Here is a 144,179-nt window from a genome sequence, read left to right as displayed (position 1 = left end):
ATTTTGAAAAGCTGTACTTCTAACTTGAATAATTTCCTCCATCAGGCTAAAGGAATGCAGTTTGCCAGCCTGTGAAAAGAAGGGTTCTCTTCTCCAGCATCTACGTCTGAGACAGAGCATTGATTCCCTGGACCAGGACCTGACTGGTACGGAGTGAGCTCAGTCAGAAGACGGAGGGAGGACACAGAGCCAGTCTAAACTGTGGGCACAGTGAAAGTCTTTAGGAAAAGAAACTTTGCATTAAAATTTCAAGAGCATTTTTGAAAAAACTATGAGTTGTAACTATAATATAATATAAATATATGTCACTTTGGAGATGGTTATCACAGTGTATGTGACACAGGAGTTAAAAGTTCATCACACTTGTAAATATGACAGGTATTTGTACTTAGGGACATCCATGGTGGCAGCGTTTGTCAATTGACTTTGAATATTCTTATGCTGAAAGCTGTTTGAGTGAGTAAGGATTCTCTATAAAAGACCAAAAGTGAGCTGGAGAGATGGCTCAGTGGTTAGAGCACTGACTGTTCTTCCAGAGGTCCTGAGTTCAATTCCCAGCAACCACATGGTGGCTCACAACCATCTGTAATGGGATCTGATGCCCTTTTCTGGTGTGTCTGAAGACAGCTACAGTCTACTTATTTATATAAATAAAAATAAATAAATCTTAAAGAAAAGAAAAAATTTTTTTAATTGCTTTAAAATTAATACGAACTTCATATACTTCTGAGCATTAGGCTCATTTTAAACTTATTTTTATTTTATGTACATTGTGTGTCTGTGTGTGTCTCTGTAAAGGTGTTAGAAACTCCAGTTGTGAGCTGTCATATGGATGCTGGGAATTGAACCTGAGTCCTTTGGAATAGTAGCCAGTGCCCTTAACCACTGAGCCGTCTCTCCAGCCCTATCATTAGGCTCTTATTCTGTTTTCTTTCTGTTGAATTCTCTTTGCTTTTCTCTTCTCAGCTTTCTGCTGAAGAAGGGAGGGAGGTGCTGGTGCTCATCCGACTCTTGATAGGTGGGAAGCACTTGATGCTCAAGTGTGCACTTAAGCAGAGAATAGCCAGGGTGTGGGCCCCGCCTTTGACCCCTGTACTTGGGAGGCAGAGGCAGGTGGCTCTCTATGAGGTCAAGGCCAGCACCCTGTACATAGCGGAGTTCCAGGACAGCCAGGGCTACATAGTGAGACCTGCCTCAGAAAAAAAAAGCAATAAAACAAACATACTCAGTAGGGAGTGAGGGGCCTGGGTAAAGGGCCTGTCATGAAAGCCTGAGGGACCTGGTCCCACCCACACAAACAGCTGCTGCTATATCCCAGAACTAGGAATGGGGAGCAGCTCTGGATCTCATCGGCCAGCTAGCCTTTACTCAGAGCAGGGAGTCCCGGATCCCAGTGAGAGTCTATCTCAGAAATGAGAAGACAGCCAACAACCTCTGGCTTCTTCATGTATGTACACACATCTCATCTGCAGGAATGTATTCATACGTCACACACACACACACACACATGCACAGAATGAGACTGAGTTAGACATTCTTGCATCTATCTCTCTGACTGTGTCTAAGTGAAGTCCAGGAAGTTAGCAGCGGCTGAATTCTGGTCTTTTGTTTGCTATCCATGTTTTCCTGGTCTGTCCCAAAGGAACAAAATGTCAGGGAATTGGTTGATAAAATTCAGCCTTGAATTTTAAGACAGATTTGGTGTGTGTGTGTGTGTTCATGTCACATGTGCCAAAAGAGGGTGTTGGCTGCTTCATAGCTGGAGTTACATTACAGGTGGCTGTAAGCGACCAGACATGGCTGCTGGGAACCACACTTGGGTCCTCTGGAAAGCAGTGTTCTCTCAGCCACTGAGCCGTCTCTCCAGCCCTCCAACCTGGAATTTTGATAATGCTTTTATTCTTCCTTCTTGTCCTCTGCTTTCTCTCCACTAAATAAAGGCTAGGAGATTCTTCAAGAGAATTGAGTAGTATTATAGGGAGATTGATTGATTGATTGATTGATTGATTGATTGATTAATTAATTAATTCATTCATTCATTCACTATTGAAATGCCTGACATTCTACTTGGGGACATGACAATGACCGATAAGTAGGAATACATATGAGTTATAACAGGGAGAGTAGACTAGCGTCCTGAGAGGGAGGGCAGAGAGGGAGGGCACAGTGAGGCAGCTGCAGCAATGAAGACAGTGGAGCCTGTGGTGTTTGCCTAAAATGTCCTGGTTAAACCAGCCGTTTGGGGGATGGTGGGGAGGCGTGAAGTTCCAAGAAAATCTATAAGGAAGCAAGACTTAGCCAAAGACAGCCTGGAGAAGAGCTTCTGTGCAGAAACTTCGAAAATCTCCTAAGAGGGCCTGAAGCACTCCAGAGCCAGCAGCAAAGCCATCACGGGACACTAGGTGGGGAGGGACTCACACAGAGCAAGTTCTCTCTCCCTCAGGGTATGCATGTAGCTAAGTCTGATGGGAGTGCTGTTGTAGGGCTTCACAGGGTGGTTGACAGGCTCACTCTGGCTGTGGAGAACTGGAGAACAGGCTGTGGGGAGCAAAGGAGAACATGGGGAGACCTTCAGAGGGACCGTTGCAGTAGGTGGGTTCTGGATGTTTGGAAGAGTTGGCCAAATTTCCTGCCAGATTTGGAAGGCAAGGGGAGGGCCGGAGAGATGGCTCAGTGGTTAAGAGCACTGACTGCTCTTCCAGAGGTCCTGAGTTCAAATCCCAGCAACCACATAATGGCTCACAACCATCTGTAATGAGATCTGATGCCCTCTTCTGGTGTGTCTGAAGAGTTACAGTGTACTCATATAAATGAAATAAATCTTTAATAAGAAGAAAAAGGCTAGAGAAAGCAGTGTCACTAATGACTCCATGATGTTGATGCTTCAAGCTTCCTGTGAGCACACAGGAACTAACACAGTGGAGTGTGGGTCTGGGGAAAAAACCGTTGGTCTGGACAGAGGGAGTTCACTGTATCCTCTGGATGAATGAGCTACATGTAGTGATCCAATCTCTTGGCTCTGTGCTCGTTCATTAAACTCCAAGGTAGCTAAGAAAAGAAGCCTGGGAATTCAAATTCCCTAATGTAAAGACCCAACTTAAACAGGGCAAATAAGGCCAGGCTGAGTCACTAAAGAGGCTCCTGAATCCACTCACCTTGTGCTCAAAACTTCGGCTGTCCCTCCATGTGGGTGGGCCAGTCCTCCTGAAGTGTGTGAGAAGGACCAGTGTCACTTCTAACCATTTTGTGTACTTATAAAAGACTACTTTGTGTCAGATGGGGCGTATGCCCAGAATCCCAACAACTCGGGAAACTGGAAGAGAAGGGTTCTAATGAGGCTAGCCTGGAGGTCTCGGCTAGACCCTGTTTCAAAATACAAAATACAAAAAAGGTGGGGTTAAGGATACAGCTGAACGGCAAAGCAAGTGCAGGCACCCCATCCCTCTCCTCTCCCCCACAAACATCTTTTTAACATAGGAAATCAGGGATTGTGACTTGGCTTGATTCACTGACTTCTTGGGTGGGAAAATCGATACAGAATAAGGTTTGGAAACTCAGACTGCTGTGTACATTTCCAGCAGGGGAGGCCAGTGCTGGGTGGGGATGAAGGGTGTGATGTCACTGGAGAACCTCATGGTGGCAGCCTTGTAGGGCTTCTCCAGAGCCTCAGAGGCAGTGGCAGGGGAGGAGGGACTCTTGGAGGCCTTGGCCAGTTTCAGTGTAGGAAGCAGAGGAAGCCGAGTGTGTAAACCCTGAGTGTGAGAACCCTGAGTGTGTGAACTGTGAGTGTGAGAGGCCCTGAATGTGTGAACCCTGAGTGTGGTAACCCTGAGTGTGAGAACCCTGAGTGTGGTAACCCTGAGTGTGGTAACCCTGAGAGAGGTCCAGAGTGAACTCTGTTGTTGACTTGGGCATGGCAAACTAAACTCTAAGGCTCAGATCTAAGCCCTTTCCAAAGTGGCCCAGGCTCAAGGGAGTGCAAAGCTTTTCTCAGGAGTCCATGAATGATTGACCAGTGTGTATAAAGACCAGCAGCTATGGCTTCCTCCTCCTAGATGTTTGTAGCCTGAGACTGCACACTTAGACCCCTCTTCTTGTCCCATATGTAATAAACATGCAGGTTCTGGGCTACACAGGTTTGGGAAACTCCCACTGGATTCTGGCTTTACTATATGTCTGTCTGGCCTTTCTCCACTCCCTTGCCCATTTCCAGGACCCAAGCTGCTGGGGTCACAGCACCCCAGAATACTATGGCACTGCTGGCGATGAGTCTCAGGCTTGTCATCCCCAGGTTCAAGCACTGGATGTCTGCCTCATGGTGCTCTTTATGAATTCCAAGAATGGCTCCGTACATGGCTGAAGAGTTCTCTATTCTCTCTCCCTGTGATAAAGCAGGACCACAGGAACCTCATCCCTTAGACTTCCTCGCCCACACCTGCAGATACATGGCATGTGGATTCTCAAAGAACATGGGCTTCATGCATGAGGACAGGTCCCAAAGCACCATGGGAGGTAGGAGGCAGACAGAGACAGGATCGCACGAATTGTACTTTGTTACCACCAGAAGTATGGCCCAAACCAGTAGATCTCTGTGAATCTGGTCAGAAGAAGGGGCTTCAGTATCAGTCAGGATGAAGGTGATTTTTATCAAAGCCAAAGCAAAGGCAGCTCTGCACTTCTGGGGCTGACTGAAGTAGGGTCTGCTCATAAAGATATACATTCCAGTCTGATGGCTGTCTGTGCACACAGTATGTGCCAGTCTGATGGCTGTCTGTGCACACAGTATGCTAGGGAACATGGAGTGGGAGGGGCATCCCAGGATTACTTGGTGACAATCGCGGAAGGTGCGACTCAAGATGGCTTTGGTCAGGCCAGCTAGGCAGCTACAGTCTTCTTATGCAGCTTCTCCTCCCATGTTGTTACAGGAATCTAGACCTATACTACAGTGGGCCTCTCCTAATGCGGCGGTTCTCACCCTTCCTAATGCCGCAACCCTTTAATACAGTTCCTCATCCGGTGACCTCCAACCATAACATTTTCACTGCTGTTTCATAACTATAATTTTGCTATTATGAATTGTAATGCAAATGTCTGATATGCAGGCAGCGCTGGCGGGCTGACCAACCCTAGGGCTTTGAGTAGACCCAACATCTACCTCACCTATGCCGGAGCTCATGAAGGCGGTCGGCCCCACAGAACCCAGTGGCAGGACCTCCATGCCACAGGTCAACAACATGGCATAGGAGAGGAACCCCGGTGAGGACCCGGTATTGATAGTGAGGCAGAAGCCAGAGGCCTCGAAACAGACCAAAGACTCACTGGAATGAACATGTATAAGTAAAGGTGTGTAGACACGAGGGTGCACAGCGTGACACCCTGCAGCTTCCACGGGGAGATTTTCTTTTTTTTTTTTTTTGTTTCCTTTTGCGGGCAGGTTTCAAGGGCTGGGACTAGATATGGAGGGACGAGATGAGTGGATTGGGGTCCATGGTGTGAAATTCACTATAAAAAGTTTTAAAATGTTTAAGTAAAATTTTTAAAAAATCACTAAAAACAAAACAAAGAAAACCAAACACAATACCCAGATGCTCAGGGATATGCCCAAAGTTGCAAGTGACAGCTACAGGCACGCTCACACAGTAGGGCTCTCCTTCCCACCCCGGAACAGGAAGCCTGCGTCACTACAGGCACGCTCACACAGTAGGGCTCTCCTTCCCACCCCGGAACAGGAAGCCTGCGTCACTACAGGCACGCTCACACAGTAGGGCTCTCCTTCCCACCCCGGAACAGGAAGCCTGCGTCACTACAGGCACGCTCACACAGTAGGGCTCTCCTTCCCACCCCGGAACAGGAAGCCTGCGTCACTACAGGCACGCTCACACGGTAGGGCTCTCCTTCCCACCCCGGAACAGGAAGCCTGCAGTCTGGTGCTGGATGCTGCTTTAGCAGCCACACTCCTGCCTCGGCTCTTGTCACAGCTCCAGCGATTCGGGACATCCACAGCTGGCCTGGGATGTTTAAGAGTTGAAATGAGGCACAACCAGCCATCTCTGTCCCCTGGATGGAAAGATTCGAGAGTCTTCAACTTTGCTGTGTTCCACAAAAGAGATGACGGGACCATAAAACAGAGAGGCTGGCTCACTTAACCCTTTAGAGTAGCAGTGAGCAAACATGAATGTTTCCGACAAAAACCAGGGTTTGTCTTCTCTATCTTCCTCTCCCTCCCACATTTTTGTTGTATATTCTGAGGGCTGGAGATAGCTCAGCGGGTTTAGAGCCCCTGCTGCTCTGGAAGAGGACCGGGTTCTTTCTCCAGGTTGGTGGCTCATAACCTCTGTAACTCTAGTTCCACGATGTGGAGTGCCCTCTTCTGGCCTCCGAGAGAATTAGCCACGCGTGTGGTGCCGACATGCATGCAAACAAAACACTATCTGCATGAGCTTTTATGTTTTTGATTCTTACAGTTGTGGTCAACGAGTCTCTCCACAATTCTCTAAGATATACAGGCTGTGAGGGTTGCCCTTGTTTTTCAGCTTCAGTGAGAGACAGACCCGAGGCCCTCCATAGGGACTCCTAGTAGATCTTCTGCTGATTCCCTGCCTCCCAGACTGACCGATAAGACCCACCCATTCCTATCTAGCAAAGAATTCAGGCCTGATTTCTAACTGAAGAAACAGGAAACTGAAAACGCATGCTTGGTACAGAATATTGGGTTGGAAAAGGAAAACCTTAAAAGTTAAACATTTAGCTGGGTGTTGTGCCTCACACCTGTAAGCCAGGCTCTGGAGATGAAGGCAGGAAGACTGTATCAATCTCAGCTCCATATCGAGGCCAGCAGGGCTGCGTGAGGCCAGCCTGAAAACAAGCGAATTCACTGTGCTCTGAGTGACTAAGGTTGCTCTGAAATAAATCTTAGGGCATTAATGGTTTTAAAACAGCAAGTCTTAGGAGGTATTTTAAAGAATGAAGCAGAGGAAAGGTCGCATTCAGAGAATGGTTTCTTTATGCTGTCATTACTTACTGAGATAGCACAGAACACACACCCAACATCCAGACGTTCATGGGCATTGCCAAGGCTGCAGGTAACAAATAGGCTTCTTCTCTTTCCAACCTAGAACAGCCCGGTAGCGAGCACTAGGTAGCAGCAGATTCACTAGGCAGCTCTGAGTAGGTCTAACATTCTGTATACAGATTAGGGGGGGCTCTCACTGTATAAAGATCCACATTCCTCTGCCTCTTGCTGTGATTAAAGGCGTGCACTGCCACACCTGACTCCTTATCTTAACACCCTGTTTGCCTTGGGCGTGCATATGTGCTTCCCACTGCATTCAGTTAGAGGAAGCCAGAAGGTGTCCTGTCAAGCTGCCTTGTTCCCGAGAATCTGAAGCTAGGCTGGATCCATCAAGCCCTGGGGATCCTCCTGCCCCTCCTTCCCACACAGTGGTGTGCTTAAGGGTTTCCATACAGTCGCACTTACCTTCCATGTCCAAAATGTTCTCTGTACGGCCAGGCTGGATAACACATGCCTTTAAGGAGGCAGAGATCTCTGTGAGTTCAAAGCCAGCCTGATCTACATGGCTGTTTTGCCTGCATGTCTGTCTGTGTACCATAGCTGGTACCTGTGGAGCCAGGACAGGACATTCATTTCCTGGAACTGGAGTTACAGAAGCTTACGAGCTGTCATGCGGGTCACTGGGAACTGAACTCAGGACCGCTGCAAGAGCAGCGGGTGCTCTTACCCACTGAGCCTTTTAATGTATGTGCTAGGAATTCAAACTCAAGTTCTCATGCTTGGGTGGCACGTATTTTAACCTGCTGAACCATCTTCTTATGATCCCTGTCCCGCATTAGTTGACAAGGGACTTGGAATCTTGCTGTTAGAGCTGCGGACTCCAAGCAGAGCAGACCAGCACTTCCTCATACACATGGGCTCTAGTATGCAAGACAGAAGTGAGAACAAGGAGTCCTTATCGTTTGGCAAGAGTTTAGTCGTCTGACATAGGATAAAAATGACACCCAGTTCCCTTGGCAACGAAAAGACAGAGCTTGGCAGTGTCACTGCGCTTGCTCCAGGGCACCAGTGTGTTTTCCTCAGGAATTTTCTCTTCAATAGTCTTTAAGGTGCAAAAAGTGCTTATCAGCCTGTATGGGTCTAACACTGAGTTTATTACGTATATGAACACACCTTTACTCATCTTGCTCCCACTGTCCCTCATTCCTGTGACACTAGCCACTGATTACACCACACACACTACCAATCCAAACCACCCTGTCCTCAGGGCTTACCTACAGCTAAGTTTGTACCCCGCACTGATCAATGCAATCGTTCCTAATGCGCAGAAACCTGACGATCTGTGATGAATACTCCTCATCAGCTTCTGGGAAATTGTTAAACATTAATGTCAACCCACGCGGAGAATGCTGCTTGAACATTACACTGAAGGTGCACAGTGGTAAAGACGGCACGTTCTGCAGTTCTCAGCCTAACAACACAGCTCTGTAAGCTGAGGACAGCATTTAAGACAAAACCCATGAAAGCACACGGGACTGATACACAACACACACTGCCATTCTCCAAAATACACATTTAATGAGGCTTTGTACTTTAAATGGGCCAGGAAAAAATTCCTAAAACAGGCACATTTCCTTTCCCCTTAATAAAATCTCGGTATGTAATTCAGGCTGTCCTGGAAGGAACTTTTACCCCCGACTTGGCTGCCCCAACCCCGGGATACAGGAGTGTCTCCCTGCCAGCCTATTTCCTGATTACTTGAAAAGCTTTTGTTTTGGCAGTGCTGGGGATACAACCCAGGCTTTTTGATTTGGTTAAAAAAACTAAAACTACCACTACCAACAAAAAAGTCTAATATATTAAAAGTTACCTCTCTCTGTGAAAAAAAATAAATCAAAAAGTTATTATTTCAGGAGATCTGATTCTTCTGAGGTCATCAATGGCTGCCTTTAATGGAGAAGTGTCAAGATGCTTGAAGGCAGACACACACTTTTGCAATTAAATACCCAGTACTCTATTTGCTAGAGACCCATGTATTCTGTGTACATCTTAATTAATCATATTTCTCAATTCTTCTGAAACCTTACATAACTAGCTAAATATTAGCTAGTTGTCTGCTTCTCTTTCATATCTTTCCGATTTTTCACCAAGCTTCCGCCTAGAATTTGGATAGCTTTTGCTCCAATTTGCCACATAAAAGTGAAAGGCATAGTTCAGTCTGGCTTCCAATGCCATAAAAATGCTCCTGTCCGCTGCTTCAGGCTGTGGAAGGCAGGGAGTACTGGGAGGCCATATTAGAAATAACTAAAATGAAATGATTAAGCAAGCTGGGAAAGCAGTTACCAGGACACAAAGGGACCTACGAGTGCGAGGCAGGTCCTCTATTACTGGGCTATACCCACAGGCCCTGTAAGACTCTTCTTTGAGCCATTTAATCATGGGTTCTCGTTTACTTCCATATATAGTATCTAGACCTGACAGCCCAAAGCCATGAGAAAAGCAATCAGCCTGTCATGCCTGCCAACACTGCTACTCACAGCAGCAGACACGCTAGCATAGGCAGAGCATGTGCTGGCCAGCTGGCTTTGGGCCTCAGCAGTCCTGCCCTGTCTAACAGGGAACAACGTCTTATACCAATTTTCTGCCATAATAATTTCTACCATGATACTTTCATCTATGACAGCTCGCTTTCTATAAATATTTCAGTTCTACAATGAATAATAAAGAAGCTAAAGGCTAGATGTAGTGTAGAGTTAAAAGCCAGCTTGGTCTACGTAGAGAATTCCAGACCAGTCAGGGCTACACAGTGAGATCCAGTCTCAAAACAACTATGACCACCACCCTGTCCGAACGACAAAGAACTTGCCGACTGGAAGGCATGGGTGAGCCGGCAGTAGTGGGCGTGTCCTTCCCTGGGAGATCCCGGACACTGACAGCCTTGGCACAGCTGCAGCACCGGAGCGCTCACCCTGTCGCTCCAATGGAACCGAACTTCCCTGTACTTCAGTCAGCAGAATAAAACCATCTTATATGCAGTTCCTAGCGTTTCTTTGATGGTGCTGGAGTCTGAGGCCAGGGTGTCATGCGTGGGAGGCAAGCACTCCCACCGAGTGCCAGCTCCAGGTTCATAAAGCCTTTGAGAATAAGCCTTACCCATTTTGGTTTAAAAAAAAATTAAATCGATAAAAGGTACTAAAAACTGATCATCTGTGAAGAAAATACTTCTTGCATGTCACTGAATTCTGCAGGGAGCTTTCCCACAGATGTGCACATCTGCCATTTCTCATTTGTTTGGTGCCACTTCCTCTTCTCCGCCAAAGCTCAGGGCCGCTGGACCAGCTTACTCTTACTGCCTTCCTGTTCGCTGAGTTTGAAGTGGGTATAGGTGAGGATCCCGAAGAGCGTGCATAAGATGCCGAGTCCTTGGTTTACCGACAGTGGGTCCTTGAATAAGATGTACCCGCCGCACAGGGTGATGCAGAACTTGAAGTGTCCGAACATGTTGTAGCTGAGGTGTTCAGGTAAGGAGACAAAGGAGCAGTGAGCTGGACCTTAGGGTCACACAGGTACACACGGCACTGCACACGCAGCAACAGCTACCTGTGTCGGGAGAGAACTTCAGACTCAAGAACAGACACTTGGTGCACGCTGGCAGATCACACTCTCCTCAGCAGCTGAGTGACGTGAGAATGGTGACAGTGCATCAGAACTGTGTGTGTACACACGTGTACACACGGGTGCTGCCAGGGAGGCCGGGCGGGAGTGGATTCCCTGGGGCTGGAACTACAGGCAGTTATGGCCATCGGAAGTGGGGTTTGAAACCCCAGCTGCAGAGTGAGGTACAGGAGGCACTTTGCACAGGAGTTTACTATGGAACGGCATTCCCAATAAAACGTCACTGGCAATGAGCTGAGACGTGCCAGGTGCCAGGGAGCTGATGTGATGAAAACTCCCAGCATGCCTAAGATTAAGTGGGTAAGGGAGAGAGAAGCCAGAGAGGGAGCACCACCGGCCTTCAATATGTTTAAAAAACACTGATTTTACGTGGTCGTGTGTATGTGTGTGTGTGTGTGTGTGTGTGTGCCCCTGCACACACAGAGGCCCAGGTATGGAGGTCAGAGCACAACTTGAGGAATGGTGTGTCCCAGGGACTGGACTCCGTCAGGCTTGGTGGAAGGCACACCTGCTGAGTCATCTCACCAGAGCAACTGTAACAGCCAAATGACAGAGTTCAAGCGCTGGGAGTCCAGACAAAGGGGAACTTACTCAACTCCAAAGTTCAGGCTATAATCTAATATACTGTCAGCAATTCATTACTGGGCTAAAGTGTTTTCCCAAGTCACTGTTCCTATCAAAAAATAAAAAATCAAATCACACAACACACCCCTCAGAAATTACTCTCTTGCCATATGTTACACATAATCATTTTTTTATCTCTAAAATAATACTGTCTTACTCTCCAGATGTATACTACAAATTTATGCGTTCTCCTTAGTAACAACTTAGAGGCAGCTACCTCTCTGAACCTCAGATTCCCTGCCTCTGCTTATTAAAGGTAAGATGACCTTGTGTCTACCTCGTACAGTTGGTGTGGATCAAGAAGTAATACCTGTGAAGGTTCTAGAACACAGCACGCACCATCATGCTGTGAACAACAGAGAACAGAGCACACACCATCATGCTGTGAACCACAGAGATACAGCCACCATCATGCTGTGAACCACAGAGATACAGCCACCATCATGCTAACTGAACCACAGAGATACAGCACGCACCATCATGCTAACTGTAAGCTACAGAGTATAGCACCTGTGTGTGGCGGGACCAGCCAGCACTGTAGATGTCACGGTCCCTAGTTCTTAGCCACCTCCCTCTCCCTCTCTTTGCAGTGATAGGAACAGTGGGCTGACTGAGTTCATAAGGCGACCTCAGTGGATGGATCCACAAGAGCTCCCATAGCATAGACTCAGGCTCACAGGAACGTAAAGACCAGGGCGGGGCCTGGCTGTGTATGAGCTCTATGCTCAGGCTCTTTCCTTGGTTTCACGGGGCATGGTGATGCAGGCTTGTGACCCCAGCTCTTAGGAGGCTGAAATAAGGGGACTGGAGGTCAAAGTCATCCTCGGCTACTTAGTAAATGGGACCAGTCTGGGCCACAGGAAAGTTCCAGGAAACAAACAAAAAAAAAAAAGCACCAAAGAGACCCCCTCAGCAGAAGCCCTCTAGACAAAGCCCAGGGTGCCTGCCTGCTGTCTTTTCTAATGGTTTGAGCAGTGGAGTTGATGTGAGATCCAGAGGATACCGAGGGACGGTATCATGGTGACACAGTGAGATACTCCTCATCTCAATAAAGAAAGGCATGCTGCAGCAGGGAAGGTTAGTCCTGAAAACGGCTGGTTGAGTAAGAAGTGTGGCTTTCTGCATAGTAAAGAGCTGGAGGCCCCAGGCAGGCTGACCCGAGCTAACGCTGAAGGAAGGCAGAAAGGAGACAGGACAGAGCTGGCACACAGGCAGCGGCATTCTTCAGAGGGTCCTCTCAGGAGCCTTCTCCAGTCAGGTGTTGCTACACCCAGAAGAGCTCCAGTCAAAACTGTCAGTGGCCTTGCCTCACTAGGTCTGTCAGAGCTAACTGCCAAGCTTCCTCAGGCCTGACCATCCGGCAGCACTCGACACAGTGGTTCCTACCCCCCTCACAAGGACTCCTCACCACTCTCCTCTCTGTGAACTCTGAAGGTGCAGTCCCCAGGGATCAGTCCTTTCCCTGACCTGTTTTTTTTTTTTTAAGATTTATTTATTATATATAAGCACACTGTAGCTGTCCTCAGACACACCAGAAGAGGCCATCAGATCTCATTACAGATGACTTGTGAGCCACCATGTGGTTGCTGGGAATTGAACTCAGGACCTCTGGAAGAACAGTCAGTGCTCTTAACCACTGAGCCATCTGTCCAGCCCCTTTTCCGTGACTTGTTTGCAGTAACCTCACTCACCACTCACCATGGCTACAGTGACTCAGGACCACCTGTAGCTGAGGACTACCTTACCCAGTGCAACCTCAACTCTGCCTGGATCTCAGGCCTCTCTCCCTAGACAGCCTCCGCAATACATATGCGACCCGAGCTTATGGCTTCACTTTCACTCTCCAGTAAATCTGTTGGTGCTACTTGGAAGTGTGTCCTGAAGTCTGGAGAACAGCCCTTCTCACCATTCCCTCTGGGTAATAAACTGGCACTTATAGATACTCATTTCTCTCGCTCCTTCTCTGCATATGTGCGTGTGTATGTGTGTGTGTGTACACATGTGTAGGCTAAGAAGGATATTACATCCTTCAAATTACCAGAGTGGATTTTTACTGAGGACTGCCGGGATATGCCGGGTTTGCACATGTTCCTGCCTTGACTCTCATGCTAGTTTTCTTCCTACATCTGAACAGTGTAAAAGCCGTATCAGTGAAGTAATAATGGTATTTGTAAAGCTCTCACTTTCATTTTAATCCGGATTTCAAGTTAAATAAAAGTCACAGCAATCTAAAAAAAAAAAAAAAAAGTTAAAACAGGACTGGAGTGATCAGTCTCAGCAGTTATGACCACTAGCCGCTTCCACAGGACCCAGGTTAGATTCCCAGCACCCATGTGGTGGCTCACAGTCCTCTGTAACCTCAGTTCCAGGGCATCTGATGGCTTCTCTGGCCTCCAAAGGCATCAGGCATGCATGTGTGCACAGACATGCATGCAGAAATACGCCATACTAATGAACTACAACAATAAAGCAGTTAAAAAGTTAGAATAACCAGCCTGCTTAACAAAGGCCTTGTGGGAGTGTCACAGTGAGAGAAGACTGTATACATGGAAAGTACTTGGAAAGGATACGTGACTGGTGACGTGTTTCCAATGATCCAGTAAATCGACAGGTTCACCATGAAAGCGATTACTCCAGACAGCAGTACCATAAGCTACAAATAAACCAAGAGAATCATTGTAACCAGGAACAAATGTTTCATTTCTAAAAATGCAAACTGCAACAGTTAAAAACATGAGGCATGCTGATAATCCACCCTCCCCCCCCAGACCACTACAAGTTTGAGGCCAGTGTGGCATACGGAGTTCCACAGTCAGAGATGCTCAGTAAGAGCATGTCTCAAAGTGCAAACAAACACCCTACCAAAAATGAGTTTAGAAAATCAACTTGGAACTGGTTGGTGGTATCCTAGCATTTAGGAGGCAGAGGCAGTTGGATCTCTGAGTTTGAGGCCAGCCTGGTCTACGGAGTGAGTTCCAAGACAGCCAGAGCTACACAGAAAAAGTCTGTCTATCCAACAGAAACAAACAAACACGGAACTGTCCAACAAGCAGTGGAAACTCTGCAGTGAGGACCTGGCTTTAAGGTGGTGTTCAGTGCACATCTGCAATCCCTGCTTGTGGGAAGTCTAGGCAGCATAGGCAGTCTAGGCAGTCTAGGCAGTCTAGGAAGTCTAGGAAGTCTAGGCAGTCTAGGAAGTCTAGGAAGTATAGGAAGTCTAGGCAGCATAGGCAGTCTAGGAAGTCTAGGAAGTCTAGGCAGTCTAGGAAGTCTAGGCAGCCTAGGAAGTATAGAAAGTATAGGAAGTCTAGGCAGTATAGGAAGTCTAGGCAGTCTAGGCAGTCTAGGCAGTCTAGGCAGTGTAGGAAGTATAGGAAGTATAGAAAGTATAGGAAGTCTAGTCAGTCTAGGAAATCTAGGAAGTCTAGGCAGTCTAGGAAGTCTAGGCAGTCTAGGAAGTCTAGGCAGTATAGGAAGTCTAGGCAGTCTAGGAAGTATAGGAAGTATAGAAAGTATAGGAAGTCTAGGCAGCATAGGCAGCATAGGCAGGAGGATCAAGGAAGCTTTGGCCGGAGTGAGTGTGAGGCCAGCCTGGCTCTATGACTGCCATCTAAACAGCAGTGAACCAAGGGGCTAGGAGATGGGCAAGGAAGTGCTTCCTGTTCTTCCACAGCACCCAAGCTTGCTTCCTTGTACGGTGGCTCACAACCACCTTGCAACTTTAGCTCCAGGGGATCTGAAACCACTGGCCTCCAAAGACACAGAAACAGACACACAGATTGGAAAATAAATCTTTGAAAAGCAAGCAAAGATACCAGCAAAAGATAAGAGTTTTCAATGTGAATTTCTAGGTTCTTTTTTTTTCTTATTTCCTTAAGGAAGAAATGCTTTATTTTTAAATTTTATTCTTTCTTTCTTCCAGATAGAATCTCTCCTCTATTGCCCAGGTTGGCTTCAACTTCTTTGACCCATGGACACCTCTGGCCTCAGCTTCTGAAAAGTTGGGGTAAGGCACACATCACTGAGCTTAGCAGTAATGAGACCCCATTAAAAGCAACACATGAACATTTGAGAAAAATTAGAAAATACAGGTAAGCAAACAGTCTCAACCACTACCACATCTGCTAATACTAGAGCATGGATACTTGCACATTAGTTTCTGATAAATCGTTCATTTTTACTCTCACTTAAACCAAAACCGTTTATTGACTAACTATCAAGCCAGGCTTTGTGAGGAGCAGTGTATACAGCTCCTTCCAGGTGTCTGGTCGAGGCAAGCCCCTTCACTTTCATGTTTCCTTCCTTAGAGAGCAACCATGGGGATTACATGTGAGACCAGACTGAGACTGTGCTCCCAAATCCACAAACTGCATTCGGAAAGGTGGGATTAGTGCACCTGCTCAGCACCAGGACAATTAGAACTTACCAAGGCAGAAATTGACCAGGGTCCAAATATCCCTCCCTCTGCGAACACTGGCTCGAAGCAGGGCACAGCCACCAGCAGCATGGCCGAAGACATGGGGGCCTGGTAGTAGAGCAGCTGCATGGAGTTCACTTGCAGCTCATGCTGCTTGGCTCCGACCCACTGACAACCGGGAGACACAAGTCAGGTACAGAGAGAAGCATCCTTTGGTCAAAGCAACACAGGGTCAGGCTAGAAGAGGACAGGCCTCAGGATTCTAGAAAACCTGAAAGGGTGGGGAGACACGAGGGACCTTGAGTGCCTCAGATAAAGGAGCTCTGAACATGGAATGCGCTCCTCTACTGACGTCCTCACAGAGAATGGCAGCTTCCCTCCACTCTCCCGAGTCTACTAGACAGCAGAAAGGAAATGTGCAGGAACCCCAGGCGTCAGGGACACTGGGAAACAAGGAGGGAATAAAAATTTCCGTGAGAAGTAGACTCCCAGTGTGTGGCTTTAAAGGTATGTGGACTTCGGAGCCACTTTAAAACCCCTCAATGGCAGAAAACCTTTTCTCTCCAGAGAACTTCTTTTGGGTTTGGATTACCCATAAATATATCTAGGCACAATGGAGTAACTGAAAGCCCTAAAATACTGTCTCATTCAGTAAAAAAACCTCAAAACTTTATATCCCATGTCCTTAAAAATACTTCCCAAATATGACTCATGAGGGGCTCTGCAGCGTACCCAGCTGGCACCTTAATCAGGCCTGGAGGGAACAGCCTGGCTTTTGTAACAACCTCCACAGACCCATTTCCTAAATCCAGGTATTCTGTAACATATGGCAAGTCTATAGGAATTCACCAACACCGAAATGCAAAACCAGGAAATGTGAACCACACTTCTGTCGGCTTTCACCAGGAGCCTTCTGAGACTGTGAGGCACAAAGACATGATTCTTCTCCAGACTGCTTATAGGAGTACTGCTGTGAGCAAAAGCAGGAAAGCTTCAGACAGTGCTGGCTCCCCTTCCCGCCTCTGGCAGCCTCTTTGGCTGCTGTACAAATACTAGAAATGGTTGTCCCAACCAAGCTTCCTCCCCACCCTAGGTAAGCTTACCCACCACCTCCCAAGCCATACTCAAAGTACCATCTGACTGACATCTTTTCCTACCTGCAGTCACACACAGCTCTGACCTCTCTCCTTGAGTATCTTTTAAAAAAACACCTCAGGTCCTGGGGATAGAACCTGGGGCCCTGTGCATGCTGGGCAGGCACCCCATCACCGACCTCCATCCCTGCTCTCACACCCGAGTATCTGTAACTTCTTAGCCAGCACAGCTTCCTGCTTCCTCTGCAGGATCATGCTTCAGATCAAGCTTCTCCTGTCTACACATGAGCTCCCCTTTGCTGCCTCCACACCTACTGCTGTACTCTCCCCTGGGGACCCAGCTCCTTAACTCTGCTAATTCTACGAATTCCCACACCCCTGCCGCAGCTCTTCACCCTTCTTCTCTCATGTGCCCTCCATCTCCACAAGATTTCTCTTAAATACAAATTGTGATAAGGCCTCTTCCCAACCTAACTGTTCTCCTTTGCTGGCATCTGCAGAATAAAGACATTTCCTCCGAGTGCCAGCAAGATGTCGCTGTCTGGCTCAGCCACCCGGCATGTCTTCTCAGAACACATCTGTAGTCTAGCTTCACTGAACACATCAAGTGCTCCCTGATTTCAAACATAGTGAAGGACAGGCCTCAAGACTTCACTCCTAAGCAAACTGAACTTCCCCTTTGTCTAGCTCCACCATTCTGAGTGCAGAACTGCCAAGTCTTCCTCTGTGATACTAACTAAGCTACGGACACAGGAGTCTCTGCACACGATCTTGAAGGTAGGGTTACAGCTGCTTTTCCTCATGTGTCCTCACAGGTGAGCATAAAGGAAGTCTTGTCAAACAAACCAACCCGCCATCTTTTTCCAGCCAAGAGCTAAAGATTCCTCTTTCACCTTGTCCTATTGTTCTCAGCAGCAAACAAACCAAAACGAAACAAACAAAAACCAAAACAAAAAAACCTTAGAAACCCAGTTAGGATACAAGAGGTAGATACAATTTTGTTTAAAGGAATTTTTTGGTGGGTGTCTACCTATTGTGGCATAGTACCTTTAGCCCACTGGTCTTCAGTCATTCTGTGGTGAATCTCATTGCAAACCTCAGGGATATAAAATCTTTTGATTCCAAGCTTCAGCAATTTAGAAACACTCATGAGAAAAATGGTCACACACACACACACACACACACACACACACATACACACACACACACACACACACACACACACACCTCTCCAAACCAGTGAGTGTTGTGAACTGATATTATGTATATGGAGTAAAAGAAATTTTAGGGCTGGAGAGATGGCTCAGTGGTTAAGAGCACTGGTTGCTCTTTCAGCGGTCTTGAGTTCAAATCCCAGCAACCACAGGGTGGATCACAACCATCTGTAATAAAATCTGATGCCCTCTTCTGGTGAGTCTGAAGTTAGCAACAGTGTACTTATGTATAATAAATCAATAAATCTTAAAAAAAAAAAAAAGAAAAAAAATCTAGTATTTGGCAAGTAAACGAGGTAACATGTTTCTATACTTTCTTAAAAAGTAAAAGGAGAGGCCAGGCATGGTGGCACATACCCTTAATGACAGCACTTGGAAGGCAGGCAAGATCTCTGTGAGTTCAAAGCCAGCCTGGTCTGCAGAGTGAGTTCCAGGCCAGTCAGAACAACATAATCCTGTCTCACGAAAAAGAAAACAAAAACAAAACAAAACCAAAAAAACAACAAAACAAATCCATAAAAACAAAACAACTATAAAAAGTAAAAAGCAGATCAATGAGACAACTCAGTGGGTAAAGGTCGCTGCTGCCAAACCTCACTACCAAAGGAAGGGCCTAGAGACCCATGAGTTAGAAGGACAGACTCGGTCCCTGAAAGCTGCCTTCTGACCTCATGTGCACACGGTGACTAGCATGTGCATGCTCACATGTACATGTGCATACGAACAAGAGTATAAAATAAAAGGAGAACAGACTAGGGCGAGGCTGAGTGGTGGCTGCTGGGCTAGCGAGGTCTTCAGTTCCACCCCAGCATGTGAGTGACAACAGCCATAGAAGGCTCAGAAGCAGTGTCCTCGAAGTTGTTAGCTGGCTGGTGCTGGGTGAGTTTTGGCTCAGTATATAGTGCTTGCTTAGAATGGTAGGAGGCTGTGGGCCCAATCCTCAGCCCTCCACACCCCCACCCACCTCACCCAAAATGTATTAACAATGTTTCTGGGACAAGAAGACCAGCAAACAGGTGTTAGGACTGAGCTAACATTCCTAACTGGATCCTAACTAGAATGAATCCTTTAGCACCAGTGGATATCTGTGTGGCAGAGGTTACCTTGGCTACATGTTGGCTTTGAGTCCCCATGCAGGCACACCCAGCATTTCCAGACCAAGGTTTCCAGTATAGAGAGAACACTGTTTCACTGCTCCCACACCCAGCTACTTCTCAGCACTGTACAGGGCACAAAACCCAGCTTGTTGACAACTGTTGGTAATGAAGTGAGTCCATGAAAAAAAAAATAACCGAGTACTGGCTACAGGCAAGGCACTGCGCTGGCACAAGAGGCTAAGACCTAGAGAAGACTCTTCTGACATCGACAAATTACCAGAAGCCGATAAGCAAGTTGTAACACCAACGCTTCTGAGCTTAAAGTATGCACATCTGAATTTTTTTCATGGTCAATTGTTTGGAAGTGTGTGTGTTTCATCCGAGTGACTTTATAACCAAAGAGTAGATGAGAAACGAGACCAATGAACTTAGGAAGCAAAACCTCACCACTCGATTTGTAATGACTTCCAAGAAGAAACACCCAAACCCAAGCTTGTCCAGACTGCACTTAAGTACTGTGCACTTACACCCCGAGTGTCTGTCTCCTCTCTCCTCTGCACTTTATCGGTTCTGCTTGTTTCCCGTGTCTACTGTCTCTACACTGTATTTTCTAAACCCTGGGTTACAGCTTCAAAATTTACCAGATCTGCTAAAGAGGCACAGCATAAGGAAAAGAAAGTTACCAACCACTTGATAAAGGGAGGTGACCACCACACCAAGAGCAGCAAACACCATTCCAAGGGAATGAAACTTCACGTCGTAATAAGAGTTTAGGATTACACCTACAGTAATAGGAATCTGCAAAGAAAAAGGCAAATTCTGTGAGTTTAAATTAAAGAATGATGTCTTATAACACTAAAGAAACACATGGGGGTGAGGGGGGAGGCGACCCTGAATTGTATGTTTTGTTTGGGGAAAATTGCCAACCCTTCTCTATAGACATTCACATACAATTCTATATTTGGAAGAAAATAATGAATCCACGCACGAATTGCACTTTTTAAGGAACCATGACACACATTTAGAGGTAAGTAAATGGACCCCCAAACCAGTACTTAGCACATGAGTATAAACATGGAAGAAAAGCATTAAGACCTGAAATACTAAGAACTACTAAGTGCTAAAGTTATTTTAATGAATCTCCTTTTAGTTAAACACAAGGCACCCCAGTAGTATGCTTCGGAGATATTTTATGCTAAACCATCTCATGTTTATCACATATGGTTCGACTTCCTGGGGTTATCAGGACTTCTTTTTTCTCTTTCCACGTTGAGCTTATCCTGACACGCTGAACTGTTCCACCTAAGGCAGCTCACCCCCTATCAATTTCAGCAATTAAAGATTTCCATCAGGAACACGCCCTTTTATTAAGACCCACGTTAAAAGCGTCAAGATGGCTTTTTCCACCCCTCCCCAAATAAGAGACGTATAGAGCTTGGCTCTGGTGCGGAGTAAAGATGATGGGAATGGGCTTCCGGGGTGCCAGACTATAAGCAATATGCATTCAATTTTCCCGGGGAGAAAGACAAGTAGGTAGCTGGCCAGGGACGCGCTCGCGCAGCGGGAGCTACTCACCAGCGTGAGCTGTATTCTGATGGAGAATCTTTTCTGGTACCAGAAGGTCTGGATGGCTATGATCACCGGTGTGGTCATGGCCTTGGCCAGCTGATAGGTGCCTATGGTGTTGTTCTGCAGAGAAAGATTGGTGAAGACCACAAAGCCACAGAAGCTGAGGGCCAGAAGGAGGAGCTTGGAGAGCGGCAGACTTTTGGGGGCAAAGAGGTCCAGTTTCTGGCAGATGTACAAGCCCAGCCAGGTGACCACGAAGTGCACCAGGGTCAGGCTCATGTTGGGGAAGCCGTAGTGTACATAGATCCATTTGTTGAGGAACACGATGCAGATGGACACCAGCAGGTTGAACAGGAGCCCGGCGGCGATGCGCCCGTTGCCCCGGACCCGGTCGGCCAGCGATGCCATGATGCCCGCCGGCTGCGGAGCAGCGTCCTCGGCCGAGCCCGGGCTGTCCAGCCTCCTCGCGGGGCGCCCGGCCGCTCTCCCGCTGCCCCGGCTCTCCGCCGCCGTGCGCCCGCAGCCGCCCGCCTCACGGTCCGGCCGGAGACAGGCATGCGCCAGCTGAGTCCCGGGCTGAGGCGCCGCGAGGTAACAGGCCGCCGCCCTCGGAGCCGGTCCTTCGCAGCTCCTCCCAGCCCCGCCCCTCGAAACCACGTGACCCAACCCACTTCCGCCGCGCAGGCGCGCTGAGTGCCCCGCCTCGTTGCTTAACTAAGCCGGGAGGGAGCCCTTGATCTCCCAGGGGAGATTAATTTCTGTGGCCAATCGTCCGATTTACTGGGCGGGGCAGATTCCCCGCCAGTTTTACACTCCGCGGTGCAGAGCTGTTTTAATTCTCTGCAGAGGGGAAAAGCATTGCTTACTGAGAGCATATTTTAAAATATCTTTAAAAGTCTAAATAGGTAAGAGTGGATAGGCAACTGTCACATAATGTAGATTTAAACATATTTTGGCGTATTTGCCTCGAAAAACTTTAAACCACAGATTTTTTTACCCACGTATTTTCTGATAATAAGAAATAAGTACGTTTTCCTGTATGACCAAGGTATTAATTGCACTCCTAAGAGGCTTTTTATAGTAGCAAGTCTGCAGTCCAGCTTCAAAGTTATGGAATTGGAGAGGACTTCTAAGTTTTGTATTAGTTGGAAATGAAATTTTACATGTATATTTTGTTTTGTGTTTCGAGACTGGGAACTCATTCTGTGGACCAGGCTGGACTCGAACTCAATATTCACTTATATTCACAATGTTACGGGAGTAGCTTTTTCTTATCTGTAACCGTCAAATACTGTTTATCTTCCACACTGATTGAAAACATGAACCCCGCTTGTACTATTTACAGGGATTAAGTAGAGCAGGTTGACAACTCTCTACAGAGCTAAGGATGACACCAAACAGATCCTCCTGCTTCCACCTGTTGAAAGTGTCACATGCCTTGCTACTGGGCTTCTTTTTATTTTGGACATTATTTCATAGGCTTTTATGATCTATTTGTTTATTTCTCTGTCCATTTCCTCCAGGGGTCCTGTTATTTCTCATTGGCACTGAAAAGAAGCTCCTTGCTTCAGAGACACAGTAGATTCTTTGATGACTTTTCCAGTTAGTTATTCTATTAAGAAATTACTCTTTAAAGTCACATGTGTGTATAGATGCCCGTGTGGAGGTCAGAGGATGACTGGCAGGAGTCAGTTCTCCCTTTCCACTGCATTTGAATTCATGCTTTCGGGTTTGGGAGCAAGCACTTTTACCAGTTGAGTCACAGCAGCTACCATCCTCTTTTTTGACTCATATTTTCTTTGAGAATTGTCCACTTATTTAAATGTTGTGTCTTAGTTGGGGAGGAAAGGGTTTGACTTACACTTCCACATTGCTGTTTATTACCAAAGGGAGTTAGGACAGGAACTCAAACAGGGCAGGGACCTGGAGGTAGGAGCTGATGCAGAGGCCATGGAGGGAAGCTGCTCACTGGCACCAGCTCAGGAATGGCCCCACCCACAATGGGCGGGGCCTCCCCCACCCACAATGGGCCGCCCTCCCCCACCATCACTAATTAAGAAACTGCCTTATTGCTGGATCTCATGTTCTCAGTTGAGGCTCTCTTCCAGAAGTCTCTAGATTGTGTCAAGTTGTCGTGAGACCAGCAGCACACGTCCAACTATTCATCCATTTCATCTGTTAAACATTAGTTTTTCAACTTCTCTTGTTGCTCATGCTGGTTGGTTTTATGTCAACCTGACACAAGCTAGAGTCAATTTGGGAAGAGAGAACCTCAATTAAGAAAATGCTGCCACCAAGCAAGCCAGAAGATAAGCCTGTGGCAGTTTTTCAATTGATAATTCGTGTGGGAGGGCTCAGCTTACTGGGAACTGTCATTCTTGGGTTGATGGTTCTGAGTTAGATAAAACAGGCTGACCAAACCAAAAGCAAGCTGCCAGTAAGCAGTTACTAGAGGGCCTCCCTCTGCTTCAGTTCCAGCCCTGACTTCCCTCAGTGATGGACTGTTAACTAAATGTGTACGGTAAAATAAGCCTTTTCCTTTTTCCTTTTCGACAGCAGTAGAAACTCTAGGGGGCACGGCTTGCTTAGCTTTGCCAGGGACATTTCCTGTTTTCAAAGCTCACCAGCTCTTACAATTTACTAGAAACAGTTCCATTATCACCCTCCCCTTCTTCCTCAGTGAGAGCCCAAGAAGAAATGTTCAGTTTCAATCCCAGCAGAGGGCAGAGGCCTGTGGATCTCTGAGTTCAAAGCCTGTTCTAGAGAGTTCTGTGAGAACCAGGACAGCCAGAGCTGCATAGTGAGACCCGGCCTCAGAGTGGAGAGGGTGACGGTGAATGTTCTAAGTCGCTACATCTCAGGGGCCTTCACCACGACTGCAGTCCTCCTGCCCAGCTTTGTGAGTGCTGGGGTTAGAGGTACCTAATGGCATGCCTGGCTTGATTTTCCGAGAAGCACTTTAGATTTTATAGGCAGAAATGCTGTTCATCTCTAGTGACTTTAGTCTGGATAAAGTCAGAACCAAAGGTATACTCACTTCTGCTACAAGTTTTGAACACTCTGTAACTCTTTATCTTGGAAAAAAAATGAAATATAATGGGAAGCTGAAAGATTAGTATTATAAATACTCTTCTGCCTTTTACACTCTTCCTATTTTACCATGTTGCTTTATTTGCATAGACTTTCATTCTAAAGCTAATCTATTTCAAAATAAAGTACAGATTTTATGACTTTTAACCCTAAATATTTTGGCTTGCAACTCTTAAGAATAAGGAAACACAGTTCTCTACATTGACAGAACTCCAGTGATCACACCAAAAAACCTAATATTCATTCAACAACGCTAAAAGACAGATGTTTGCATCACGTGTGTTATGTACATGCACGGGAATGCACGAGCTCTTGCCAGAGGGCTCAGGTCCTCTATTCAGTATTCGGTTTGCCACCCATGTGGGTGCCAGGCTGATTTTTATGTGGATGTTTTGCCTGAATGCATGTCTGTTCATCTTGTGTGTGCTTGGTGCCCAGAAGCCAAAAGAGGGCACTGGATCATCTGAAACTGGAATTACAGACAGCTGTGAACCAACATGTGTGCGGGGGAACCGAGTCCTGATCCAATGCTCTGAACTGCTGAGTTATTGCTCCAGATCCACGTGAACACTCTTCCTAGGTTTTTCTTGAATTGAAAAATACCAAATTTTATGATAAATGAGAAATTACTTACCTGGATTGAAAAGGAATCTATTCTTTATTCACTACTCTCTTTAAATTTTAATATGTCAGAAATTTATGATTATGGAGAAAATATTTTACTTCCTTATTTATTACATAAGAGAAAACTCGTATCTATAGAACAAAAATTTATTTTGTATAATTTCTTTAAAAAATACATAAAGAAATACTGATATAATACAAAATTCAAATGCTCAAATTTTACATTTTCCCTAAGAATGGCAAAAAACCCCAAAAAACAAACAAACAAAAAACCCCCAATAATTACAAATATGTATATTTGACCAAAACCAACCAACTCAACCAACCAAGCAAGCATCCTCCGTAGTCATGGGCATCAGAGAATGGTGAGTTATGACTGAATCTCATAGCCCAGAGGGTCCAGCCCCTGGTCTAGGAGCATCAGCGAGGACTCCCTTAACTTCTGCAGCAGTTTCCTCAGTTCCTCCTTAGAAAACACCTGACATTTAAAAAGGAAAAGGGAAAAAAGACATTAAAAATGAGGATATCAACTTTTTAAAAAACCTAGTCAATCTTAAGAACTCTTCCTTGAAGATCTATGTGGCTCAGAGACCTCATGCTAGTTCAAGGCAGGCTACTTATGTTCATATTATAGACATATTTTGAAAAAACAGTACACTGAAACTGCAACATTATTTTCAGAGAAGGCAAAAACTAAAAAATGTAAACAGGTATTCACAAATATCAAGTGGGTAAGAGTGGGAACTGCAAATGGTCACAGACTCACCAGATAGAGCTTGTGGCGCTCAGAGGACACCATGTCGGCCAACTGCAGGCACTCCTGGTACTGCCCCGTGCTGTGCAGTATGGTGTGAAGCAGGAAGCACAGCATGGGGAGACAGAGCTTCCTCAGTAAAACCATCTGATGCGCTCGCTCAGGGTCGTCCTCAGCGTCCTACAGACAGGTATCAACAGTCACCATCTGAACAACTTTAAGCTACACACCTTACAGAGACGGCGACCACAGCTGGTGTGGGGACTTGCACCTGCCATCCTGAACCGAAGCACCCAGGGAGCCACCATAGGAGAGCAGGTGCAGGGTCAGGGCAAGCCTGGTCTATACAATGTGCTTGGCTGCTAGAAAGACCCTGTCTAAAAACCATTAAAAAAATCAAACATCAAAACCAACAAGTTGTTAGGAGTTGGCAGATTTAACCAATGACAAATGAAAAATACCAAGGGGAAAGCTGCATCTACACTAAACATGCATACTTTTATCATATGTGATAATCCAGTATCACAACTGTTTAGATAGCATTTGTACTAAAGTAGGTATCCATGATCTGAAAGAATTTACAGACCAGAAGGATGTGTGAGGGAAACATGAAGACACACTCCATGTGATATGATGAAAAGGAACAGTTTCGTCTCCACCAGGTCCAAGGGTTGACTGCTTAGTCAAAATTAGGTCAGGAAAACACTAAATATCTTTTTCCAGATCTCATCATACCTGTATTTTAAAATGTATGTATACTTGTTTGCATGTGAGTAGGTGATTTGTGTGTGGGTGCAGGCACACACGTGTGCCTAAGTACCAGAGAATCACCTTGGGTGTCATCCCTAGAAACAGCGACTGTCTCAGTGCTCTGGAGCTCACCAATTAGGTTGGACTGCCTTGCTGACAAGCGTGGTTCCTCCTGCCTCTCCCTCCTCAGTGCTAGCATTATAAGCAGAGCTTCTGGGCACCAGACACAGGTCCTGGAGCTTAAAGGCTTTATCAGCTGAGCCTTCACCTTAGCCCTCCTGCATCATACCTACTAACATCTGAACATACCTACTAACATCTGAACATACCTACTAACATTTGGAACAGACAGTGTCCATCATATAACTTGGTCTATCAACTAGATTTTTTAAAAAAGTTTATTTATTTATTATATATAAGTAGCTGTCCTCAGACCAGAAGAGGGCATCAGATCTTATTACAGATAATTGTGAGCCACCGTTTGGTTGCTGGGATTTGAACTCAGGACCTCTGGAAGAGCAGTCAGTGTTAACCACTGAGCCATCTCTCCAGCCCCAAACTAGATTTAAAAAAAATATTTATTTTATATATGTGAGTACACTGTAGTTGTCTTCAATCAGACCAGAAGAGGGATTCAAATCCCATTACAGATTGTTGTGAGCCACCATGTGGATGCTGGGAATTGAACTCAGGACCTCTGGAAGAGCAGCCAGCGCTTATAACTGCTGAGCTGTCTTTCTAGCTCCAATTTTTTTTAAAAGTAAAATTTTAGGGACAAAGACATGAAGATGGAGAGAATATGCCAGAGGAGACAGTACAATGCTGCCAAATGAATTTCCAATGCATCTAGACTAAGGACCCACAAAAAAGTAAAGGCAGACAAGTTACTAGTTATTTCCCTCGATACATGCAGTGTAACCATCGGACTATAATCAGGCTGGCAAGGAGGGTTAAGGTAGGATGGCTGATTAAGGACTTGTAAGCTTCTAGGAAAATGTTTCTTTATACAGTTTTTTAAAAAAATAGAAAAAATTTTTAATAAGTGTGGACTTGAATAATGTTTACTAAGAGAAGAGAGACTATGTCTTAGCTGTTAGGAGCACTGGAGGCTCTTCCAGAGGATCCTGGTTTGATTCCCAACACCCACATGGTGGGTAACAACCAGGGATCCAATGCCTTCTTCTGGCCTCCACTGTGCACAGTGCACAGGCACATGCTGGAAGCACTCATACACATGAGATTTGACATAAAAACAAATCTTAGCAGGGACCGGTGGTGCACACCTTCAATCCCAGTCATCAGGAGGCAGAGGCAGGTGGATCTTTGAGTTAGAGGCCAGCCTGGCCTACATAGTGAGTTCTAGGACATCCAGAAACACAGGGAAGAGAGAGATCTGAAGACACTTTGCTATACAGCAAAAACTCTGTTTCCAAATATGAATGGAATCTTTCTAACAAATTATCTAGACAATAAAATGCAGTAGGAGGAGGAGTAGGAGGAGGAGGAGAAGAAGAAAAACAGCAAATCAGTAGTCTTTCTATGCCCATTGTATTTTCTTATAACAGGTTGAAAAACCAAAGTCATTGAAACACACACATACACATTAAACTTCTGAAACAATCTGTAAATCAAGGAAGGAGGAGGGCACATACTGCTGTTAGAGAGGGCCTGCCGTGTGGGCTCACCAACATTCCAGCCCTAGGAATGCAATGCCCTTTCTCACCTGCACAGACAACTGCACTCAATCGCACACAGCAGCATCACAGGAACACACACACAAATAATTAAATTTTGTTTTAGGAAGCACTGGGAGCTAACTCAGGTAGAGCACTTACTACCGTTTAATTCCTAGCAGCATAGGAAGCTATATAAAACAGAGATCTACAGAAGTGCTTGCCGGGTGTATCTGAACAGCAGCAGCGCAAATGAGCAAGCTAACAGAAGCTGGTCCTTTGAGAAGCCTCATAAATGGATTTAAGACAGGCACAGTGTAGTGGCTGACACAGCAGCACCCCAAAGGCAGAGGGAGGCTAGAAGGCTGTGGTATCACGGCCTGACTTGGTGGCATAGACCAGGATGGGGATGGGTTCTTGTCCCATGTTTAGGTTGTGCAACTACATTAGGAAGCATTTTTGCAGGGTTGATGCTGCAGGAGTGAAGCAACCCAAAGGGTGTGGTGATTCTAGCAGTGACAGCCTACCCAAGCAAGGCGTCCACAAGGAAGGATCACTGCCTGTTACCTAATACTGTGCTGAGATATAAATACATAAAATCATATGTATCAAAATGCATATTTAATAAACTTCTTAGCTTTAAAATGAAAATGCTTCTGTTCTCAAGAGAAGGTATTATCTTCAGAGGTAGACCTACCATTTAATCTAAACACCTTAGCACCTTTCTTATTCATCTTGGGGACTCCTACATGAGACCTTAAAGACAGTCTTTGCCTGTGCACAGTGCCTCTGGCTCCTTAATCTCATCTCATAACTCAGCCCAACAGAGACAAGGTCACTCTAGTTCCCCACGGTGGAGTCATGCCAGTGTCTAATGCCAGGGATGTCTGAGGTACACAAGAACAGCTGGGCAGGTGGGTGGCGGAGCTGACGTCTGAGCTGGGCTCCAGTCTACAGGTCATATGCACATGACATGGGGGTCTACCTGTGTGAGGGAAGGGAGCAACTGTCTAATGCCCATGTCAGTAAATGTGCCGGCTAGTCCTACTAGCTTCCATTCCTACACATTTAAGAGCACTGCACTAAACTCAGTACACTTACTGTTTGACCTTTAAAATATTCTCTTTTGATTAGTTTGGAGGAAGTATGGAAGACTATATATTTTTATTTGTGTGTCTCATGAGCTGCCTGCCATGAGTGTGGAGATCCAAGGTTAGATCTTCTGAAAAAGCAGTGCCATTAACAACTGAGCCATCTGTTAGGATTTGTAAAATACTCGATCATTCATTGCTTTACAGCTCTCAAGAGATTCTAGATTATTTTATGGCTTTTATTACCTAGTTTAAAATTAATAATTAAATAAGAAATATTTATATATTAGTAATGATCCTCAAGTTTTGGTATTTTACAGCATTTAGATTTTACTTTACCAAGTCAAGCATGAAATCAAAAAAGTATGCCTAAGGAACCCATTTAACATTTAAAATTATGCTGAAAAGTCTTATTATTAACTTTAGAATTAAGAAGTACACTCTGGCCAGTTGCCTTTAATCCTAGCACTCGGGAGGCAGAGGTAGACAGATTTCTGAGTTTGAGACCAGCCTGGTCTACAAAGTTTTAAGACAGCCAAAACTATACAGAGAAACCCTGTCTTAAAAAAACAAACAAACAAACAAACAAACAAAAAAACCAACAACAAAACCAAAAACCAGGGGATAACAGAGAAATGAAAAAGAAAAAAAAGAAGAGAAATAGCACTCTGAAGTTCTGTGGTGCCGTGCTTGCATAGCCCTGAAGTGGACTTAAACAGTTATCGGCAGCAGCAATCAGAGGCCCTAGGCCTGTCAATATTCACTTTTTGTCAGAAAAGCTAGAGGTAGAAAAATGTAGTAATTAATTAAGTAATTAAAGAAAAAGCAGTATATATGCTGTGAGGGGTAGCAGAGGAAGAGCTGCCCGTGCACATGACCTGCGGAACCGAGCAATGTTGAGAACGACATACCAGCTATCCGACGTGCAAGATTCCTGGTTCTCTTTAGGGATCAGTTTGCAGAAGCAGAACTGAGCAATCACTCTGTCCCATCTCAGTGTGGTTTGAGTGTGAAATGTCCCGCTTAGGTTCCATGTTTGAGTACTGGTTCCAGTGGGTAGTGCTGCTGAGGAATGTTCTGGAACCTCTAGGAGTGGAGGCTTGTTGATGTATGAGAGGGTAGGTGAGGGCTATAGCCTGACCACACTTCTTTCTTCACTGCAGAAACACCAGCTGCTGCTCACTCCTGCTGTCAAAAACTGTGCCCCTCAAACTGTATGCCCAAACTGTTTCTTATTAGGTGTTTGGACACACACTGGATACCATTAGAGCAAAGCCATAAGGGGAAATATTTAGTTTCCCTGAAAAGAGACAGGTATGTAACATCTGCGCATAGTCCTGGGGTCTGAGAATACACCAGTCTGGCAATGGGGATTGCAGTGAGGATTGGGGTGGGAGGAGGGATGAGCAAGGAAAAGAAATGCATCATTTTCTTACACAGTTAAAGAAATGGCAAATCCTAACAAGAGGAGATGAGAGGTTGTAGAAGAAGAGCAGACTAGCAAGAAGTCACTAGCACGGGTCTCAGCATTTCTCCCACAGGATTCTACTCAATAGCTCTGTCTGTGTCTTCTCGCTCCACTCAGCATTTCTGCTCTTTGTTCAAGACTCTCTTACGGATTATGCTCTTAGGCACCCTGTCCAGATCCTTCCCAGATAGAAGCAACTTTGTCTCTCCTTTACTGATATGCTGTGGGTCCAAGCCAGGGTCCCATGTATGCCAAGCTTTGCTGCCAATGTGCTGCCCACAGCCCAAGTGATCTCATCTGATCTTAAATATAACTCAACTGTGGTTTTCTTCTGACATTTACATCTTTTGGGAAAGGGAAAGCTGAGCTCCCTTTTGTTCCAGTTCCCCAATGCTGGGGTTATAGGCATGTGCTGTCACCCCTGGTTTACGCCATTTAATACATCTGTATCCCACTCTTACTCCAGAGGCAGAAGCCTGTATTTAAGAAGGACATGCTGAGATGTGTTCATGGGCAGTGGAGGAGAAGGTACCACAGCTTTGAGTGTCTTATAGTGTTAGACCTACCTGTTTCTAAGTCAAGTTAAATAAATAAATCTTAAAAAAAAAAAAAAAAAAAAAAAGGAACACTCCCATTCCCAGCTAGTATATTCAGTTAAGCTTGAAACTTGAGAGGTTTTACCAATTTTATATAAAAGTCTGAAGATGTTCTTATTTAGAAAAGGAACACTAGAAGATACAGTGCATGTGATCTTTCTTATCGTTGTTAGTTTATTAATTTATTAAAAAAGGATCTGGAGAGATGGCTCAGTGGTTACAACCATGCTGCTCTTCCAAAGGACCTGAGTTGGATTCCCAGCACTCACATGGCTGTTCACAACTATCTTTAACCTCTTTTCTGGCCTTTGTGGGCACCAGGCACACATGGGTGTACAGACATACATTTATACACATAAAGTATCTAATAATAAAATATTTGGTAAACTTAATTGTGTGTGTGTACTTTATACATATGTGTGCTGGTACCAAATGTGGGTCTAATGTGGAGGTCAGAGGACATCTTGCAGAAGTCAGTTCTCTCCACCATTTAAACCCTGGGGATTGAAGTCATGTTGCCAGGCAAATGCCTTTACCAGCTGAGCCAATCACACTGGCTTGTTGATATTTTTAAAGCTACAAACAAAGCACACAGCTTACCTCTCTGACATCCACCATCCATCCTCCATCAACAAACAACAAGACATTGTACATTTTCTCCTTCACATCAGCAGTTAAGGCATCCAAATGTCCTTTCCAAATATTATGATCCATCTGCAGAACAAACACAAGTCAGATATAATGGAGCAAATCAACAAATGGTATATGTTTAGAATATAGATAAGAACATCATACATATGAGCTGATTCAGCCAGCTGTGCATATAAAGAAAACTATCAACGAGGAACAATAAAATGTTTATTTAGTAAATGAATACTATTGTCTAAAGGCTTTCTTGTTTGCTTGCTTGCTTTCTTTTACTTTGGTTTTCTGAGTCAGGGTCTCACAGGTGTAGCTCTGGCTGGCCTGGGATTCAGGATATAGAACAGGCTGGCCTTGAACTCACAGAGATCAGCCTGGGTCTGGTTCCCAAGTCCTAGGATTAGAGACATGAGCCACCACACCCAGCAGCATTTCTCAGCATAAGCCAGTCACGGAAAAGTCAACAGGATTCAAAGCAAAATGTGTAACATGAATATCCCTCCCCTCAGAATATAAATGCTAAAAACTGACCTAAATACACACATTTTAAAGATTAAACAGGCTCTTCTCAGACCCACATTTAACTTACCTCGTATTTCTTTTCTTTGTGTTCATAAGCCACTTTCTCTGTAAAGGTTGCTTGAGATAGCAATGTAGGTTTCTGTGGAGCTGAATTCATATGCTTAAACCACTCATTGAAGGTTTCATGGGCTTCCTAAAATGTGAAGTTAAACAACATGAAAAACATGGCTTTACATTTTGCTTTTTTCAGACAAGGTTAGTCTCTAGACCAGACTGGACTGGAGCTCCACTATGAAGCCCAGACTGGCCTCAGATTTATGGCAATCCTCTTTCGTCAGTTTCCTCAATGTTGAGATTACAGAATGTTTTCACTTTTACTGCACAAAAGTTCTAGATCTTAGAAATAATCCTTCCTAAAAAAAAAACATGAATAAGCAAATGTTCTACGCAGTGACAAATGGTGGCAAAGTATCTTGTGCTGTTTTCAGCATCCACTGTTACCTACCACAACACTCACGGGTCCTGCGCCTGTCACTCTATGAGGCATGAAGTGCCTTCTTCTCTTCTTGATTATCCTGTTGGTTTTTACAGTCAGGCAGAATCTGTCCTCAACCTTTCTAATTAGTCCACAGCAGTCACTTCTGTACTCAATGAATGAGCTTTGATGCAAATGCTGTCACTCTAACACATATGGAGCACGCTGCCTTTTTAAGTCACCGATGAAAGCACTACAGTTGACAGGTACACAGTTGTAAGAAAGCAGTTGTGTGTGTCACATTGTCTATCTCATCTGCCAGCAATTGACAAATTCTTGCCAATAATGACAAGGCCATGACATCACCCTCTATGAGTGAGTCTGCACTGACTTTCAGATGAATCTATCACCACCTTTGAAAAAAGTTCTGGAAGAGTTAAAGTTTCAAGTTAGCCCCACAAACCCTGCCTTGAGAGCAAGTATGTCTCAAGGCTGAGAACAAAAACCGCAGACCACCTGGTCTCAATAAGGTGTGACTCTGTAGTCCTGAGAAAAACTAGTATGAAGGTCAGTGTGCCCCTAAACAGTGGTCTGGAGTTGAATCATATCCAAAAGCAGACAGAGAGTGCCAATTTGAATGAACCAATGGAATTATTATGTGCTTGTTGCTAACTGCTTATGTAATTTCCCTATAAATATGTCCCCCTAATTGAGTTTGGGGTTGACTCCTTTATCTCCTGTGTGACATATGTGTCGTCCCCAGAGCTCTGGCTCCCCATACCCCCCTGAATAAACCTCTTGCCTGATTGCAGCAAGATAAGCTCTCTGTGAGTTCTGGGGTTCTCCCGGTTCTAGAGTGAGGGGCTTCTCCGATTCAGGGGTCTTTCAGTTCCAACTCCCAAGGGCTGGAGAGATGGCTCTGACGTTTAGAGCACTTGCTGCACTTCCAGAGGTCCTAAGTATAGTTCCCAGCCCCCACATCAGGCAGCTCACTGTCTGTGAGTCCAGCTCCAGGGGATGAGATGCCTCTGGCCCCCCAAAAGCACCTGCACTTACATGCACAGACCCTCTTGTAGACATATCCACTGTTACATAATTAAAAATAAAAAATATATAATTCAGTTCAAGAGAGGATCTTTTCAGGCTCACCAGATAGGCTCTGATACACAGATGCTCTCGGATGGCGTTATCATCCTCAGCAGGGAGGGGGCTCTCCATGCCTTGGTCCTCCCACTGATTATAGATTTCTGCAATGGAATCCTGGGGAATTTTCACAAATACTTCTTTTGCAGCTTCATGTTTCTTTAATGCTGTGGAAAAAAAATCAATATATAAAAACTTCTATGTACTGGTGGTTTCTGTTTGTTCTGGGGTCTCTCTTTAAGAGTCCTGGCTAGCCTTGAACTGTCCCTTGCACTGGAATTGAAGGCCTGCACTGCCACACCTAGTCTTGTGCTCTGGCTGCTTCTTACAGCGTCAAATCACTGATTACAAGTTCTATTTCAGGTCGCAGACTTCTTCAAAGGCTAGACGACCTTTTTCCTTTAATGGGCTGGCTCTTTACTTACCTAGTGTGACAGGAACACAAAGGCAGTCACTGTCAGAGACATCTATGTCTTCAAGAAAGAAATTATATCTCCCAAAGGCTTGAGAACTATGGTATCATTTACAATACTATAATTTTACAATACTATAGTTTTATAATTTATAATCATTTCCATTACTATAATGAGTTTGGTTTCATAATACAAAGCCCAACAGAGTAACTTGTTCTCTCCCCTTTGATGGAAATATCAAAACCAAAAATGAGCAGGTGGTGGCAGCTGTCTGAGTAGCTGGCCATGGCAGGCAGCTGACTAGAACTTCATCTTCTCAGACACGTGCCCTGCTACATAAGCCTCCCCAGCACCAGGAAGGCCAGTCTTCTCAAGGCCTGACTTGTGATATGACAAAGTCAGAGTTCTCCTAGGACATTTTTAGGAACAGAATCAGAGCAAATTTTATTCTGGTTATAAATCCAGTCAAATAGCTTTTGATCTATGCAATTTAAAAGTTCAAGTCTACCTGGTAACTGTTTGGAGAAGCACACTTAACTACAGCCTTTCAGAGAGACAAAAAAAAGAGAAGTTATCTGTGTAAAACCAGAAGGCTTTCTTGGCTGAAGGATCCGTTTTTAGTGAGTATGGACATGGGCCTGTGACTCTCAGATTGCAAACCAAGTCGGAAGTGTCCTAACTTCATCTCTCTTGCTACGATAGAATAGTCTGACAAAAAGCAACACAGGGAGGGAAGGTCTACTTTAGCTCCTACCTCCAAACAGTGACATCGCACCCAGTCAGGAGCAGACTGCAGCATGCTGACTGGCGTGCTTGCACTCAGCTCAATTTCTCTACTGCACTACAGTTCAGGAAGCCCTGCCTAGGGAATGGTGAGCTAATTTTAAGAGGTGAACTATGCAAATGCTTCTTGGTCTCTCAAGGATTACATTTGGTTTTTCTTAGTTCCTGTTTCTAGGTTGTCACAAAATTTGGTGTCATGGTTTAGAAGATGCAGTTTTGTGAAGTTTTATTTTAGAGCATTACTAAATAATGGGTCCCCTAATTGTTCATAAAGGAAATTCACTCTGAAACTGTGAATGACATGCGGAAACCTTTATAAAACGTTAGGACTCTTGCAGTGCTTGCTCAGGTGTCTGTGCTAACACATGCTAGCCCCTGAGGTCCAATGCTATACCCTTCTCTATGGGATTTCTCAGCCTTTTACCTGTACATGTAGTGTGGTCCCTTGGTCACCTCTTTCTGTCTCGAGATATACACAGCAGTTTTTGCTTAAGAACTACTGACTTGGCTGTGGAGGTGGCTCAATGGTTGGAGCACTGGCTGATCCTCTGGAAGATGTAGGCTTCATTCTCAGCACCCACAGGGCAGCTCACAATTGTCTGTAACTGCACTTTCAGATGATCCATGGCAATAGAATGCATGTGGTACACATATATATACATGCAGGCAAATACCCATACACATAAAATAATCTTTAAAAAAAAAAGCTACTGGCCTGAGACAAGGTGGCCTGTGCCTTGAAAGCTGAGGAGCTAGCTGAGGAGTATGTCAGTAGTTAGGGTGCTTATTGCAAAGCCCAAAGACCAGCGTTCATCACTGGGACCAACGTAGTGGAGAGAGAGAAGCTATAAGTGGTGAGGATACATTAGTGAGCTGCCCTTTGATCTCCATACACACACTATGGGACATGCATATTCCCCAACTCAAAACAATAAGCAAAAAGAACAAGCACCTGCCAGTCTGATGGAAGGTCAAAACTGTGTTCCAATCTCATGCTGGGGACAATCAGCACAGGCCTGTAATTATCAGCTGGTTCAGTGTTCATTTAGTTATTTACTATCATGTGTATGAGTGTTCTGCCCACATGTATGTATGAGTACCAGGTATGTACCTGGTACTCATAGGGTCAGAAGATCCCCTGGAACTGGGATTATGGATGTCTGTGAGCTGCCGTGTGGGTGCTGGGAGTTAACTTGGTTCCTCCGTCCCAGTGAATATTTACTGGATGAATGAGTGTCCATTCTATAGTCAATTCAGATGGATTCTCTATGGACCAGGTAGAGCACAGGTGGAGGCAACTGACTAGGCAAGATCAGCCTGATCTCTGGTCCTGAGGTTGAGCTCACAGCCCTTACCAACCCATTCACTGAAGTAAGTGGGAAGTTCTGCAAACATACAATAAAAGTTAGACACGCGAGATCAGATCAGCTGTAAGAGTACAACCCACCTAAGAACTTCCTCATGATGGCGTTGCCTTGCCTCAGGGCTTCGGCCCTCTGAGCTGGGTCAAACAGCAGCCAGTCAATCACATCGATCTTCAAGCGGTCCTCCTAGACATCCAAAGATCACACAACACGTTTTACTTCACAGACATTTGCAAATGAGTGGAACTCATGCTGGACGCACTCTAATAAAAACCATTTCCCATTTTATACAGATTTGTGAGTAGACCAGGTTTTCCTCAGCGCTCTTCTAAACTACAGGAAGCCTCTCTGGCCTGTGAAGCTGGAATCAATCACTGACTGTCCGGCCAACACAACTCATCTGGGATGGGATGCAGGAAACAACCTGGGGTTCACAAACACTAGGCAAGCACTTCAGCACGGAGCCACACTCCCAGCCCCAAGTTGTTTTCCTTCGCAGATTTTATCTTTCTTCCTAAAGATTGAAGTCAGCTATGTTTACAGCATCGGGTAGATCCTGATAATCAAAGGTCAACATCAGGTTTGTGTTGAAAAGAAGCCTTCCTTAACATAATTCAGTGTCTGAATAAAACCTTAAAACTTGTCAATTTTTGTCATTTATAAGGTACTGAGGGTGGAGACATGGCTCAGTAACTAAGAGCACTGGCTGATCTTACAGAGGTCATGGGTTTGATTCCCAAAATCCCCATGGTAACTCACAACTGTTTGGAACTCCAGTTCCAAGGAATCCAGTGCCCTCTTCTGACCTCCTTGGGTATCAACCATGCATAAGGTGCACAGACATATGCATGCAAAACATCAATGCACATAAAATAAGTATATTTTTAAAAATGTAAAGGCCTTATGTTCTTTAAAAAGGCAGACAGAAGCCAGTGTAACAAAGGAAGAAGTTCACCTAGAAAAAGATGTAGACTCTAAGCTTTATTGAACTTCCATTTCCCCCTCACCCAAATTACCTCAGTAGTGCCAGTGTCTAGGGATGGAGCCAAGTCATGGTGACTAAATTCACCATTATCTTTCTTCCGAATATTCTCGACTACAGTTTTTGTTATCGTTGCGACATCCAAATCTAAGGAATGTTTGGAAATGACAAAAACAAGGTAAAAACCAGAGTAATTATTAATATGAATAAACCTTAAAACAGTCACAACCTTTCTTTAAAGAAAAGCAAAAACATAAAACATTACACAGGTAAAAGTTGTTTTTATTCTCTAAAAGAATTTCGTTGAGATTTTTTACTCTTGTGTTTCTTCCTCAAAAGAAATAAGAGGTTTTTTTTTTTTAGTATAGAATAGAGTTTATTCAGGGCATGGGGAGGGGAGTCAAGAGGGTAGTCGAGGCAGAGAAAGGCAGAGAGAGAGAAGTAGAAAAGTAGAGGTGGGCCATGAGCATGTGGAGAGAGAGGGGAAGGGACAACAGGACAGAGCAGGAGCAGGAAGGCAAGAGCAAGAGCAAAATGAGACTTCATACAAGACAAAAGCCAAACCCAAAATGAAAGCCTGCCCACAAAGGCCAACGGGGGAGCTGAGCAGACGGTTCATTGGGTAAAGTTTGTGCTGCCCAAGCATGAGGACTGGAGTTCAAATCTCCAATGCGATCAAATGATAAGCTGAGTGTGAAACAGAACTTGTATGCAGAGATGGAGGCAGAGGCAGAGAGAGGCAAGAGAATTCCCAGAAGCGCCTGGGCCAGCTAGCCTGTCTCATGCAGCAGGAAAGTGGAAAATGGGGACTGATATCAGTGGTCCTTCTCTGACCTTCACATGCTATCACGTGCAAATTTCCCCTTCCCTTTCCTTTATGCACAAACATAATGTTTCAATGTAAACAGATATAGGAGATAAATGATAAAAGTACCTATACTCATTCTATGCAATGTTCACCTAAAAAGAAGTAACAGATAAAATTCGTGACTGCTTGCCTGCTTCCTTAGCCAGCTCTAGGCACTGGTGTCGCTGCTCAAATTCTGTAACGCCTTCCAGAAATGAGGCATACTGGGCAACAGCAAGGTCTCGAGGCAAATGACAGGTGTAGAACGCTATGAGGCTTATGTGCTTCTCGTTTATTAACAGCTAAGGAACACAAAGGTCACAGCACACCAAGTGAATTAGCAGTGTTTTGAGAAAACTCTGCTTCAAAATTGTAAATACATTTAGGAAAGATTCATAGATATGTGCTTCAGATCATAATACTTTTCTAGAAACATATCTAGAAAAATTCAAAGATCTCTATAGAGTCCAGTGGCTTCCAGAGTCTATAGCACTAAAATAGCATCACTTGGGGACTGCAGAGATGCTCTGAGGTTGAAAGCACTTGTTGCTCTTATAAAGATCCAGGTTTGGTCCCCAGTACCCAAATGAAGGTCACAATCATTCATTACTCCAGTGTTCTCTAGTGACCTCTAGCACATGTGCACATACATGTGAACACACACAAACACACTGAACATTCAAACATGCAGGCATAATACTTATACACATAAAATAAAAATACATGTTAAAAAAAAGTACCATTGTAATTTTTGTTTTCATTTTAAAAAAATCAAGTTTAGATTCTAAAAGTTTACCTGTATATATGTCTTCAGAACTTCAATAGAAACTTCTTCCTTCATAGGGAAAATAAACAATTCAGTTATTAACATCACCACTTATAGGTACAACAATACAAACTAATAAAAGTTTTACTTTTAAATACATGAAGAAATTTAATATTTATACTAAGTGGTAACTAAATGCTTATGAAGTGCATGTACTGCTTCAGCTCACCTTACATAAAAATAAAACAAACAATCACCTCTTTTTAAACATTTATCTACTGTGTTTGCAACCTCTGGGGGGTCAGTTCTCTCGTTCCATTATGTGGGTCCCAGCAAGTGAACTCAAGTCATGAGGCCTGGTGCAAACACGTTTTATATCGGCTAGGGCGTCAGTGGTTCTCAGAATGTCTTTGTGGGTGGATCCTGTCTGTTTTATGGAGGAAGGAAGTTCTTATACACCTAGAGTCACCCAGTTGGAGTTACTGAGCAAGGATCTGAGAAAGGACAAAGCCACAGCTTTCCACTTCCTGTCACCATACTTCTGTATGCACTCCTACACAATGTTAGCAAACATTCAGAAAAAGAAACTATTTCAATTCTCACACAGAATTTATTCTGGTTCCATTAGTAGTCTTTGGACTTTGTCCAATGCTGTGTCGGGTACTTAACTGCAAGCAGGAAGAGCAGGAAAAGCTTTATCTTACTTACTTTGGTCTGTAGTCCCAGGGTACGGAAAAACAGAATGAGGTGTGTCATAAAGCGGAGGAGGTGTCCAGGTAGACTGCTTCTGCTCTTGGACAGCCATCTGCTAAATTCATCCATCAGACCTAAGAGCCATCAGAACAAAGGTTTGACGGTCACCACAGGACACTTTCCAACAGAAAAAAAAGGTTCAACTTAGATTTGGCCTCACAGTAACAAGTAAACATGGTTACATATGAGGGGTGGATATCAGTGAAGGACTAAAAGATGTATTGAGTCCTGTGTACTGCTTCAAGAATGGCTATTTCAAAGAGACAAATGAAGAACTCAGGCAAAGTAAAATAAACCTGTATCTTACCATCAATGTCTCCCAGGATAAGGAATTTCTGAACTATATGGTAATGTTCTTGATTCTCTTCCAGAACTCTCTGAAAAAAAGTTTTACATTGCCATAAGTCTTCTGCATTCATTCTGAAGAGTGTATTCATTACTAAATGTCAAAATAAAATTTTAAAATATTATTTAATGTATATGAGTACACTGTCACCGTCTTCAGACACACCAGAAGATGGCATCAGATCCCATTACAGATGGTTGTGAGCCACCATGTGGTTGCTGGAAATTGAACTCAGGACTTCTGGAAGAGCAGTCAGTGCTCTTAAACGCTGAGCCATCTCTCCAGCCCATAAATGTCAAATTTTTAATGGGACATATACAAAGCCAGAAATGAAAGGCTTTAGGAAGATTTTAAAAAAGGGGGAAGAATGATGCCTTTAGGATATGTGCTCATGGAATAAACCCAGAACTGAACAATATCTCCCATGAGACAATCCAATATTAGTGTACCAACTGGTTTTGTGTCAACTTGACCCAAGCTCGAGTTATCACAGAGAAAGGAGCCTCAGTTGGGGAAATGCCTCCATGAGATCCAGCTGTAAGGCATTTTCTCAACTAGTGATCAAGGGGGGAGGGCCCAGCCCATTGTGGGTGGTGCCATCCCTGGGCTGGGAGACCTGGGTTATAAAAACTCGGGCTGAGCAAGCCAGGGGAATCAAGCCAGTAAGTAACATCCCTCCAGGAGCATCAGCTCCTGCTTCCTGACCTGCTTGAGTTCCAGTCCTGACTTCCTTTGGTGATGAACAGCAATGTGGAAGTGTAAGCTGAATAAACCCTTTCCTCCCCAACTTGCTTCTTGCTCATGATGTTTGTACAGGAATAGAAACCCTGACTAAGACACTTAGCGAGTGGAATTCTACTTATTATCTTTTGAAAGCACCCTTATCTGTGTATAGGTTCGAATGCCACAGTGCCACTGAAGGTCAAAGGACAACTTGTGGGAGTCCACTGTGTCCAAATACCATGTGGGCCCTAGAAGAGGAAACTCAGTGGTCAGGCTCAGCCAGGAATGTTTCTAAGCTGAGCCATTTGTGGGCACAAACTTAGTATTCTTTACATTTTATTCCTGCATATTTTGGCATACCATGGCCAACTAGAATAGAAGGATCCATGAGTCTTAAGCAAAATAAACAACAGGATAATTTTTCTACACTAGCAGCACTATGTAAAATCCTCTTGAGGTTATTTTCTTCTACACCTGTCACTGAGAATAACAAAACACAGTAGTGACCAGACACAGATGAGTGAACTAATTAACTCCCATTCTTTTTTTTGAAAAATAGGTCATTTTTTTATGTGCCAAATATATTTTCTTAGTAGTCAATTGTCTTTTAATGTTCATTTTTTGTACATTCAAAACCTTTGCGCTACTTGGCATTCAGCTCAGTTAATGGCATAGTTAAGGCTCTGCCTCTGTCCTTCCCAAGGAACAGCCTGCTCTGCCAGGGTCATTTATCTTCCATCATCACTGCTTCCTGTGGAACCAAAGGTCACGCCCGATGCCTTTCAGGCTCACACACATTGTTCTAGTTGAGACTGGGACCTGTTTGCCCACGCCCACTCCAGGGCATGAGCCCTGTCCCTGCTGCTTTACAGATGGCTCTTGTCATTCTTGTTCATGCTTCCACTTCAGATTCCCCCAAACAATATCCTTATACTACTACGATTCTTTGTTAATTTTATAATGAATGACTGACATTTTCAAATCTCCACATTCAAAATTATGCTTTATTTGCCTCATGTCTTTATGTCTCCCAATAAAGTTCTATTATTGGCTTTATGAGAGTCCTGAAACCCTTGATGAAGCTTATTTCTCACCTTGTCTGTTTAGTTATTCACTTAAAGGAGACTCGTTGGAAGCAGGATGCTACACCCTCTTTTACGTGGTTATAGCAAGTACAGATGGCTCCACAGTGCTGCTGTAAGTTACCCAGCGACTCTAACACATTATCTGTAACTCCTTTAGTGTTAACTTGTCAGATGTACACTGCTGCGTGTCACATCCCCTACCCCGAGACACTTACTTCTATTCCTGACTTGGTTTTCCCTACTCATACTTTCCAAAAGAATTTATACAACCATTATAAACCCTTGGCAGAAAAAAACCCAGTAATTTCCGTACCGTATAAAGTATATTCATGCAGTAATAAAGAAAAAACCCAACAGAAATTAGTTATAGGATATGAACAGAGAATTTATAAACACACAGGGGCTGTAGAGACAGAACAGTAGTTAAGAGTAATGGCTGCAGTTCCAGAGGTCCTGGGTTTGACTCCCAGCACAAAGACGGCAGCTAGTAACTATTTACTTTAATTCCAAGAAATCTGAAGCCCTCTTCTGGCCATCACGGGCACTGCATGAATGTGGTGTACAAACATACATGCTGGGAAAACACCCACTGGCATGAAATACAAAATTAAAACCAAATTTCTTAAAGGTAAATTCACAAATAAGACACAGGGAAACAAACTCAGTGCCGTTTCCTATCTACACCATCAGGCTGGCAAAAATACAAAGCATGCCACTCAGGACTGGGATAAATAAATAGTTTAATCAACTGCTTGTGGTAGTGTTGATCACTGCAATCTGATGCTTTTCCTGTTGTACATGGTTTTCTTCCTTTTACCTTTAGTTTTAACTGTACAGCTTGAAGGCACACTCTTGATATGTCTTTAACTTAGAGCTGAGATATGTAACTACACAGCAAAAATGTTCATTCTTTAACCCCGCAACACCGTCAAGAGTGTTAGAACCCAGCCTCAGGAGGCAGCACAACAGGAAGCTGACACATCTTCACACATACACATGTTCTTTACAGTTCTAGACCCACCCTTAGCATTAACTGAAGGAAAAACTTTAAAAAAGAAAATGAACATCAAAGCCAGGTATGATGGCTCGCCTAAAATTTCAGCACCTAGGGGTCTAGGACAGGAGGATTATCACAAGTTTGAGGTCAGTCTGGCCTCACAAGGCAGCTGGAGTTGTTCAGTAAGAATACCAAGGTATCTCTTAAAAGAAAGAACCAAACAAAAGAGTTGGCTAAAATATAGCAACTTGGACAGATTAGCATTAAATGGAAACATGATCTGAACTTTTCCAGTGCTGTACTCCAGCATCCACAGCACCCGCCTAACACTGTACCCCAGCATCCACAGCACTTACTTGGACTTGAGAACCATGGAAAAAGATGCAGTGTGTATGTGTTGGTATGTTTACTGTCTGAGGAAATAAGGCGTTACATAGGCCTTACTGGCACACATTAAAATTCTACCATTACATGTTAGAATGTTCTACCATTACAAGTACACATATACACTAGTTACTGAAAGAAAAACAAAAACCAAACCAAAAAAAAAAAATCACTAAAAAAATGTTTTTCATTTTGTTTTGAGACAGGGTCTCAGACATAGCACAACCATTCTAGAAATCATGGTGAGGATGCAGTCTCAGCCCTCTGCGTACTAGGATTATAACATGGACCACCAAGCCTTATCCAATAAATATTATTTTGGAGGTCTCTTATTTTGAGAGCAGTGAGGAAAAGATGAGAAAGGAGATTTCCACATTTTCTCCCTTCCAGCTTCACAGTACAACCACATAACATTAATTTCATATGCTACATGTAACAAAGTCATGTTAGCATTTACCTTTTTATCAGTGGCTTGCAGTTCTTCAAAAACTTTTTCTAAGGTCCAACTTCAAGAGGGAAAACAAAAGGGGACAAAGTGACAAGGTGAGAAGTGCTGTGCAGCCACACTCCCGCAGTGACCGCCACCGTGCCTGTCGCCGAGCTCACTCACTTTACTTCCATGTACTCTCGAGGGAGCTCCTCAGCTTCATCCAGCGTCATCACTGACGTCCGGATCTCCTGCTCCACCAGGCTGTCCACCATCACCCGGAAGTAGGCCCACACTGTGTCTTCCCAGGTATCACAGACCGGAAGGAGCTTTTTACCCATTCCAAAGGAGAAACACAGACACAGTCAGCAAAGGAGAAAGGGAAACCAATTACCCACGGGACGCCAAGCTTTTAAAAACCATCTGATGACAGGGCACTAAGGGGTTTAAAAGTATGTACCAAATAACCTTTCTCCCAAACTAAAACTTTTGAGACACTTGTATGATTAAGACTTTTTCCACACCAATTTCATAGTCACACTGCATTCTAATATCAAATGGTATTTCAAATCATCAGAGCATGTATCAGAACAGCTGTTGAAACTGAGGAACAAAGGGAGTCTGGGAAAAGGTACACGGGCTTGAGTCCAAGCAGCATTGTGCCTTAGCACTGCATTTCTAGATAGACTCTGAGTCATCAGGAAACAGGTGTCGTGATTCTTCATGTAAGAGACAAGTGCATGCCTATAATCCCTCCACTGAGGAGGCTGGGGTGGTAGGGTCATGAGTTCGAGGGCAGCCTGATTTACTAAACAAGATCCTAGTCTCAAAAACAGGAAACATTACAGCAAAAAAAAAAAAAAAAAGTGTGAGCTAGAAGGAGCTATGTATCAAGAAACTGTAACAAAGTAACAACAGAAACAAGCTAACAATCAAAAATCCATACACAGAAACAACAACAAAAAAAAACCCAAAAAAACAAAACAAAACAAAAATACCATATATATGTGGGTAGTGTCAAAATAAGCAGGTTGTCACTGCCCTGCTTTCTGACTTGGAGGCTTTGGAAAGCAGCTTAAGTAGGCTACACACAACTATGAGGACATTTAAGCATTTGGTTTTATTCCACAGAATAGTTAAACATTACCGGACTGCATACCTGCTTAAGATTCCCACTCAGCGCTGCGTAAATCGCTCGTTCATATTTATTAAAAAGTTCCTAAAACACAATGAGTAAAAAGATTTGCGATTATTACTTTTCCTAGTGTGTCTCTTCATAATTCTTCTGGATGGATCCTAGTCACTTAGTTCTTAAGTGACATTCAGTGAATATGTCCATTTTGTGACAGATCTACTGTGTGTGGAGGGCACATGTGCACCCAGGCAGTCAGAGGAAAGCAGGAGTGCGCCCTCTCCCTCCTCCAAGGCCCATCAAGCCTGTGCGGTACCACCTACTTACTGAGCCGTCTCTCCAGCTCCTGTTCTCATTCTCTGCATCACTGACCGAATCTTAAAGCATCTTCTAGTCCACAACTGTGAGACTTCCTGCATTCTGTGGTGACTTTAGTGTGTTCCTCGTGTCACACAGAACTAGTTCTTTCTTCACGAGCTTTCTATCCTGCCCCACAGACCTCCCACAGCTCTAGCTTCCCAACCTAGGTATGCACCTTTACCTCCTTGAGTTTTCACTCTCAACATAGTTTTAGGAAGGTAAGTGTGATGTCTTAGAGACCAGCTGGAGGCTGTGGTCTTAGTCTCTACACTCACCTGCTCTGTCCTCAGTGCTTCAGTCTCAGGATGTATTTACTTATTTATATGAGTACACCGTAGCTGTCTTCAGACACACCAGAAGAGGGCATCGGATCCCATTACAGATGGTTGTGAACCACCATGTGGTTGCTGGGATTTGAACTCAGGACTTCTGAAAGAGCAGTCAGTGCTCTTAACCACTGAGCCATCTCTCCAGCCCAATGTTTAACTCTTAGTACCTAGTGTCTGAACAATTCTGCTACATCATCAAGCCTGCTCCTGACGTGACTAGAACCTCTCTCCTACACTGAACATCCATAGCTCCAGCACACTGTCATTTAATTAAACCGGATGGAAGATAAGTCCCAGTGAGAATTGCATTATCTTACATCTTCAGCCATTCTCCAGCAACTAATCTTCCAGATCCGTCTATATGGGTTCCCTTCGACAGGCTCTAGCTCTGTCCCTACAAAACAGAGAAGGGATGAAGCATTCCAGTCACTTCTAGAAGAAAAGGCTGCCATTCACCAACGCTGGCATACAGAGCTAACCACCTCCACACCCAGCTCTCAGAATAAAACCCGACATACCTCCATTAACATTAGGGTCATGGTACAGTTTCCAGCCTTCCAGGGTTGCAGCTCGCCATGCTTGTCCGCAACGTTTACAGAGGCGTTGTGCCTTCAGAAACCAGAGGAACTGTTAGTGACACCACTGGTGCAGACCTGAAAAGCACCGTGCTTTGTCGTAAAGCAAACCCAATATGACGAAACTAGCTACCAAGTGGCACCAATGTCACAGGGGATGACGAAGGAACTGGCAATGGTACCCCACTTTACTCACAAATGTGTATGGCTGAGGCTGTTCCCTTGTTTGTCAGGGCCAGGGTCTTCACTTTACCAACCGAGTTATATCCCAAGCACCTTATTTTTCTAACAATTCCTTCTTTAATATTGGGCTTGCTAATAGGGCACCATGGCATCCACTCACTCACATGGAATTTCACTAAAAATAAATGGATCTGATGGACCCTTACTTATGGAATAGAAAGTTATTAAAAAATCTCTGTAAGCCAGGTGGTAGTGATGCATGCCTTTAATATCAGGAGGCAGAGAGGCCAGCCTGGTCTATAGAATGAGTTCCAGGACAGCCAGGATTACACAAAAAAAGCCTGTCTTGAAAAACCAAAACAAACAAAAGCAAAAACCAACCAAACAAAAACCCCACCTCGAAATGAGATCTATCACCCGTTTAATCCACTGACACTTCCTTAAATTCAACAACCAGGAAAATGTGAGAGGCAATGCAGTCTGAACTGTGTAAGGAGCATCACCCAGTGTCATGCTGTGACTACAGCACCCAGTGCACTTCTCAATGGAATAAGGCAAGGTCTGGATGGCTAAAGAACGTGGGAAGAGCTCTGGGCAGAGGGCACTGCTTGGAAGTCACAGCCGTGTGCCCTACTTGGAAATGTGTGAGGGCAGAGCAAGATACTATATGGGACCAGAGCACTGAAGAAGTGCAGCCAGCCACTGAGAGTCTTCATGCAAATGGCACCTGGAACCTGATCTGCAGGGTCACATCTCTCACCTCCTCTGTCATCCCAGCACGGATTAGAGTGAAGAGGTACTTCAGCAGTCTGACCTCATCTTCTCTGTCCAGATCGTCAAGTGGCATTTTCTGTCTAATGGGAGCATCTGGGTCCTATGAAAAACAATCCCCACTAATGATACACATTTGGAACACACACACACACACACACACACACACACACACACACACACACGTTGAACGTTTTTGTTTAGTCACTATTTTCTACCCGAGTGGGTCATACATATGGTGCTAGGGATCCAGTTGGCACAGCTCTACTGCTGAGATCATAAGCCTGTTGACCCTACATGCCCATTCACACATGATAAATTCATGTGACACGATGAATCTATATGGTATGTACATACAGAAATAAATTACTTTAAAATTTAGTTAATAAAGAGAATGAAGTTCCTAACAGGTCCATTTGTCTGCTGATCCCCCACTTCAAATAGATACCATTACCCTAGCCAAGCCGGGTCACTGCATTATTTGAGCTGATTCCCTCACTGTACTTATAAAAGACCCAGAAAATGAACAAACACCAAGGAAAACCCAAAGGACTGTGACTAGAAAACATGGCCTTTCTAAGAACACAGGGCAGGAGGGCTCACTAAGTATTCAGCTTGAGATTACTCTCATGTACACCACAAATGGAGAAAGAGATAGAACTCTGTGGTAGAGACGCTGCCCAGCATGCCATGGGCTCAGTCCCAAGGAGAGTAAAACACAACCAAATACAACAGCCAGCCCTTCAAAACAACCAAAACAACAAAGTCAACTACACACTAGTCACTAATAAATAAGTAAAAATATCCCAGAGCACTCAGAAGGCGGGGGAGGATCTCAGGTTCAAAGGCAGCCTGGGACACACACAGACACACAGACACACAGACACACAGACACACACACACCCAGGATGGAAGGCTCACACAGCCTTGTAACTCCAGGTGGCTCAGTGGCCTCTTCTGGTTTATGCAGTCATCTGCACTCACAAGTGCACATGTCTACACACCACACAAATATACATACGATTAATAATAACAAATCTTGGAAAACATACATTTCCACAGAATTTCTAATACCATTATTCTTACATACAACTTTTGTGTGTTTTGAACATTTGGTGACAAACATCACACAATGAATTTCAAACAAAAATGATTTTAATGTGACTAAAGAAAGAATATCACTTATCTTTAAAGTCAAACTTTATTTCCAAGGACACTTACTGTCCTGGCTAGCTTTATGTTAATTGATATAAGCTCCATTCATCTGAAAGGAGGGAACTACAGTTAAGGAAAGGCCTCGGTAAGATCCAGCATGTTCTTAATTAATGATTAAGTGGGAAAGGGGCCTGCCCATTGTGGGTGTGGTCATCCCTGGGCTTGTGATCCTGAGTTCTATAAGAAAGCAGGCTGAGCAAGCCAGGGGAGCAAGGCAACAGGCAGCACCCTCCATGGCTCTGCATCAGCTCCTGCCCCAGGTTCCTGCCGTGCTTGAGTTCCTGTCCTGGCTTTCTCCAATAATGAACAGTGATATGGAAGTGTAAGTGGAATAAACCCTTTCCTCCCCGAGGTACGTTGACCATGGTGTCTCATCACAGTAACAGCCACCCTAACTAGGAACTTACCAGTTCAGTGACAAGAGGACGGGTACTTCCTATATAAGACAGTAGCTGCCGCTGCTTTAAGGAGTGAAGGGTATTTTCCCTGGGGGAAAAAAAAAGTCAGTTTTCTAAAAGGCCAATCTGAATATTATTTGTTTTCTAGATAACAACAATAAAGAAAAAACACACCCCACAAAAATATACCTGTGTGTTCAAAACAAGGGAAAAAAAAACCAATAAATGTAGAAAAATGTACAAAGCCCTTAACACAGAAAGGCAGTTTGTCTCAGAGGAAGGAGGATGGTGAACTTGTTTTCATGCTTTGGAAGTCAATCATAAGCCTGCATCTGTTTAAGTCTGTGTCTTTTACTGTGTTATCTATGTAGTCCTGGATGGTCGGGAACTCACTCTGTGGACAGGTTGGCTTAGACCTGAGATTCACCTACCTCTGCCTCCTGTTGCTGGAACCAAAGTGCGTGCTACCACAATGTGAGCCTCCATTTGTTTCCAGTTAAGCCCAGAGGATGGAGCTGGAGTTTGAGGAAGTTGTAAACCATTTCACACGGGTACTGAGAACTGAGCTCAGGACCTCTGGAAGAGCACAAGTCTACCTCTCCAGACGCCTACTTATTTTCTCAATAGTGTCTTTTCTTTTTCTCTTTTTTCGAGACAGGATCTCTCTATGTAGTCCTGGCTGGCCTAGAACTCAGGAGATTTCTAGAATGCTGAATGTGAATGCTGAGATCACCGTGTGCACCACCACCTCCCAGCATAAAAAGTAGTCTTAAGATAAAATAGTATAAAGGTTCCTCAGAAACTCACCAATATACTGATTTTGCATAAAACTCAATATTGTCCGAGAAGTCTCCGATCTCATCTTTGGCAATGCTCTCTAGCCAATCTACCACCAACTAGAAAAGAACAAAAGAGGGAGATCGCTGTAACTCTGCAAGGTCTTATTTGGTAGGTACCACCCTTAATCAGAAGTTTCCGATATCAAATAACTTTTTACAGCCACAATTTTTACTTTTGTAAGATAAACAAGCACACAACAATAAATAGTATTTCCTGTAGGACTAAAGCTATTTTTAATAGTCTACTCTTGGAAACACAAAGTTGTTATTTAAGTTAAAAAAACAACATTCTAAATTTCTTATTTCTTTTAATTACAAATAAAAAACTCAGGTGAAAAGAAAATTAAGAAAAGATTTTAGGTTAAAAAAAAGTCATTTGTCTTTTCTCCATGATTCTTTAAAGAAATAATTTAAGAATTCCAGCCGCACCTGGCTCTGTCGGACCAGTGAGTCCCTCTGAAACAGCGCTTCCACAACTGTCTTCTCGCTGGCATTGATACCCTGTGACAGAGACAGGAAAGGGAGGAAAGAGAAGAGGATGCCCTCAGATGACTTCAAAACAAAGCCAGTTACAAATGAGCACCTTAAACAATCTGTGTATTTATTTACCCTTTGCTTTATGGGCTCTCTTTTATGTTTTTAGACAGGGTCTCACTGTATAGCCTGGATGGCCTGGAGCCCACAGAGACCTGCTTGCCTCTGTCTCCTAATTCCTATATTAAAGATGTGTATCACCATACCTGGCTGTATATGTATGTATTCTTAAAAAGTTATTTATAGGAGCTGGAGATATGGCTCAGTGGTTAAGAACACTATCTGCTCTTCCAGCAGACCCAGGTTCAAATCCAAGCATCCACATGGCAGCTCACAAGTGTCTGTAACTCCAAGATCTGACACTCCACACAGACTTATGTGTAGGCAAAACACCAGTGCACAGTAAAAAACACCACCAGGGCTGGAGAGAGGGCTCAGTGGTTAAGACCACTGATTGTAATTCCAGAGGTCCTGAGTTCAAATCCCAGCAACCACATGGTGGCTCACAACCATCTGTAATGGGATCTGATGCCCTCTTCTGGTGTGTCTGAAGAGAGCAACAGTGTACTCACATAAACAATCAAATCTTTAAAAAGAAACAAACAACCTAACACCAACGAAAAAACACACAAGGCACAAAACAAACAATAACAACAAGAAAACCAAGAATAAAAATGATTCATAAAGCCAGGTGGGTAGTGGCGGTGCACTCTCATCATAGCACCTGTGGGGCAGACAGGCAGATCAAGCTCTTGAGATGGAGGCCAGTCTGGCCTACAGATCGAGTTTCAGGACCACCAGGGCTACACAGAGAACCCTGTATCGAAAACCCACATAAATAAATAAAATTTAAACTATACACTGTTTACTTTTTACCTGACAGTTTAGTTTGTTATACTTGGATTTTTAAAATTCTGTCTGTGAGCTGGTACACGGCTTAGCATCACAGTGTTAGCCTCACATGAACAAAACTGAGTCCACACCCAGCACTGCATGAAAAGAACATCTGTCATTTCCACAATATAAGGGAAACGCACACACACAGAGAGAAGGAAAAGATTGCTGATTACGGCATGGCGGTGTGAGCTATGGTCTCAGCAGCAGGACAGTTGATAAAATAAAAATAAGTTGGGGGACAGGAGAAAAGATAACCCCACATAAAATTACTATTGCTGACACACAGATTTATTACTAATGAATTTTTTAAAAGCAAACATAAAGTTATGCAGCTAGCAGAGTTGCCTGGCATCCATGAGGCCTGACTGGGTGCCACCGCTCCTTTACAATCCCAGCAGTTTTGACAGAAAGACAGGTCTAGGCCAGTCTATACTTCAGGGGACTGTCTAAAAAAATGCCCAGTAGTAAATAAATTAATAAAAAAATACAAGGCTGTGTGGTGTGGTGGTGTATAATCTCAGCACTTAAGACAGAGAGACAGAAGGGTGGTGATTTTGAGGCCATCTGGTCTACAAAAACCACACCCTGTCTCAAAAAAGGAAAATAAAAAACTAATTATTTGAGAGAAGTTTTATTATGTATGTGGTATAAAATGCACAGAAACCATATGATAGAATGTAAAGAGTTATTACATTAGAGGGATAAAAACTTTTACTGTTACCCATAAATATAAGTATTTGATTATTTTGAGCATCATTTCTTATTTGTAAATTTTTAAAATGGGGAATAGTGGGTTGAAAACTCAAATCTCCAAACTGTAATGGAAAAAGAACCTGTGATGCAAAAAATTAATAGAAAACTTACAGCAATTGCAAACATATTTTCCTCTTCTAATGAAGACTGTATTCTGTCTCTAGGAAAAATAATACAAAATGAAAAAGCTTTACACAAATGCATGAAACCACCTTTTAAGCTGTTCCACACTCTACTAGGAGAAACCAATGAGATGCAGTTAACTCCACCGTCACATTTAACTAGGAAGTAAGCAATGACTACGTCACCACTCTAGTGCCAACGCCTGAACTAAACTGGCAACGACTACTGTAGCCTTAACAGCGCCCAGGGCACATGCCTTTTCGTGTGGCAAAATTAATCATGATTTTCTTTCAGTATTTCATAATAAAACTCCAAACCACCTGGTCTCTTTTTTTCCTTACTTTCTGCAGCCCAGGCTTGCCTCAAACTTTCAGCCCTTCTGCCTCAGCCTCCTGGGGTTTCATGAGTATATTTTGTCTGGCTACAGACTGATACATTTGTAGCTACCAGCTTTATACCTGATAGCCCCTCTTCCTCATAACCTATTCTCCACACCTGAAGTATTAGAAATGACAAATCCCAGATTAGCAAAACCTAAGTCTACCTCTCATGAACAGTGAATTAATCTGCCTAACTGCCTTATTACCTTCTGTTCATCTCACTTACGAGTCATGAGTTCTACACAACATTACCTATACAAAGAAGTGAGCAGCCTCCACGTGACCATCTCCTGTTGCAGAAGCCAGAGCATACTGGCTGTCTTGGAAAACTTCTGCAGTCCGGGCGTTGCTCGGCTCACTATCTTGCTCAGGATATTCACCTACGTGAGAAACACAGTGTACAGAGGCTGCTTGTCTACAACTCTTGAGTAGAGTGCTAGCAGAAATCTTGTACAGTATATATACAAACATATACATTTTCCTGACTACCTATGTTTTTAATAGAATGCAGTATAACATCCTCTCAAGAAATGGTGCTAATCTGAGCAAACATATTTATATGAATATACATAAAAGCTTAATACACTTTAATCTCCAGATTCAACAACACTAGCCACAGGTATATATTTTTTTATCCCCACATATCTACCCATAGGACAAGTTAAATTTATCTTACAAAATCTTATGAACCAGTAACAATAACTACCTTAAAATTATGTCTAAAAAATTTATGATGTTAACAAACCAAGAAAATAAAGTTCTTAAAGACTGGTACCAAACCATGTTATTTCTAAACAAAATGTCAACAATGTTCCTGCTTTCTCTAATTTAGTGATCTAGAACCCTTTTGGGAACCGATCACTAAATTTTGGGCACATAAGAATAATGAAAACTACTCAAATATTTTCCTTGAAACACATACAAAATTGTTTAGCAGGAAGCTTAGGGACTGGAGGCAAATGAAATCTGTTAGAGGTCCTGAATAGCACACCTAAGGGGACTGAGACATCGTCCTCCTCATTAGAATACAAGACTCACACTACCCACCCTGTCAGAAAGCAACCACAAAAGACCTGCTCTGAAGACTAGTACTTAGGAAAAGTAACATCTGCACATTAATCATTTGTGGAATCGTCATTTGAGGGCTGACAGGATGGTCCAGTAGGAAATGCGCATGCGCTGATGTCCAGCCTATGGACCTGACCACATGGTGAAGGGAGAGCTGACTCCCACAAGCTGTCCTCTGACCTCCACACAAATGCAGTCTTTCATACATTAAAAACAATAAAACATTGGAGAAGTGGCTCAGTGATTGCTTTTCCATAGGACCTGACACTTTTCCACAGCACCCACATAGCAGTTCATAACTGTCTATATTTTAGTTCCAGAAGACCTGACACTTTAAAGTTTATTTTTCAATTAATTACATCTTTGTGCATGTCTGTGTTGAGAAATGTTCTCAGGGATGGAGTTGCACACAGAGGCTAGAGGAGTTGGGTCTCTCTGCATCTGGAATTTCAGGTGGTTGAGCACTACGGATACTGGGAATTGAACTGGGGTCCTCTGAAAGAGCAGTCTGTGATCTAAACACTTGAGTAACTGTCAAGCTCAGACATGACATTCTTATACAATATAGACATGTGCGGGGAAACCAATAAAACAAACAAACCCAAAACTATTAAATGCTGTAAGATGCAATGATATACACCTTTAATCCCAGTGCTCAGGAGGCAGTGACAGCAGCTCTCTGTGAGTTCAAGACCACCCTGATCTACAAAGTGAGTTCAGGACAGTCAGGTTTGTTACACAAAGAAACCCAGTCTTGAAAAACAAAAGTAACCTTTCCAGCGGTGATGACTTCCCTACAAGAATATGCTTCTCGAAAAGGATCTCCTTCATCCCTCTCCAGAAGAGGAGGAGAGGAAACACAAGAAAAAGCACCTGGTGCAGAGCCCCAATTCCTACTTTATGGACGTGAAATGCCCAGGATGCTATGAAATCAACACGGACCTCAATCATGCACAAACGGTGGTCTTGTGTGTTGGCTGCTCCACTGAACAGTCAGCCCACAGGTGGAAAAGCCAGGCTGACAGAAGGATGCTCCTTCAGGGGGAAGCAGCACTGAAGGCCCCTGATTCAAGATGAGTGGGATCCTTCCCAATAAACACATTTTGGATATAACCCCCCCAAACTGTGTGTGCATTCATTCTGACTTTTGGGATGCATGTATGTGTTGTGTATTTGCACACCTGTGAGGGTGTTTTAGGGTGTGTGCATGCACATAAAGGTCAGAGGTCTCCACCTTAATTATTTATTGAGACTGTGTCTCAGTATACAGCTGACTGGCCTTGAGCTCACAAATATCGTCTTGCCTCTACCTTCAAGTGCTAGAATTAAAGGCATGCACCATTAGACCTAGTTTGCCACCATAATTTTTCAGACAGTGTCTTTTCTGAACCTGGAGCTCACTGACAGGCTAGGTTGGACAGCCAATAAGCAATCCACCTGCCTCTACCCTGACATCCTCAATACCAGTCCTCTCTAACCTCCCCCCCCCCCCCTCACCCCTACCATGTATTGAAGTCAGGCCCTCATCCTAGGGTGGCAAACACTTTATTTGCTTGGCTGTTTCCCAAGCCAATTTTATGTTTATTCTCACATGTGACCATTTTCTGAAGTTCTGCTTCTTGTTTTATGAACAGCAGTTTCAGGTTCACAGCAAAACTGAATGAAAGCTGGAAAACCCGACATTCCTGCTCCCACCTATGCAGGACTCCCTCATTATCAGTGTCTTCTGATAAAGAGGTGCATCTGTTCCTGCCAGTGACGGCCTCCTGGGTCTGTCTTACTGCTCCCACAGGTGTGTGGCCCTGGGGTGCTGGGATCTGAACTCAGGCCCCATGCTTGCAGATAAGGCTTTTTCCACTAAGCCGTCTCTGCAGCCTCACACTTTCTTTTCTAAGGAGCAGATTCCTTTTTTTTCTCCAGAGACAAGAAACTCCAAGCACTTAAGTTGACCAACCATAGGACATAATTAGCTTACCTGACTACCACAAATATTTTCATACTCTTCTACAAGATCAAAGACTGTGGTTGAAGAGTGCTTCAAGAAAGACTGCAGGAAATCAGAGAACATACTCATGGATGCTAAAACACAGGGAACGAAGGGAATACAAAGTTAGTATAATATGTTAAGTTTTATTGGGCTAAAACCACAAAAATAACTACGAATCTTTTCTCTCCTTCCACAACTCTATTTTTAAGAACTAGTGACTTGGGGCTTAGGAGAAAGATGGCTCAATGGTCAAGAGCACATGATGTTCTTGTAGAGAAGCCAGGTTTGGTTCCCAGTACCCACACCACACAGAAGCTCACAACCATCCATGATCACTCCAGTTCTAGGAGAGCTGATGTCCCCTTCTGCATGCCAAGAGCGCCAGGCACTTGTGGTGCACATCCATCCACATAGGCAAAGAATTCACAAACATAACATTTTTTAAAAAAACTTTACAAATTGTTAGTCATGAAGTGGTGGTGCACACCTTTAATCCCAGCTCCTGGGAAGCAGAGACAGGTGGATATCTGAATCAAGGCCAGCTTGATCTACAGAGTGAGTTCCAGGACAATCAGGGCTACACAAAGAAACCCTGTCTCAAAACCAAAACCAAACAAAGAACAACAAAATGTTACCCATTTTAAACAATCTGTATGTGTGTGTTCAGTGGCATCGGGTACATGTATCACACTGTACTGTTGCCTGCACCAACATTTTATAAAATTTAACTTTAACCAGTAACCCTATAGCCCATACTTTTCTCACCCCTGCCAAGTTAATCACCATAAGTACCTCATAGGCTGAGTGATACAGTATTTTCCCCCAAGACAGGGTCTCAGGCGGCCCGAGATGCCTCACACATACAGATTCTCCTGCCTCCACCTCTGAAGTGCTGGGATTATAGTAGTGTGCTACTGTGCTATGGGCCTCAGTATGTTTAAATCACACACGCACGCACACACTTTCTGAGGGGCTTACTAGATGGCTCTGAAACCTCAAACGGAGAGACCTGCCTCCCTTCTGCCTGCTGAGCGCTGCACCATGTGCCACCACAGGCAACAGTGATTTACTGCATTCTGTTGATGGTGTTTTGGTTCTTTAAGTCTCATGTGGCCCAGGCTGTCATAATTTTGTTACAAAGCCAAGGCTAGTCTTGAACTCTTATTTTTGCTTGTACTTTAAATGATGAGGTTACTGTGGGCCACCAGCTTGACTTAGATGGTCTGTCCAGTTGGACCACTTCCACGTGTGGACCGCCACTGTCTATGTTCATTGGAGAAATGTCCTTTGCTTATTTTTCTCTGAACTGATGATCTGCTGTTGAGTTATAAAAACTGTTCTCTGTGTGGTGTTTTAAGACAAAGTCTCTCTCTGTAGCCCAAGATAACCTTGAACTCATAGAGATGCTGCTATCTTAGCATCCAGATTTATATGCTAGGATTTATAGCTATAAGCCACACTTAAGAATTTTTTATATACTTTGAATATTAACTCAGTATTAGTTGGACACATTTGCATCAACTGCCTTTTACTCTATTAATTTTATACTAATATACAAATTAAAATTAATATAATCTAGCTTGCATATTTTTAATTTTCTTATATCTTTTTAAAAAACTGAAAGTATGTACTAGTTAGAATTTTCCGTATTATCAATTATTACCAAGGGAGGGCCATCTTAGACCATCTGAACTACTGCCACGTCACATTTCCGACACCCAGCACACGCATTACTCAGGAACTCTACATGGCACATACTGACTATACTTGGTAGGAATGCCTCAGTGACAAACAGTACAAATGTACACTCAAATGACATCTTCCGTAAGGAACAGGGACAACCAATCAAACCCGCAAGTCAGAATACTGTCAGAAAAGTAAAGTGAAAATCAAAATTATTGCACATCAGGAATGTTAGATTCAAATCTAACCCTAAAGAAACAGGAGTTCTCCAAGTAAAGAAAGACTAAAGATGAGAGTCGACTAACAACCTACAGTCTGCTGGTCACATTAAAATGACAGGACACTACTCAAAATGAGTGCTGAGACAAAGCTCTCAATCTTCAAGACATGTAAAACAAAAAAAAATTTTAAAGCTCAAATCATAATCCTCAGATACTGGGGCTGAAGAGATGTCTCAGCAGTTAAGAGCACTGGTTGCTTTTCCATAGACCCCAACTCAAGTCCCGCAACCACATAGAAGCTCACAACCGTCTGTAACTCCAGGAGATACAATGCCCTTTTCTGGTCTCCACAGTAGTGGATACATACATATAGGCAAAACATCCAAACACATTTTAAAAACGGCCATGACAAACAGCTTAACAGAACTGTATTATAGGAGGAGGACCACACAGAGTGAGGGAGGAAAGGGATAACCTGCAAGCACTAACTAACCCGCAACACCCTCAGCTTAGACTTCTAGAATCCAAAATTTAGAAATAAATGTACTTTTAAATTTACATCACTCAACACACACACACACACACACACACACACACACACACAGAGTTGTTGGGGCAGAATTCCACTATGTAGTCCTGGCTGGCAGGAAATTACTAGGAAGACTAGGCCAATCTCAAACCCCAGAGATCCATCTGCCTTTCCCTCCCAAGTGCTGGATTACAAGTCTGTACCACTATGCCCAGGAAAAAAAATCACATTTTGATGATGTACAGGAACAGGTTTCTTTGATCTCATCAAACTAATAAGCTACTTAAATCTCAAAGCTGTTTACCAGCCTCTCCAGGGTCATCTTCCCGTAGCATGACAGTACTTAGGTTTACGTCCTCGGTCATACTATGGTGCTCCGTGTTTGTGTAGAACCCTAAACGCTGGGATGAGAATGCAGCTGCCCAGTTGCTGTCATCTAGGTTAGTAACCTTAAAAAACAAAAAAGCAATAAAGCCATTGTCACTAAATAGGCAATTATGACAAAATCATTTTTAGAATTTAATATGCCTTAAAAGTTACAAATATTGCACATTTTGTTTCCTTCTTTAATACAATGTTTCCCCCCAGTTGGTATTCTTTTGGTAACCATGTAAAACTAGCATGCACTGTAGCAAAATTTCTTCTGCTGTTTTCAGTATTGTGCAGTAGTAGTTCCTAGAGTGTCTAATCCTTTCCTAAAATACTCTCTTCTGTCTTGAGGAAAAAGATTCACCTTAGAGTCTCTGGTATTTTCACACCAGTCTGCATGTAATCAAATGTGGAGGAGGGTTTTCCTTACAACAGAAAAATCAACTGAGAGCAGACACAGGCGCGGTCCTCCCTTCAATCCAGCTGGAGGCCCCCCAGGTCAGACCCCACAGGCAGGCAGTCCTATTCGTCCTGACAATGGCTGACATCCCCTAGCAGTCACTTTCTGCTCTGCAGTGTGGAGGGTGCAGAAGCCAGGGGTGGTTGGTGTTAAGGCATTTTGCTCACACACTTCTTCACTGTGGATTGGAGGTAAGTGTTCTTACTGAATCTGGAGTTTACTCTTCCTCCAGTCTCTCACCAGGCCCTAGCTCTGGGGTTACAGTGATGCCTAGCTTTTACTTTACTCCTGGGATGTGAACTCAGGGCTTCATGCTTGTGAAGCAAGCAGTTTACTCTTCTGCCTTCTTTAAAACAGCTAGGTGTGGTGGCACTTGCCTTTAATACCAGCACTCAGAAGGCAGAGGCAGAGTTCAGCTTGGTCTACAGAGCACGTTTCAGGCCAGCCAGGGCTACACAGAGAAACCCTGTGATGAAAGAACAAAACCAAAACCAACTGGGGCTGGAGAGATGGCTCAGTGGTTAAGAGCACTGACTGCTCTTCCAGAGGTCCTGAGTTCAATTCCCAGCAACCACATGGTGGCTCACAGCCATCTGTAATGGGATCTCATGCCCTCTTCTGGTGTGTCTGAAGACAGCTACAGTGTATTCATATAAAATAAAATAAATAATTCAAAACAACAATAACAACAACAACAACAACAACAAAAAAAAAAAAAAAAAAAAAAAAAAAAAAAAAAAAACCCAAAAAACACAAAACCAATCAACCAACCAACAAGCAAGCAAAACAAAACAAGAGCTTGGCTTTAACAGCCACCCATGGTTTTAGAATGCAATTCACTAGGTCAGCAAACAGCCGACTCTGGTGTTTGACCCAAAATATTACTGCTATTATTTTCCTTTAGTGACATGACATATGCTAACATTTGGTTTTTTTTCAAATGTGTAACCAATGGTATCACTCTATACAACCTGAAACTATTTTCATGATGAATATGACTTTAACTTTCATTAAAAGGCTTTTAGTAGAGAAGTGCACTTGCTTATACATACCATGGAAAGATTTCCCAGGTACCCAGAAGGTGTGTGCCGGGGAGACCTCCCTTCTGTTCCAAGAATGGAGGAAATATCTGGGTGTCTCAGTGAACTTCTGCTTGGTGGAGTGACTGTAAGTGGAAGAACACTGTCAACACAAAGCAAACAAGCCAACGAAATGTTTTCAGGGAGCAGGGAAGACGGCTCGGTTGGTAAAGTGCTCACTGTATAAGCGTGAGAACCTGAGTTCGAGCCCTGGCATCCATGTAGAAAACTCAGGCACAGTGGTACATGATTGTAACCACAGTGTTGGGGAAAAGAGACAGGAGAACCAGAAGTCACTAGGCAGTCTAGAACATGGAATACCCACATATACATACAATATATTTCAGTTTTTAATTACTTAGATTCAAATCAAATGGTTTAAATGTTAACATTTGTATGTTATGAAGAATTAACCTATTTTCCTAAAGTTGAGCTTATCATGCTATTACGTCTTTTTTAACTACAAAAGTTACTTTTTATCTAGGTGTAACTGAGCAGACTTAAAATGAACAAGGTGGCAGCAGTCAGCAAATCCTGTCATCTCATTTCAGAGAGCATACTGGGGCATGCACGGTAGTGGGCGGAGCTCTGGAGTAAAGCAACTTGTCGGAATCCTGTTTTCACTGTCTACATAACAGCACTAAATAGCTGTCCAGATATTCACTCACATCACCTTCTTCAAGTCTGCCTTCTCACTTGGAAAAGCAGATGTCACAGTTACTATGTGTTGATGTAAAGTACAGTTCCTTGTTCACAGGAGCTCTGATCACTGTAACCATTTGTGCTTACCTTCTGATACTGTAGCTAAATGTTTTATTATGAAGATTATATAAATGCCAGCTGGTATTATGACTACTACTCTATTAAATACTTTCAAAGCATAAACAAAATCTTACAAGGCTGTCGAAATGAGTTTGGAGTTCGAGGAATAATCTGGCTTCTTGGTGTAGTAGTACCAAAATTTTCATCTGGGTTGGCCTGAACTTAGGAAGAATTAAGGAATGTTTTCCATGTAGAGAAAAAGAAAATCATTAAAGTTAAGCACAGATTTACTACACAATATACATGAATGCATTTCTTTCAAGAACAAAGATTTTATGGATACCACCTTTTCTGTACATAGTTGTTAAATCCACCTGCCATTTAAATTCTCAGATGGCTATCAGATAATAAGTTTTGACTACTAGTTGACTACTATGACATTCTAGCAGTGAAATAGAACATGCTTTTCAGAGAAACAGGTATCTTAAGCTCGTGGACATTCACTGAGAACATGTATCTACCACGTAAAACACCAATGGAGGTAAGCCAATTTGATCACAGCTAATGTTTAATGCCTCGAAGACAATCCCACAGTGCTGAGTCAAGGCATTCTGTAATCTGTATAATTCTCACGCAAAGGATACTTAAAACTCTTTTGTGAGCACTATGCTTCCGTGCAGTCCTTGTTACCTCCGCCTCTCGGATCACAGGGGATGACATCCCCCCGAAGCCACTCCTAGAATAGTATAAATAATCTCTTAGCATCTTCAAAGGACTATAGTGACAGAGCAAAGGATCAGAGTCAGTCAAGGGACAGCTCACCCCAACAGCCAAGTCTTCTATCTTTTCCCAAGAATAACCTCTTGTTTTTAAGTCCTGCCTATTCCCCAAAATCTCACCGAGTGCTCAGCTATGAGTCTTTGACTTCCTAGTATGTTATGTTCCCTGTGGAGTTATTAAAACCTGAACTCTGTACCACAGTATAGCTTCAGGAAGATAAATCTTTCCTCCAGGGGACCGAAGAGTTGCTTAACTGCAGAATTCTTCACAAGAAAGGTGTTCTGCATTCTCTAAAATGGGGTAGCTGCTTGTTGAAGTGGTTGATTTTAGCCCAGGCTCACAACTCTAATCCAAACTGCACTACACAGGAAGTACCAGGCCAATCTGAGATATGGAGTGAAAGCAGTATCAAGAACAATCCTAAAGATGGGACAGGTTCTGAGAATTATTCTTTAGGCTACTTTATTCTCATGCAAACTTCATAGAATATATTCATACAAGTTAAGCCAGTCACTACACAATACAATCATATTAGGCCACTGTTATATTTTTGGCCTGAGTGCTAACCAAACATTGTTATGCAGCCAAGACTACACTTCAGATTGTGAGTACTATATGACTTGGTGGGATCAAAGAAGAAGTGAAGGAATTCTAGTGAATTGAACGAACAATCCAAGTGATTTCTCTCCATGTAACTAAGGATGTCTCCAACACTGTCACCTGAAGGTTTAAAGACTAAACCAAGTGGAATTTTTTCTAGTACACCTTTCTTCTTGAAATCTCCAGCTAGCTCCCTCTGTCCTACAGACTGAAACTCACTTTCCAGCACAGTATTTATAACACCATCCCAATTTAGTTCAGCCCATGATGTCCATCCAGACATATTGCTGTGAGCACTCAGCCACATAAGCATGAACATTTTTCATGACTTTATATCCGAGTATGTTTCTTTTACAGATTTATATTTGTTCCCCTGTCACCTGATGTACATCTACTTATGTTATTTATCAAACAGCTTTATGGAGCTACAAAGTTCTCTGCTGGTAATCTGTTTCTTTCTCTCTCTCTCTTCAGAACCTAAGGCTTGCTATGCAAGCACTCAACCACTGAGCTGTATTCCCAGCCCCATAACTTAACCTCACAGGCTTACCGTTCTCTGACAAAAGGATGACACTATTTTCTAGCCACATAATTTGGTTCTATCTATGTGGTTCCTTAAATCTCTTACAGGCTCACTGTTCTGTATAGATAAGATCCTCACAGGATTGCTCTAAAACTAAGTGCACTACTTAAAGCTTAAGGAACACACATAAGATAAACCTTAGCACAATGTTTTCAGTACCAGTAACGTGCTACTGTTACTGAAAAGCTAGCAAGTTACTTTTACAGTTTTCCCTGAAACTCCTGTGACAGGGAGATTTAACATCTCCCTTTATTTCCCCCGCAGTACAGTATAATAAATACATCGTATTACACTTCTTGGCTGTCTTCCCTGCACAATCTCTGATGGCTGTGACCTCCGACTGCTCACTTAGCATTTCGAATGCCGGACCACCACCGACCGACTCCGCACACATCAGAGCGAACGGCAAGGGGCGAGTGGCGACGAGACCCCGGAGGTGCGCGTAGAACGCGAGGATCCGCATTCTCTGCATCCTCGCTCCACACACGCCAAGCGGCCATTCCTCTACCAAGAGCCAAATCCCTAGCAGGGTGAAGGAAGGATTGAATGGCCAGACCTCGGCTCCTCCTTCGCTTCCCGAGGAGGTAGTCAAGTCGCTAACAGGCGAGAGCCAAAGTCTTAACCGAGGAGTCCCCACCAGGACTGACCTGTCCATGGCCGCAGCCGTATCCACCTAGAACCTCGCAACTTTGACTGCAGCCGGGCCGTCGCGTTTCAGCCTTCCCGCTCTCCGGAAGCAAACCCTTCGACCCGGAAGCACAGCTCAGACTAAGCCAGCCCCCAGAGAAACAACGTTCTCATTTGGCGCATGCGCGATTTTCGTCTACAGCCGCAGGCCCAGTGGGCGCAGGCGCGGAAGTTTGTCAGGGCGTGACTGCGTGGCTGGGCGGTGCCGCTAGGCAGGAAGAGGGCGGGAAAGGGGGCGGAGTCTGGGTGTGGTGCCGGAGGTGGACTTGTGGGCGTGGTCTGGGTGGGGCATCCTGCTGGGGAGCCGGAAGTCTATAACCTGGACTTAAGAAGCTGTTGGAAAGAGTCTGGCCTCAGCGTTCCTGTTTGGGGTTCTTCCCCTCTCTGCAGGATCTGGCTGTCTCGGGGAGCTCACCTCTTTCTTTGAACTGTGGTGTAGCCTCACTAAACGGGCTCTGAGGTTGTTTCCTATCGTTGTTATTTATTTCTCTTTTACAGAATCAGCCGTTTTTTAAGAAATCCAAAAAAGCAAAACAAAAAGCCACATCGAAAACCCTGTAATACCAACATTTGGGGAGGCTGAAGCAGGAAGATCACCATGATTTTGAAGCAAGCCTGCACTAAGAAAGCTTGACAATTGTTATTATCATTATCATATTATTTTTATTTTTAAAGTTTTGAATGTAAGGATACTTACCTGTTCCAGCACCTCAGAGTGTTGGGTCTCAGGCCCTCCAAAAGTCTAGAAATGAGCTCTGGCTGAACCATAGGATTCCTGGCAGTTAGATACAAGCCAGCATTCCTCGGGAACTTGTGAAACAAATTTTCCATCTGTCTTCTTAGTTACTTGCCCTCAGATCCCGACTCTTCACTAATTTCTGTGCTCTCTCATCTGCTCACAAAACTACCTGAGAGCTCTAACAGGCCCAGGCATTGCAGACACAGCAGCAGCAGGTGTGGCCCTCTCCCATACCCTCTCCATGGCTAAACCGTTAGATTACATTCCTAAACCTAGCCACCAAGGTCTCTTCCCTTATTTGGCCACTTCCTGACTAAAACTCCAAGGTCTGACTATCAAAATTCATTAGCTGGTTAACATGTCCACTCAGGATTTGCCAACTCATCCTAACACAGTGTCTTAGTCAGGGTTTCTATTCCGGCACAAACATCATGACCAAGAAGCAAGTTGGGGAGGAAGAGGTTTATTCAGCTTACATTTCCATATCGGTGTTCATCACCCGAGGAAGTCAGGACTGGAACTCAAGCAGGTCAGGAAGCAGGAGCTGATGCAGAGGCCATGGAGGGATGTTACTTACTGGCTTGCTTCCCCTGACTTGCTCAGCCTGTTTCTTATAGAACCCAGGACTACCAGCCCAGAGATGGCACCACCCACAATGGGCTGGGCCCTCCCCCCTTGATCACTAGTTGAGAAAATGCCTTACAGCTGGATCTCATGAAGGCATTTCCTCAATGGAGGCTCCTTTCTCTGTGATAAATCCAGCTTGTGTCAAGTTGACACAAAACCAGTCAGTACACACAGCCTTCCCCTTTTCTCCTTAAAAACCACTCCTCAGAGACACCTTCTTCTTTCTTTGGCAGATTCAGAAGCAGCACCCACCACTTGTCCACCTGGGGTAATGCATTTCCCAAGTGAAGAACGTGGTGTCCGGGTCTGTTCCTTCTTATCTCTCGCTAACATGACTATTCTCCCCAGTCCTCTAGCTTCCTTAGCCCTGGCCATGCCCAATCTGTTTCTCTTTCTACTGCGAACACTTCTAGATGCCTCTGGATCTTTGCTCTCTCTTACCCACACTGATGGAACAGTCATGGCAGCAGTTTCTTTACTGTGCCCCCTCCCATGCACGGAGTAAAGTGGAGGCAGGAATCAAGGTCATCCTAGGCTCCTACTAAGTTAGAGGCCAGCATGCTTTTGTTCTTGTTTTGTTTTTTGTTTGTTTGTTTTGATACCCTGTCTCAAAAGAAAAGAAAAGAGCAGTAATATAGTAGCCTGTCAAATTCAAAGTGCTGTAAGAGAAAGGGCAGTATATCCAGCCCCTGGGGAATTCAGTTCAGTTACTTTTTTTTTTTTCCCACTTTGAAAGCAGTCATTCTTTATTAAGTGACCAGATTACAAAAATAATGTTAGAAGGGCCAGCTGGCAAGCAGCTTGCCCTGCAAGCCTGGTGATTTAAGTTCTGTCCCTGGACCCCTGGTAAAGAGAAAACCAGCTACACAAAATTGTTCTGTAGCCTCCAAACTCAGCCCCACCTCCATGCATGCTACATCCACACATAAAGCACACACACACATACATACATGTGCACACACAGATTGTTCATCTATTAAATAACCCGGTTGATATGCTATTTCCTGTTTCAATCACTAAATAAAAATCCTTTGATGTGGATGAGCTCCTGCATTCATCCACAACAAGTTAGATTCGCCAAGATAGAATCACTCAAGAGGGCCGGAGAGATGGCTCAGTAGTTAAAGAGCACTGACTGCTCTTCCAGAGGTCCTGAGTTCAGTTCCCAGCAACCACACGGTGGCTCACAACCATCTGTAATGGGATCTGATGCTCTCTTCTGGTGTGTCTGAAGATAGCAACAGTGTACTCATATTCATTAAAAAAAAAAAAAAAAAAAAAAAGTCACTCAGGAAAGTTCTACCTTACGAAATCAAGGCTAAATTATTTGGAAATTGAAGACATAGAGATAGCCAGATTTTCCACATAGGCCAGTTTTGGTTGGCATAGTCAAATTGTCTCTGTTTTAATTTTACAAGCAAAGTAACCCAATACTAACGATTCTTTAGTTAGCCTTGCTGTCCTGGCCTTATGCAGAAGCTCACTTTGAGATTCCCAGTCCATTTATTGTTGTCTTGTCCTTCGATGCACTCTGCTACCTAGCCTAGGGTGGCCTTGGATGTGTGGCCCTCTTGCCTTAGCTTCCAATCAGTGTTCGTTTCCCCAAGCTTCGTTTGTCTCTGTTTTTGACCTCAGAGATTTATTAGTACAGTTGTGGCATATCCTCATAGACAGCTGTGGTGGGGCCCTGGTGGGAGAGTCTGCAGCTCCCTTTTCTTGCTGTTCCTGGCCCTTCTCTGCTGCTAGAGCAAACCTCTTCTGCTCAGCTCACTGCAACACTTTTCTTCTACGGCATGGAGTGTTGTCTGACTCTAGGATTGTAAATAAAGCTAATCAAGACCATTACTTTAAATTTATATGTTTCTCCTTTGGTGGTAGCATTTCTACTTACTGTAAAATTGGTGATCTTCGTCTGCTCTATTGGAGAGTATTAGTTGAAGGGTCTTAAGGAGTTTGTTAGCTGGGTGACTTAGTATTTATTAAGATAACTAGGTTGACTGAGCATCACTCCTGGGATCTGCTTGTCATCACTTTCATGTGCCAGTGCCACGGGCATGTGTAGCTCTGCCTGGATCTTTACATGGTGTGGTGGTTTGTATATGCTCAGCCCAGGGAGGGACACTATTAGGAGGTGTGGCCTTGTTGGAGTAGGTGTGTCGCTGTGGGATATAAGACCCTCACCCTAGCTGCCTGGAAGCCAATATTCTGCTAGCAGCCTTCAGATGAAGATGTAGAACTCTCAGCTCCTCCTGCACCATGCCTGCCTGGATGCTGCCATGTTCCAGCCTTGATGATAATGGACTGAATCTCTGAACCTGTAAGCCAGCCCCAATTAAAAGTTGTCATTTATAAGAGTTGCCTTGGTCAACTTAGGTGTAAAACCCTAACTAAGACACATGGGTCCTGGGATTTTTAACTCAGGTTCTCATACTTGCAGGGAAAGTGCTTTTACGGAACCATCTCTCAGATCCTAATTTTTAAAACACACACACAATTATAAGAAGAACAGTTTGGGGCAAAGAATTAATCTTATGTTCAAAGAAATAAACTGTTAGAAAATATACTGGAATTCAGCTAAAATGACTTTTGCCTCCATGTATGAAAGTACATCATGGATATGCAGGGGCCAGAGGAAGCACTGGGCTCCCCTGGAATCAGAGTTCCTGTCAGTTCTACGTGGGTGTTGAAAACTGAATCCTGGTCCTTTACAAGGAACTGCAAGTGGTCTTAACCACTGAACTGTCCCTTCAAACTCTTTATTTATTTTTTAAATATTTATTTACTTATTTATTGTATGAGTATATTGTCACTGTCTTCAAACACAGAAGAGGGCATCAGATCCCATTACAGATGGTTGTGAGCCACCATGTGGTTGCTGGGACTTGAACTCAGGACCTCTGGAAGAGCAGTCAGTGCTCTTAACCACTGAGCCATCTCTCCAGTCACCATGTTTGTTTTCATTTTGTCACATATAAGCTTCACAATACTGTGCAAACCCCAGTGGCACTGTTATCTGCTCACAGGGCTTAGAAGCAGGACAAACTCACTGTTTCATAGATACTTTTCTCCTCCTCCTTGAATCTGGCCTAGGGTTTCCTAGGTGAGACACACAGTCCTTGAGCTCCTAGCAATCCCTTAATCTCCATCTCCTCAGTGAGGGGACCACACACCGGGTCTTCCCACGCCCAGCTGCTACAGAACCTCTTTTTAATTCCTTTAAACTGTGTTCAGTTTGAAGAGGAAAGCAGACTGCAGAAATGCCAAGTGTGCTCACCTCAGGTAACTCTTTCAGGAGTGAACTGTGCTTTATAAACTCACGTCTGGATACCAGGGTGGCGGCACATGCTTTTAGCTGCAGCACTCTGGAGGCTGAGGCAGGTCGCTCTCTGAGTTCGAGGCCAGCCTGGTCTTCAGATCTATTTCCAAGATAGGCAGGACTACACAGAGAAACCAACCATCCAGCCAATCAGAAAACCCACTGACGTCAGTACTGTGAGAGAGCAGGGATGCTCTGCTTCAATACGGCAGAGCAGCGCGACCTTAGATAATAGAACACACTTCAAAACACTAGAAGAGCTAAGTGCTTCAGGACGGTCTGTGGCCCCAGCTACTCGAGATGCTGGGAACCTAACCCAGGATTTCTGTAAGAACAGCAAAGGCTCTTGACCACTGGGGCATCTCCCTCCTGCTACCTCAACTTATATTAAAAAAGCACACGCATGCACAGTCCATGTGGATGTATGTATGAATGTGTGAATGTGCACGGAAGCTGTAGGACCACTTCAGATGTTATCCTGAGGAATGCCACGCACTCCTTAGAGACAGGGTTTCTTATTGGCTTGGAGTTTACCTGCAGGCTAGACCCACAGCACGCTCCAGAGGTGTTTCCCCAGCCCTGGCTTGCTGATGTGCTACCGAACCTCCTTTCCCCAGGGCTCTGGGACCGAATTCAAGTCCTTGGGTTTACAAGACAATTATCAGCTGAGCGGTCTTCCCATCTTCCTCAAGCTTGTGGCCATCTGCCTGTCTCAGCCTGCTAAAGGCTAGGATTTCATACACTGAATCAAAAGGCTTTTGAAAATACCAAAGATCATTAAGTATAAAAGAAATGTAAAAAAAATTACATCTGTGCTGATCAAGACACAAACCTAGACATCTCTAGGAAGAGGAAACATCAGCTGAGGAACTGCCTCCGTCCTGTGGGCAAGGTGGGGGCGGGGCACCGTCTAGGTTCATAGCAATAGTAACCCTAACTAGGACACCTCTCCTCCCCCAGATGCTTTTGATCTTCGTTTTGTCACAGCAACAGAAACCAAACCAGGACAACATCTGATAGACTTTTAATATGAAGTAATAAACTTGAGAACACTTCTTAGATTTCTACCATTCAATGTAATGTGTTTCAATCTAGGTACTTTTAAGTCGTGTGTGTGTGTGTGTGTGTGTGCGCGCGCGCGCGCTCGCGCATATAAGCATGCCATAGTGCATGTGTGGGGGTCATAGAACAACTTTCAGAGTCAGGTCCCCCGACCCCCATAGGTTCCTGAGATTGAAGTCAGGCAGTCAGAAGCACTTTCAGTCATTAGCTACGCTGCAAGTCCGGTATCGTGTGGTTGCTTTACACCTTTTCACTGTGTTTTTGCCTCTAGTACCTTAAGCACAGTGTATCTGGTGACATTTTCAAAGCGGTGCGAATTTGCTGACAAAAGACTGGCCAGACAAGGAAATCAATCGCCGAGACTCCTCTCTACAGACACTGCCGGCCTCGTCAATAGTGGAAATGATCTTAGGAGCAACTGCAAAACTAAAATCGTTATCACAGGACATTCTCTAGCGAAACCACAAAACCATTACTGCCTGCTCAGCGTCCATGTTCCTGTCTTCACATCTCTGCAGACGCAGACATCCTGTAAGCCCTGCACACATCCACATTCTTTCGACGACTTACTAGAAAACAGTTTGGCGAGTTAATTAGGACAGCTTTTATTCTGTCTAGATAGTATTCTGCAAATGCAGCCGGCATGATTTTCACTCATTGGGAGATGAAAGTCACACCCGGGTTTCTTTCTTCTCTGATCTACACTGTTACCACACCCTTATTCTGTCTGGTGTGACGGGTCTGGGAGTATGTCTGGGGTGTCTCTTCAGAGTGTGGAAGGTTCTCTCCTCTGCTCTTAAGAACACAGGTGAATCTGAGCATGGTGACTAATGCCTTTAATGCCAGCATTTAAGTGGCAGATCTCTCTGAATTTAAGGTCAGCCTGGACTACATAGTAAGTTCTAGGCCAGCCAGGGCTACAATGAGACCCTGTCTCAAACAACCATACAAAAGGAAACAAAAAACCAAAATAAAAACCACAGGCAAAGGCCTTGGGTTGGCTCGAGCGTCATCTCAACACTCAGGAGGCTGTGGCAGGACAGTTACAAGTTCAAGGCCAGCCTGGGCTACATCTTCAAACATTACCACCACTTGTGAGTGAGGTTTCTCATCTCTGGAGACTCCAGGCCTCAGAAACAGGCTGGGTAAGCTGGACTGGGAAAGCAAAGGGACAGCAAACCCTCATTGTCGTCTGAGAAAATGATGTAACTTCAAAAAAGAGTTATATTTATGTGTGGTGTGCATGCACAAGTGTGTTCAGGTGTCTGAGGAGGCCAGAAGAGTGCAAGGTCCTCTGGAGCTGGAGTTACAGGTCATTTATGGGTGCTAGGAACTGAACTTGGGGCTTCTGCAAGAGCAGAAAGCTCTCTTACCTCCGGAACTATCTTTCCAGACCCCTGGATAGTAACTTTGAAAAACAATGTAACAAATACCATGAAAACTAGATGTTACTATATATAACATGGTTAACTTTGTCAATAGTAAAACACCTGCTTGAGCAGTGAGCTTTCCCCACAGGGGTTTGCCTATCAGATACCCACTTTACCATTCATAACAGTAGCACAGTTAGTGTTAGGAGGTGGCAATAAAATAATGTTATGGGTGGGGGTCACCATCCCATGAAGAACTATATTAAAGGGTCCAGCATTTAGGAAGATTGAGAACTACTCTTCTAGAGAATTCAGAATGATGTACTCTTTAGGGCTGAGGTTACGGTTCAGTGGTATAGTTCAATCCCCAGAGCCACAAACACAAAGAAAAGTCAATTTAACTCACAAATCAAGAGCAGAAATTGACTTGAAAAATAGCTTGTGAGTGAAAATTTATTGACGTCTAAAAGAAAATTATGTGAGTTCTAAAAATAGAAGATGGGTCCTGAATCTCGGCCATTCAAGGGATGCCCTTGAAGACTGCTTAGAAGTTTGAATCACTCAGTAAAGGACAGTAAGTAAATCTGTGCTTCAAAAATCCATCCTGGTTCCCTATTTGCAATTTAAAATGACTGAGTTTAATCTTTAGGAAAAGCTGACAATCCTAGGGGTGTTTTTCCTTTGTCCTTCAAGATTGACCTGAGTTAGCTGTATAAAAAGACCAAATTTCAGGTAATATCAGAAAGCCAAACCCTTGGCTTTTTTTTTTTTTTTTTTTTTTTTAAGAGATTAAAAAAAAAAAAAAAAAAGTGAAGTTAGTGACTTCATTCTTTGTGAAATTTAAAAGTATTTTTACATAAGGATAACGTGATAATGTCAAGGAAGAATATATTCTAGTTATCCATAATACCGATTTTACTACATGTCACCCTCCACATATCTATAGTTACATATAATAATGACACTTAAACACCTTTCACTTTTTTCCCCTCCCAATTTTAAACTCCCAATACCTCCTGAACCTTATGGAAAAAACCTCTCTGTAAAGACAAAGTCTTGCCAGGAACTCACTTTGTGGACCAGACTGCTTCCGATACAGGGTGTGCATGTGTGTGTCTATATCTGTGTCTATCTCCAGGCTGGTCTTGAACTTACGATCCTCTGGAGGGCTGGGATGACAGGCGTGGTCCACAGCAAAACCATTGTTTATATCCTTGGACACTGATATATGCATGCTATGTATTAATCATAATTGCTCAATTCTTTTTCCTATTGGTAGGCACACACTGCTAATGCTTAATCAACTTGGTACAGACATTAGGGTCACCTGGTGAAATGGGTGTAGTTTGAATTTTAGTTAATATTTGCAGATAGTTCCCGATTTTTGGCCAACCTAAAGTTTCTCTGATTCACACTTCCACCAGCAATGACTAACCTTGGGACTCCTTTTTCACTCACATGTTAAGCTCTTGAGAATTTATGTTGATTGCTGTGGCTATTAGCTAAAACATCTGTTTACGGGCCAACCGAATTTGTCTTGTGTTCCATTTTTTTTAGCTTCACTTATGTGTAAGCGTGTTTTCCTGCATGTACTCCATGTGTGTGCCTGTTGCCCAACGAAGTCCAAAAGGTGTTAGAGCCCCTCCATCTGGAGCTACGAGCTGTCGTGTAAGCACAGGGAATCGAACCTGAGTCATTTGGAAAACCTCTGGGTACGCTTAGCTGCTAGCCCAGTTTGTGTTTTTAGACAGGGTCTACTATATAGTCCAGATTAAAACTATGATACCCAGGCTCTCTTAGCTTCCCCAGGGCTGAGATTATCAGCTGTATATCCCCATAAGTGATACAAATTTGTTGCTTTCAAGCGTCTAGTCATTTAATACATCTTTCTTTTGGATTGTTTCTTGACAGTTATTTTGTGTGTGTGGTAATCAGGACAATTTTGTTCCATTACAGGAGTTCAGGGGATCCTCCCCTTCTTGCAGGTGTTTGCTCTATTGGGTCAGACACTTCTCCCATCCTTTCTGACATCAGAATCTATTCAGGAGGCAGAGGCAGGCAGTTCTCATGAGTTCAAAGACAGCATCACTTCCAGAGCAGCCAGGGCTACCCATGCAAACAGAATCCATCACCCTTCCATACTTACTGAGGACTAGAGATTTCCCAGGGATCTCAGACCGTCAGCACTGCTGAGTCAGGGCTGCTGAGACCCAGCTTCACCATCTGTGTGGCCACTGGGCTCTAGAAGACCTTGTTGGAGGTAGTCTCCTGGTTCTCTTGAGCACACTGGTCTAATACAACCATCTAAACACCCGTCGTTGTCAGCTGTTTCTCTAAGGATACCAACTAATACAGACTCATCAAAAAATCTGGTCTCTAAAATTCATTACCTTTCCCTTTCAGAGTACAATAAAGCAGCAAAGACACTGATGGCTAGTTCTATTGTTCTACTATGAGGTTTAGGAGTGACTGAGCTTAAAACAACAGCAAAACCTAAACTTCCCTGTAACTAGCTTGGGAAGACGGACAATATACAGTTGACAATTCTGACAGGTGGAGAAGGTGGTATTGAAAATGTGCCAACCCGCTTGGTTTATTATATCCGCCCTGTTTGTATGACATCCCCAGGGTAAACAAGTCAGGATTAGCCACATCCTGTCTAGATGCCCTGGCTAGAATCTCCTGTACTGGTTCAGAGTGAGTGGGCAGGCACCACTTCCTCCTCTGGGAAGTTCTTTAAATATTGGTACAATTAGTATCAGGTAATGGCTGACAGTGTTAAAGTCTCTAATTGATTTTTTAAAAAAATATATGGTCTCACTGTGTAGCCCAGGCAGAGATCAGCCTGCTTCTGCCCTGCTGGGATTGGAGGTGTGCACCAACACATCTGATTCCAGTTCAGACATTAGACCCACGCCATGCTTTCCTGGAGGAAAGAAGCAAAACATTTTTTCTACAATAACTGATGATGTCTGAATCAAACCTCTGGTGACACACACCATTACTTGGTGGAATCAAAGTTCATCTTCAAGGTGTGATTAGAAAAGCAGAAATCCCAGCCCTAATGTTGGATGCATACACCATCCCCAATCAGTGGGTCGAATTAATCTGACCTTGCTCAAATATTCATGGTGTCAGGGATCAAGCCCAAGGACTCATACAAGTTCAGAAAGTGCTTTATTAATAAACTTCATATAACCCACCAGAGGAGGTCATTTAAGTATTTTTCCCCCCCAGCTCAAGAACAATTTTATCAGCTTAAGAAAAAAATATAGTACAGAGAAATGGAGGAAAAGCCTTGCTTTTTATGGCAGGCATGGAACAGAAAGATTATTAAGGAGAATGGAAGTGGGCTGTAAACTGAGGAAAGACCCCCCCCCCAAAGTCGAGGCCATTTAATCCCTCCACACCCACCCCCTTTGAGTATGTACTGAGGATCAATCCTACTGTGTTGGGCAAAGGCTTTACCAAGGAGCCACACCCATAGCTCCCTTTCTTTCTTGAGACAGGTTTCTTAGTCAGAGCCGGTGTCTTTCTGTCTTCTCCTCCTGAGCACTAAGATTTTAGGTGTGTGTCACCATACCCAGTTGTCTTAGTCAGGGTTTCTATTCTTTCACAAAACATCATAACCAAGATCAAGTTGGGGAGGAAAGGGTTTATTCAGCTTACACTTCCACATTGTTGTTCATCACCAGAGGAAGTCAGGACTGGAACTCAAGCAGGTCAGGAAGCAGGAGCTGATGCAGAGGCCATGGAAGGATGTTACTTACTGGCTTGCTTCCCCTGGCTTGCTCAGCCTGCTTTCTTATAGAACCCAGGTCTACCAGCTCAGGGATGGCACCACCCACAATGGCCTGGGCCCTTGATCACTAGTTGAGAAAATGCCTTACAGCTGGATCTCATGGAGGCATTTCCTCAACTGAGGCTCCTTTCTCTGTCAAGTTGACACAAAACCAGCCAGTGCACCAATTTACCTCTCATTTCTTGAAATAAGCCCCCTTTCCAGGCAGCAAGCAGAGGCAGAATTAAAGATCTCTCTAAACACCACCATTCAGACACCTTTCCTTTATTATGGAATGTCTCATGGGGTAGTGACTCATGGATGTCTCACCTAATCCTAGATTTGCTCAGGACCCCTACGGAGCACTTTAAATCCAGGACTGCCTGAGGTGCTCCTGACCTTTACAGGTCTGCTGATTTAGACACTGGCAGACAATGGCCTCCAAAGGTTATGCTGACATCTCAAATCGAAAACCTTTGATGCTACCTTCAACTGAAAAACAGGGCACCTTGCAGATGCAATTAAAGGTTTGGCAAATTACACTGTTATCCAGATGGGCTCTGACTGCCATCACAAACATCTTTAAATGCCAAAGAATGGGCTCTCTTCTGGCATCTCTACCAAGTGTAGCACCAGCTCTGGGGCACTGGTACAGATCCACACAGGCCCGGTAACTTGGATCAGCACTCAAATCCCTACCAGGAAGCGGTGAATGAGAGCAGAAATCGTGAGAAGTATGGTAAGAAATGATTACCACCCTCTGCCCACCAATCTTGTGACCAATCCTGTCCATTCCAAGTCTGCTTAGACCAGGTTTTCACGCTTAGTTCTTCCGAACACAAACGTCACGCATACTGATTAGTAAGGGCAACTGTTCAAATGCGGCTATCTGGAGAAGACAGTTATCACTCAACATAAAACCATCCTTCCCCAAATTTTTCTCCTTAAGTATATCCCTAACTACAATTCCTTGCCAGCTTCTATTTGATCTTCATTGGTGCCCAATCCCTTGGTTCCATACCAACTTCAGGCATTGGTTCCCAAGCCTTGGCACCTAAGCCACTCCAGCGGTTCTTAACCTGGGGCTCTTGACCCCAACTGAGAAACCTCCATCTCCAAAAACATTTACATTACAAATCATAACAGTGAAAAAAATCATAAGCAGCGAAGAAAATAACGCTATGGTTGGGGGGTCACTATACATAAAGGTGCAGCATCAGGAAGGTTGAGAACCAACTGGTTACTAACCAATACTCTAATCATTTTTAAGTTGTTTGGCTTCTCCATTTACCAGAGCAATATGGGCTAAGTGCAGCTCACTGGCTCCTCGCCATCCTGGAGTAACTGCCTTCTCTGTAGCATGTTCATGTGATTCCAAGTCTTCTACTTGGTAGTGTATTTGACTGTCCTTCCCACTGCTGAGGAACTCATTAAATTGTTGGCAGACACCACGTTTATCACCTCTTCCGCAGACCTTGAACATTACAGGTTTGACAGTAATAGTTTCTCGTTCTGAAATCATTCCTCATAAGGGACAGAGACCACCACACTATAAATAGAAATCTGAATGGGTAATAGGCAGATGACAAAACCATGAAAGACTTTTTGTTCTCTGCCTTATTTAAAAACTGCTGTGACCTTTTAACTTAGATTGCTACATTACTCACACAGAAATCCTCTAAGGTAAGTGTGTAGTTTCCAGAAAAGTGAAATGCTGGAGCGCTAAAGGCTGAAGATGGACAATTACCTCACCCACCAACAACAGTGAGGAAGACGAGGCTAGCCTAGGTCCAACCAATCATGAAGCCAAAGAGTCACAGTTCTGATCACTCCTTCCCATCAGACGAGCTGGCTGATAGCAGGTGAGAAAACGCCTGTGAGCTTGTGAAACTTGATAGCAGGTTTCTCTATGCTAACCAGGTGGGAGGCTCGGTGCAGGTTTAACATACGGCTGACAGAAGCTTTGCTGACCTAGTGTCTCCACATAGGCGGAACGCTGCTCTATCTGGAGTCCGTGAACAGGGTCTAGAACACTGCAGATGCTCCAGAGACCAGCTGGGAGGCGGCAATCGGGTAGATACCTCGAATTCTAGATAAAACCTTAAATTCCTAAGATCAGCAACTTACAAACCACTAAAAGGGGATGTAAGGAAAATGGGTTTAAACCACGTAGGATAAATAAAAACCCCAGAAGTCAGAAAACACATCTGGCTAGTAACAGTCATTTTGTGTCTATTTTTTTCAGAATAAATTAAGGCAGGCGGGGAGTGGTGGGGTGTGCCTCACCATTCACAGCTCAGCAATCTTGGCCAGGTGGCCTGGATGAGATCAAGGTCATCCCTGACAACACAGCAGGTCTGAAATCAGCCTGGACTAAATGAGACCTAGTCTCAAAACCAAAGCTAAGCAAATAAAAATCGCTAATAACAAGAGAGACAGACTTGTACGGAGCCTCAGCCTAAGCCACCTGGTTAAGGGTTTGGGAGGCGGCTTCAGCAACTGTCAGCCTTGGCACCAGTCCCCAGCACACGTGCATCTTCATGTCAGTGAAAGGCGCACTTCTGCTTCTCATACTGCCCATGTGTTGGTCAAATATGATGTACTGTAAAAAATACATTTGTCTCATAAACCACCAAGTTAATGCACACCGACAGTTGGAGACACAAACCAGTAAACACTTATTCTTAAGGTAGGAATATTAATTATAAATTACATCCCCGATTCCCAGTACTTCTTTGTGTGTGCTAGTCAAGTACACTGTGTTACACCTCCAGCTTGAGGTTTACACTCAATGAACACACATCAGGGAGGAGCTAAAAAGAACATTTGCAGCAATGCCTTCTGTTTGTAATCCACACCTAAGATGAGATGATTAAAAGAAAGCAAAACCGAATTTTGCACTGGAATTTCTGATGTCAATTTATGGTAAACAGTCTTAATTGGGGGAAAATAAAACCCTGAACTAACAGAAACCAAAGAGCTGCTTAGGGACCACCGAGAGGGCTCAGCAGGAGGTGCACTCCTCACCGTGCAGCTGGGGTGGCTTTGTGAAATCTCACTGCACAGGAGGCAGAGAAAGGACCCGGACACCGTGGCTAGCTAGCTAGACCAGCAGAACCTGAAAGCGTTGGTTTCAATTGAGAGATGGTGGCCTGATATGTAAGGTGGGAAGACTTCAGAAGACACCTGATCTAAATCTCTAGCCTCCACACACACCGGAACACAGCATGTGCACCACACACGCAAACAAGCAAACCTGTACGTTTTTAACATTCTTACACAGACATGTTAAAAAAAAAAAAAAAAGGCTTTTCTCTTAGAGTCTAGCTTCTCCAACTGTTCTTTCTTGGGACATGAACAGGGACTTGCTTGTCCTTTTAAAACCTTCCTATTGTTTTTATATTATTTTCATCTTCCTGTTATCCCATCCAGGGATGTCCATCTGCACGGTCACTTTCACATTTCATATGCAGTTTCTACTTCTGACGGGGAGAAATGGCGTTTGTTATAAAGTGCAGCCATTTAGGGGTAAGCAAGTGGCCACGCTGACCTACAGGACTGCACTGACATTAACTCCAGCGAATGCTGCCAGCCAACAGCATCATTTAGCACAAGACACAGATAGTACAGGCGGTGTGGCCTTGCCTACAATTCACAACGCCCTGGGCTTGCTCAACAGTAGCATGACACTAGGTGTGGACAGCCTGGGTTACAGGAGAAAGGATACCTGGCCATGGTCACATAGAGAGAACGAGAGTGGTAGGACTAGAGCTCCACAAAACTCAGTTGTGGCTCTGGGTCCCACCTGGTGACTTACTGTGCTCCTGACCCTTGTCTGTAGCTCAGTGTTCTCTCCATCAGATCCTTCTTCCCTAGGGTGAGCTCCAGGCCAGCACAACTGTGGCACATCTGATGTCTGGACTCCTTTTAGTCACCATAATTGGGAGTTGGGGGTGCTAGGTTAGCATTCTACATGCACAGGGTGAGCCTGGCATACAGGACCTGACACAGAACGCCAAGTGTCCCAGGTCAGAAACCTTACAGGCGTAGATTCTAACAGGGTGGCACTTTGGTTGGCCTGGGCGGCTGCACTTACTGCTGCCAGGCCAGCGATGATGAAAACAGTCAATGGAAATGATTTTAGTGTCCCAGTTCTGAGGGCTTTCCCCAGATAATTATAACCCCCCCTTTACTAAAACACGTGTCTCAAGAACAAAAAAATGAGAGCATGTAGGAGAACATTTACTTTAGGCCTTTCAATGCCTGGAACTCTGTAATTGAAGTACATAACAAGTAAGACCTCGTAAAATGAGAGCCTTTAATCCCATTTCAAACAGCACGAGTGAGGATCAGCACACACCCGCAAACTAGAAGGTGCCGCGAAGTAAGTGCTCCAGCAGCTGGTAAACTATGGACACTTTTAAGAGCTTGTTTATAAATTTCACAGAATTCAATCATAGCACACATAAGACAAAGATAAATCTATTATCTAGAAAGAAAAGTAGCATGAATTCACATCAAAAATTTATACCCATATTAATATTTTAGCATAAATGGTGGAAATGTCTGTGTATTAATTCCCCAAAGATTTGCATTCCACTGAAAAAGAAATCACAGTGCAGTATTCAAAGTATGTGAATCCTTCCTCCTTTCCCTGCCCCAGAGTTACAGAACACTAGCCGAAGACATGTGTTCCTAAGTAATACTGCTCGATTTGTAACGTTCTTTCTCAAGGAAAAGTTCAAAGGGTGGTTTTATGTGGATAGCCAAACAATTCTAGAAAAGAAAAGAAAAAAACAAAACCAAAAAAAAAAAAAAAAAAAAAAAAAAAAAAAAAAAAACAAAAACCTGAACCTTGATGTCTCTCACTCATCATTGTTGGAATTAATTAAGAGTCTGGTGTACTTATATGTTATAAATTATGAAATCACACTGTGTAAATAACACCTATTACATTTAAAAAGGTAAACCCATATTTATTTACTAGCACTGTTAAAACATTACACAAAACACATTCAAGTGGCAAGTAATTATAATGCAAGCCCTTGCACGGCAATCCAAATTTATTGAACTACGGATGCTAAGTTATACAAAATTGCACCACTTTAATTAAGGCTTTAGTTTACATTTGGCCACCTCAAAGTTGTTGTAACATCAGGTTGGTCAATTTAAATACTGTGGCTCCCTGTTGGATGGACACACAATCTTTACACCCAAACGTTAATGCATACAAAGCAACAAGGCATTGTTAAATAAAACAGCAATAGTTACTGCAGATCAGGCCTTGTGACCAATTACACATGATTAAAATTACTTCCCACATTCACATCCACAGTATTCGTCCACCATTTAACACCTCAACCAAAACGTTACACACGGGAAACAATCACTGACAGGCAAAGATACTAAACCTGTGTATTTGGTATTGCGGACACACGGATGCATGAGCAAGCAAGGGAGTCACAGTGAGAATCTACAGCTGCAGAAGCCGGAAAATGATTTACAAAAACTGTTAAATCATTAAAAAATTGTTTGAAAATATACACTTCTTGTTGTAGACCCCCACTGTACACACAACTATAAACATTGTTCCCTATGTAAACAAAAAAAGGAAACATATAATAAGGAGATTTGAAAAGTCTGGACATTTCCTTCCCAACAGATATTAAAGGCAACGTCTTTAATCTAAGACATTATACTGAGAGGACTATCATATTTTAAAGACAAGATCACTGTCTCCACAGGTTTTTGAAAAATTAAAAAAACTATATAGCTGTGTTAATCAAAGCGCTTATTTTGTATAATACAATGATAATGACCTTGAATTTAAAAAAAATTACAATAAGCTACAAGTATCAAAGAAGCAAAGTTATCTGGAGTAGTCTATATAGGAGCTCTTTGGACTTTCTTTTATTATGCTAAAATAGTGGTGCTTTTAGGATTTACATTATTGTACTCTCCAATACAAAGTAAGGGGTGTGTTAAAGTATACAGTACACCATTTTCATACATGTACAGCATTGGTGGATGAAGAATGTCTCTTAGCAGTAACACTGGATGTAGCCTCTGGTTTTACCAGCTGCATACTCTAGAACTATTATATAAGTAAAAATCTCTCGTGATACTGGAAAGTGATTAGAATGTGCAAACCGATGAGTAGCTTTCATCCGCCTCTTGCAGGGAACCACCACAGGAAAGTCCATTGAAGATGTTGGTAGGGTAACAAAGTTGGAATGCTGGCACTGTTGAATTGGGCAACAGTTCTTCAGACCTGTGGAGGGGAAAACAAAACAAAACGCATTAACAGAAACAGTACAATAAAGAACCAAAGGATAAAGGTTCTTTTTCTAGTCTTTATATTAATGACAGCTAACACATTTTTGTATTTTTATTCCGAAAAGCCAGACCAAAAAGCTAGGCCAAAAAAAGAAGGGGGGGGGGAGCTATACACAGGCCAGGTGTGGTGGCGCCTGCCTTTAACCCCAGCTTTAGGGAGGCAGAGGGGGGCAGATCTGAGTTCAAGGCCAGCCTGGTCTACAACAGCCACAGCTACACAGTAAAACCCTATCTTGAAAAACCAAATCAACAAAACAAACAAACAAAAAAAGCTTAAAAAGTGAACAAAACTGGGGGCTAGAGATAGTGCAACGGTAACGAGTGCTGGATGCCTTTCCAAAGGACTCGGGTCCCACTTTCAGCACCTGCATAGCTGCTCACTACTGCCTGAACTCCAATTCCAGGGATCCAACACTCTCTTCTGACCTCCCTGGACATCAGAAACACACGTGGTACTCATACATATATGTATGCAGGCAAAACATACATAAACACACACACACCAGAAATAAATCAATCTTAAAAAAAAATAGAAAGAAAAAAAATCACATTAGAATTTATGGTCAAGCCAATCCTACCAGAAGAATTAGGGTTAACAGACAAATAGCAGTATTAACAAACTAAATAAACAACAAAAAACTTTCCTTCTTCTTCTTTTTCTTTTTTTTTTTTTGGTGACAGGGTCTCTGTGTAGCCCTGGCTGTCCCTGGGCTCAGAGCTCTGCCTCCCTCTGCTCAGCAAGTGCTGGGATTAAAGCTGTGCCCCACTGCCGCCATCACCACCACCAGGTTTCAGTGCCTGCTTCTGTAATCTATAAACATGTCTGCTGAGTCTCCCTTTGGTTCTCCTGTTCTTCCTGCTGGGAACCCTTCCTCCAGCACTGCTGACTCGCACCTCACAGACTTGCTCTAAGTTCTGATTTAACAGCAGTTGGCGCCTACTGTATGCATCTTCAGAACCCACTGCAGCAGAGCAGTGAGCACAGACTCTGAGCTGGCAACCTGCTGGATTCCAGCTCTGCCGGCGTCACCGACTGCAGGGCTTGGCACTGTTTACAGTCCTGAGTCAAGTTGAGCCTGTTTTATGCCTGACTATCGCAACTGTAATACCAAGAGTTCTTGCCTTGAAGGCTTGCTGTAGGCGCGTGTCCTCCTGAGTGAGGAGAGATCAAGCCCTAGTCGGCACACCATGCACATCTTAAAACAGTTTGTTTCTCTCTTCTATTATGTCTCAATTATCTAAATATAATTAAGATGAGAAAGTTGGCTCTGATCAGCAGCTTCAGGGTCCCACCAGGATATAAGCATGTGCTGAATAAACAAAATATTCACTTATACAAAGCACCTTCCTTCTGATGATAGGTAAATGAAATATATAATTTGAGTTACTAGGATTACCACGCCATGTCATGATATCTACCTGTAAGGATTAACATCATTTGGTGAGATGAACGTACCTGGCTCAGAGCTACAATGCATTCAGTACATTAAAGCAGCTGACATGATGACTTTTTGCGGGCCTTCCCAGGCACTGGGGTTTTTCTATTAATTTGCCGCACTAGGTCATAAAAGATCTGCAAACATATCATCATCATCATCATCATCATCATCACCACCACCACCACCACCACCACCACCACCACCACCACCACCACCACCACACTACTACTACTTGTTTTAAAGAGAAAAAACAAACTCAAAATCCAATTATCTCCAAAACATGAATACTCTTTTGCAGAATGTGTAAAGCCAGTGTTTTTACAAGTACCAAGTTTTGTTTTGTTTTAAAGAAAAGTAAAACCATTTCCCTCCAAGTAAGTACTTTAAGAGCTGCAGAATTCTACTTAATTTAGTTAGATCTACAAAAAAGAAAGTCTCAGACCGCTCTTCATGTCTCTGTGCATTTGCTCTACAGGCTTTACCTACTTCAAGAACCATGCTATCTTTCTGAGGGTTAGCCTTTTAGAGAAATTCCCTCAAATTCTCAATGAAATTAATGTTTCTAAAACTGACCTTTGCCTAACTCTCCCTTTAGTAATAATTTCACTCTATGTACATTACAAAGAAACTGAAACAGATTGCTACTCATTTACATGCATATGTGGGACAAAATTTTTTTTGGCCTATAAGAGCACATATTAACTTGCAGTTCTTCATAATACTTTTCTTTAAAAATTAATTAAATTTTGGAGAAAGTGGTTTTTTTTTGTAGCCCTGGCTATCTTAGAACTCGCTTGGTAGACCAGACTGGTCTCCAACTTAGGCATCCACCCGCTTCTGCCTCCTTAGTGCTGAGGTTAAAGGCATATGCCACCACCATGTGGAAAAGATTTATTATTTTTATATGTGTATGTTTGTGTCATGAATTCATGTGCACAATGTACATGCAGGCTCCCGGAGATATCAGAAGAGGGTGCTTGGATTCCTTGGAATAAGAGTTCCAGATGGTTATATGTCACCATGTCAGTCCTGGGAACTAACTTCATAGTAAGCCCCTCAATGGTGAGCTATCTCTCCAGCCTCTCCATTAACTCACAATGCTATATTGAATATAAAAGCTTTTCTAAGCACAAGTGCACATACCTCATTAACATTTATTTTGGACTTTGCAGAGGATTCTAAGAACGCACAGTTGTTCCACTGTCTCGCTAGGTTCTGACCTTGTTCCTTTCCTACAACTCTTTCATCTTCCAAGTCGCATTTGTTACCAACCAGAATCATTGGAACCTGAAGAGACAGTTGTGAGAGTAAAAACACAATTACAAACAATGGTGACCAAGCTACAAAGTGCTTACAGAAAAGGAACAATTGTGGACCCAATCACAGTAATCAAAATAACCTTTTTAAAGGAAGCACAAAGGGTGTCACCAAGAGAAGCTGGCAGATTTCAACACTTCAAAATGTTTAAGGGTGTGAACCAACTTCACGTTTTTTGGTTTCTGACACACATTTAATGAACTGCACAATACAAAAAGGAGAAATTAAGAAGACCCTTAAAGCAGAAAGTTCAGTTTCCCACGGTCTTAAATGTAACCTCTCATTTCCATATGCTATGATGAAATAAATCAACTTAGTAAAAAAATCAATACTTATAAAATAAAATTCTAAAAGATTCAAATAAGAAAAGTAAGAATTTAGGCTTTTAAGAGAGATTAATTTTTTAAAAATAACTAATGCAATTGTAGAAAAACAGAACCTCCCAGATTCTCAGTTACCGAAGTGTATAAAATGACAGCATCTCCCATAAAGGCTCCTAGGTCAGTAAACTATATGACTGGTTCCCCCCTGCCCCCCCACGCCCCTTTGAGGTACGAGCCTCACTATAAAGCTCTGGCTGTCCTGGAACTTGCTACTTAGGACTGAACTTTGAATTCAAAGAGATTTGCTTGCCTCTGCTGACCCAGCACTACAATGGTCACTAAAGTGTGGTGCTCACACCCACAGCAGCATCACCTACAAACTTGTTAGAAATGCAAATTCTTAGGCCCTACACTAGCTCTGGTGAGTCAAAAGTTCTGTAGCAATTCCTACTGTAATTCTGATACCAGATCAAAGAAACTCATGGAGCAGGGCCACAGGTGCCGAGGAACGAAAGCCACCTTTCTGAAGCCTATGGACCTCAGACTCCATTATGCTTCACTCTGCAGGACACCTAATCTAATGCTTTCGAATTCACATGGTATCTTACTGTAACACTGCTCCTTTTCCCATAGAGACATAATACAGACACATGGTCATAGATAAATATGGCTAGATGTTTCTTTAAAAGGCTGTGTCCATCGATCCAGCTCTCGGGAGAAGGCAGGAGGCTTGCTCCACGTTCTAGGCCAGCCTGGGCTATAGGCAGAGTCTGTGAAGTCTACCGTGAATGGAGCCACACACAGCTTACTCTATTAACATCTCATTCCCACCTCCCTGCTGCGTCCCCACAGACGCACGCTCTAAAAATAGGCAATACAGAGCTAGGAGGTGGTAATTCTAGTATAAGGAGATCAGATGGAATATCTTGCCTGAGCAACAAACATTTAGACTGTTTAAAAATAAAAATAAAAAAAGAAGGATAAAAGGCAAGCCGGATGGTGGTCACAGACATCTTTAATCCCAGCACTTGGAAGGCTGAGGTAGGCAAATCTCTGAAATCAAGGCCAGCAGAGAGAGTTCCAGGACAGCCAGGGCTATACCAAGAAACCCTGTCTCAAACAACCAATTAAGTTGAGTGAATATTTGCATTTTAAAACTGAATATTAACTAGAGGATTGAACTAAATGCAAGTATTCATGAGGACACTGCTTACATCGTCAGTGTCTTTAACCCGAAGAATCTGCTCTCTCAGATCCTGTAAGTCATTGAAAGTCGACTGTGCTGTGATGGAGTAAACCAACGCAAAGCCTTGTCCGTTCTTCATGTACAGATCTCTCATGGCGGTAAACTGTTCCTGTAGGAGGAAGTGTGAAAGACAAGAACGTGTTTTCATACCAAATTACATCACTTAAAAACCCACACAAACGGCATAATGAAGCACAGTATAGCCACATGACACTTCTTACAGTTACACATTACAGCTAGACACCGCCTGAAAACCCACACCACAGATGCACATTCGACACATGCTCAACCGGAACAGAAACTTTTAACCTGTCAGTGTTAACCTCCAGTCTTGTCCCAGAGGAACAGCACAACACAAAGCCATCATTGTGTGGGCTGTCTGCATGGAAGCTTGTACCTTAGTGTTTTTTTCTACACTTTTTCACTAGGGTGTGGGCATTTGTGGAGGAGAACTGTGTCTGGCATTTTTGTGCCCAGAATCCTTCTCTTAACTTTTGGATACTTACAAACCTAGTTGGTTGTTATGGTCTCAATGACTGAGTAGTCCCAAAGGCTTCATATGCCAAAATTTAACCCTCATTCTGAGGTATCCAGAGAGCAGAAACAACCCCATGGACATAACAGGTGAGGCCTTTGGGAAGAATTAATTGGGATTCAAGTTGTTAGGCGAAATAGGCTTCTTACAGGAGGGGAAGAAACACAGGTATGCATGTTCCTGTGTCTTGCCACTTGTTATGAACTGTCTTGGGGTTCTGTCAGGAACAAAGCCATCACCAGATTTAGTTCTTAGGCCTTGCACCTCCAGAAAAACCAAAACAAACCTACATTTACAGAGTTAATAGTTGGCTATAGGCATTTCACTACAGTAACAGAATTGACAGTTACTTCAAAGGACTTCTGATAGCTACCAAACATAACCATTTCATAACCACCATCAAATAATAAATGTGCATCCAAGCACTGTTAACATTATCTGAAATACATAGTAGATTGTCTTAAATGGATCAGTACAACCACGAACCATAAAAATTTTTACTCTAGCATTTAAAAAATGTCTTTGTTACTGGTCTACCACATTTAGAAAGTGCAACATATAAAAACCAGTCCTACACACTGCATATCTTTGATAATTTTGTTTTACATACCGTTCCTGCAGTATCCAAGATTTCAAGCATACACTGCTGTGCATCTACTTCAACTTGCTAAAGAAAAACATAATTAAAATATCCCTTTATTCTTAATGCATACAAAATATCCACAACAATAGATAACAAAGGAGAGATAATAGAGCACAGCAGATAACAAGCTATGGGAACTTTACAGAGTAAAACCAAATGATACTTAAATACTTTGTAAGTCACTGTGGTGGTTTTTAATAAGAATGCCCATAGTTATGGCATTCGAACACACGGCTCCAACTTGGTGTTGCAGCTCTATTTCCCAGGGCACTCTGCTGTCTCATCCACCAGAACACAATTCCTGGAGGCATGGAAGCAGTGTCATTACTGTGAAGTAAAGTGCCTATCCGTGTTATCCCTCTGAACACTGTCCAGGAACTGAATGTATTTAGAATTAGGTAAGAAGGAAAAGGCTACTTGTGCTTTACAGCTGGGCTGCAGGAAAGAGGTCCCAGCTTTGTGGTAGGCAAGTGGCAAAGTGGAGGAGACCAGGTGCTTCAGAGAGGTAGAGGGACAACTCTCACACTGTTAAATTTAAAATGTCCGCACACTGTTATCAACATGTGCTGTGTTAGCAAACTGCGGGACTTCTGTTGTGGCAGGCTCAAGGAGGCATGAAGGAGCAAGGATGGGAAGCCCACTGGAGGCTGCTTCCAGAAGAGTAAGCGAGCTGAAGTCTATATTAGTCTTTCCAGTGTGTGAGGCCTGGGAATATGGGGCTGCTGTATGAAGTGACACTCAAGTCACAATTCTGAGGTCAGAATGAGCTTAAAAGTTCTACACACTCGTGCATATAAATGCTTATGAACAGCTGACAGTAGTAGGCAAGGCAAGAAATAGCACAAGAATTTTCTTCTAACAGACATCTTTTTATTTTACTTGGTGTAAAATATTTGATAATTAAAAATTAAAAATAAGTCTTTATATTTGCACTAAAACCAAAAGGCTTTTAAAAAGTAACATACCTTTCTATAAGAATCTTCTATCGTAGGATCATATTTTTCAACAAAAATTCCTTGAACAAACTGTACAGTCTGGAAAAAAAATAAAAAATAACATTATATTCCAAAAGGAAGAACAAATCTGTGACTTTTGAGACAGGTCTCACTATGTATCTCTAGCTAACCTGGAGCTCAATAGAGCACACTGGTCTTGAACTTGCAGTGACCCTCTGGTCTTTCTTACCCAAGTGTTGGATTATAGGATGCACCACTATGGCCAGCTTAAATCTGTAGTTTTAAATTACAGTTAACTATTTGTCACTGTGGGTTTCATAACCAACTATGGATCAAAAGTATTTCAGGATAAGGACAAACTCTTTGGGTGTGCACTGGACATATAAAGATTTTGTCATTGTTAACTACAGTGTTAACTGTTCACTATGCTATACAGTAAGCACAACAGTGACTCAAACAGTATTTATGGAGTGCTGGCATTGCAATTTTAACCCATAAACACAGTCAACACATCTCCCCATTATTGCAGATACAAACAAAAAGCAAATGTCACATTATATACACTTCTCAGTTTGATGTAAGGGTGGTCAAGTTCTACACTAGGTGGTCTTTGCTCTGGTTTTGAGACAGGGTTTTTCTGTGTAGCCCTGGCTGTCATGGCCCTCACTTTGGAGACCAGGTGGCCTTGAACTCCCAGTTCCACCTTCCTCTGCCCCCTGAGTGCTGGAACTAAAGGCATGCACAACCATTAGCATTAGGTGGCCATTTAAAATGACCAAGTAAGATGGTTCATCTTATGTAACAGTGAAGAGAGAGTCAATCCACAGTCCCGTGTAGCCCAGGCTGGCCGTTAACTGGACCTTGCTTCAGCCTCAAGTGCTGGGATTGCAGGAATGGACCATCACTCTCTTCTTCACTCATGTCTTGTGCTTCTTTGCTAAATTCTGATTTAAGCGGATTCTCTGTGTTCTCCATTTTCCAACCATCATCACATCAAACCATTTCTTCTAAAGCTAACCTTGCTAGGGAAAATATGCTCATTAAAATAATACAAAACTAGATAGTCAAGGGCTTGAAAAAAAAGACTAATTGCAAATATATATACATACAACTATTACAAATTAAAAAAAAACCTTAACTTCTCTATATTGCATAACATGGAAATATACACACACATATAGGCTGCTACTCTCTGTAAAGTCTAAACTTAATTCTCATATAACATAAACGCTACCCATCCAGATGCACCCAATAACTATCTAAAACTACAAAAAAAAAAAAAAAAAAATTAAGCTTCTTGTAAAGTTATGGAATCTTGCCCTAATCAGACCAAGGCAAATAACCAAAAACATATTTTAAAAGAACTGGGTGTGGGGTACACAAATATCTAGGGAAACAAAAACCATGAACAACAAAAGCTAAGCTGTCGTTTTTCCAGAGTGCTTTGCCACCCATTCGAGCCCTAGGTTCTATCCCCATCACTACATAAAATGGATGTGGCCTTATAAGATATAACCTCAGCATTCCTGGAATTATGTAAAGGCAGGCAAATTAGGAATTCCAAGATCTACGTTTGACTACTAAATATGAGAACAAAACAAAAACTACCTCAGCAGAAAAGAGCATTTTGAAGTAAAAAGCTTGCATTAAGCAAGAACTTACCAGAGCCGACTTCCCAACACCTCCTGAGCCAAGAACGACCAGCTTATATTCACGCATGATGCACAACTGTTACACTTAGTACCTTGTTAAAGAAGAAGAAAAACAACCTTAAGTCTTGGTATTTATGTGCTTTTTGTAAAACAGCCAGACCAGCAGATTTACATAAAATGATCACTAGACTAGACTTCCAGGGGAGCACTGGGCAAGTTTACTATAGATTTAATTTAAAAGTGTGTATGATGGCTCCGGTATAGTACTTGCTGTGAATGTCTTGGCCACCCGAGTTTGATAATCAGAATCCATGTAAAGGTGGAAGGCAACAGCCAACTCCACAAAGCTGTCCTCTAATATTCACACATGTGATGCACATGGTACACACACCCACCCACCCACCCACACACACACACACACACACACACACACACAAACGAGGTAAGATACAAAGAACTAGACAATACTTTGTACTCTATCTTACTGGTGCAGAGAAGTAAACAGCTCGTCACTCGTGACACCTCTTTGTTTGAGCAATGCATATACCTTTCTTGACCTGCACCAGCAGGCACTAGTCATACAAATAGTGAGGATCCTAAGACACCCCGCTCCCAACACACACAAACACACTTCGAGCATCCTAAGTTGCTTCCAACTTGCATCCAACTACAAGCACACTCCACCACAAACAATAGAATGTTTCTAAATCTCCCCTAGCAAGTCTCAAGAAGCCCTGTTTCAAGGACAAAATATAGCCCTATATATATTAGGAATAGGATGGGAGGGCAGATCTGACCTGAACTAGTTTTGGTATATTGTGTGGTAAGGCAAACTGCTCAGTAAACTTTTAAGAGAAAATTCCTAAATACTATCTTATGCCTGCCCATAGCTGGGCGTTGTATGTAAGATTGGACAATCACGAGTAAGGCAATGAGCAAAGCCTGTTAAGCAAAACAGAGACACCCCCCCCCCCAACCCTAGTATTCCCTCTGCAATCAAACGCCACCTCTTCCTCCTAGAGCGCATAACACAAGGCCTGAGACAACAACCCAGAGCCCTGAGTCCTCTAACTCAAAGAGGCCCACTCATGTCTTTGGCAGCACATCTGACCTGTACTAGTATGCAATCTGAGTTGCACCTCCCTCAATTTACTGACTAAGATCCACGAATCTGGAAGCATGCATTAGCAATAATTTCAATTAGGTTAGCCAAAGAAAATGGAAGACGAGAAAACGAGGGTTGGGGTGGTGGTGACTGAGAAACATCACTAAAGGCATCCTATCACTTACAAGCTAACATGACATACCTATCTCTCTTTTCTCAAAGCATCTTATGACAATAGGAAACAAACAGCCCAAACCACTTACAACTATCAATGTAAGTAGTTGAGAACAAGCATATACTCAATGAATAGAGAAAATCCCTGTTCACTGGGATACCGTTCTAGAAGAATAAGTGTGACGGACAGGAACAGGAAACACATCATCCAGGTACAACAGTGCATCCCTAAAATCTCTGAACTCAGGCGACCTAGGCTTGAGTCTAACCTGAGCTACACTGCAAGATTCCAGCTCCGAAGTTCTTCCAGTTCTTCAGTCTACACTAACTTCCTCCTGCCTCTGCAGGTTTGCCAATCCTGAATTTCATAATTCCCCTTACATCATACAAGCAGCAGTTTGCTCTGTCCAGGGGAGGCAGTTTTCTAATCTGGTCAGTTTTCTGCTTAAAGGAACTAATGATTGCATGTTTATATTCCCTGCCCTCTCATAGCATCATTTCCAAAAGCTCCTCAGGTTCAACTCGTTTCACTTTTTAGCAGCTCTGTTGGAGGCTACCATCTGAGTTTGAGCTCATCTCCCTGAACTACTACCACAGATAGGCCTTGTGACCAAGTAGGCCTTTGTAAAGGCAACTAGCCTTTTGATTCTCATTGTGAGCTGTACCATTTGGTAAAAACTTCTGTTATTAGTTTGATTCTTTAGTTAATTACTTTAATGTCTGTTCATCTACTTATGAAGGTTTGTCTCATGTTTGTTTTGGCCTGTTAGAGAATGGAGGGAAACAGAGGCCCCCATAAGCTTTTCAAGCTGGCCCACTGAGGACTGAAGATGAGTAACACTAGTTCAGTGGTTGAGAACACTTGCTCTGTTCTCCCAAAGGACCTGACCTGGGTACAATTCCCAGCATGCGTAGCAGCTCGTTTACAACTGCCTGTAATCCAGTTCCAGGAGATTGACACTCTCTTTTGGCCTTTCCAGCATAAACAGGAACATGAGCGCGCGCGCGCACACACGCACGCGCACACACACACACACACACACACACACACACACACACACACACACACACACACACAGATGTGGGGCCCATATTACATAATGAGGCCCTATCTGAAAGCACCTCCTCAATACGTATTTGTCTATTTTTCAAATGTGATAGATTTTAAAATATTTATTTTATATATATTAGCACACTGTCACTGTCTCCAGACACACCAAAAGAGGGCATCAGATCCCATTACAGATGGTTGTGAGCCACCATGTGGTTGCTGGGAATTGAACTCAGGGCCTCTGGAAGAGCAGTCAGTGCTCTTAACCGCTGAGCCGACTCTTCAGCCTGTGATACAGATGTTTAAAGGTCTGAATATAGTGTCACAATTTGCCCATATTTACACTGCCTATAACTAGAAAACCTAGTGACATTATTGGGTATTCAACCAAAGGAACATATAAAGATCTATGTTTTCTTCTTCTTTGTGGCTTGATAGCCCCAAAAATCTTAAGATGCTTCATACAGTGAAAACTCTCTTCTCATTTCAAAATAGGGCAATGGCATCCAGGGCTTTCTCTTCAACTATCACCTCAAATGAGGGGGGGAGGTAGGTAATCTATGTGTGTATCATGTGAGAGAATTAGACTCAGGATAAAATGGGGCATGGTGCTGGAACTGAACTCAGGTTCAGGCCTTCTTTTGTATGTTAACTTACAGAGCATCTCTCTAGCTCCGAAAAGCAATATTTTAAAGACCTAATTATTTGTTCAGTAAAGCTCTAAGGCACTGCCGTAGAAGGTTGGTAACAAGCAGTTTTCTCATCCTCAAGCTGTTTAGTTTTAACTCTCCTCCCTCAATTGGAATCCTGGGATGTTAAATTACAAAGGGCTATGTAAAACCCCTTAACTACTAGTTCCTGATGTCAAGAGATGCTACTCCTCCCACTAAACTCCTTCTGGAAGTGAGACGCCTGACTCCTTTCCGCCTCCAAGTCCCAAAGTAGCAAGCAGCCTAACAGTTCAGATGATTACCAAGTTCTTGTCTCACTTCCAAAAACTTTAACTAATTCAATGTCAGGACATATATCCTAACCTTCTGGGTACAGTAACAGAATTCAGGACTGAGTAGATCTTAAAATTATCTTTTAAGAAAAAGAGAGAGAGAGGCCCAGATTCCTGTTGAAAACAAGACTCTTAGCCAGGTGTAGTAGAACATCTGCCCTTGGGAGACTGAGGCAGGGGGAATGGTGAGTCTGGGCTACAGTGATGCAGCCTCACCAACCAACATGAAGCTGCTTATGGCATTCTGTCCATTCCGACCAGACTTAATACCTCAAATGGGGAAAAGGTCTCTCCTACCATTTTCATGGGTTAGTATTAATAGTTCTAACAAAACCTGACCTGCAACTTAAGATCCCATGTCTTCCAGTTTTATCACACTCATCACCTTCCAGCTCAGTACCTGACTGATTCAGTGCCTGAATGTATTAACTGTACTACGGATGTCTCAGCTGAGTGAGCACATAAACCAGGTAGTAACCCAAAACAACAAACCCAAACCTTTTTTCTTATTCTACTCAGTTGTAAACTCTACAGGCAAGCACTTGACATGCTGTCCGTGTAGTATAGTTTAGATAACTGGATTATAGATACTAATTTACTACTTGCTATAGACAAGAGGGTTAATTTTATGATAAACTAGAAAAATACAGTAAAAGTTAAGACCGGACTGGGCATGACCTTTGTCATATTATTTGACCTTTCTCTATGTGTCATTTCCTTATCTGAAAATAGGAAAAACAATTTCTTCAGAGTTTTAAAGATCAAATGAAACATACTGCCCGAAATGTTAAATGACTGAGCAATATGGTAAGCATTTGGTAAACGTCAATCTGCTTGTTCCAGAAATCCTATCTACCCAGCTGTTTATAGTACTTGAACTTCAGACACCCAAGGAACTCTAAAAGCAGCACTGGGAAGACTATGGGTAAAGCACTTGCCAGTCAGGTGTGACACCCCGAGTTTGTCTCCCAGCACCTGTGCAAAGGCTGGGGCTGCGGCTACCATCTATAACTCTAGTGCTTACAGTGGGATAAAGGCAGTTACGTTCTATTTGGTCTCATTTTTTAAAATTTATTTTATTTTATGTGAATGTTTGCTTGCATGGCTATATGTATATTGCCTAAGTTCCTGGTCCCTGAAATGGAAGTTACAGAAAGTTGTGAGTTTTCATGGGGGCTATGGGAACCGAACCCAGGTCCTGCAAGAGCAGTAAGTGCTTCTAACTGCTGAACTCTCTCTAGCCCTAATTTACTTTATCTGCAATGGTCAGTAGCCAATTTACTCTAAGTTATATATCAGCTATTATAGAAAAATTAACTTTGGCATCCTATGATTTATACAACAGAAACACATATAAATGCCAAGCCTAAGGAATAAGAAGGCATAGATTTTTCTATGCACACATTTGCACTCCAAATATGTCTGTTGCCAATAGTTAAACTGCTGTGAAAAGAAAGATGGAGAGAACATTCAGGCTGCTTCATACTTTGAGTATCTGATAAACTATATAGTTTCCAACCAAAATTTATAAGAACACCTTGTAGTAAAGCCAAAATATCACATTAGACATTTAAAAGCCAGTGTCCCAGTGCCCTCCACTCAGCACTACCTACTGGTATTACAGTGTTTAGAAAGTCCTCTAACAATGACATGTAAAAAAGGTGGCCACAGAATAAAATAAATTCTGATAGGCATTTGCTTTGTCTTCCATTCCCTAATCATAAAGGAGAACAGAGCACACTTGCTCTCAAGAAGCTTTACTGGGAAAAAGCAAGAAACAGAAAACAGGCTAAGGCTATGGATGGCTCAGTGCTTGCCATAACCTAGCATTAGGTGAGTTCAAACTGTAGTGCCGCCAAAGGTGGGAGGAGCGTGTGTTATGAGAAGCACAATGATGACTTCAAATAGAAATCAGGAACTGATTTATAGAGAAGAAAGGTAGCATCAAGAAAAACTATAGCCTTCCAATTAGAAAAGAATATACAAGGGCCGGAAGGCACAAAGGTATCAAAGGAAGTCTAATATGGAATTAGAACTTTGCAGAATGCAGCCTGACCATCACAGGCACACAAGAAGAGGAAAGAAGCAGCACAGCTACTTACAGGAAGACAGGAAAGCTCTGCTCTGAAAACTTCTCAGGGGCCTTGACTCAGTGAGCAACACACCAGACAATCTGAAGGGTAGTGTGTTACATTGAGAAACGGAAGATACTTAAAAATCAACAAAAGAAATTCTAATAGTAGCAGCAGCTAGAAGTAATTGAATAGTAAGGCAATAAAACGACATATCTAAATTATTATGCATTTTTATTAAGGCCTACTTTTAAAACACATGAGCCCTGGTTTGCAACAAAAACCCATTTTATAATAATGAAAATCAGAATAAAAGGGCCAGAAATAATAAACCACAAACAATATACCTATACAGAAGAAACTGACCAAAGGACCTTTAAGAAAGCTAGTGTTTCAACTTTATTCAACAGCATTATTTGGATATTAAGTGCCTACTGTGTGCAATGAACATAGATACCAGACATACACATTTAGGCTATTTTCCTACCTAGATGCTAATGGTTAACTGATACCACAGCATCTGATTGCTGAGGCACACTGAGGCTGCGGTTAGTTATAGTGCTTCAGAACACAGTACCCAAAGTGTCTGCCTAAGGTCTCGAACACAACAGTAGGCATCCCTACCTCATCTTAAGAACTACTTTTTGGGCTAGCCATGGTGATGCACAAATACAGAGGCAGGAGGATCTTTTTGAGTTCCAGACAGTAGACAGCCACATATTGAGACCCTGTCCATACAAGAATGAACACTGGATAAAATTTCCTCCAGGCTGTGAAGTGCATACACTGTCTTGGGTTTTGTCCCAATGCACTCTAACAATTAAAGTTAAGATAATTAAATATCCCATGGACTAGGATCTATGTGTTATGTTCACTGCCATATATTAAAACTTAATGCAAAGCCTCCAACAGAAAAGATACTTAGGAATCAAACCAAGCATTCGGTCACTGAACTGCATTTCCAGTAGCTGCTGGCTGTGTTTGCAAACAGCTTGACTGGAACACAGCCATGCCCATTCAATGAACATCATCTTTAGTTGTCACCAGGTTAAAATGGCAGAGCTGAATGACCCTGATAAGGATGTCAACAAAGTCTAAATTACTATCCTGCCCTTTACATAGCTTGCCAGACCTATGTCCTATAGGCTAGACCCTCGAGATGAGGGAAGAGTCTGTGTATTACTTTAGTGGAGGCAAACTGGTGTTGAGCTAAAACATCCACTCAAGATACTAGTTAGCTGCCTGTCTATATGTACTTTAGTAATTAGAACAGTGGGAGAGCAGTTCCAACCCAAGAGACTCGGGGGCGGGGGGGGGGGGAGAGGTTTCCCCCTACTTAGCAATGTCTACTGTAGGTTAGGGTTAGGGACAGAGCAGCAGGGTTGAAACTTTTGCAAAGAAAAGATGAAAACTTGACTAAGTAATTCTTCAGTAATTTAAATAACCACTCATTATGTAAGCCATGGGTGACAGCGGTAAATCGCCAAAGGACTAGTTTGATGGGTGTGGGGAGAGAAGAAGACAACCAATATTGTCCTTGGTTTCCATACTCTAATGCAACCATTAAAAGTGCATGTTTGCCAAACAGACTGCAGAATTATAAGTAACTACTTGTGAACCACAAAGACACCCCCAGGACACCGATAGAAAATGTGCATTTACCTATTTTAAGCAAGTACTAAATCTAGTTGGAGTACTGTAGCAAAGGTCTAGGAAACAGATTTAGTTAGGGTAGGGGCTTTTGAACAAATCACACCCATTTCTGTGAATGGATAAGCACCACACATTTTTTTTAATAGGACAAAATGACATGTCTAATATGACTGCCCCCAAATTCACCAAGAAGCCAAGAGAATGCCTTGGTTTTAGGCTAGGGACTCGTATACGCACAATTAAATATACACGCAATCTAAAAGGAACTCTAAGGCCAAGATGTTCCTAATGTTAATTCACTAGTAAATCTGTCTGTCGAAAGTACAAAAGACAAAACTATGAAACAAAAGCAGTGGAAGCAAAGTATTGCTCATAATTTCTTACTAATTCAATATTTCAATCTAATTGGTAGCTTATGCTAGCCACTTATCCACAATGGCTTGATTAATTTAACAGTTCTTTTATATTTCTTGGTTTATTCAAAGATGGTTTTGATATTCAGTAAAGGCCACTTAGAAAAAGAAAGAGGGCATAAACTGTTTCCCTAACCATGCAGCACCTAATTTCCCTCAAAATCACTAGGTTAACAAAATGCAGTTTGGGGGATGGAGAACTAGCTCAGTGAAGAGCTCTTGCTATACTTGGAAGATGGGGTTCATCTCCCAGCACCCAACAAGGTAGCTTACAACCATCTCTAACTCGATTTCCAGGGACTCTGGTTCCTTCTCTTCTGGTGTCTGAGGGCATCAGGCACATACATTGTGCACATACATAGGTAGGCATATACACATAAAATAAAAGTAGATGAATCTTTTAAAAGCTTTCTTTAATTCATTTCCTACTAAATCTATTCACCTCCAAATCCCATAGATACAGGTTACCATTTTTTTTAACATTAGCATATATATCAAGTGAAAAGTCTGGATCGTAGTCTGTTACAATCAACAGAGCACAGAGGCAACAGGAAATGTGGACAGATACTTCCTGTTAACAATTTTGAGTTTTAAAGTATACACTTCAACTATTTATTTCAAGTCCCTATACATGGTGGTTCTGACAGGGATTTAAAAACTACAATCTTTTATTTTATGGCCACAAGTGTCTGCCACAATAACATATTGTACCACCTGCATGCCTGGTGCTCAAGGGTGTCAGAGAAGGGTGGGTGTCAGATGTCCTGGAATTATCTAGCAATGGTTTTGAACCACTGTGTGGGTGCTGGGAGTTGAACCTGGGTCCTCTACAAGAGCAACAAGTATTCTCACCTACCAAGTCATTTCACCAGCCCCACATGAAGGATTTAAGAAAAATTCTTTTATTACATGTATATTCATGCATGCATACATACAAGCACACATACACAGGAGCATATGCAGCAATGTTTGCACATGGAAGACAGGACAACATCAGGGATTTGAGTCTCTCCTTCCAGCACATGGATTCTTCCTGGGGACTGTCTTGCCATCTCTCCATTATAGGTTTTTAAACAGAAATTGTGTTTGTATTATCTTACAACATTCTTATTCTAGCCCTACACTGAATTCTTATTTATACTTAAATGGATTTTATAATCTTCAGAAGCCTTATTGATATTTCTAAGGAAATAAATGACATCTGGTAGTTTATAAGTAAGACTTAAAAACTTTCAATTTTAAACTAAACAACAACAACAACCCACAAATGACAGGCACTAATATACACAGGTAAGCCTTAATTATCTCTAGAAAGTTACATGGATTCTTGTCAACTATGGCATCAGGAGGCTGTTCAATACTCAGATCCCTGAAGATTCACGGACACACAGTGCCTTGCATCCTGTGTCAGCTTAATGTCCTTGGGAGTGCTGGGGAAACGGTTCCAGTAAACTGTGCAGTGAGCACAGGGACCTGCCTGGTTAGCAGCAGTCTCATAAACGCCCAAGGGAGACAGGAGCATCCCTGTGGCTTTCTGGCCAGTCAGTTTAGCAGAATGTGTAGGCCCTAGCTTCAGTGAAGCCTCTTCCTGAGAACTTAGGGTTGAGAGGGAATGAGGAAGATACCCATCACTGGCCTCTAGGCAGCCTGAGTTTCTAGTAGACTGTTTTTAAGGTGCTCGAAAATACTTCTTCATATCCTAATAATATCTTTTTCAAAGATATTATTAACAAAGACTTTCTAATCCATCTCAAAACTAATTCTAAATTTCTAAACAATCCCAAATATACCAGGCTTCAAATCTGCTTTGGTGGCAAACCCCGCTTTTACTTTTCCCTCAGCACTGATGTGAGTCTATTTCTGCTATATTCATCCCATTTAGTGCGGTCATTCTTGCTTCATATGCACAGTACTTTGTCATCCTCACTGCACTAGGGAACAGTCACCCCAAGTCTCAGTATGAAAATGCCTACCAACAATCCAGGGATAGAGGAGGTCTGAATTCTAAGACAGCCTGGTCTATACAGAAAGTTCCAGGCCAATCAACTACAAACTGAGAAACCCCATCTCTGGGAAAAAACAGAACCAAAACTAACATAGTTAAATAAAATCAGACACACACTTTTAAAGCAGTGCAAGTATGATGATCCTCAATAAAGACAAAGCCTTTAATTCTTTATGTACGTTTTTTTCCAATCAGAAGTTTTAAACTGGAGGCAGTTAAAAGCATGTATCACTCTAGCAAAGGACCCACGTTCCAGCACCCATACCGGTTGGCCAGCAACTTCTATAATTTCAGCTCCAGGGCTCTGCCCACCTCTTCTGACATCTGTGGGCACCTATGTGAACATGGTTCATACACATACACCCAGGCACATACATGTAAATAAATATTAAAACAAAAAGAAAATTAGATATGATTGGCACAGAAAATGCACCATAAAACCCTGAAAACCCCGTAAGGCCTCAGCTATGAAAGTCATAGGAAGGTAAGCACTTAAAGAGTCAAGACATCAGAGAGAGAACTGAAATCAATGACAACACCTAAACCACAAACACTCAAGACTACGGATTGCACACAGCAGAAAAACTGCCTCAAAATGGAGAGCAGCCTAGGTTACAGGTATGTTCTAGGGCAGCCTGGGCTATATATAGAATAAGGCTATAGAATATAGCTCAACCAAAACATGAAATCCACCCAAACACAAAACTGTAACAATAAAAACAAAAGACTGTAGGACAGAAACCAAAGTTTAGCCACTACTAGAAATACCTAGCACTTCTGTAACGCCAATTCAGAGGGCTCAGAGGCAGGAGGATGAAAGAGATTGGCCTGGGTTTTGGTTACACAGGGAGACCTAGTTTTAAGAACCAAAACCAGTTAAGTATATAATTTCTGACTTATCCTTATACTCCAAGGAATGAGCCAAATATAAAGGACAATAAAATGGATGCCTACTGTTAACATCTAGTGTTCAATTACAGTAGGTTCAGTTGGGGAGGAAAAGAAAAGTCAACTCCACTCATCATGAATGACAAAAGCTTCAATACCAGACGTTTAAGGAGGCAGGGAATGCTGCCTCCGAATAGGATCCTGGGGGTGGGTGGGTCATCAAGCCTCGTGAATCCTCCCATTTCTTTTGAAGCACAGCAGTAAAGAGCATCCCAGTACTTTTGAACCAGAACTCTTCAGCACACTCTCATCTGCCCCACTTCCTGTTCTTCTGACTTTCTTAGCTACTGCCAAGGCCATCACTTTCTTATAAAGAACAAACGTAGTCCTGGTGACATTGCCTGTAATGTCAGGACTCAGGAGGCAGAGGCAGGACTGCCAGAAACTCAAGGTCAGTAAAGCTTTAACTCTCCATCCCAAAACAAAACATCCAGCCAAGGAACAGGAACTCTTCACTCTCCAGAGAAACGGTTTAAGTTTTTTGTCACTAAAAGCTTGCAAAAGGCTAGCCATGGTGTACACACCTGTAATGCCATCAGGAAACTGATGCAGGAGGATTTTCAGTTTAAGGCTAGCCCCTGTTAGCTCCAAAAGTTCAACACCACCACCACCACCAGTAAAGCCGATGACTCAAGTGATAGTGCTTACTGAAAGGGAGAAAAAAAGCACAAATGCAAAAAAATAGCTAAAATGGAATAAATATCATGTTTGTTCATTTCTTTGTTTTTAAGCTAGTACCAGAACTGCATAAAGAGTACATGGTGCCAACCTGTGACGACTTTGGATGTTCCCTAACTCAGAACTGTTACAGCACCTGCACTTACTACAAGAAGCAGTAGAGTGTTTCGGTAACTCTCCTCCTCATTGGGGAGGTCATGTAGGCACAAGTTCTTTAGTACTTACTCCCTGAAGTAGGCACTGAACATCGATTCCTTTTCTAAATCAACCTGCAATCCTGTTCTCCAGCGTTAACTGTCCTCTGAAGAGTGCTGTTCAATGGCCTGATTTCTCTTCAGACCACACACATTTCTGCCTTTTACTAAAGGTAAAACAAGTCTGGATTTTTAACCAATTTATTTTTTATCTTTAATTATGTATGTGTGTGTAGGTAGGTATGTGCATGTGAGTGCATTGTGCCCAAGGAAGAGGTCAAATTATCAGACCCCCTAAAGCTGGAGTTGTTGACAGCTGCAAGGAACCAAACCCAGGTCCTCTGCAAGAGCAATCCCAGATCCCAATAGCTGAGCACCTTTAACTACATTTTAAATTGTGTGTGCATGGGAAGTCAGAGAACAACCTGTGGAGTCAGCTATCTCCACCACATGGGTTCTAAGCAGCCTACTCAGGCCTTTAACTGCTGAACTACCTTGCTGGGTGCCTTTAACCATGCTTTTTTTCCAGTCTTGCTTTGGCAAGGCTAGTCATGTGGAAAAAAAAAGATACCACTTTCTATAAAAGTATTGTAGAATAGGCCAATCTGTTCCTTCGTAGTTTAAATGAATTCCAAGAGGTTATGGGTAGGGTCTTTTTCTATCTGTAAGTTTCCTAGGTGACCCAACTTGGTAGTTACTATTGCACTGGCTACAATTCACGGACATTTTTCTCCTTCCACTCTAAGACAGGAGCTGAAGGGACAGAAAATCTTGGATTCCTCATACCTCAGACTCTTGGGTTTGACCCCAGAACTAGAAGTTAGGACTACTAGTCAACAGTGTGTCTACAACTTACTTTCTTAGCTGCCTTCACAACCTGAAGCTAGTTAACACACCTAGATCTAGGTTACTCTAATCTTTTAAAACTTCTCACTGTTTAACAAGATTGCCACAACTGTTCCTAAGCACAAACACAGAAAAGAAACAGCAGTTTTTCAAAAGGAAAAATACTGCCGGTCCCGAAAGCCTCTTTTAAAAATGTCGGTTTAATGTAGATATACCAAAATTTAGGGATTGGAGAAATGGCTCAGCGGTTAAGAGCACTGGCTGCTCTTCCAGAGGACCTGGGTTCAATTTACAGCACCTACATAGCAGTTCACAGCTGTCTCTAACTCCTGTTCCAGGGGATTTGACACCCTCACACACTCACATGCAGGCAAAACACTAATGTACACTAAAAAAATAAAAGTAAATATTTGGGCTGGAGAGATGGCTCAGTGGTTAGGAGCACTGACTGCTCTTGCAGAGGTCCTGAGTTCAAATACACATGGTGGCTCACAACCATCTGTAATGAGATCTGATGCCCTCTTCTGGTGTGTCTGAAGACAGCCACAGTGTACTTATATATAATAAAATAAATCTTTAAAAAAAAAAAGATATACTAAAATTCCTCATGCCTAAGAACAGTGGAAGCTGTCAGTAGCCACAGCTACTCATGGTGAAGTAGCCTGGTCATAGGACCTCAGGAGTTTGAGGCCAGAGGCAAAAGAAGTAAGTGACAAGCCAAACCAGAAATAAGTTTAAAGAAGTAATTATCTAAATTTATGTGACCAAAGATGTAACAGACTTCCCAGAGAAGACTGCAAAGAAACTCCACTAAGCCAATTACATATCAGTAAGGACTCTGAAACAATGTCCCAGCAAAGATGACTTCGTGTTATATCTTGTACTGGCCATTTCACCCAAATCTTCAGTAATGGCTCATTTCATTGTGAATATTTTTCAAATGTTCCTCAGTTTCACAGAAAGATGTTTCTCTCGACACTAAGGCTATCAAGTATCAAGAAAAACTTTGCCAAACCCCAATTTTTACTTAAGAGCTATTTACAATTATCCGTAGATACTGTTATTGCTTGCCCAGAGACAACAAGCATGTTTGCTGCTTTCAGCAATGCCAGGGGTTTGAATAATGCCTCAGCAGCCCAGAACTCTGGCTGCCTCCCAGAGGACCAGGGCTCCATCTCCAGCATTCATGGCAGCTCACAACAGGTTCTGACTCCAGTAGAGGGAATCCAATGCCATCTTCCGGCAGCCATGGGCACTGCACTCAAGGCAGTCTCTCTCTCTCTCTCTCACACACACACACACACACACACACACACACACACACACACACACGCACACGCACTAGTACATACGGGCAGTTCAGGGAACAGGGGAGATGACTCAGTAATCAAAAGCACTTGCTGCTCCTGCAGAGGACACTTCAATTCCTAGCACCCAGGTGGTGGCTCACAATCACCTACTTCAACTCCAGTTACAGAAGACTCAACGCCCTCTCTGGTCTGTCAAGGCACCCATACACAAACACGCAGGCAAAATACTCATGTGCACAAAATAAAAGCAAACCTAAAAACAAGTGGCTAGTTCAGCTCCTGAGACTTAAATCACTTTTTCTGGAGTCATATTAAAAAGACCTGTACACAGGGAGAGACTTCATTTTTCAAACAACTTCAAGAACATTTAGTTGGAACTTTGTTCTTTCTTTTAAACAGGCAGGGCAGTAAAGAATAATCCAGTTCTAATCCAGTTTACTTCAAGGAGTCACAGGTTGTGCTCACCACTGGTCTTGCACCATAGAAATAAATGTCAATACAGTAAAAAAGAGCAAAAGTATCTTAGATTCCTTATCACCATCATCACAATCTAATGGCTAAACTACCTGCAGGATTCCTTGGATTAGACTTTGAAAATCAATGAGCAAAATGATTCGTATTTAAAACCCCTCAAGTAAGATGGAGACACAAATGTTATGTCAGTCCATTCAAAGCTGAAGTAGGAGAATGGCAGGTTTGAGGCAAGCTTGGGCAATATAGTAAGACCTTTTCCCAAAAGCACATCACTGCTCCAAAATACCTCACAAGCCACTGTTCACTGCTGTACGCTATTCAAGGACACTAAGCAATGCTGGAGAACAGATGCTCCGGAGAATGAGTATTAGGAATATGTCTGATCTGTAAAAACATTTACTAGTAAGACTTAATCCTCAAGTCCAACATCTCCATGTCATCTTGCCAAGGAAAGCAAGGAAAAGCGGCGAGCAAAGAACATGTTTTCCCCAAGCACAAGTTCAGTGGAGAGAATAGAGACACTTTTCTCCTTACCTTCTGTATTGCAAATATGTTAACAAAAGGGTAAAGCCAGAAAACTCAGCTAAATACCAAGAGTTTGTGCAGTGTCTCCAAATTAGAGAAAGTCTAAGATTAATTAAAAACTAGTAACAGGGAAGCATACATTGTCCTTGTCTCTTTATCTGTACAGTACAAAAGTCAAGATTTCAGAATGCTAGAGCTGTATTACTTACTGAGAAGTTAACTCATTACCTAAAAATCATAGATCGTATCTGAACCTAACGTATTAATATAATGTTCTACTAGCACACCAAGCTAACTTAAAACACAGGTACTGAATGGAATGTACAGGATATTTGCTGTCTAAAACTACTAAGTGACTAGTTTGCATTTGTAACAATTTTTTAAAAACTGAAACCTCTAGTTTCATTATGAGAACTTAGAAAGTCCCCCAATTTACTACAGTGATTAGTGCTTTGTCTAACAAGTGCAAAGCCCCATGTTTGAGTCCTTCACATTGCAAATACTCATCATGGTGAGTATGGAAACTACATTTGAATGAGGATAAACTTCAAAAAGACAAATTAGAGCCCAAAGTTAGTCCAACTTTCAACTTCCTCCCCCAAGCTCCACTTGAAACTGCTAAGTGGACAGAACGCTGCTTTCATCTTTTTTTCCTATCACACAAGGCAAAGAGGAAAACCACAGGAGGGAGAGATAACCTACCAATGAAGCAATCAATCCCTTTTTTTTTTTTCAAAATAAGCATGGTTTAAGCAAAGAAAAAAAATGCAGAGACAGTTTCACATAGCCAAGGCTGGCCTGGAACTTGCTGTGCAGCAAAGGCTGACAGAAGGGTGCTCTTTCTTTGCCTCCCCAGATACTGGGATTACAGGTACAGACCACCACACACAGCTAGGAGAAAAAAATTAAATAGTTGCTGACATACATTTAGATCTACTTAAAACCCCTTAACTCTGCAATGTTTGTAACGGCTGCTCTCTTCCTCCAACATTTCTAACTGCACGGCAAGTTCACGTCATTCCCAACCCTGGAAGAGTTTATCCAGCAAGTTTATCCGGAGGGCCTGACCTAGCCTGACTGAACAGCCTCACTGATATAAAGTAGCACAAGGAGATGAAACAGTAGCTAATAACCAGAATTAGGAACCAGTTCAGTATATAAGAATTCAAACTGACTGTAGTTAGAGAAAGATACTCTAATCTAGAAATGAGTATATTTTGATTCAAGCATCTCCAATATTACCAATCTTAAGTACAATATTCCAGAATATTACCACTCTGTATAATAAAAACCAGATGGAAATCTTGTTACAAATTTTTTTTTTTTAGGAAATTTAAGTATACTTTTAAAGCCTTGTAACTTACTCCTAAATTTTCATTTCTTTCTTTGTAAGCTTTAGGACTTAATCAGCTGCTCTGTACCTCAATTTGAGCATTAGGAGTAAGCATAGCAGTGTTTATGAAGTGTGAAAAATAGGTAAAATCTTTTTCTTGGACAATTTTAAAATTGTGCTATTTTTAAGGTGACAAAAAAAAAATCCCTGACTGACTTTTTACAAAATATAAAATTTTACTGCACAATCTATTGCTAAAGGGATCAATTTTAAAATCCAGTCAAGTGGTTTCAAACAAAGGACAATAGATTATGCAGCAAGTCAAACTTTTACTATAAATGGATAAATTCCTTCTAGTCTCTCTCTTATTATTTGTACTAGAGTCTATCTGTGTGTGAGTGAACATGCCTGCCTGTGGGTATCTGAGGAGGCCAGAAGAGAGGCTAGCGGAACCCTGGAGCTAAACTTAAATGCGGTTGTGAAGAAGCTGGCATAGGTGTTGGGAACGCTCTACAAGAACAAGCACTTTTAACCCAAGCCATCTCCAGCCTTTTACTCTATTCTTTGTAATTACTGTTCCCAGTATAGTCTTTAAAGGAATTGAAATTAACCCCTGGTCAGAAAGAGGAGTTTTTACAGACTTTTAGTGACCACCTGATGTCATTGCTAAAGAGAAATAGCCTTTGACTACTTAGTGCATGAACACCAAACTAACCTAGTAGCAATTTAAATCTAAACACTTAAGATCAACACCCACCCCTTAAAATGTATTTTCTGGGACTACATCAATGAGATCTCCTTGACATTCCATTATAAACTGTCAAATATAACTATATTGAGAGGTGGATGTAAGATCAGCTAAGTTCTATGTTTTCACAGGTTAATTTCCTTCCATAACTATTAAGTACCTAAACAGAAAGCAAAGAGTTGGGCATGGCTTTCCATACCAATCTTAAGACTTCCCATTTCAAACAGCAAGTACAGTTACATGTTACCAATCTCTGCATATGAATTGAGTCCTTCAAAGGCCTTTACAAACATAGATCAAGTTATTCATGTGTTCATTTATAGACGGGGTTTCATTAGCCCAGGCTAGAGTGAATTTATGGTAATCCTCCTGCTTCAATCTTTTAACTGCTGGAATTACAGCTGCAAAATACCAAGCCTGGCACCACTTAAAAAAAAAAAAGAAAAAGGATTCTTTATTTCAACTTGGCAGCCCTTACAGGCTCTTCGGTGAGAAGGCTCACTTTCCCTGCATATGTCAGAAGAAAATACTGGAATCATTATAAATGACCAATGATAAAATGATCAACTTGTAAAGTGAGAGATTCCCAAAGAAAATGTGATTTCTATTTTGAACGATTACACTGTTCTCTTTAGGCTCTGAAGTTAAGTCCCAAACATCACTATGTGCCCAGGTAAAATGCCAGGAACAAAGAATAAAGTAGAATTCCTATTCTCATGGTGTTTTCTTTTAACTCTACTTAACTTCCATCCACTGAGTGTCTATGTAATAGCAACACGCTAGTCATCTGAGGCTGAAGAAGAAATCTATTCCGTCCTTGGACCTTACAATTTGGTAGAACAGATAAACAAACACAACAGAAACAGAAGACAGGAAGTGATACAAGCCACGAAAAGAACAGTGGTAAGAGAGTCAGAAAACGGAGAAAGACACGTCCATCATCTGTGCCCCAGACCACAGACTAAAAATTAAGCCGGCTTAGCATCAGGTCCTTCAGCTGTTAGGCACATCACAACCCAAACAACTCTATGTCCTTCCAATCTTTGCAGCTTCCACAGATAAGGTCACTGAACTATTGTGTCAAACAAGAAAGTACAAGGGAATATAATGTACTACAGAGATGGATCATATCAAGCAAGATTGTCATTCGGGTTTCTCGGTGTCTTTTAAGCAAAATTATTTCCTCCCCAGAGTTTTAAGTTCCTCTAACCAAAACCAGGGCAAGATACTACCCAAGTGGTTATTCCATACCATTTAGCTAACTAAGGCGCTCTTGGAGAAGAGAGTAAAATGGAACCAATAATTTCTACGAGATGTAATTCACATCTCTTCCTGTGAATTGTCCTTTATGGTAAGACTACTGTCTTACAAATCAGCAGACTCAGGTAACTGGTTATCTTATCTATTTTAGGCCTTAGTTTCCTCCTCCAGGAATCGACAGGGTGGGACTAGATGATTTAAAGAGTCCCTTTCCGGCCCTTAAAAAGCCCCATGACTCTATTATGACTTAATACACAGACTTCAAATAAGGTTTTAAGAATGGTAAGAGCGTTAAATTAAAAGAATTTCTCCATTCAATTAAGTTACTTCTTGCTAAGATAAACTCCTTTTAGGCAAGTCTCGACAACGTTCTAATTATACAAAAGAAAACTGAAAAATGAATTTACAAGTTAGAGGCACTCGGTATATATATTAATAGACACGGTCAGCAAAGCAAACAATTCTACGAGACTCAATTGATTTTAAAATATTAAAAGTCCAGCCTTCATTGTAATGTCAACTTTCAACTCAGTAAAAAAAAAAATCTGAGTTCCTATTACTGTAATAAAGAAGTGCTTGTATTCACACAAGTCGGGAGTTGCAGGGCCAAAATATCTTTATAAAGCATTGAGGGGGCAAGCGAAAGGAAAGCAAACCCATCTGCTCAAAACTCTGAAACGAAGATGTTTCTTCCAAAGGCATCCCCCCACCCCACCCCCCCGCGCCCCAAGGAAAATCCCGAGGGCCTAGTTCCCAAATCCACGGCGCTGATAAGTCAGTTTCAGAATCAGACACATCGAGATGGCGAAAAAAAGGAGAAGAGGACAAACTTCCTGGATTTTTCTCTCTGCAAGAGAAAAAGAGATTTCCTCTTGCTGACGAAGGGAAAGGCCCCTTTAACATTTTTTTTCCCCTCTGCACGGTGGCGGCTGCCAGACTAGGTGGGGCTCGCTCCGCTGCCTTCCTCCTGCCACTTCCCGCAACAAATGAAGCAAGCCAGCCCCGATCCGAGCAAACTTTTTCCCTGTCAGGCTCGAGCCCGCGGGGCGCCGGGGAGTGGTCCCCCCCTCGCAACCCTGCTCCGCCCGGCCCCGGGCTGGGAGAAGCCCGGGTGTCCGCAGAGGACAACTTTCTGGTTTCCGCTCGAACTTCCACCCACCCCGCGGCAGGCGCCGAGGCGGGGAGCGGGGCGCGGCGGGGAAGGCTGCGGGGCGGCGGGCAGGCGGGTGGGGGTTCCTCGGGCGCTCACTTCCTCCGCCATATTTCAGACATTTGACCCCTTCCGCAAAGCGCGCAGCTCCCCCGCCGCGGCGGCGGTTCTTCCCCGGCCGCCCCGAGGCGGCACGCCCGGCGAAGCGAGCGAGGGGCGCGGGGGCCCCCCGCAGCCACCTGCCGCGCGCCCGGGCCACCCTCGCCGCCGCGGGGGCCCCCCGGCTGCCCCGCCCGGCCCGCGCCGCACCCCACCGCTCCCCTCAGCCGGCGCCCGGCCCCCCGCCAGCCTCGCGGCCACGCGTGCACTCCGCGCCAACCTCTCGCGCTGTCACCGGGTCGCCGCCGTCGCCCCGCGTTCCCTTCGGGTCTCTGCTCCCGGCGCCACGGCGGTCTCTGCCGCTGCCGCCGCTGTCGCCGCCGCCGCTCAGGCTGCTTTCCACGCCTGACTCTGGGCGAGGTTTGGCGGTGTCGCCTTGACGTCAGGCGTTCAGCCTCGCTCTCGCTTCCGCCCGCGGGCGGGGAGCGCAGGAGCGCAGCCCGGGAAGGGGCGGGCCCGGGGGCGGGCCCTGGCCGAGGGGGCGGGGCCTCGGCGTGCTAGCCTGGTAGTGGGCCTCGCCCCGGCTCTCGCCGGCCGGCCCTGGCCACGGTCCCCATCCCCTCCCTGCGCCTCGGTGCTGCAGTCAGCTTCGCCCCCGCTGGCTGGCTGTCCGATAGAATCGGTGTCAGCATCAACGGAGCGCATCCATCTCGACCCCCGCTGATAACGGGGAGCTCAGGGCTTGAAACCTCTGAAGCCTTCGCGGGGCCTCCAAGTGCACACAGGAATTCAGTCGCCAACGCCCCCAGACCGTCGGTGTTCGCGTGGTCCTTTGTGCTGCGGGGAAAGTAGCTAGAGAAGTAGCCGAGCGGCACTTCCCACTCCCAGAACGCAGTCAAAGATCCTGCGCGAGGGCAGCTTTTTATTTTTCAAATGGCCTTTCTTTGGGTTTGACAAGTATTTCAGCCTGTGGTGTGGTAAGCAGGGCGAGCTGTCCAAATTACCCTGCCAGCCGCAGTTCACGAATGGATGATTCCAAAGCATGCTTATGGCCTGTACCTAAATGAACAGTTTATAGAATTAAAATAAGTGATTCACTGAAGAACACGCCTGGGGCGCCTTCGTGACTTTATAGGTGTAAGTCTATAATGTGAATCCAAAAAGCACTGTCCAAAAATGACTTGTTTCAAAGAGCGCAAGAACTTACATGGACTTAGGAAATTAGAATATTTTCACACTACCACCTTTAGTAGGAGAATCATGATTTCAGAGCTTTGTTTTGAAGACTGTTTCTGCTCTGATTACGCTCTCCCTTCCTCTACATATGGAGCTGGGATTAAAGGCATGCACTCCCACCGCCAGCTATTTAAGAGGTTTCGGTGAGCAAAAAACGATTGAGAGGAAGCATGGCAGGAAGTAGGCGATTCAGCTGGCCCTATACAAATTATTCTAGAAATTGTATGGACCCTAGAAGAGAAGTGACAACTACGTTAACCTGAGTTAAGGGAGCGAGTAAAAAAGAATTATAGCTGGGACTCGGGGCAGTCTATAAGAGCTCACCTTGTCTGCAGGCTAAGCAGGAAGTGGCTCATTGCAAATTCTAGGTTTGGCTGATGGAACTTGGAACTCCGGGTTCTCTTGCCTGGATAACAAGCACCTTGGCCCACTGAGCCATCCTCCTGTCCCTACAATAGTTTTTGATAGCAGTGTTTTCTAGTTGCTTGAGGGTTTATATTACTTAAGTAAATGTCTACCTATTTTAATAATTGTTATTTTCTTAGAACAACTTTTTTTGTGGAGGTTTCAAAGGCAAGTTTCAGAACAATCTTTGGAATTATCAATTATGAATGAATAAATTGTAAATTTGATTTTGCTCTTACCAAATTATATATATATATCATATTTTCATATCATATATACATTTTCATGTATACCAGAAGAGAGAATCAAGATGCCGTTACAGATGTTTGTGAGCCACCATGTGGTTGCTGGGAATTGAACTCAGGACCTCTGGAAGAGCAGTCAGTGCTCTTAACCACTGAGCCATCTCCCCAGGACCTCTGGAAGAGCAGTCAGTGCTCTTAACCACTGAGCCATCTCCCCAGCCCCCTATCTTATCAACTCTTGAATGCAAATTTGACAAGTCTGGAAGACTGACATTTTGAGGGAGAGCACTAATGAAGCATGGGTTGTTTTGTTTTTATTTTTTTCTTTGTTTTTGAACACTTTGATGTTTGGCCGACTGACTGCTCTTTTCCTTTGAAAGTGGAGCGGAGCCAGACGGCCCTGCTTAAGCTAAAGCACTTTTATCATCACCAGGCTGATAACCACTGCCGCACGCATGAACTCGAGATTAGTGTACAAAGAACTGCAGAATCCTGCATCTTGTAGCCCCAGACTCACTTTCGAACCCCTTGTCCTATTTACCTGAAGGACCAGGAGATCCTCCGCTGGCAGCTTCAGTTTAACTTGTGTGCACACCAAACTCATTACCATTGTCACCAAACCCGTTTCCTCTCCCTTTCCTTTGTTAATGTACCACCTTCTTTTTAAACTTCTCATTCTTCCAGCTTGTCACCCTCCTCCACCCTACCCCACCCTCAGCCACCAGGGTCCAGCACTGGTACATCTATGAGCAGCAGTTGGTACAACTTGGCTCCTGGGCCTTTGCTGCCTAATAGCTTCCCGCTGCCGACTGTGACCCATTTTACACATTGTTGCAAGATAAATTATCTTAAAGCCTGCTCAGTAAGTCACTCCCTTCCTTAAGAGGTCTTCAAGTACTCTTCTCTACAAAGAAACAAGCCATGTTATGCTTTTCTTTTTCACTTCTGTTGGGTACCAGTGATTTCCAGTGTTTGGGATGCCCCTGCCCAGTCCATCTCGTCACTCCAGGCCCATCTCTTTCCTCTAAGGAATAGCATCTTCCTCCTGATATGCCAACCCAAATGCGTTTCTTCTTTCTTTTTCTTTTTTTTCCAATCTCATAATACCGTATTGCTTCTCTTTTGTCAGGGGTGACTGTTCCTCTAAACAGGGGTCGCAAACTGTTTCTGTCAAGGGGCAGGTAGAAAATATTTAAGTCTTTGTTGTAGCTTCTAAAGTGAACAGCTACTCAGCTTTTCAACAGTAATGCAAAGGCAGCCATAAGCAATGCAAAGAAAGCCAGCAAGAAGACTCACGGCTTAAGAGCGCTCGATATCAAACCTGATAACCGAAGACCCACAAGGTGGAAGAGAACTGACTCCCACAAAGATTTTCCCTTTGGCCTCCATACTCATAGCACAAGTACACACACACACACACAAAGTAAAAAAATTACAAAGAATGGATATAATTGTAGTTCAACGAGTCTTTACTTATGGGTGGGAGCTGGAGAGATGGCTTAAGCTATCTTAAGCACTAGGAGAGCTTGTTGCTCTTGTAGAGGAGCAAGGTTCAGTTCCCAGCATCCACATGGTGACTCACAACCATCTATAACTCCAGTTCCAGGTTCAAAGCCCCTTTCTGACTTCTACAAACATCATACATACATACATACTTACAGGGAAAAGTCATACACAACAAATACTCATAAGTTTAATCTAAAAAAACAAAAGCAGGGCTGGAGAGATGGCTCAGTGGTTAAGATGGCTCTGCTCTTCCAGAGGTTCTGAGTTCAAGTCCCAGGAACCGTAAGGTAGCTCACATCCATCTATAATAATGATCTGATCTGATGCCCTCTTCTGGTGTGTCTGAAGACAGCTACAGTGTACTTATATATAATAAATAAATAAACCTAAAAAAAAAAGCAAAACCACTTCACTCGTGGATCTTAGAATGTGACTTCCATATAATTTTTATCTGTCATGGAATAATATTCTTATTTTAACCACTGCTGAGCTCTGTGCTGAACCAGAATCATGGGTATGAAACTTATGTAGTAGCCCTTATGCACTTAACAGAAGCCTATAGCTGGTTTAACAATACAATGTTACTATGTTGACATTCTAAAGATTTTAATTTTAATTAATTAATTAGGTCTTCTGAGACAGAGTTTCTCTCTGTGTAGCCCTGGCTGTCCTGGAACTTGCTCTGTAGACCAGGCTGGGCTCCAGCTCACAGGGATCCTCCTGCCTCTGCCTCCTGAGTATTGGGATTAAGGGCCGGTGCCACCACTGTCCAGCCCTTGTTTCTTACTTTGTCACTCTTACCACCTGGCATGATGCTAATCACATAGCAGGCTTTCATGACACATTTGCTGGAACATTCCGTCTCTAAAGGAGTAGGGAACAGTAGAAGACTCTAGAAAGTTCGTTCCATTTTATTTGTGAGCTGAGTGGTCCTGGGTAAATTCTGTAACCAAAGATCCTGTAATTTTTGTCTTCTATCTGTCACAGAAAGAATATCATCATCTGCCTTATAGAACTGTTGGATAAGGGGTGGCCAGTAGCAAGGCCTCAGCCCTCAGGACAAGTGGAAGCTTAAAGCTCGACTTTTCTCATTTAGGGAAAAGAAAATTAGCAAAGTGCTCGCCTATAGACATTGCTGTGTTTAACCTGACACAATATTCCTAATCCTTTATGCCTTTTGCTTCCTTAAAATCTGACTTTAATGTCTACACTTTCTTTAGCTTTATTTCAAAAGCACACAAAAGTATGAGAGTGGATTTTTTTTTTTCTTTTTCACTTTTGAGACAGGGGTCTTGCTATGTAGCTCAGCCCCGCTTGGATCTCACAATCCACCTAACTTTGGCCTCCCATGTGTTGAGATGACGGACATGTATCATCACACCTGGCTCAAATTAGTAGATTTAAAAAGAAGAAATCTCAGCTAAAAGTGGTCATAGCCAGTGTTCCAGACTGAGGCAGAAGGATAATTAGGTCCAGGCTAGCTGTAGTGAGTTCCAGGCTAGCTGTAGTGAGGTCCAGGCTATCTGTAGTGAGTTCCAGGCTATCTGTAGTGAGTTCCAGGCTAGCTGTAGTGAGTTCCAGGCTAGCTGTAGTGAGGTCCAGGGTAGCTGTAGTGAGTTCCAGGCTAGCCGTAGTGAGTTCCAGGCTAGCCGTAGTGAGTTCCAGGCTAGCCGTAGTGAGTTCCAGGCTAGCCGTAGTGAGTTCCAGGCTAGCCGTAGTGAGTTCCAGGCTAGCTGTAGTAAGGTCCAGGCTAGCTGTAGTGAGTTCTAGGCTAGCTGTAGTGAGGTTCAGGCTAGCTGTAGTGAGTTCCAGGCTAGCTGTAGTGAGTTCCAGGCTATCTGTAGTGAGTTCCAGGCTATCTGTAGTGAGTTCCAGGATGACTAAAACAGGAGATGATAATGAGACCTGTAAGTGTATTTACAGCCATGATCATCAGCCTAAACAAGGCTCATACTATTTAGCTTCTCACCAAGCTTGTCTGTCAGGGGCACTGACATTTCCTGACCTTAGGTATTATTATATTATTTCATTCACAAATGAAAATACTGAAAACTGAGCCTTTCAAGGTAGTGCATCGTTGGCTGTTCCTCTGTGTGTGTGTGTGTGTGTGTGTGTGTAACATATACACCTTGTGCTGCACCTTTGTAACTATTCTCCTTGGCAGGAGTTGGAAGCTGAGAAGAATTAGTAGATTGCTTATTCAACGCAAAAGTGGGGGAAAAAATGTCTTAAGTCCCCAGTCGGTTTCACATTGTGTTTTTGGTCTCCGAAGTCTACATAGTTATTTTATAAATTCTGTCATCAGGTAATTACACAGGAGACCAGGTAAGGGCATATGAGGCTCTGCTACTGTGGGAAAACAGCTCAGAACTTACTCTCCTAGGGTACTTGGTGTGCCGCTACGATTTCTGTTTGGGGGAAACCATGTACTTATCTGAAAGAAAAATGGAGCCTGGCACATTCTACTCGGTGTAATACCTATAATAACTGCTTACTTGTCTCCAGATATATTTCAAATTATGCCTGCGCTCTGCTGCAGCAGTTGTGGGTTTGACCAACAAACCTGCCTACACCACATTAAATAAATCTAACAGTTGCGTAGTTTTGTCATTGCTAATGTCTATGATCTAAAGCACAGATTACACCTAAAATTTCCTCTGCTCAGGCCTTAGCTGAGAAAAACCCATAAAAATGAAAATGACATTCTGAGAGCCATCAGAAAACCACCACAGAAGCCAACTTCATAAAATACACTCGGTCATGAAAATTTCATAAGCAATTTAAAGAGCTGGGCATGTCGCTCCAAGGGAAACTGTTTGCCTCCCGTGTGTGTGAGGCCTCGTGTTTCATCCTCAGAACACAATGGGGGTGTGTGGGGGGAAGCAGATTAAATTAAGAAAGATTCAAAAGCTATATGTAAGGCCTTGCAGAATCTAGCCTGTCCTTGACCCAGTTAATATGCGAAAGATGCGTAAGAGTCAGACACATCCTGGAACTTGTATCATCAGCATGGCGATTACTTACTAGTCTGAATTTTTCTCCAAGTCCTGTAGATAGGTTTTAATGGCCCATCATACAGATGAGAAAACAGAACTTAATCATCTAAAGCCATATAGATGGCCGAACACATGGCAGAGTTGAAGTCTGTATCCTGGTTTACCTGCTGCCTCTGGCATCAGGCAGCCCCCGGCCCCCTTTACATATAAATAAATATAAATAAATTTCAGTCAGAGAAAATTTTCTCATGTCTATTTGATACTCATCTGTTTTTCCAAAGTGCGCTCCTTCTCCAAGGATCAGTGGTCTCTGTGAATTCTTCAATTACAGCTCTGCCGCTCATTTGAGTCTACCCATTGCCTACCCCGAGTTACTTCTGTGTCCCCTCCATCCTGACTCCTGAGGACTGAGACTACATATCACACTTTTTTGTAGGCACCATATTGCTGGGGCCATAAATAAGAAATTAATGTCATTTCAGAAGACTTACCGATCCTGGTAATAAGCTCTAAAGCAGTCATGGTGGGCCTGTGACCCGTGGAAGTTATTTAACTGCCTTTCTTCGTTTCTTTCTAATTATTAAGCTTTAAAAGGCAGCCCTTTAAAGAAGTATTTAAAATAAGGGGGTCAGGTATAAACTGGAATAATGGTTTATCCCAGAAGTAGAGGACAGGGCTTCCCTTTGTGAGGCCCTGGGGTTGCCCCAGCACTGCAACAGTAAATGAATAAATAAATAAGAAAGGAAGTAGCATAGAGAAGTGACTGGGTGGCTGGGTGGGCTGGCTTTGCAGCCATTGCACTTGTTGGCATATGAACTACTCTCGCCTTGAGTTGTTTACTTGTAGTTCCCAGAAGCTGTGGGATAAGGTGGTGTGTAACTAAAGGATGCAAAGAAGACTGCCCACCACAGAAGAGGTACAAAGTAGCTGTTAGCCACCATCCTAAGGAAGAGCTCAGTAAATGTGGCTCCCTGCTGCCTCCACCCTCCCTTGACACAATATTCACTGTGTGCAAACTGTAGGAGTTCAACAAGTCCTTGGATATTCACTGTCTTTGTTTTCTGACAGCCCTCAGTTAAGGATTGCTGTGTTCTGCCTTTGCTTCTTTGTGTGTGTGTCTGTAATGTGTATATGTGTGTTGTGTGTGTATGTGTGTGTGCATTTGTATGTGTGGAGGTCATAGGTCAAACCTGGATGTCTTCCTCAATCCCTGTCCCCGTCTTCTTTTGCAGACAGGATCTCTTATTGAACCCAGAGCTCACTGATTTGCCTAGATTGGATGGCTAGCAAGCTCCAGGGCTCCTTTCGTCTCTGCTTCCAAAGTGCTGGATTTCAGGAACCGCCACAGCACCCAGATTATCTTTCCGGTGGATGCTGGGATGTAAACTCAGCTGGTCTGGAACCAGAGCACTCATGCCCAGCTGCTGAGATGACAGTTGTATGCCATCATCAATGGCAGGTGACAGTCTCACACCATGGATAGCTTCTGTGGTTTCTTTTTGTCAGTTGTCTGTTACCTGAAGGTACGTAGTCATTGGAAACGGTTCCCTGAATCTTAGGGCATGTGTTCACTAGTACGACCTGGTTTGTTTGTGGATATCGAGACTCACCCTGAAGCTTTGGATGCTCTCGAGCTCCTCGTCAGGCTGGCCTTGAACTTGAACTCAGAGATCTGTCTTTCTCTGCCTCCTCAGTGCTGGGCTAAAGGCAGGAATGCCCCCATACGTGGTTCAGTGAGACTTCAGGGAAGCTCAGAAGAGAGGCTGGTTTTAATCCACACACACTGAAAGCACGGCTCCGTCCGTTCAGCACTTTTATCGTCGATCTCCTGGTTTTTCGTAATTTGTCTCTTGCTGGCTGTTCCGCCTCAGTCTCACTTGGGTTATACCTTCCTCAAAGCTTATTCCTAGGCCCTTTTCTTGACTACTTTCTTTTCCCCTCCTCTGGGCAATTTTGTAACTCTACCCAGATTTTCTCTGCGCCATCTAAACACGGCGACTCAGCTCTAGGTACAGTGCCAGTTGCCTCCTGGAAAGCGTACCCTGGCTGACCTCTCCAAACCTGCCTTCCTCCAGGAATTCTTCTACAGGGGCAGGGCATCAGTTCCCTAAGCAGAAAGATGACACTTCTTTCTACTTCTACTTGGTCCATGTATCGATCTGTCAAACTCCTATTGATTCCACCTCTGAGTTCACTCGAATCCAGGCCCTCGTGTCCCCTTCCGTGGATGGCTTAGTCTATGTATTTTCACATTTGTTACCTTTCTATCCATTCTCTAGTTGTATTTAGGTGTATGTGGTGCATGTATGTATATATGTTTATATGTATGTATGTATGTGTTTGTGTGCATGTATGTATATATGTTTATATGTATGTATGCATTTGTGTGAATGTGTGTGGAGTTCAGACATCAACTCAGGCAAGGCTAGACACACTGAATCATCTCTGCAGAGTCCTCTAGTCAAAATTCTAAAAACAATTTTTATTATAGAAATCTGCAAACATACATAAATAGAAAAGGCCAATGAACCTGTTTGGTTCTCTCGGTCCATTTTGATATTTAATTTCATTTTGTTAGTCTCAGAGTAAAGAACAGTCAAGACATTATTTTATTTCACTTGTAAGTAATTCAGTCTCATCCCTCACAGATAAGAATAATTAAGGAATATAAACACAGACTGGGCATAGTGGCCCATGCCTGTGATCTAAGCTCCTTGGGAGGCTGAGGCAGGAGGATTATGAGTTTAAGGACAGCTTGTGCAACATACGAGGACAGCAACAGCATCTCACAGCAAACAAACACATACAATGTAATGCCACCGTCACACTTAACAAAATGAACAAAGATTTTTGAAGGTAGTCTATTATCTAGTCCTTATTTAAAGTTTCTTGCTTGGACCAAAGATGACTTTGATTTGTTAGCGCATGATCCAAACAAGTTGAAACATTTCACATGATTGTTGTGCCTACTAGATATTATTTTAACCTTGTTACTCCCTCTGTTGAACAGGTGTTGGTTTCTGTGTGTGTGTGTGTGTGTGTGTGTGTGTGTGTGTGTGAGAGAGAGAGAGAGAGAGAGAGAGAGAGAGAGAGAGAGAGAGAGAGAGAGAGAGATGCATCTTTCCAGATTTTATACAAATGGCAGCTCTTCAGGCCAATGTCTTCATGAGCATTTGGTGATTCTCCACACTGTGTATCTCAGTGAAGCCAAAAGTAAGAAAGTAAGGTTCCTCAGCTCCACAAATACACACATCCCATGTGGATGTTATCCTATGTGGAGAAAATATGCACAACAACAGGAAACTATCCCCTCAACTCCAAAGATGTTACTAGTTATTAACCACGGCTGCACGAAATCACCATGAGCGCTCCCTTCGCAAACGCCGTTTCCGATTGATGAGGCAGAAGCTGGGGAGAGACTCCTGCTCTTTCCATCTGGTGGTGCTGCTGGAGAAATGAATAATATGATGACTCAGGAAGGGTGGTTTAAGTAGGAAACACACCTACTGAAAGATGGTTCTGGGAGACACCTTACCAGATTCGAAAAGAATCCCGCCCACACGTGTTGCGGGGACTAGGCTCTTTTGGCTTGAGACAATATAGTTAAGAAACCTGTTACTCAGTAGGGTTCTGATAAAAGTTTTAGTAATTTTTTTTTAAAGACAGGTTTCTCTGTGTAATAGATCTGGCTGTCCCAGACTCACTTTGTATACCAGGCTGGCCTTGAATTTACAGAGATCCACCTGCCTCTGCCTCCCAAATGCTGGATTCAAAGAAGTGTGTTGCCATGTCCCACAAATTTCAACTGTTTTAACAGTAGCAACTCAACAACCCCCAACCACGTCAAAGATACATATTACCCAAGACCTGCCCTAGCTGATGCTGCCCTAGCTGATACAGCCTTGAATGCTGCTGCCCCTTTTTTGTTTTGAAAACTGCATCTTTTTGCTTTCTTTCTTTTTTTTTCAGACTGGTATGCACATCACTAAAGTGTCTGTACATTTCCTTCCTGCTTTGCAGCAGACCTCAGAACCACGATTTTTTCCCCTAGCACCATTTTTCTTTTGTAACTGACTTTATCCAAATTCTTTAGTGGTTGTTACATCCTTAATGCTTAAAAAGGGGGAAATAAGTGTCCGAAGATCTTGGTAGCCAAGGGAAGGAAGTTACGTTTATAATATCTTTGGGCAGCAAAAGGTATCTGTTTAGTACCTGCCTGCCTGCGTGCAGCTATGAGCCACCCCAGCCTCCCGCTGCTCCCCAGCTTAAGACAACAGATAAGAAACCCTTTCCCCATGCTGGAGATTTGCGTTCCTCAAGAAACACAGAGACGGAGGGTGGCCATCTTTGTAGAGCAGTATGAATGTACTAAATGCCACGGACAATTGTACACTTAAAAGTGGCCGAATTAATTACTTTGGTTATGTATGTCTTACCCAAATTTAAAAAAGAAAGAAAGAAAAGTCTTAGGGCTTTGACATCCCCACTGGAAGCTCAGTGGGGATGATACTTGCTTGATGAGCTGAGTCGTATCTCCAGTTTCCACTTGATGGAAGGAGAGGACTAACTTCAAAAAGTTGTCCTCTGAACTCCACAAGGAGTATGTGATCAGTCATGTATGTGTTGTAGATAAATGTACATATTCTATATTACACATGGAATACATTATACTATTTATACATAGATTTATAAATCTATATATTAGACATTTAGATTCTAGAAAGCTGGGTTCAAAAGGAGACTCCGTAACTACCTGTGAGACCTCACACTGCCTTCTTAACTTTGGGTTATTCTTTGCCTAAAATAAGGGGAGGGGGCGACAGAGTTGAGTGAGGTACCACATAGCTATCTATGCTCCCAGCATTGGGACACATGGGGAAGGTGTTTCTTAAGAAAAAAAATGAAACAAGGAAGAACCACCCATCTCAGAAACAGGCAGAGTTGGATTCTTGTACCTCAGCCACCTCTGGTGCCAAGCCTGCATGGCACACCGGTCCAGTTGCAGCCGTCCCAGGCTTTGGGATCTGAACTCTGTCTTCCTGCCTGCCCTTTGTCTGATCAAGCATCAGAGGCACAGTGGCCCTGGTGGAAGTGTACATACAGGAGACGGAACACATGGCACGATAAGTCAGGTTCGCTATGGCTAAGGCACCACATTATAGATGTTGCTCAGCAGGACAACTATGCAGCCCGTCACTGTTGCAACTGATGCTGGCCATGCATCCTTCCAGTTCTGTGAGCCAGCCATTTGCTATGAATGAGACGAATTTGGATGTGAATGGCCCCCATAGCTTTAGATGTTTGCATACTGAGTCCCCACTCGCTGGTACTGTTTGGGAAGGATCAAGAGGTGTCTCAGTGGGACCAGGCTTTGAGCACTCTCTGCCCCCTGCTTGCAGCTTGGGATTCGAGCTCTCAGTGGTTATTGTGGCTGTGCTTTTGCTCTGTCACTGTGGACTCTACCCCTCTGAGACCCTCACCCCAATTAAACCCATTCTTTAATGCATTGCCTCGGTCATGGCGCCTTTGCCCAGTAACAGAAAAGTAACCAAGACACGGAGAGGAGGAGCATAACTCGGTTGTGGTATTCTATCAGTTAGCTATAGATTTGAAGGATCAAATTTAGATATCAAGAAATGTTCGTTTGTCAAGAGCATCTGGGGTCCTGACTGGGGTACGGAAGGCTGCCTTAAAATAACCTCAAGGACAGGGACCACCACTACGGAAATGCTGCTGCAGCCAGCCACCACACTGTGTGACCTGAGGGATGGTGGTCATAAAGGACCAGAGAACAGCATGTCTAGAGGACTTTTATTGTCCCCTCAGCCAAAACCTTTACTGAGTGAGACAAAAGACTTGAATCTGGTGGAATCCAAGTTACTGTCTGAATTCTGTGACTTTTTTTCTTAAACAAAGGTGAACTGTTACAGTATTACATAATGTTACAAAATACTCGGTACTCAGGAGGCAGAAGCAGGCTGACCTCTGTGCTCTGAGTTCCAGGGTAGCTAGTGCAACTTAATGAGATCGTGTCTAAAACGACAAAAGGGGGCGGGGCAGTATGCTGTGGAGAAGGACAAGAATAGAACGCATCCGATGAGCGTGTGCATACTAAATAAAGGAGTCCATTGATAAGTATTTGCACACCGCTTTGCCCACGGTTATAGTCAATGAAAGCTAGCTACTATGATTTTATTATAATTTACTTTTTGGAGTTAAAAAATAAATCGGTCCATGTTTAGATTCCTTTATTTTTTTTTTAAAGGTTGATTTTTTTTTATTATTATTTTCAACAAAGTGTATGCAGATGTGCGTTTGTGAACATGAGTACAGCTGGAACATTGGGTCTCCAGATCTGGGGCTGGCTGATATGGGTGCCGGGAACCAAATTCTGGCCCTCTCCAGGAGCAGCATTTGTTCCTGACCATTGAGACCCAGTGGGATTCAGACTCCACGTTTCTATTTCCTAGTGCTCTTGTTGCTGAGTGACTTCTGAATCCACCACAGCTGTGAAGGTGTTAGATCCCGAGCTTCCTAATGAACTTGACTTCCTGATGAGCTGGTTGTGTTTGGTGGGAGCTATAAAGGTGTTGGAATAACTATACAAACACCCTGGCTTGCTTGGCAAACAACTGTTCAAAGAGAAACAGCAAGACAGACATTGCTGATTTCTGAAGACTCTGAAGTTTCAGGCCGATTTTTCGGCTGCTCGAAACAATTTGCCCTGTAATCTAAGTCGCAGTTACTGGAGACTTTCCTCTAGTGTAGCTCGTGGTTTATAGCAGAAAGCAGGTGGTGAGTACGCATCTGCTGACTCAAGTACTTTCAAAACAATAATTGAGAGACATCTCTGTTGAGTACTCAGATTGTCGTCCGATCCTCTTGACAATCATTTGTGTGAGAGAGAAACACTACAGTAGAAAGAACTGTAGAGCCACAGCCTTTGGAAAAAGCTAAAGCGACTAACACGGTGGGGCAGGGGAGGAGTGTTCATCATTTTACAAATGAACTTCCCATGTCAAGGCTGCTGCCGTCAATGGGTCCCTTCTCAGATATAGTGCACAGTGAGCCAGAACCTGGAGAGAAGGGGACTTTGCTTTGACATCGGTGTGTGCCTCTTCTCTTGGACCACATATCCCAAACCAGAACTCCTTGTCAAAATAGCTCCTGGCACTGTGTCTGGAGTCACTTTCTCAGCTGCTGAGTGCTCTGAAGTCACCCTTTGGAATTCCTGTTGTCACTGTTGGGATCTAGCAGTGGCTCTTTGCTAAGGGGAAGTGAATCACGGTGGCATAACAAGGCCCCTATTGCCCAGAAAAATTCCTTCCTCTCTCTTGGCTAACCTGAAATGGCACTGTTGAAACCGGTCCGGGTTAGGAAGACAAAAGTTCTGTTGTCATCAGAAAACCCTGGGTACAGTACACTCTTGCTACCGGATCGGGAGAGGAGGGACTGAGTTCCCTCTAGCTTTTTCATTACCATAGGTCAGTGTGTCAAATAAGGTAAATTGTCCCACGAATGGCCTTGAGCAAGTGCCACCAGTACTCATGGGAAAGGTTTAGTGAAGTCTGAAGGGTCCTGAAATTATGCTGAGGCAAGAACATACTTAGACACAGAGTGAGCCTCAGCCACACTTCCTGTAGTAATGATGGTTTGTTGCAAGTAACAGATTGGTCCGAGGTATCGTAAGTAGAACAGGAATGTGCTAGGAAGCTTCAGAGACATCCTAGTGAAACATGGCGTATTGGACAGCTAGGCCCCAGGAAGGAAAGTCCTGAGACTGTGGCCATCGTTTATGGAGGTCCCAGCCTGTGGCTATACAGTGGTCTGACTTGCTGTTTCAGAATTTAAGTGACAGTGAAACTATGATGTGTCTAGGTTACAGGGCAGTGTGAACTTCCTCAGCCGAGGCTGCCTGCGAGGAGGAGAGGGAGGGAGTGGTCCAGGGGAAGTTGATGCAACAGAAACCGGAACCTCCTGTATTCAGACAGTGGCTGGAGTCACTGCACTAGACAGCTGCCATGTACCCCATTGTCCTGGCTGGTTTTGGGTCAACTTGACACCAGCTGGAGTTATCACAGAGAAAGGAGCCTCAGTTGGGGAAATGCCTCCATGAGATCCAGCTGTAAGGCATTTTCTCAACTAGTGATCAAGGGGGGAGGGCCCAGCCCATTGTGGGTGGTGCCATCCCTGGGCTGGTAGACCTGGGTTCTATAAGAAAGCAGGCTGAGCAAGTCAGGGAAGCAAGCCAGTAAGTAACATCCCTCCATGGCCTCTGCATCAGCTCCTGCTTCCTGACCTGCTTGGTTCCAGTCCTGACTTCCTTTGGTGATAACAGCAATGTGGAAGTGTAAGCTGAATAAACCCTTTCCTCCCCAACTTGCTCCTTGGTCATGATGTTTGTGCAGGAATAGAAACCCTGACTAAGATACCCACGGTGACTGATCTTGTCTGGCAGTCCTTCTTAGGGGCTATTGCTCAGAGGTAGCACATCACAGTGGCTGGGACTACAAGCCAAGACCCTGAGTCCTGCCACTCTCTGTGTAACTTAGCTGTGTTTGCTCGATTACCTTGGGGTGCCGATAATCCCAGCACTTGCCACATGAGACCCTTCATAGAAAATGAGTTACTACCAGGAAAGAACTTAAAGAAATGCCTGGCTGATTGTACACCCATGATCAATAACTACTATTTGCCTTACAGTGAGTGCATCAGGCTATTTACAGATCTCATCAGAGGGATTCACTTAAAAGACAAAAACAAAAAAACAAAAACATAGAAGAAGGGGGGCCATGCACAAACACTTTGCAGTGAGATGTCTGTTTAGTTAATCAGCATAAATATGAATGTAATACACTTTAAAAGGTGTGTGAAGGTCTATTAAACATAAGCCAAAAGGAACAACCCATAAAAGAAACCATTGATAAATAGGACCGCATCCAAGTTTTAAGCATTTGTGCTTCAGAAAGGTGCCGTCAAAGGAAAGAAAATACATGCTACAGATTAGAAGAAAGTATTTTCTGGGCTTCTGAGGTGGCTCAGTGGGTAAAGGCACTTGCCACCAAGGCTAAGGACCTAAGTTCAAGCCCCAGGATGCACATGGTGGAAGGACAGAACCAGTTCTTGCAAATTGTCCTCTAACCTATGACGTGTGTGTCACATACGATAAATAAGTAAATGTAATAAAAATGTCAAAAAAAAGGTGTTTGCTATTTACATATATGGTTAAAGACTTCTATCCAGAAAAAAGAAAGAAAACCTACCACAACCTGATAATACTAAAATAAACAAACAAACAGACAGCACACAAGAGCACAGAGCTGGGGTGTGGCTCAGTGGTAGAGCACTTGTGTACCATGTCCATAGTCCTAGGTTGAATCCCAGTACCATAAATATGACAAGGAAAGAAAAGAAAAATGAGCCCAAGATTTGAAAGACATATACCAAAGAATACCAATGACTAATAGACACACAAAAGGATATAGGACATGCAAATTAAAACTCATACAGAAAAATCATTTGTCCACTGAACCTCAGAGGACTGGCTGTGATCCCCATACTATAGGCACAGGGAGCACACATACTTCTGCATGGAGAATGCAAAATGCTACAGCCACTTTGCACTGGCCAACTAACAGCTTGTTGATGCATTTTATTTATCTACTTAGAAGAGTTTGTGTTTATTCATTGACAGTCTCATATACATAATGTACTTCGGTCAGATATATAGTTCCTCCTCCCACCTTTCAGGTCCTTCTCATCTCTCAGCGCCCCCTCCTTTCATAGCTCACCTAGTTCAATTAATGCTGCCTTCACGGGCATAGGCAGTGGCTATCCACCGGAGCCTGGGCAGCCTACAGTGCCACACCCTTCCCTCGGCAGCCAACAGTTGCCAACAGCTCCTCAGCTAGAGGTGGGGCCTCAGGATCGCAGATCCCATGCTCACAAGAATGTTGACTGGCTTGCTCTCCTGCAGATTATCAGTAGGTAGTAGCCACAGTTGCTCTGAGTGCTGAGTGTGGCAGCCATGTTATATCCAGCAAGTTACACCACTCTTCCCATTCTCTGGCTTTTGCATTCTTTCCTCTACCTCTCCCTTAATGTTTCCTGAGCCTTGGGTGTGTGTGTGTGTGTGTGTGTGTGTGTGTGTGTGTGTGTGTGTGTGTGTATGTGTGTATGTGTGCCAGGGTGGGGTGAGGTGGGGAAAGAGTGGGAGGGTGGAGGGTGGGTAGTGTTGGTAGAAGGTGAGGAGGGCCGGTGGCTCAGGGGAGGGGGAGGGGAGTAGTCACCCAATACTCTGAACTTAAATTAGTTACAAGTCTCTGCATTAACTGCTGCTGCCCATTGCAAAAAGGAGTTTCACTCACAAAGATTTCAAACACCAATAATCTTATGTATATAAATATCAATATTTAGAAGGCAGTTTGACAACTTGTCCATTTAAGCAAAACTACAGTAGTAGGTTCCTTCCTGGGTGTCAAGATCATTAAAAGTTCATTATAAACCAGATGGAGTTCAGTGGTTCTCAGACTTCCTGATGCTGCGGCCCTTTAATACAGTCCCTCATGCTGTGCTGACACCCAGCTATAAAATTATTTTCCTTGCTACTTCATAGCTGCAATTTTGCTACTGTTATGAATTGTCATGTAGGTATCTGGTGTGCAGGATTTGTGACCCCTACAAAAGGGTCGTTTGATTTCCAACATGGTCTCTACCTATAGGTTAAAAACTGCTCGTGGTGCTGGTCATACCTGTAACCCTAGTACCTAGGAAGCTAAGGGAGGAAAATTTTGAATTTGAGGCTATGCTGGGATACATAGAATTCCAAGGCGGCCTAAACTACACAGCAAGATCGTATCTAAAAAATACAAACAAGCAAAAACCTAACCAAATAAAACACTGAAGGCTGGAATTGTATCCTTAGTGGAGCACGGGCTTTCATGAGTCTGTTTCTTAAAAAAGTTAAATATCACTTTAGCAAGTGACCCAGAAATTCATTACTAGATCCTCCCACCTCAAGAAACATGAAAATATATGCTTGTATAAAATGTGTATAAAAGCCACTATAAATAATGGCTCAAAAGGGGACATAATCTTAATGGTTGCTGATTAGTTAAACACAGTGTGGTTTTACCTAATGACATATTTATTATTCAGCAATATAAAAAATGAATCTCCTTCTCTCTCTCTCTCTCTCTCTCTCTCTCTCACACACACACACACACACACACACACACACACCGTTGAATCTCTAAAATAACCCATGAGATCCTTTAAAAAACAAGCAAATACAAGACAAAACCAACCAACTAACAGGAAAAAAAAATCCAAGCCAAAAAAAAACAAACAAAAAACAAAAATAAAAAACAAAACTTCCAGACAAAAGTCCTGAATGGCAGTGATGTTGGCAAAACAGCCACTCTACCTAAACCACCGAACTATGCACATAATACCTGAAACTTACAGTGTGTAGATGATGTCAATACAACTTTGATCCTCTTCCCCTCCCCTCCCCCACTCTCCAAGATCTCACTATATATTCTGGGCTAGCCTCAAACTCTGAAGTCTCTTGTCTTAGCCTCCATGAACAGAGATTGCAGGCGTTCCCTACCACACACAACTTTCATTATTTTATGCCTAACCTCAGATTTCATCCCCATTTTTCTTGCTAACTTACCCCAGACAGTAACCCCACCAACCCCAATACTAGAAATCAAATCTAGGGCCTTGCTTTTGCATTATAGTACATACTGAATCATGAACAGGAGAGTTACTTATTAGGATCGATAAATAACTTGTAGTCATAATAACCACCCAGACCGGAGGTAAAGTCTTCATGAGCTGTATCTATCGATTAGCTTGCCTACTCCGATTTTAAGATCCCAGCATTATTGGTAGAGGAAAAGATTCTTCCCGGATTGATTTCTATGGCTGCCTGCTAGCACCTAGGAATTCCTTTGCTCCGTTCTTAGGGAGACATACTGTCCTTACCCTGACAGGAAGAAAACAACTTTCAGGTCGAGCACCACTTTAAAAGGCTTCGTTTGGGTTAGACTTCCTGTGTAAAACTATCAAACCTTCTGTAGCCATTTGGGAGGTTTGTTTGTTTTCTATGGTGTTAGAAGGTGGCTGAACAGAGCAAAACTGGTCATTTGCATATTCGTCCCTGTGGCTGTCATTCCACACATTCAAGTGTGTTCTTGAGAACCTTCTTTGTACCACACGCTCATTTAGGTATTTAAGAAGTACCAGTGGGGGCTGGAGGGATGGCTCAGCAGCTAGGAGTACTTGTAGATTTCTCTTATGAGACAACTGGAAGTTCTTGTAGTACCAATGTGAGGTGGTTGACAACAATCTGTCAATCCAGTTTCAGAGGATCTGAAACCTCTTGTCTCTGTGGGAGCATGCACTCACATGCACATAACTACATACAGACATACACATACCTACACATAAGAGTTTAGTTACCTCCACCCACCCCCCCAAAAAAAAGTAATCTGGTCCCACTCTTACCCAAGAGTCTATTTGCAATGACACTAAATGCCAGGTAACAGAGATACATTTTTCTGCTTTCTGGGTTTTCTCCTTTTGGTCTTGACCCTTTGTGGCCATCCTGGTGATGTTATGTTTAGTAGATCACAAAGTAGAGACCTGGGCTTTTTCTGTATAGACCAGGCTGGCTTTGAACTCACAGACATCCATCTGCCTCTGCCTCCCAAGTGCTAGGATTAGAGGTGTGTGCTATATATGAGTGTATGTCTTTCTCTGTGGAGGTCAGAGGAAGGCACCTCATTCTAAAGAGGTAGAGCTACAGTTGGTTGTGAGCTGATTGTGATTGACAAGGGTTCCAGGAGTCGAACTTAGGTCTTCTGGAAGGACAAGCATTCTCAAGCATTGCTCCATCTCTTCAACCCCAGGGATGATCTTTTAAAAATTGCTATTTTTGTATAAAAATCAAATTTGAGTATAATTACACCATTTTTCTTCCTTCCCATTCCTTCCTCCAACTGCTTTGGTATACTCCCCTTCCTTCTTATGATCATGGCTTCTTTTAGTGTTTCACACACACACACACACACACACACACACATACACACACACACACACACAGAGAGAGAGAGAGAGAGAGAGAGAGAGAGCTTGCCTAGTCTGCTTAGTGTTACTTATATATAGCTGATTAATTGGTTTTGGATAACCAATTAGGAGACTCATCCCTGGGGAAAACTATGTCTCTCACCTCCAGGATTCCTTAGTTGCCTGTGGTTCTTGGTCTATGGGTGGCACCCAGTGAGATTCCATATAACCCCCTCCCCCTCCCCTGCCTTGTCTATTGCTTCTGTGCTTCTTCAGATTTTGTTTAGGCAGACTCACTCACTGTTCATGAATCATGGGTCAAGCTGCCTTGGCATCTCTAGGAGACACAATACACAGCAGATATCCTGGACAGCCAGCTCTTACAATCTTTCCCTAGTCTTCCAGGATGCTTCCTGAGCCTTAGACACAGCAGTGACTATACCTTGTGGGGTGTGATCTCCATTATGTCTTCAGATTAAACAGAAGTTGACAGTAAGTTACAAGTGTTGTCAAGGGAAAGAATGTTCTGCATTTACTTAGACATACATGAATTTTGTAATGTGGAGCGCTTTTTGTACGTTGTATGTGGAACATAATTTCCCCCAAGAAACAAGAACTACTTCTTAAATATTTCATATTTCTGTGATTACATAGTAAATCAAGATTGCTTTTCAACTCTTGCCATTTATCCGCTCTGTAAGGATATGGTAGGGAGCCCTCATCGTTAAGGAACATTGTTTCCAGAAAAACAAATGTAAACCAACGGAAGGATTAGAGACTACACAGAAGAAAGATGGCAGTGAAGTTAGTCGACTGTTAATTAGGACCAAAGGCGCTCCAAACTGTTAGTCCTGAACAAAACGGAATGTATCTTAGCTAACCCAGAGTTAAACTGCCCCAGGACACCACCTTGGCTACAGAACTTGTACAGTCTAGACTCACCCTGCATTCAATGGAGTCCAAAGAATCTTGGAACACAGTTGCCAGGATACCACATACTAAGATGCAGCCATCTGTATCTACCAGGAAGTGCTAACACGTGTTGTTCCTTTCCTCCAGCCCTGGGTCAGAGAATCAGACTGCTCAAAGAATTTCCTCTCAGTTGAGGGACACAGCAATTACTGGGGAGCCACGCCCATGCCTTGGGTACCATCTATCCATCCCAACTTGGAGCCCAAGACCTTTTAGTAGGTCTGCGGTCCAGGGCCCAGGGTCAGGCAGTTGGAATGAACACAAGGCAGAAACTCTTTGGTAGCATTGGATTAGGGAACTATGGCGGGTATAAACTTTAAAGACTATGGTAAAAGGAAAACTTGGTACCTAGGAAGGAAGAGACTTATTTAGCCAATAATGAAAGCTCCTTTTTTATTTCTATTTATTTTATCTTATTTATTTTGGTTTTTGGAGACCGGGTGTCTCTGTGTAGCCCTGGCTGTCCTGGAGCTTTCTCTGTAGACCAGGTTGACCTTGAACTCAGAGATCCGCTTGCCTCCTGAGTGCTGGGATTAAAAGTGTGGGCTACCACACTTGGTTTATTTATTTTCAATAAAATTGGTGTTTCAGCCACGAGGGTCCAAAGAGAGTTGGATGGAGTCAGAAGATATGAATGGCATTGACTAGACCTGGAAGCTGGGAGGCATAGCCACGCCCAGAGGAAGTGAGCGATGGAAAAAAAAAAAAAAAAAAAACCTAACCGTGCATTGTTTGGAAATTCCCTGGGGTCCTGGTGCTTCTCTTCTTAGACTTTTTCTAATTTCTATCCTGAAGGGTTTGGTGGAGAGTGAATCAGAACGGCCATGAACCGGCAGTGAGTCAGTCACCTACCACTTCCGGCATCCCTAGACTTTTCTGGGAGTCTTTCACTACAGGCTTGGTAAAAAAAAACTCCACCTCTGCCCTCCTTGACACAACTGGCAATATATGTTTTTATGGAAAGTCTAAATAGTGTCCAGTAACCTTGTGGAAGGATTAACGGTCCAGGAGGGGACAGAGACTGAGAGAAAACTAACAGTCAACTAATCCCAATCCTTGGGGCTCCTGGGGACTGAACCACTAACCAGAGCATTCAGGGGATGGACGTAGGTCTCCTGCACATATATGTAGGGAGTGGGGGCTGTTCTGACTCAGTTGCCTGCCTGTGGTTCCTGTTCCCCTCACTGGGGCTGCCCTGTCTGTCCTCTGTGGGAGAAGATATACCATATGCCAGGCAGGATAGGTTGGTACCTGGGAGGTGGGGGCATTTCCCTATTCTCAGAGAAGAGGACGAGGCTGAGGGTGTGGCTGTGTGAGGGCAGACTGGAAGGTGAGAGAGGCCTTTGATCAGGATGAAAAGTGAATAAATAAATTAATGGAAAAAAAAAAGATTTCCTGAAGCCCGAGTTACAGGGCTTTGTGAAACACCCAACTTATGTGTGTGTGTGTGTGGGGGGGGGGAGTGACAAACTAGGACTCTTTGCAAGAGCAGCTGAGACATCTCTCCAGCCCAGCGAGAATAATTCTTAAAAAGGAACAAAAAGAAAACCAGGGTTGGGGAGTGTACTGGCTGGTTTTGTGTCAACTTGACACAAGCTGGAATTATCACAGAGAAAGGAGCCCAGTTAAGGAAATGCCTCCATGAGATCCAGCTGTAAGACATTTTCTCAACTAGTGATCAAGGGGGGAGGGCCCAGCCCATTGTGGGTGGTGCCATTCCTGAGCTGGTAGACCTGGGTTCTATAAGAAAGCAGGCTGAGCAAGCCAGGGGAAGCAAGCCAGTAAGTAACATCCTTCCATCGCCTCTGCATCAGCTCCTGCTTCCTGACCTGCTTGAGTTCCAGTCCTGACTTCTTCTGTTGATGAACAGCAATGTGGAAGTGTAAGCTGAATAAACCCTTTCCTCCCCAACTTGGTTCTTGGTCATGATGTTTGTGCAGGAATAGAAACCCTGACTAAGACAGGTGTGGCCCAGTGGTAGTATACTTGTCCAGTGAGGGGACGGCTGTGTGTTCAGCCCCCAGCATGTGAGATAGAGCCGCCACCACCAGACAAGACAAGGAAACCAGTAGAAACACACTGACTGTACTGTGCGGAAGACACCAAAGGTTAATTCTTAGGAGCAAGCAGAGATGGATTGGACAGTCTTACTCTTCCATGGAGGGACACCAAGGTTGACTCCATGACCTTGTTTGTGAGGACAATTATTTTTCAAGGATGAGGAGGATCGACTAGGGAAATGGCTGAGTGGGTAAAATGAGGCAGGACAAGGATGAAGATTCTTAGTAACCGTACAAAGCAGGATGAGGCAGTGAGGATTATGACACTGCCACTGGGGGCACAGAGATTGGGGGTTTCCAGGGACTTGCTGTCCAGTCAGCTGAACCTATACAGCAAGCTCCAGATTCAGGGACAGACCCTGTTTCAAAGAATAAGGTGGACAGGGATAGAGGAAAGCCCCTGGTCTCTACTTCCTGCCTCTGTATGCACCTGCATAGGTGAGAAAACACACACACAGACACACACACAGACACTAATACAGGAACACACACACATACAAATACAAAAACACTGGCACACAGACACACATGAATACACACAAAAACATACATATAAACATACACACACAGGAACACAGAGGAATGCATGTGTGTATGTATGCATACACTTGAAGAGAAGAAAAGCAGCTGGTGGTGGTGCACTCTTTTAATCCTGGTGTTTGGGAAGCTGAGGCAGGCAGATCTCTGAGTTCAAGGCCAGCCTGGTCTACAGAGTACATTTCAGGACAGCCAAAACTTTATAGAGAAACCCTGTTTTGAAAAACAAAAAGGGAAAAAAAACATGAGAGAGAAAGAGGGGGGAAGAAAAAGAAGGAGGAGGAGGAGAAAGAAGAAGAAGATGATGAAGAAAGAAGAAGAAGAAAGAAGAAGAGGAAGAAGAAGACAAAATACCATAAGGCTATTGGAGATGTAGCTTAATGAAAGAGCAGACAAACACCGGGTTTGAACCCCTGGACTGGGGGAAACAGTGAAGGTCATTGACTATGAACTGTCTATAAGACATTAAAAGTTGACCCCGGATCAAAGACGGAATGAACACACTGAGAGCTTGTAATTTAACAACAGAGAATAGAATCAAGCAGAAGACAAACCATATGAAATAGAAAAGATGATGGTTTTCTTTCTTTCTTTCTTTCTTTTAAAAGACTTATTTATTTTATTTATATGAGTACACTGTAACTAGATGGTTGTAAGCCACCATGTGGTTGCTGGGAATTGAATGCAGGACCTCTGGAAGAGCAGTCAGTGCTCTTAACCGCTGAGCCATCTCACCAGCCCCAAGATGATGGTTTTCAAGGGAAGTGTATTGGAGGATTAATCCTGAACCTTGTACCAGGCCTCTCTCACTCTGATGAGAAAGGTGTCTGTCTGGTGAAGGCTGGTACACACCTTCTCATCAATAACGGGGAAATGAGAAACTGCCCAGTGGTTGAGCATTTCCTGGCATGGTCAGGACCCCCAGTTGAACTGGTAAAGAGTCTGAAATAAATGCATAAGACCGTGGTTCATGTCTTACAGTGACACAGAGTCCAGTCACACGGGTCAGCCAATGGAGGCTCCTTTGAGCCACAGCCAAAGGCTCTGGAGCCAGGGTTGATGTAAAGTGAGGAACAAGATTCGTGTGTGTGTGTGTGTGTGTGTGTGTGTGTGTGTGTGTGTGCGTGTGTGTGTGTGTGTGTGTGTGTGTGTGTGTGCGTGTGTGTGTGTGTGTGTGTGTGTGTGTGTGATGTCAAATCAAGCTGTTCCTCAGAATTGAGATGGGAAATACCAGGGCATGGCTTTAACCTTTGGAAAACCTTTCCTTTTCTTCTGACTTAGAGCCGTGGGAAGCCGTGAGTTGACAAGCTAAAAATACTCCAATTATCTCCAGCTCTCTTTTCTGAAGCTTCATTGTTGAGCCCATAACAAACCTATTCAAAAGAGAATACAATTGTGTTGCGGTTTAGTTGCTTTCTCTTCCTCCCTTATGTTGAATCTCACCGTAATTACCATTTTAAATTAGTAATCGATTTTGGGGCAGAATCTCACTCTGTACAGGTCAGGCTGCTCTGGAAGTTACTATGTATCCCAACTCCTGGTGAGCCTCCTGCCTCAGCCTCCCAAGTGCTGAAAGCACAGACTTGAGTCAACATGACAGACATCATTTTTGTTAATTTGCTTAGACTTATTTAATTTTGTGTGTCTGAGTGTGTTGCCTGCATGTATGTCTGTACACCATACGTGTGCCTGGTACCTGAGGCAATCGTGAGCTTCCATGTAAGTGCTGGGAATTGAACCCAGCAACAGCTGCACTTGCCCACCGAGCCAACTGTTTTGGCTCACATTTTGACCCAACTTCGGTCAAGAAAGCCAAACTGGGAAGTCGGGCATGGTGCTGCATGACTGTGGTCTCGGTACTCACTTAGCTGAGGCAGGAGGTAATCGTGAGTTGATAGTGTGCGCCCGGTTGATACAACAACATAACCCCAAGCCCAAATTAAAGATACAGGCTGTGTCCCTTACCAGAACATCTGTTTTCTTCCTGGCTTTGTTCCCTGGAGGTACTGGGAACAGAACCCAGGCTCTCACATCTGCTAGGCAAGTGCTCTATTGCTGCCTTATAAATTTGACTATTTCTTAAATGATTTATTTATAATCAGATAATTTATATCTCTTTATAATTAGATATTAATAATTATTACAACATATATAACTATTATTTATTCTTTCCTAGTACAAATAAACACTACAAGATTCTTCCCAGGCCAGTGGTTTGCAACCATCTTCCTAATGTTGCAACCCTTTAACACAGTTCCTCATATTGTGGTGATTCCCCGCCCCCAACCATAAAGTTTATTTTTGTTGCTACTTCATAATTTGGCTGCTGTTATGAACTGTAATGTGAATATCTGATGTGCATATTTGATCTGTGACCTCTGTGAAAGGGGTCTCAGTGCGCAGGTTGAGAATCTCCATTCTGGACCACGAAGAATCGCTGTGAGAGAAGACGCCAATTAGCAAAGGAATGGCTGCCTGTGTGGGTTCCATCCCTTTATCCCTGAGCAAACAACCATGTCCGCATGTTAAGTCTTAAGTCACCTGAGGCACATTGATAGCAAATGAAGTCAAGTAGAGACAGCAGTGGCTCACTGCCAGTTCATCCAAATTGCTTTATGAATGGAAACTTCAAGCACATGGTTTAGGCTACTTGGCAGGATGAAGGCAGGGGTGTAAATTTGAAGCCAGTTTCTGTTATGCATCAAGGTTTGTCTGGATTGGATAGCAAGATTGTGCCTCAGCAAACAAACAACCCAAAACAACAACAAAAACCTATGAAATAAATAAATAAATAAATAAATAAAACAAAAGCAAAACAATAATTAAGCAACATAGCCTATTGTGAATATATCATTTCTACTGCATTATTAAATATATATTTTTTTAACTTCATGGAAAATGTCTTTTTTTTTTTTTTTTATTGAGACAAAATCTCAGGTAGCCCAGGCTAGCCTCCAACGAGCCTACATCACTTACTGTGCCTGGTTTCGATGCCGTACTGGGGATCAAAGGCAGGGCTTCTGTCCTCTAAGCAAGTATTCTCCAGCTCAAGTCTTCTTTCTGAGAGTATCTAGTTCAAGAGGAAAAGCAGTGACTCAAGTCTAAGAGACGGCATTACACGGGGGGGGGGGGGGGGGGAGTGAGTGGGGGGTAGTGGAAGCCGGTAGTGTCTTATGATCAGCAATTATGTCGTTGCAGAGTCTGTCCAGCGCGTTGCTTTCGCTCGGTGTTCTCCAGCCAGTAGATCTGATAACTGTCCCTTCCCCAGGCTTGCCTGGAGGGGCAAGCTTGCTCTGGAAATGGGTGATCTCACTCGTGGGAGTGCAGCTCACCAAAGCAGCAAAGAATTTGCTTGATTTGTCCTAAACCACGTAGTCATTTAAATAGTGGCCTGAAACTAAGCCCAGAACTGGTGATTCCTGCAGGGGACAGCCCTGCCTCACCATGTATGCCATTACGTCACACCGCCTGTCTGGTTTTCCACATCCACAAGCTTGCAGACTCCTTATTTCCTACTTCGGCGACACATTTTATTTCCAGTAAAGCCACTCATTTCCCATTGTCATATTCGGAACAAGACCAGTTTATTCTTGCGTCCTGGGAGCTGTAAAGTATAGCCCCGAGGCTTGACACCTATAGCAAACCTGCCCCCTCCCGCCATGGAGGCAGAGTCTTGCTCTGTAGCTCAGGCTGGTCTTGAACTTGAGATCTTTCAATTTCATCCTTCTGAGGGCTGGGCTTATGGGCAGTTAATGTCTTTAATAGAGTAGTTATTTTTAGAAGCTTGATGTTAGTGTCTCTAACCCTTTGCTGTGGTGTGAAGCCTTTTTTCCCCTCATTCCCTCCCAATAGTCTCCCTCCCCTCTCTCTTCATCTCTGTCTCTCTCTCAGCTTTCTTCTCCTTCGTTCCTTCCTCTCCTCTCTTCCAGCCCTTTTCCTTCCTTTCATTTGTGAGATTAACATCTTATGATAAAAATCAAATAACAAAGGAGAAAACTCAGCCAGGGTCTTAAACGCCTGAACACTCCCCTCTAAAAAACACCACTAACCTGAATTCAAAGTACTTTCAGGTTCCACGGCCGAGGTCACGGACAATCATTTGATACTGAAGATAAAGGTATGGGCCATAGCCTAGTTACCAAATGTCAAAGGGACACACTGGTAGGTGAGACGTGTGCCGCCCCACCTCCCGCCCCCCATAGCTCAGTCGACAACCGGTTAGCAGTTTTTTGTGGCAAATACTCCTGGGCATGCTATTTAAAACAGACCTTATTTAAAGCTCCTCGGTGTGAATTGGGTCATTGTTCACTTCCAATACAGCTTTCTGTACAAAATTTACGACTTTAAAAGTTCGAAAATGAAATTCACCTCAGCAAGTAATGGTGTCGACCATTATTCCATCTTATTACAAATCTCTTAAAACATTTATAGGGGTGAAGGAAATATGTCTTTATAAAGTTTGACTTCTGTGCTGGGTGTGTTCCTTTGAGACTACACCCTGAAGCTGCATTGCTCAGCCGCTCTCGACCTGACGGCCCTAGCCAGCTACTGAATCTTACTCTATCCAGTTCTAGCATCTGTAAAATGGGAACAGTGCCTGGACTTAGCTCCCTTCTGAGGATAGTCTGATGATGGCATACGGTGCTTATTGTAGTTCCTGATTCTGAATCAGCATTTTAAAATGTCATCTCTAACCCTTATGGCTCTCTTTGTCTACCTTAGCCCCCCCCCTTAAAGTGGCTTATTTATCTTTATTTTTATGTGAATTGGTGTTTTTCCTGTATGTGTATCTGTGTCAGGGTGTCAGATCTCCTGGAGATGGAGTTACAGACAACTGTGAGCTGGTTTTCAAAAAGAACAGCCTTTGCTTTGACCACTGAGCCATCTTTCCAGCCCTATCGCCCCTCCCCCCCTTTTCGAGGCAGAATCTCATTATGTAGATCTGGTTGTCCTGGGATTCACTCTGTAGACCAGGCTGGCCTTTTGAACTCACAGAAATCTGCCTGCCTCTGCCTCCCAAGTGCTGGGATTAAGAGTTTAGACCACTATGCCTGCCTCTTAGGCATATTTTATTTAACCCTTTGAACCACCCTCTTTAACTGGCGAGTAAACTCATGGATTAGTTGCTTTTCTCTGAGCAAAACAAGAAGCAAAACAACACAAGAAGCAGCATGAGGAAGGGGAGGTCAGTTGGGTCATAGTTAAAGGAGGGATCCAGTTTGTGGTGGGCAACAGGGGCGAGGCAGCAGTGTCCTGTGCTTGGGAAGCAGCGATGTGGGACTGACTGGTACCCCGCTCACTTCTGCTTCCTTCTTTAGTCCAGAATCCTGGTCCATGTAATAGTACCGTCCACATCCACAACTAAACCTCTCTGCAAACCTAGTTATCCTCAGGGATGTGTTTCTATGGTGATTCTAAATCTCCTCAAGGGTGTGATGAGGATTAACCTTCTTTGGGGTGGGAAGATGGCTCAGTTTGGGAAATGCCTTATTCTTGGCACACAAGGACAAGGACCCGAGCTCCATCCCCCACACTTACATAAAGGCCAGGTGCGACGGCGCACACTGACCCATTAATGGTGAAGTTTGTTAACTGAGCTCCGAGCTCTCAGCAGCCGTGGCAATGAGACACCATCTGCTCAGATCCAAAGCCCACACACCACACTATACTGACGCCTCTGCGTGTACATGGGAAAGCATTCCAGGATATTTCTATAAGATCCTTGACTTTCTGAATAAATCAGAAAACGTCAATTTATCAGGGATCAAAACAGCCAATTAGTTTTAGTAACAGAAATATTGGTAACCATTTACATTTTTATTTCAAGAGAAAGATTATTTAAAAAAAATCAATTGATTAGGGAGCTTAACTGAAGGAGGAAGAGACTAGGAGAGAGAAAAGAAAGAGGAACCTGAAGATGCAACATACAGACATACACACAATCACAAGCACACACACACACACACACACACGTACCCTCATACACATATACGTTTTCACACAATACCCATGTGATGGTTTGTATATGCTTGGCCCAGGGAGTGGCACATTAGGAGGTGTGGCCTTTACTACAGAGATGCTTCTCTTGTCTGGAAGATAAAACCGTACCGTGATTGCAAAGCTCTTAGGATAAGTATGGAGTCTGGTGCAAGAGAGGCTAGTGTAACCAGCTTGTGTAACCATTTTTTTGAGGTTGTATAAGTTTCCAAAGGCCTTACTAATAGTGCTGGAGACTCCTCCGCATTGGCATCATCCTAACAATCTGAGATCTAGAGTTGGAGCATAAACTAGAGAACTTTCAGGTTCAATAGCTTCATCTTATGTTCGAGGGGACCGAGATGGGAAGAGGCTCAGGGGATTGAGCAGAACCCGCAGCTAATTACAGAAAGGCTTCTGGGCTGGAGCTCAGCCTGCTGACTGTTCCCCTGATTCTTAAAAAGGTTGCACGTGATTACGAGGCTTCAACAAGGGACGGAGTGTGAATCCCTGTGAGCAGAGTTTAGGGTCCCGGTCATGGCTGGTTATAGGGTCAGCCACGTATCTGAAGGCCTCTGTGCTCACTGTGCTGTCTGAGGAGATGTGCTCTGTAAACGGTTCTGCGGCACAAGTGAGTGTCGTCGCAATTGTTTTTTATGACAAACTCAAGAAAGGGAACAAGAAATTGAAGAAGAGCAGGACATGTCTCTGGAGACCAGTTTGAAGGCTCTTGAAGCTGTTATGTAGTGCACGTGTTGTGTGTGTGTGTGTGTGTGTGTGTGTGTGTGTGTGTGTGTTGGGGAGCTGTGTTTTTCTGCAAAAATTAAAAGGCTGAGAAGTGGTCCTCGTGGGGAAAGGTGGTTACTGCTCACCTCCTTCTCTTTGAAAGGGGGAATCAGGTAGTGTTGCTCTCTTTCTACATCAAATTCTTGCCTGGACCAAGCAATTTCAGCAGCTAGAATCCAGTCCTCAGCAGACAATGCCAGAGACAACGCCCAGAGCTGAGTGGGAACAGCATCACATTTAGCACAACTGACCCCTGTTTTCCACTGTCACTGCATTCTGATTTCTAATACTTCCTGGCTGTGTCCTGGCACAGGAAGGTGGAGAAAAGCTGGTTCACAGTCTCTCTCCTCACTCTAGGCAAGGGCAGAGGTGGGTTACATAATTGCTTCTTTTGTCTATGGAGAAAAAAATCCTAGGTTTCTGGTTCTTCAGGTTTTTTTTTTTTTTGTTTTGTTTTGTTTTGTTTTTTTTCCAGCAGGAGAAAGTAAAAGTTCATCTATCTATCTATCTATCTATCTATCTATCTATCTATCTATCTATCTACCTACCTACCTACCTACCTACCTACATGTCTACCTACCTATGTGCTGATTGAGGCTTCTTCAGGAGCTGTTCTAATGTGTGATGAAGGGAGATGCTGGCTCAGAGGTATTTTCCCACGATCCTTACTGGATCTTCATCCAGTGGGTTCCCAGAAGTAGCAAACCTTTTGTTTATAATTGGTATAGGTCAGTTTAGTCGGAATGCGATTTTAATACTTAAGCTGAAGGAAAGGGACTTCTGATGAGGAAGGGTAGAGAGGGAGGGCCAAGAAGTATAAAGAGTTGTGCTATGGGTGGTGGGGGTTCTGGAGGAGAGAAAATGTACCACGAAGAGACGAGGTAAAACACAAGAGAAGGTAAGTCTTTTTTTTTTTCCTTTCTCCTCTCTCTGTCTGCCTCCCCCCGCCCCCATGTCTCTCTTGAGATGACCTGGTCTTGTGTGTTCCAGGCTGGCCTCATTCACTTTGTGTCTGATAATGACTTTGAACTTCTGATCCTCTTACCTCGATTTCCTAAGCATTTGGATTAGAGGCACGTGCCACCTTCCTGAGTTCATGTGGTGCTGAGAATTGAACTTACAGCTTTGAGCACATAAGGCAAGCATTTTTATCAGTGAGCACCTTCTTCAGCCCTAAGAGGAGGTAAGGTTCTGATGAGAAACTTCACGGGTGTCCTAAGTTCCTTGGATCTTGACCTCTCTATCCCTTCTTTGTTTCTCTCTCTATTGTATCTCAATAAAAGCTGCCATTTAAATGTGTTCAAATCTTAGACGTGCCTCTTTCCTGGAAGGAAGACTATACAGCCTCATCTTGTGTGGATGACCTTTGCAGATGTCTTTGCAGGACAAGCATGATTACCTGTAGGCAGAGGGTACATTCTGTAAAGTGTGCATGGATACTGCCTGTTCCTGGAACCCTTGAGTTGGTGCCGGGCTTTCAGTGACATTTAACTCTGTGTGTTGATGCATGGGTCTAATTGGCACTTCTGCTCATTGATAGACCTGTCTTCTTTATACTGGTCACTCCTTAGTGTGTGTGCCTGAGTGGGAGGTGGGTGATGGGGAGATGGTGTTTGCTCTGGTGCCCTAGTCTGTACTACCGTGTGGTAAGCTTAGCTTCTCCACAGCTCCCTTACTCTTTCCCCCAGTTATCCAAAGTGTCTGTTTCTCAGGTGGCCATTTTTTACCTTTCAGTTTTATTTCTCTTTCCTTGTCACCATCAGCTCTATCATCCACTGCTAACTGTGTGTGTACACGCATTAGAAATCAAACTCAGGGTTCACTCAAGTGAAACTGTGTGAACCAAACCCATACTTTAAGTGGGGGACAGAAAAATGGTTTGGAGCTGAGCGGACTTGGGTTTGATTCCTGGCCCTCCTATTTAGTCACCTGTTGTCTTTGAGGGAGTTTACTTAAAATTTGGTGTTTGTTTACTCACGAACTGGAGAGTTCGATGCCTTCTTTACACAATTGTCATAAGACAGTGATAGTTTGTGACAGATATCTGACATGTGCTAAGCATTTAGTTAGTGGTGACTGAGTTCATTGTCTAAAATGCTTTTGGCCACGGTGAGATAGTTAGCTTTGAGTTTCTGTGGTGGGTGTGGAAACTAGGACACGTCTCATGACCTTCTTACAGTTGGCTTCTGGGCTAGGACCGGCTTCTAGAACACTCTCCATCCCTGGGAATAGAGTAAGTTGATCTCATCCCGGACATTCTATTTAACAGATTTTATGGAAAGATTTTTTTCCTCTTCATTACAAATTGCTGAACCTTTAATTTACTTGTTAAAAATCGCTTTATTTTTATTTATGTATATGTATGTCTATGTATATCTATGTACATTTCTGCCCCATGTGGCAAAGTGCCCACAGAGGCCAGGATAGGGTTAGGATCTCCCAAAGCTGGAGTTTACTAGTGGTTAGGAGCCTCCTGATGTGGCTGGGAATGGAAGTTGGGTCTCTGGAAGAACAGAAAGCGCTCTTAACTGCTAACCCTCATCTCTAGCTCCCTCTTGAATCTTTTCTAGTGAACCTAACACAGGTGCATAAGTGCCTGTCTTTCTGTCCTCTTACTGCAAGAATTCAGTCTGGTGGCAAGGATCAAAGAAAAGCAGTGTGACTGTCAGATGAAAATTTGCCACTATTGCTGATGTCAAGAAGTGCTTACTGACAGGAGCCAGATATGGATGCCACCTCAGAGGCTCTGCCAGAGTCATGTAGATACAGTTGAGGATGTTTGCAGCTAACCATCAGACTGAACATGGGGAACCCAATGAAGGAGCTAGAGAAAGGACTGAAGGAGCTGAAAGGGTTTGTAACCCCATGGAGGAACAACATTATTAACCAACCAAACCCCCCAGAGCTCCCAGGGACTAAAATACCAACCAATGAGCACACATGGAGAGACCCATGGCTCCAGTTGCATATGCAGCAGAGGATAACATTGTCTGGCATCAATGGGAGGAGAGGCCTTTGGTCCAGTGAAGACTTGTTTTCCCAGTGTAGGGGAATGCCAGGGCACTGAGGTGGGAGTGGGTGGTTGAGAGAGGGAGCACCTTCCTGGAAGTAAGTGAAGGGGGAGGAGGGAGGGGAATGGAGATAACATTTGAAATGTAAATACAGAGAATATCCAATAAAAATTTTAATTAAAAAACTAAAAAAAGAAAAGAAAATTTGCATTGTCAGTAGGCATGGCCATGAAGAATGGTACTAGGTCTGTGGCTGTGACCCCACGGCTATGCAAATGTTGACTTAGGTCCCATTTTTAAGATTTATCATGTGCCTAAGGAAACATGTTGGTTCCCAGCCCTCATTACTTCCTTCTTCTCATCCTCTTTCTTCTTGGTATTGGAGAGGCTTGAATCTAAGGCTCTTACATATGTGCTAAGGCATCCTGTATCCTTGAGCTACACACCAGGCCTCTTCCCTTCTCAGTGATGCAGCGGGAAAGAAGACTCTGAGCAACAGCAGTTTTAAGACAGGCTCTTCTCCCAGGCATGCATAAAAACCATGCCAATCCTGAAATCCAGAACCAATACCCAGGTACTAAAACCAGCATTATGTTAATGCTGTCATCATTGGCATGGCTTCTGATATAAGATCCTAGTCGATATTGATTCTGCTATTTCTGATGCTCCCATTTATTAAGTACATACCAGGCACAATGCCAAGAGCTTTGTAGGGTGTCGCATGTCTAGTCCTTATAAGGATTCTTTGGTGATAAAAGGCAAAGAAGATAGTGCATCTCATGTACTGTATAGTCATTTCCTTAAACTCTTGTATTAAGGAAATTGGGGGGCTGGAGAGATGGCTCAGTGGTTAAGAGCACTGTCTGCTCTTCCAGAGGACCCAGGTTCACAGCAACCACATGGTGGCTCACAGCTGTCTGTAACTCCAGTTCCAGGGGATCTGATGCCCTCACACAGACATGCATGCACATAAAATAAAGGTATATGAATCATTAAAAAGGAGGGAATCAATACAGGTGCAGTTCCCATGCATTCCCACAGTCAGGCTGAAAATGTGCAGAGCAATGGTTTAGAGCAGTCCCCATCCCCCACCAGCTCTGGTATAACATGCATTCAGAGTTGCATTACAAACCTGTATGATTTCTATAACCTTTGCTGAAAATCCGGATTGTCAACTGTCTCAATACAATGAATCCTTTTGTTTTGTTTTGCTTATGATAGGCTCTCACATAGCAGAGGCTGGGTTGCTAGCTGGATCCTTCTGCCTCTCCCTTCCAAAGGGCTAAGTTTTTATCACCATGCCCGGGGTTAGAATACATCTTTCTATGGAGGGATAAACTTAACCTCAAATTTGAAAGTGTATTTTTGAATTCAGAATGAATTTCCTTTATTTTACTGATCTGACTTGAAGATAGGTTTCATAAAATGGCCCCCCAAGCTTGGCTTATGGCCTGTTGTTAAGAATAACTATCAGGGGCTGGAGAGATGGCTCAGTGGTTAAGAGCACTGACTGCTCTTCCAGAGGTCCTGAGTTCAATTCCCAGCAACTACATGGTGGCCCACAACCATCTATAATGAGATCTGATGCCTTCTTCTGGTGTGTCTGAAGATAGCTACAGTTTACTCACATAAATATTAAAAAAAGAATAACCATCAGGCTGCCGTTGAACACCTTTGAAAACAATCCAAAACATATTCTTGTGAAAACTTCATCTTATTTGTGCCTGCCTCTTTAATAGTAGGCAGCAGACCTATTTCCTTGAATTGCTCTTATCAAGCGCTGTTTTATTGTACAAATGTCTTCCACCAAATTGGATTTCAGGGAGAACTTAGAGCTTAATGTTTATGGGGAGTTTTCAGGGGGATTTGGCTTTTATTATTTTTTAGTCTCATATCAGATTTTAGTGTCGAGAGAGATGTTCTATATGGGGCCTTTGAGACTGAAACTTTTTATCTCTAGACTGGTCAAAATGTAACATGTACAGAATCAATACATGACCCTTGGCTCTCAGTTCTCTACTAAGATGTTCATGGTGATCATTTCTTATTCTGTTTTTCTACTCATTCTGAGACAGAATCTCACATTCTAGATCAGGCTAGCCTCAAACTCATGGCAATTCCTCTGCCTCAGCTTCTTGAGAACTTATGTTACAGGCATGAACCAGCACAGCCACTTTTAATGTTTTCTTTAGTGGGGACTCTGGCCTATAGCTGAGTTCTTGTGCCATGTCTCTGGTTCAGGTCACAAGCACAGGCTTTTCTGGATGACAGCAACTGGAATCAGACATTTATTACATCTTAGCTTTTGCCAGATCTCTCTATACTCTGAAACATGCTAAATTGAGGTCCAGTCCTGCTTGGCATCTAATCATGTCCCAGATAGAATTTCTACGAGGTCCCTGATAGAGTGCGGGAAACATGGGGATTCTTTGATGACTTAAGCAGGAGCCTTGACTTGGGAGTTGGTCGATCTGTAGAGAGGTCCAGAAGACCAAGGAGTGTGTTGCAGTAAATATTAAAAAGTGATACATTCTATCCTGAGCTAGTGTCTGCTCCCTTGGGGCCATCTGACACTGGGGATTTTTAGCTTGGCCACCTCTAAGAACTCCACTGCCCCTGCTGCTTCTGTCCACTGTGGATATGACCAGCCCAACATGTTGATTTCACTCACTTTCCTCCACTGCCCAGTAGAAACATGACTCTATATCCATTGACTTATCAAACAGGTTTATATGTTAAATTCTCAATGCACAAACCCTCTACACAATAAGCTCACAACCAGCAGATAAAGATATAAACTGCCCATCCAGATAAGATAAATTAGACCCATAGAAACCCTTAGAAATAATCATAATAACCCCATAAAGCTAGAGATATGCCTAGAGAAACATACACATCTGCCTCCATCTCTTCCTCCGTCAATCTCTGCCTCCTCTCCCTCTCTTCTGCCCTCCTCTCTTTCCCCACCTAACTTTCCACTGTCCAATCATGTATCATCTTAACATAAACCTACAGAGGGAAAACATCACATTTATTTTCATAATCCCTGCTTGAAATTTAGTATTTCCCCTCATTAAAAATGTTGACTCCAAACTACAGTAAAAGTTTTTCTCTGATTCTATCTTTAGTAGGAATCACAGGCATTTTTCTTTTATATGATAGGCATTATGTGCCTCAAAATATCATTTATCTTCATTTCTACTTTAAAATCATGGCAATTATTAGACCTACCATGATATCTTACAATTGACTGTCTTAATAAAAAGAGCATATATTATAATATATTCCAAAGATATTTTGAAAGCTGTATTTCAATGTAATTGGGTTGCAATTGCAAGTGTCTTATTTTTTCAGATGAAAACATTTATTTTTCCTGATAGAAGACCACCAGACTGCCAAAGGGGTGCACGGCACAGAATGAGTTATGAACCTCCCATGTGCTAATAGATATGTGGGCTGAGAAAAACACTGGACCAATATAGTGGGCTATCCAGAGCATCATAGGAGAGAGGCTCATTGCCTCTGCCAAGTTTCAGCAAAGATGCTTCATCTTTAATCTAGCAGCTCTGGATCAGACACCTTAGAACACCAAGAAACTCAGCCAGTCCATAGACAGGGATCTTAGAAGATCCAGTGGCCACAAAGAATGGGGCTTCTGTGATGTGTCAGGCATTGAGACTAGGTGGGCCCAGGTGGGTTGTCATGCATTTTGTGGATCACAGGCAAGAAACAGCCCATCTGATTTTTACACATGGCTGCCTAAGCTACTAAGTACTTCTGTATTCAGTCATGTGTGACATAAGAGACATATAGACTAAAGTCAAGCTTTAGCCTTCAAAATTTAATGTGGATCTGACAGGAGGTTCAGAAGTTGACTGTGACTAAGGAGACTGTCTTGAGATCATCATTCTATTCTTTGATTACTCATTAATGCTAGCATATTTACTTTTTAAAAGCATGACATTAAAATAGACAGAAGGGGACAGAAGGTACATCAGTTGGGCTAAAATTGGCCACTTACAATGGGAAACACCAAATAACAGTGCTTAAATAAAATAGATACTTCTCACATGGGAAAAAAATGTCTGACGGCATCAATCACAAAAATAGCATTATATCTCTGTAATGTCCCTGAATCAAATACATCCTGTTGGTTCATTTAACCACTCTTTCCTTAGGATGTGATGTTAAGTCTCCAGGTTGCTTCCTGCTTTACTATGGCTAACAGCTTTTGCAATGCCTTCTGAGGTCAAGCAGCATAAAGGAAGAAGAAAAAAAGAAGGTTTCAAGAAGCC

At 43.4% G+C, this 144,179-nt stretch overlaps 3 protein-coding genes and 1 pseudogene across 4 annotated transcripts; 1 reads left to right on the top strand and 3 right to left on the bottom strand.

Moving 5' to 3' along the window:
* Positions 1-8,570: 8,570 nt before the first annotated feature.
* SLC35E3 (solute carrier family 35 member E3) lies at positions 8,571-21,336 on the bottom strand. The gene is made up of 5 exons (XM_080935308.1): positions 20,709-21,336; positions 19,821-19,931; positions 15,738-15,896; positions 13,882-13,964; positions 8,571-10,520 (listed from the first exon to the last, which is right to left on the bottom strand). The coding sequence occupies exons 1-5, from the start codon at positions 21,108-21,110 to the stop codon at positions 10,334-10,336; spliced, it is 942 nt and encodes a 313-aa protein (XP_080791434.1). The 5' UTR covers positions 21,111-21,336; the 3' UTR covers positions 8,571-10,333.
* Positions 21,337-24,671: 3,335 nt separating this feature from the next.
* NUP107 (nucleoporin 107) lies at positions 24,672-62,748 on the bottom strand. The gene is made up of 28 exons (XM_080935284.1): positions 62,658-62,748; positions 60,692-60,783; positions 60,182-60,268; positions 59,259-59,371; positions 57,682-57,826; positions 54,933-55,036; positions 52,142-52,269; positions 51,498-51,546; positions 49,632-49,703; positions 49,171-49,259; positions 48,373-48,451; positions 46,740-46,853; positions 45,740-45,830; positions 45,539-45,615; positions 44,560-44,619; positions 43,584-43,729; positions 43,431-43,479; positions 39,746-39,815; positions 39,394-39,512; positions 38,716-38,754; positions 38,071-38,221; positions 37,107-37,219; positions 36,174-36,276; positions 33,537-33,697; positions 31,980-32,105; positions 31,349-31,462; positions 25,183-25,350; positions 24,672-24,894 (listed from the first exon to the last, which is right to left on the bottom strand). Exons 1-28 carry the CDS (start codon positions 62,663-62,665, stop codon positions 24,787-24,789), a joined length of 2,775 nt encoding a protein of 924 aa, XP_080791410.1. The 5' UTR covers positions 62,666-62,748; the 3' UTR covers positions 24,672-24,786.
* LOC308434617 (small ribosomal subunit protein eS27-like) lies at positions 53,762-54,014 on the top strand (annotated as a pseudogene). The gene has a single exon. The product of its transcript is annotated as a small ribosomal subunit protein eS27-like (transcript).
* A 15,799-nt stretch (positions 62,749-78,547) lies between the features above and the next one.
* Positions 78,548-107,502, bottom strand: RAP1B (RAP1B, member of RAS oncogene family). The gene is made up of 8 exons (XM_080935896.1): positions 107,361-107,502; positions 88,050-88,131; positions 86,397-86,465; positions 85,399-85,455; positions 84,222-84,362; positions 82,511-82,654; positions 81,385-81,501; positions 78,548-79,863 (listed from the first exon to the last, which is right to left on the bottom strand). The coding sequence occupies exons 2-7, from the start codon at positions 88,104-88,106 to the stop codon at positions 81,415-81,417; spliced, it is 555 nt and encodes a 184-aa protein (XP_080792022.1). The 5' UTR covers positions 88,107-88,131; positions 107,361-107,502; the 3' UTR covers positions 78,548-79,863; positions 81,385-81,414.
* Positions 107,503-144,179: the final 36,677 nt, after the last annotated feature.

This window comes from Micromys minutus, assembly GCF_963924665.1.
Source record: "Micromys minutus genome assembly, chromosome: 22".
In the NCBI taxonomy this organism is placed as follows: domain Eukaryota; kingdom Metazoa; phylum Chordata; class Mammalia; order Rodentia; family Muridae; genus Micromys; species Micromys minutus.
The sequence above is the reverse complement of the archived record's forward strand: the minus strand, read 5'-3'. Positions and strand labels throughout refer to the sequence as shown.

Bases quoted from the DNA above. Each gene is read 5' to 3' on its own strand.
- SLC35E3 (XM_080935308.1), bottom strand. From the start codon at position 21,110: ATGGCATCGCTGGCCGACCGGGTCCGGGGCAACGGGCGCATCGCCGCC. The intron at 19,932-20,708 runs GTGAGTAGCTCC...TTTTCTTTGCAG, and splicing joins TCAGAATACAGCTCACGCTG to ATTCCTATTACTGTAGGTGT. The intron at 15,897-19,820 runs GTTGGTAACTTT...CCCGGTTGTCAG, and splicing joins TCACCTCCCTTTATCAAGTG to TGGGTCGGAGCCAAGCAGCA.
- NUP107 (XM_080935284.1), bottom strand. The intron at 52,270-54,932 runs GTAAGCTAATTA...TTTCTCACGTAG, and splicing joins AAAATATTTGTGGTAGTCAG to GTGAATATCCTGAGCAAGAT. The intron at 49,704-51,497 runs GTAAGTTTTCTA...TCTCTGTCACAG, and splicing joins AAAATATGTTTGCAATTGCT to GGTATCAATGCCAGCGAGAA.
- RAP1B (XM_080935896.1), bottom strand. From the start codon at position 88,106: ATGCGTGAATATAAGCTGGTCGTTCTTGGCTCAGGAGGTGTTGGGAAG. The intron at 85,456-86,396 runs GTATGTTACTTT...GTTTTTCTTTAG, and splicing joins TAGAAGATTCTTATAGAAAG to CAAGTTGAAGTAGATGCACA. The intron at 81,502-82,510 runs GTATGTGCACTT...ATATGTTTGCAG, and splicing joins CCAAAATAAATGTTAATGAG to ATCTTTTATGACCTAGTGCG.